The 144179-nt window shown below is 38.4% G+C and overlaps 8 protein-coding genes and 5 pseudogenes across 9 annotated transcripts in view; 6 read left to right on the top strand and 7 right to left on the bottom strand.

Annotated features, from left to right (window-relative positions):
- The window catches only part of LOC143630283 (scarecrow-like protein 15 pseudogene), a 1922-nt pseudogene extending 1441 nt beyond the window's left edge, over positions 1-481 (bottom strand).
- A 16799-nt stretch (positions 482-17280) lies between these two features.
- Positions 17281-20407, top strand: LOC143630282 (vicilin-like seed storage protein At2g18540). The gene is made up of 5 exons (XM_077099342.1): positions 17281-17834; positions 18310-18503; positions 18607-18690; positions 19148-19414; positions 19502-20407. The coding sequence occupies exons 1-5, from the start codon at positions 17540-17542 to the stop codon at positions 20180-20182; spliced, it is 1521 nt and encodes a 506-aa protein (XP_076955457.1). The 5' UTR covers positions 17281-17539; the 3' UTR covers positions 20183-20407.
- A 7725-nt stretch (positions 20408-28132) lies between these two features.
- Positions 28133-31957, bottom strand: LOC143630309 (vicilin-like seed storage protein At2g18540; annotated as a pseudogene).
- A 4221-nt stretch (positions 31958-36178) lies between these two features.
- Positions 36179-39017, top strand: LOC143630336 (zinc finger protein GAI-ASSOCIATED FACTOR 1-like). 2 transcript variants are annotated; one of them, XM_077099388.1, is made up of 4 exons: positions 36179-36885; positions 37206-37602; positions 37690-37940; positions 38069-39017. In XM_077099388.1, the coding sequence occupies exons 1-4, from the start codon at positions 36744-36746 to the stop codon at positions 38797-38799; spliced, it is 1521 nt and encodes a 506-aa protein (XP_076955503.1). In that variant the 5' UTR covers positions 36179-36743; the 3' UTR covers positions 38800-39017. The 2 variants fall into 2 exon arrangements, with proteins under 2 accessions (XP_076955503.1, XP_076955502.1); XM_077099387.1 differs by having other exon boundaries at positions 38060-39017.
- Positions 39018-43978: 4961 nt separating this feature from the next.
- On the bottom strand, positions 43979-44937 carry LOC143630308 (uncharacterized). Its single transcript, XM_077099363.1, has 2 exons — positions 44733-44937; positions 43979-44232 (listed from the first exon to the last, which is right to left on the bottom strand). The coding sequence occupies exons 1-2, from the start codon at positions 44935-44937 to the stop codon at positions 43979-43981; spliced, it is 459 nt and encodes a 152-aa protein (XP_076955478.1).
- Positions 44938-47467: 2530 nt separating this feature from the next.
- LOC143630335 (small ribosomal subunit protein mL103 (rPPR7) pseudogene) lies at positions 47468-48889 on the top strand (annotated as a pseudogene).
- An 11316-nt stretch (positions 48890-60205) lies between these two features.
- Positions 60206-61031, bottom strand: LOC143630307 (NDR1/HIN1-like protein 1). The gene is made up of 2 exons (XM_077099362.1): positions 60694-61031; positions 60206-60590 (listed from the first exon to the last, which is right to left on the bottom strand). Exons 1-2 carry the CDS (start codon positions 61029-61031, stop codon positions 60206-60208), a joined length of 723 nt encoding a protein of 240 aa, XP_076955477.1.
- Positions 61032-66599: 5568 nt separating this feature from the next.
- On the top strand, positions 66600-67479 carry LOC143630306 (putative indole-3-pyruvate monooxygenase YUCCA5 pseudogene; annotated as a pseudogene).
- Positions 67480-67820: 341 nt separating this feature from the next.
- LOC143630281 (outer envelope pore protein 24, chloroplastic-like) lies at positions 67821-69976 on the bottom strand. The gene is made up of 3 exons (XM_077099341.1): positions 69677-69976; positions 69218-69577; positions 67821-68806 (listed from the first exon to the last, which is right to left on the bottom strand). Exons 1-3 carry the CDS (start codon positions 69929-69931, stop codon positions 68726-68728), a joined length of 696 nt encoding a protein of 231 aa, XP_076955456.1. The 5' UTR covers positions 69932-69976; the 3' UTR covers positions 67821-68725.
- A 1655-nt stretch (positions 69977-71631) lies between these two features.
- Positions 71632-74418, bottom strand: LOC143630280 (uncharacterized). Its single transcript, XM_077099340.1, has 3 exons — positions 74067-74418; positions 73781-73999; positions 71632-71985 (listed from the first exon to the last, which is right to left on the bottom strand). Exons 1-3 carry the CDS (start codon positions 74307-74309, stop codon positions 71923-71925), a joined length of 525 nt encoding a protein of 174 aa, XP_076955455.1. The 5' UTR covers positions 74310-74418; the 3' UTR covers positions 71632-71922.
- Positions 74419-83816: 9398 nt separating this feature from the next.
- Positions 83817-88193, top strand: LOC143630334 (F-box protein At5g07610-like). Its single transcript, XM_077099386.1, has 4 exons — positions 83817-83837; positions 86126-86258; positions 86416-86649; positions 86798-88193. The coding sequence occupies exons 2-4, from the start codon at positions 86136-86138 to the stop codon at positions 87623-87625; spliced, it is 1185 nt and encodes a 394-aa protein (XP_076955501.1). The 5' UTR covers positions 83817-83837; positions 86126-86135; the 3' UTR covers positions 87626-88193.
- A 6360-nt stretch (positions 88194-94553) lies between these two features.
- Positions 94554-116032, top strand: LOC143630305 (uncharacterized; annotated as a pseudogene).
- A 25601-nt stretch (positions 116033-141633) lies between these two features.
- The window catches only part of LOC143630304 (protein AE7-like 1), a 4717-nt gene continuing 2171 nt past the window's right edge, over positions 141634-144179 (bottom strand). Inside the window, exons 2-5 of the mRNA XM_077099360.1 lie at positions 143529-143610; positions 142279-142378; positions 142103-142148; positions 141634-142023 (exon numbers count right to left, since the gene is read on the bottom strand). Of these exons, the coding sequence (XP_076955475.1) occupies positions 141923-142023; positions 142103-142148; positions 142279-142378; positions 143529-143610 (329 nt within the window). The 3' untranslated portion in view covers positions 141634-141922. The remainder of the gene's footprint in view (positions 142024-142102; positions 142149-142278; positions 142379-143528; positions 143611-144179) is intronic.

Raw genomic sequence — 144179 nt, 5'->3', positions numbered from 1 at the left:
CTTCAAACTGATGGACCATTCCATCTTCAATATTATTATTATTATCCAAGGCCTCAGATTTTAAAACCACATCAACCGAATTAAACTCGGTCACCTTAGTAATCGGACTAGGCGGACTCCGTTGCAAATCGAGTACCGAATTCGGTTCGTATCGGTTAATAGAATTGAAATTGTTTTGCGATGAAGCAAAAGACAATTTCATTCCTCAAGGGATGTGTAAAATGTGTAGGGTCCTTTAGTTATGGGTAAAGGTGGTGGTATGTATATTGTATAATTATGAGGTGATTATTATGAGCTTTTGTAACCAGAGAAAGTGGTGGTGGGGTATGGACGGCCATGGTTAAGGGCCATGAGGTTCATTGAATTGACGGCACAGGGTTGATTGATTAAGCCATATCATAGAAGCTTCCTCCTCAAGCTCTTAACAAAAATTAAAACAACTTTAATTTGCTTTTGGGGATTATCAAGTGAAAAAACAAACTAAAGGACAAGTTTCACTTCATGTGGTACAACGTATGAAAATAGCATGTTTTGTGTTTTAACGATCCCTACTCTGGGAAAACATGTCACCTTTGCTTTTGGGGATTCTCTTGGTTTGCCTCTTTTTAGAGTTAACAATGCATGGGTTGACTTAGCTTCAATTTTAACTGTCAATTATTTTTCTATAAATTTGATATAATTTGGCATTTGAAATATATATCTTTAGTTATAAACCAAAATATATTTATCGAACACTTCTGAGAAATTGAATAAAAATACAACTATTACTAATTTGATTTTAAAAGAAATATATATATGAAAAGCTAGAACGAGTGCCACTACACAATTTACTACATTAAAATTTTATATCTACCTCCAAATGTTTAGTGATAACCATACAAAATCGAGCCATCTAAAACTAAATTATTTTTAGTGATAACCATAAAAAATCGAGCCATCTAAAACTAAACTTTGAGTCTCTATGTAATCTAATCTTATCACTCACCATTGTGTCGACGTTGGTTTGACCCATCACAAAGAAATTATAAGTACTACAAACAGTGACGGACTCAGGAATTATTTTCTTGGGGGGCGACATCGGGACTCAATACTAATCTTAATGGAGGGCGATCGGGATTTTCACATACAAATAACACTAAAAACAAAATTAAGGTGGGCGGCTGCCCCCTTACCTCCTATATAGGTCCGGCTCTGACTACAAACGTGGGCTATAAGTAGCGCTATGGTTAGCACTAAAGCGTGATTTGGTTTACTAATGTCATGTTATTTATATTTTTTTCTCTCGATTTATGTACGATTTTACGTTACAAATCTAAATCTAAGTAGTTTTTCAAAATATAGAGAAGTATATCAAAAAAAATTACATAAGAGATGTTTGTATTGATTGTAGCATTTAATTGAACTTAATTGTCTCTTTCACGTACTTTGAAATGTTATGCAAATTTGCGTTGATGCAGGATTTGTCTTACGGTTTCATTGACGTAATAATGTGCGTAAAGTTTTTAGTTATATATATTTCGTGTGCCAAATAGGTTAATTGAAATTGTTTTTTTTTATAAACAACTAACTATCGTATTTGTATCAATCATTCTAAAAGTTAAATATCGACTAAAACACATGCATTATATTAGTAAATTACAGTTTTTTCATATTTATTGTACGTGTTAGTTATTGACTTACTGTGACCATTAAAGTTTCATCATAATATATTTGCTCGTTTAAGCCTAGTCTTTAAGCCAGTATTTTAGTATCATAAGAACATCTTTTTCACGTGGAAAACAACTATTTTAAAATTAAGTAAATTTAAAGTGTGATTCTTATGATTTGGTTCCAAGAATCAAGGTTTTTCGGTGTATTTACATGATAGATTTGATCTTCTTTTCCTCCACTATGCACTACGCTTAAATTTATATATAAACTATTTAGGCCATCTGTTCAAAATTCAAATATAAACAAAATTGAAACTCTTTTTTAAGTATCTCTGAGATTTATTTTTACTTTTATTACTAAAGACAATAACAACAATCATACCAATAAAATTTCAATCTCAATTTTCTTTTGATGTTTACTCTATGTGACTAACATAATATCTTAAACAAAATGCTGCATCACAGATCTACCTCCTTAATCGACTTTGATAACACTAAACAAAGTAGTTAAGCAAGGAACTTCTTCCTCTCCCAGACACTTTCACACCTTAGCAGGTGTGTTTTCTGGATCAACTGTCTTAGCCCTTCCCATATTCCAAATTGCCGTCCTCACCTTTTCGCGTGTGATACTACGTCGTTGAATGTGGAATTGTCGCTTTTTTCTTGGTAAGCCTCTCGGTGAAAAGATTGTGGAAGTCGGTTTACCATCTTAAATTGATGTATTGTTGTTTGACTAAAATATGTCCATCCACACCCTTTATAAACTTCACGACTCCTAAATTTTGTCTCTTGTTTTTCCTAGCCTTGACAATCTTAAGCGCATCGTGTTCCTCATCCTTTATATCTAGGTTTGTATGACAAAAACTTAATTTATTTGACATATTATGGTTTATATTATTAGGCTAACAAATATTTTTATACTATGAGGCTAAATATTGTTTTAATGTAGAAAACTCAAACTGTTTATGAGGGGTAAAAATATCACGGGAGAGAGCGTTATAAATGATCTTCATTTTCTATCATTGGTAACGCTATAAATGTCATACTAGCAACCATAAAAGTAAGCATTAAGTTATCTACTCATACACTCTCCCTATTTATCATATAAATATCCGGATACTTAATCTCACACCGTGGTTATGTCATAACTCATAAGACACCCTTTATGCGACAAGGCTACATGTGTTTCATGTTATGCATATATAGACGATGCTTCAGAACGGATCCCGTCAACATGGGTTGATTCCTTGTCTCGTTGGAGCCTTTCTAACCCTATGTCACATGTTTACCGAATTCAATCATCACACCTCCAAGGAGATTACGACATATGGGTACTCCATTAGCAGGGGAGGCTCGGAGGGTGTGCGAGCCGCACTATCAGCCGGGGCACAAAGTTTTTTATACATATTACATATATATGTTTTTTGGTGTTAAAAATAAGATTTATTGTAATGGTTAATGAGATAATTACATGCTCAGAATGGTTTCTGCTTATAATAAAATCAGTCGATAAAAGTTTTATCCATGTACATTAGCGAATAAAAAATTTTCGTTATGGCTTACGGGCCTTTTTATATTGTCTCGACCGAGGTATTTAAATTCTCGGAAACGATCATGTACATCAGGAAAAAGAAAAAAAAACTGTAAAATTTAAATTCGATATTTATATGTTATGTGGGACAATTATAGAATTAAAATTTGTGAATAAAAACTATTCTAGAAGAGATTTGGTATGAATCCGTGTACTCATTGTTCACATCATTTATTGTCCAAAATGGTAAACTAAATGTTGTATTGCCGGTGTAAACAAATCAGTATGTGGAGGAAGGAATAATGTATACGTAACATGATGACATCAACAACTTAAGAGCTAAGGTTTCGAAAGATGAAAGACACGGGAAGCACGTAAGGCCCGAATCTAATATAAGAAGCAAGGTGGACGAAAAGACGTGGTAGTAAGAGACTTGTAGATCACAAAAGTGTTAGTTGAGAGAATCTTAATATAAATAATAATAATTCATCATCGATGAATGGAGATGGATCGAGAAAGACATGTCAAAACACACAAACCATGCCATCTAGGCAAAACACTATGAAAAGAAATTGGAAAGGGGGTTTTGGCCATTTGCTAAAGTGAAAGTATCTTTCTCGTTTTTAATTATACAATTTTTTATTGTTTTTATTCTTGGTTTTTCTTTGCTTCTATTGTTTTTTAAATTGCTAATTTAAACTTGAAAAAGGTTAAAATTAATCAGCCGGATCCCTTGTCGATGGAGAAGATTATCGATAATCGTATGGTTGAAGAATGTATCCAGAATGATGTGTTAAGTGAGGAAGAGCTTGATGATTTCCAGGGTATTGTTGACGGTTGTCATACGGCAGGTGACAACACAAAGGAGGTTGAGACTACGATTAGGATGGCTAGTGACTTGGGGATGAATTTCGAGGGCATGAAAGATCTTGTTTCTAAGGTTATAGAAGAAGGAAAGTCTAGATCCCTAGGTGGAGATTAGGTTATCAAGGTCATTTTGCTTTGATGGTTGTTTCAGGTAGATCTTGTTAGTTTCTTAGGGGTGATTTGATCAAGGACGGCCATAAGGTGTGGCAGGGTGGACGACGGCCACAAGCCCGACACCCCGCTAGACCTGAATTTTTTTTTTAAATTTTATTAAAACAATATGTATGTTTAGTGTTTAAACTCATTACATAATCACTAGCTTGATTTAGTGGTAAAAATGTATTATTTCCAACCAAAAGGTTATGAATTCTAGTCTCATATTAAACATGGTTAATTCTATTTTTATACAAAAATATTTCACACAACCCAAATTATAACCAAGTAAGCTTATATAAAAATTAAATTGCGTTCTCAGAGCCAGCCCTGGATTTGATATTTAGTTTGTCTTGTTTGTTCGTTTGTTTTTGTCTTGCCGTTCAAAAATATAAAAACTAGAAATTTCCATTAATATTGTAGGAATTTATCAAACTGAATGAGAATGAGGTGAGAGTTTTCATGAACGGTTGAAATTGATTGAATCACTTAACTGATTCATGTCAGCCAGTTTGAGATCCTGACGTTCTGGTACACTGTTCAGGTTTAGTTCCAAACTTAGAACTGGCTGTTTAACTTCTCTTAGTTTATATTTGTGTTTTTATTAGTTTTAAGTTTTAACCACCTTATTATTTTATAATTATTAATATATACAAACTTTGAGAAAAGTAAGATCCGTTCAAACCGCCGAATTTGTTAAACATGAATGGACGGCTGGCCTATCCAACTCGCTAGTGTCTGTACAATTTTTTTTGTCTGAAAACACAAGCGTACTGTTAACAACCCTACATAACAAATTGAATGTTGAAACACAATAATTTGCATTAAAATAACAAAAGCAAGCTAGTGAACTTAAACATGTGGGACAATAAAGTTTTTCGATCTTGACCAATACAGGATGTATTGTTGGCCCAGGCGGATCAAAAAATCGAATCAAACAAACTTATCAAACCAACGAACACGAGATATTGTGGTAACGACCCTCGACTCTTTTCATATAATCAAACAAACTTCACGAACTTATCAAACGTACATGGAGATGAGACTCCTTGACTCTCTCCTGTCTCTCTCTCTCAATAAAACTAATAATCTAGACCCTATATATAGACCTACTTAACTTGTTCTCCAAGACATACCTTTCATAAATCTACTATAATTCAAATAACTAAATTATAACTTAACAAAATAAACATTTAACTTTACTAATAATTCAAGATTAATCATTCATTCACACCCTTAATCTTGAATTATTCATCTTCTTACTTTTATTTCTTCTTTTCAATTGACTATAGCATACTTGTTTCACTAATTCTTCAAGCTTAGCATTCGTTCCTTCAGTGCTTAACTTTAAAGCTATATTGCCATTTTCTTTCTCATCTCGCTTCTTCTCATCAATTCGTTCTTGACCAATACTTTCACGAACTCCAAACAAATTATTCGGAATTGTTCCAAACAGAATTTCCTTCACTTTCATAATCGGTATCACATCATAACTTTCTTTCTTTTCAACTTCAAAGTGTAAGGCTCCGAACCCGGTGACCCTACTTTAGCGTCGGATTTACTCATAAACACAGTTCTTCAAATCAGAGTTTATTAAAACTTTTCGCGGAATATAAAACATCAATCATTTGTTACCAAACATTAAATCTTTTCTTTGATACCATAACACAAAACTTTATATTTAAAACATCTTTACTTCTTTCTTCAGATGCCAGCCGTTCAATCCATGCCGTGTGTCATCCTCATGCTAACTCTATAATCAGCTCACCTGCGTGCATACTAAAAGTCAGCTACGCTGAGTGAGTTCTAGTTAATCATACAATATCATGCAATACCTTCTTACATACATACGTACTTAACCTCATAACTTTCTTTCATACACACATAAGTACTCATACCATCATTCTTACTTACATACTTTCTTTCTTACTTACATATTTTCTTTCTTACTTACATACTTTCTTTACATTCATAATCATACGTTTTAAAGAGCCTTTCGCCCTATAACCTCACAGATATTATAAGGGTCTGGTCCCTAACATCACAGATATTATAAGGGTCTGGTCCCTAACATCACAGATATTATAAGGGTCTGGTCCCTAACATCGCAGATATTATAAGGGTCTGGTCCCTAACATCGCAGATATTATAAGGGTCTGGTCCCTAACATCACAGATATTATAAGGGTCTGGTCCCTAACATCACAGATATTATAAGGGTCTGGTCCCTAACATCACAGATATTATAAGGGTCTGGTCCCTAACATCACAGATATTATAAGGGTCTGGTCCCTAACATCACAGATATTATAAGGGTCTGGTCCCTAACATCGCAGATATTATAAGGGTCTGGTCCCTAACATCACAGATATTATAAGGGTCTGGTCCCTAACATCACAGATATTATAAGGGTCTGGTCCATAACATCACAGATATTATAAGGGTCTGGTCCCTAACATCACAGATATTATAAGGGTCTGGTCCCTAACGTCGCAGATATTATAAGGGTCTGGTCCCCAACATCACAGATATTATAAGGGTCTGGTCCCTTGTTTTCGAATATTAGAAGGGTTCGATTCCCTCTTCGTCACCATACAACCATACATCATACCTCGAGTATTAGTAGGGCTCGGTACCCTTTTCGTAACCATACATTATCATTTCTTTCTTCTATTATCTCTATCATGTTCATACACATAAACATACATATCATACTTACCTTACACATAGTGTTACAACCTGACAGTACGTGCAATATCCTAAGATCGTTCACGTACCATCAAGCAATCATTCCTATATATCATATCATTCACATAAGGCATACACTTATCTCTTAGGATAAGCGTATTAACAAACATATCGAGTATGCACACAGCCCCGAAAACATAACACATAAATGGGGCTAGAAACTCACCTGGATCCTGTTACGCTCGCCGTTGATCGTAATTCCTTTCTTTAACTGGGCTCGGCTAACTGTATAATATTTACACATATCAATTAACTACTACTACTCGTTTTGTATTTCTATCTATATATGACCCACAACGAACGGGGGTCCGGGGGCAGCGCCCCTGGCAGCGGGGTTCTAGGGGCGGCAGCCCCTAGCGGGGTCCAAGGGGCAGAGCCCCTGGCTGGGGTTAAGCTGCCAGGTCAGCTTGGAAAAATTTTATTTTCGATAACTGCCTTAACACATTTTCCATTAGGTTTTTAATTTATTTTATAAACGAACTTCGCTTCAGGCGAAGTTAAACCTTAGGCGAACTTGGCTTCAGGCGAAGTTAAACCTTAGGCGAACTTGGCTTCAGGCGAAGTTATACCTTAGGCGAACTTGGCTTCAGGCGAAGTTAAACCTTAGGCGAACTTGGCTTCAGGCGAAGTTAAACCTTAGGCGAACTTGGCTTCAGGCGAAGTTATACCTTAGGCGAACTTGGCTTCAGGCGAAGTTAAACCTTAGGCGAACTTGGCTTCAGGCGAAGTTAAACCTTAGGCGAACTTGGCTTCAGGCGAAGTTAAACCTTAGGCGAACTTGGCTTCAGGCGAAGTTAAACCTTAGGCGAACTTGGCTTCAGGCGAAGTTATACCTTAGGCGAACTTGGCCGTAGGCGAAGTTATCCTTAGGCGAAGTTACGCTTGAAGGCGAAGTTACGCTTGAAGGCGAAGTTCATCAGGCGAACTTAATCTTGCAGGCGAAGTTATCGCGCTGCAGATCTGTTTGCCCATAAATCCTTCGTTTCTTAGCCAAATAACTCGATTTTGGTACCCACGGAATCGTATGATCGGCGCCTACAAATCCCAACCATCAAATCGGCCTAAAATCGACGTTTTAGGGGTCCGATTTGGGCAGTTTGGGTTTCGGGTCCGGTTAACCCATCCAATCCTAACCATTTTCAGTAATATTAGCTTCGTTGGATTAGTTCTTACCTTATCAACTCAGATCTATTCAACAGAATCTCGGGTCTCGGCTTCGAATCTCGGTCGGTTATGTGTGTGTTTTTGAGGAGTGTAAAAGAGAAAGATGGAAATAAATGATATTTTGGGCTTGGGATGGGTATTTATCTCTCTCAAGCCCACGGACCCAAGGCCCATTCTCATTTAACCCATCTTACGCAATCTAAGTCCAAGACCCACATACATTTCCCAACACTAGCCCGACCCATACCAACTCCTATTCTATTATTTAATTCCTGATAACCCGAGTAATCTTTCCCTCTATTGTTAAGTAATATAATTAATATTATCTCGAAATTTCGGGATGTTACACAAAGTTGTTAGGATTACAACATACATGAAGCTTGATGTTGTACGTCTTATTCAGATTTCTCTGAACCTTCATCAACAATCTCTCTTTCTTATCATATAGCCTCAATATCCCATTGGCTATTTCAACCTTACATCCTTCTTCATCTAACTTTCCCAAGCTAAGAAGATTGGTTTTCAACTTAGGGATATAGAAAACATCACAAAACGTTTTCTTTTCACCAGTCTTACTTACCACAGTTACATTACCTATACCTTTGATTTCGATCTCGAATCCATCACCAAACTTCACTTGACCCGAAACTCCTTCATCTAAGGTAGTAAAACACTCTTTCTTTCCTGACATATGATGACTTGCACCATTGTCTAAGTACCATTTACATTCATTCTTTTCATCCTTTTCAAACACACTAGGGATAACCCTTTCTTCATTCAAACTTACATTCTTTATTGAACCAACTGCCATGAACAAAGAAGGATTAACATCATCTTCTTTCTTTGTCAAATTCACTTCATCATTCCTTTTGCTTGGTTCTTTACATTCATTCGAGTAGTACCCAATCTTATCACAGTTGTAGCACGTTACATACTTCCTTCTATCTTCCCATTCTCCAGGGTTCTTTTCCGGTATTCACCCCGTTCATCATTCCATCTTGGGTTCCCTCTTCCTCGTCCATTGTATCTTTCACGGCCTCTACCACGTCCTCGGTAGTTTTCAACTTTCTTTTTGGTTTGGGTGAACATGAGCTGACTTTGGGATGAACTTCCATTCACATTCTTGAACTTGTTTCTTTCTTCATATGCCTTTAAACCTCCAACCACATTTTCAAACGCCATTGTTTCGATGTCTGCGAGTAGCTCCATCGAAGAAACAACAGGTAAATATTTATCCGGCATAGAGTTCAAGAACTTTCTTACCAAAACCTCTTCTTCAAGTACCGCTCCCAAGCTCTTGTACTTTGACTGTACTCCACCCAACTTCGCTGCATAATCATCAATACTTTCTGTCTCCCCCATCTTCAATGCATCTAACTCGGTTCTTAGCATTTGAACACGAGCTTTCTGAGTTCTTTCTGCACCAAGATAACGAACTCTTAACGCTTCCCAAACATCTTTCGGTTCCGAATACTTGGCCATCTGAAGCATCACATCTTCAGGTAGGGTTTGAAAGGTAACACCTAAGGCCATAAACTTCTTTCTTTCTTCAATTCCTACACCCTTTTCTTTACAATCGCATCGTGCAAACCGTTCGCACCCAAAATAATTTTCACCATAACTGACCATGACGCGTAGTTGATCGAAGTTAACTTCGGTGCTTGCAAAGCAAAACCACCTATCGATTCTTTCATTGTTCCCGAACTCCCTGCTTCTTTATCACCGGCCATGAATCGGTGATCAAACTGTTCTTCGGCTTCTAATCAGAACTAACAGTATGTATTAAATGGACTTCACCAATATTTCGACTTCAACAATTTTTGTATTTAATCGATGAAGATTTAATATTATGTTTGACTTTAGATCACAAACACTCGTGGTGATAGACAATATAAATTGTAATTTAATGATTGTTGAATTAATTATCATTTACCAAGAAACAATTATTTTAATTGTTACCAATTTTGTTCACCGCCGTAAACCAAGGTGGAGAATTAATTGGTGTTGACAAGAAACAATTAATTGATGCTGAAACAAAACTCTTCGTAGGGAAAGAACTCAATCGCTCTGTTGAATTTATTTGCCTGGTCTTCGAACAACAAAGTAAAACAAACGAAACTCTTTTATCTTTTCTTGGTGACAAAACACAACCAATAAAAACGGTGGGGGATCTTGACTACCGAACTCCGATTGAACAACTTGGAGCGCAACGAGCTTAAGCTTTCAACGAGCCTAAGCTCTGATACCAATTGTTGGCCCAGGCGGATCAAACAATTGAATCAAACAAACTTATCAAACCAACGAACACGAGATATTGTGGTAACGACCCTCGACTCTTTTCATATAATCAAACGAACATACCAAACGAACTTCACGAACTTATCAAACGTACATGGAGATGAGACTCCTTGACTCTCTCCTGTCTCTCTCTCAACTCTATCTGAATTCTCTCTCAATAAAACTAATAATATAGACCCTATATATAGACCTACTTAACTTGCTTTTCAAGACATACCTTTCATAAACCTACTACAATTCAAATAACTAAATTATAACTTAACAAAATAAACCTTTAACTTTACTAATAATTTAAGATTAATCCTTCATGTATTTGGTTGGAAAGGTGCCTTAAAGTTTCCTTTTAGGTCATGGAAAGAAAAATGGGTTTTTTTTACGGCCATGATGAGCCCTTTTCATCATGTAACAGTGTGCATTCAATGCTAGGTTTATGTTTCATAAATTATATAGATAAAACATGTTTGTGTTTTATTGATATGAAAAGCTAAAAGATGAAATACAACTATGAGTGAGTTTAGCCTAACCATTTATTTAGTAACTTAAGTTTAAGAATCAAATATAGTATCGAAAAAGTTTGTTTATTTTACCTCATCTCTCCATCTCCTTATTTTTATTTTAAAAGGCAAACTTATGTGGAAAACAAAACTTAATCTGATTATTAATTTTAATAAACTTAAATCCAATTTTTAATTTATTCCATCAGTTTAATACAAATACTAATTTTTATTAATAATTTGATCTTCTCCTTATAAGTCTTTTTTGGGTTTTTGTTTTTCGTTTTTGTTTTTCTTTTGTACGGTTGACTTTATTGCAAAAAAACAAACTAGACTAGCAAGATGCTATGCTAGAATACAATATTCACACCCACTAACAAACACACCAAATTACAACAAAAACTCAAAATGAAAAATGACACCATTTTTTTCAATCCACCCTATTTTTCCTTTTATACAAACGTTAGTAGTAAAATAATAAAATTAGAAGACTTTAACCAATTAAAATTATATAATCAAACTAAAAAAATCGGTAAGTTACAATACGTATCAAAACTTAAGTAAATGAGATAGAAGAACAGAAAGATGAAGATAAATATGGTGGTGTTGAACGTATTCATCTTCAAAGAGAAATTTGTTGTTTACTTGGGTGTAATAGTCGAAGCAATGAAACTATCAAGAAGAATCGAGCATCATACCTTAAATTAAGAAGAATACAAAACGCAAAAATTTCTAGAATGTTTTCTCTGTGTTTGAAAAAACTCTGACGTGCATATCAATTATAAAGAGTACCTTACTTTTATGTTTAAACATAAGTAAAAAAAAGTCTGGTCTTAAATTAAATGAAAAAATAAATCAAATAAAACATTTTCTAACACAATTTATCCAGTGTAGCATCTATGATGGAAACTAAAATATATGTGTTCTCTTTTAATTGCATATCAGTGGGCATAGCAACAATCACAAATGCATGCTAGGTGACCTCAACAGTGGGAACTCGAACCCAAGTCGGTGGTCACTAGAGACACTCTTCAAAGACATAAATGTGACATCTTGTGTTCATTGTCCATGCATGTGCGTGCGCAACCCTTAGAGTTCCCACCTGTTCCGTTGTCTGAAGAAATATTGCACTAAGAGTTTCCTCTCTCATTTAAGTGGTAACGCATTCCCTTAATTGGATCTATAAGATAAGTCACTTTATAAGATATGTGTACAATGTTTTGAAGACCAAACCTTTTAGAAAGAAGAGACCTCAAGCTATTCTAAGTAATACCGGTAGGAAAAATAAACATGTTTCAAACAATCCAAAGGATCACAATTTTGTTTCCCGTCAACAAAATCCTATTTTCCATCACTAAAAAAAAGGCTGAAAGTTTAGAATGTGATATAAACCTAAAATAATTGAAACGGAAAATGATACCTGCCCAATCATCTTCATCTCCACCACCAAAAGTTATAGGGCTAAATGATGTCTATGGGAAGACAGAGGAGATAAAAGCTACCTATGATGAGTATCATACTTGTCATTTTGCCCTTAACATTACATATCACATTAACTACAGAAGCCTCGGTTAAGAAAGAATGGCATGTTACAATGATTGAGGAAATAAGAGCTATAGAAAAGAACAACACTTGGGAACTAGTTACATTGCCTCATGGAAAAAAATCTTGTTGGGGTCAAATTTGTATAAAACCAAGTTAGGATTAAATGGGGATATCCTAATACACAAAGCAAGGCTAGTAGCCAAGGGCTACTCTCAACAGCAAGGGATTGATTACCATGAAACATTTGCTATGGTGGCTCGGTTTGAAACTATAAGAGTAGTGATGCCTATTGCTACCCAATTAGGTTGGTATATACACCAGCTTGATGTCAAATCATCACTCCTCAATTATGATTTGATAGAAGAAATATATGTGCAACAACCAGAAGGGTTTGAGGTAAAAGGAAAAGAAGAAAAGTGTACAAGCTAAGAAAAGCGCTCTATGGATTGAAGCAGGCCCCAAGGGCGTGGTATATTAAAAATTGATACTTACTTTGTCAACAATGGATACACCAGAAGTAACAATGAACCAACACTATATGTTAAGCATAGTGACTCTAATGGGTGGGTGTATGTGTGTCTCTATGTAGATGACATAATTTGCACTAGTCATTGTGCAAAACTTATTGCTGAATTTAAACAAGGTATGAAGAATGAGTTTGAAATGACAGGCATGGGCATACTGAAACACTTCTTGAGATTGAAAGTAAAACAAACACAACATGATTTGTTCATTTCACAAGGAAAGTATGCCAAGAGTTTGCTTCACAAATACGATATGGGGGACACTAAAATTGATGATACACCCATGAATGCTAGTGAGAAACTTATGCTTGAAGATGAGGCTGGCAAGGTGAATGAAACATTATATAGAAGTCTGGTGGTAGGTCTGATTTATTTGACTCACACACGACCAGATTTGTCTTATGCCATTGGAATGGTTTCTAGGTTCATGCACTCCTTCCAAACTTCATCTTGGTGCAGAAAAAAGGATACTCATATATGTTGCAGGCACTATCAACTTTGGAATTTGGTATGAAAAAGGTGTTTGTATTGAGTTGATTTGGCATACTAATAGCGATTGGGCTTGCTGCATTGATGATAGAAAAAGTGTATCTGCATATGTGTTTTCTCTTGGCAGTGGTGTGGTTAGCTGGTGTTCAAAGAAGCAACGTACCGTAGCTCTATCCAGTACGGAGGAGGCTGAATACATATCAACAACTGCATCAACCTGTCAAGCCATTTGGCTACGCAGAATGTTGGAAGACCTTGGTTTAAAATAGGTTGGAGCCACTACAACTTATTGTGATAATATGTCAGCTATAAACCTCAGTAAAAACTTAGTGATGAACAATCGTTCAAAACATATAGAGCTCAAACACCACTTCATGCGTGTGATGGTTGCTCAAGAGTTTGTGGTTCTTAAGCATTGCACTACACATGAACAAGTTGATGATGTTCTAATCAAGGCACTCTACAGAGTTAAATTTGTCTACTTTTGTCACCTTCTAGGTGTTATGGAGTTCGAAGCAAGGGAGGGTGTTGAAAAATGATTAGAACTCTTTATGCAGCACGCGGTTCACTTGAAGTTTCCCTATTTTATCTAATTCTATTTTGAATTGTTATTTAATAAAAGCCGTTTGGGCCAGCTTGTTTTGTTTTACCAACTCTTTAGTAGACCCGTTGCTATTGTGATTGTTTTTTTTTCTATTTAAGAGATCATATGATCTTAGGGTTTGTACGAACTTCAAAAATAATAATCAAAGTGAATCATTGGTTGCATATCCTTGTGTTTCTCTTTGTTTCTATTGATCACATTTTCCAACACTCACATGTTCCGTTGTCTGAAAAAATATTGCACTACGGATTTCCTCTCTCATTTTAAGTGGTCACACACTTCCTTAACTGGATCTATAAGCAAAGTCATTTTATAAGATACATGTACAATGTTTTGAAGACCAGCCCTTTTAAAAAGAAGAGAGCTCAAGGTATTGAAAGTAATGCCCATAGGAAAAAGTAAACATGTTTCAAACAATCCAAAGGAAAACAATTTTGTTTCCCATCAACAAAATATATTTTCCAGCGCTAAAAAAAATCCTAAAAGTTTAGAATGTGATATAAACATAAAAAAAATGAATCAAAAAACATCTCACTTTAATGAAAAGAGATTGTACGAATCTAGGAATCATAAACGAACTCGCCACCTACATAGACTAGGAGACTAGAATCAAGCTCCTGTAAAATCGACCAGACGCTAAGGGTCAGAACCCAAGAGAGTCGAGCCAGCTGAACCCTAAAAAAACCATGCGCGAGGCACCAAGAAAAACAACCCAACAGGACCACAAAATAGACCATGTGTAAAGGGTCAGAGGGACCAAGAGAGCCGAGCCATCATGGCATTAAACTAGACCATACACTAAGATTCAGTCACTAGGAGCGGGGATCCAACTAGGCTTCGTTTTTAGGCGCATTTGTAGCCAGACGAATTAGTAGCGCCATACCCTAAGTAGCTTGGTTGGGCACCATCGTAGCCTAGCTACTAAATCTGGAGTTGGCTTGGATGTTGGCGCATGATTTTGCTTGCTTAGGCAAAGATAGTGTCGTGACAGAGCATGTCAAGAATTTCCGGGGTCCTGGTCATACATGACACCTTTGTGGCATGTTAATGGATTTTTAGGCACCACTGTAATCCAGTCACAACACATTTCCTAAAGTGATACTTAATTTTGCTTGATACTTTGTGCATGCTCATAATTGGGTGCCTAGTGACACCCGAGAGGTCGGGTTTGTTAAACATGTCCAACATCAAATCAGATTGAAGGCTCCTACTATCTTGGAGAATATTTAATATAATAATTAGTTTATTATTATTAGAAGTTAGTCTTATTTTATTAATTATATTTGTTTTGGATTCAAATTTTGTATTTGAGTTAGTATAGGATTAAGAACTATGGGTTTATATATACCATTGGTTCAAAGTGTTAGTTAATTATTAAGTTTTTCTCGTTTGTCGTTTTCTTAATACCGGGAAGCGTTTTGAAGATAAAAGGTAGCCTCCGCCAGAGGGTTTGTCCGTCAGTGGAGGGCATGCGTTAAAGAAAGGGCTTGGGTCGCAACCAGAAGATTAACAACTGTAGGTGGACATAGTGAGTTGTTTCGGGTCAATTGTTGTCATGCGGGAGTGTCGTTTGGGACTACGGTAATGAATGTCAAGTGTCGTTGTTTAAGAAATCAAGGGAAGCAGTTTGCTCGTGTGTCTTGTTTTGCCATTCCGATTGTAGTTAAGAGACCTATCGAAGGAAGGTTTGTCGGTGTTCCAATCATGTTAAGTTTCCTATCAAAGGCGTGTTCATATTTTGATCATGGTAAGTTTATAACTAAACAAATGTGTGTCCCGGTTCTAATCGAGGTGAGTAAGTTCCCGATTGAAGGTGTGTCCGGGGTTCCGATCGTGAAGGAGTTGCGACCTGTTTGTCAGGTTAGTGATTGAACCAATCGAAGTCTAAGAAGTGAGGGCTAGCTGTTTTTGTTAGTTTAAAACAAAGACCCGATCGAAAATTGTAAGGGTCCATATTCGATCGTGGTAAGCGTCCGATCAAAGGTTTGGATGGCCTGATTCATAATGGTACAATGGCGAACAAGTAACAGTGAGGGAGTTACGAGGTGATTCAGGCCCATCGGTATAAGAGAGTGCAACAAGGTTGCGTGTCAACTTTGTTTTGGTGTTCATCGAGTTAAAGGTTTCGGTGATGACGTGACGTCACCGTGTTTCGGGATGGTTAAATCTCCGTGTGTCGAGCAGTGGTGTTGTGTCATGATCGTGTGTCGGTATGGTTAAATCTCCGTATGTCGGAATGATAAAATCTCCGCGTGTCGAGGTAGTTTAGTGGGTTGTATCGATGGCCCAATAGTCCGAGAGATAGCGTTATTCGGCTGTCTAAACAAGACAACAACATCATATGTTCAGGGTCCGGTTTCGGGACCAAAGCAAGGCGTATGATAAGGTTGTTTGGAGGTGAGTTGAACATGTCCTAAATACTGTGTGGATTAAGGAATAACCGATCGTGACGCAACTTCGTGTGACGGCGTGTAACGAGTCCAAGAATCAAGTCCAAAGAGAAACGGGTGCTATGAGACAATGAAAGACCTTGGAGGACCAAGTATGAATATAGAGGGAGTGTTGGAATTCAACATTTGAGCAGAGGTCGGAAGATGTGACCTGTTGTGTTGAGTCGCGGGTTGTTTCGAGCCGAGGTGTTTCGTGTGTGTCACGGCTTAGAAGAAGTTTGGTGTTGAGAGGGAGTGTTAAACGTGTCAAACACCAAATCATATTGTAGGCTTCTACTATCTTGAAGAATATTTAATATAATAATTAGTTTATTATTATAAGATAAGTTAGTCTTATTTTATTCCGTCATATTTGTTTTGGATTCAAATTATGTATTTGAGTTAGTATATGATTAAGAACCATGGGTTTATATACCATTGGTTCAAAGTGTTAGTTAATTATTAAATTTTTCTCGTTTGTCGTTTTCTTAATAAAAGAGTTAATCGTGTGTTGATCAAATCTCATGTTCGTGTTCTTGATTCACCCGCTAAAAGTTTAAGAGGGTATTGTTGATTAGCTATGCATGTCTTAGTTGGAAACTTTTTGTATGTCTGTTGGGATAATTTTGACATTGGTTTAACCAATATATACAACTTATTTTGCCTAAACCATTGAAAATCATAAGAAAACATAGAATTTTGAAGGGGGGGGGGGGGATCGTATAGTGTACTTGATGTTTCATTCATATATACCTTTTTATACGTACTATTATTTTGTAATGATTTTCAAGCTCCAGTTAAAAAATAATAATAATTTTTGTTCTCTTTATCAATATCATCTGCATGCCCATCCAAAACAATGGCCGAAAACTCCAGTAGGTAAAAGACGACCACGACCGACGTTTATAAATCATAGTACACTCACCAATCTCCCACCATATCCACTTGTTCTACACCAAATGCCACGTAACACTCCACTCTCCCTCTTTATATATAAAAACATCATCCCCTACAAACAATTTCAAGAAAACGATTACGTACGAAAATGAGGATCACCAGCTCCTTTTCAATATGTCTTGTACTATTGGCATGCTTTGCAATAACAGCTTTAGGAGGTAGTGGTGGTTCTGTTGCAAGTTCGGTGCCTGTGAGTGACGGACCTACGGTGAGGCAGGATGAGAGGTGGCCGCTTGTGTCGTCGGAGTTTGGTGAAATCTCAGCCGTTAAGATTAGTGATGGAAAGAATGGGTTCTACTACCTCCAATTTATCACCTTGAATCCTCGTTCTCTCTTTCTGCATGTTTATCTTCATTCACAAATGGTTCTTTATGTCAACTCAGGTATTAATTATGCATAAATATGTTATGTATTATTAATCAGTTATATGAAGTGTACGTTAATTTTGATTAAGTTTTAAAGAATTAGAGTTGAGTGTGAGTCAGTTATTTTAAGTTTATCGAGTTGTTTAAGTTCATTATGTTTATCCCTTTTGTTAGGACAAGTTTATACAGAGTTTGAGTCATAGTTGGTAGGTTTTGAGTTTCGTATAAATAGTTTGTATTGGTAGGGTTAATGATTTACGTGTGTGTCAAGTTTTCAGTTTTAAAGTAATAAAGAAATTAAGAGTCGAATGAGTTTGTTCAAATTGTGTGTTCTCGTATTTGATTAATTGGGGCCTGAGGCCAACATATATGCAAACAAGAATATAATGAGAATAACTGATCATATAGATAAATTGCAATAGATCTTATATATGTGACACATCTTAATTAATATATAACTGATGTATATATTATGTCTTTGATATATAATTAGGCAATGGGACATTGAGTTGGATCACTGCGGAAAAAGATGAGAAGCTCCAACAAGTGAATTTGAAGCGGGGAGATGTTTACGGACTGAGTAGTGACACTGTTTTCTACATAGAAAACAACGTTGAGTCCTTTCAATACCAGCCCCAAAACCTTCAAATATATGCCATTTTTCCTGGCTCAGAGGTGGAGCTACAAGTATGAACATCGATCAATGACTTGATTTAGCGTCCATTTTAAATTAGCTAGCTTTGTGCTACACGTTTTACATACGAAAATTAACAACGTTTACATGCTGCAGAATGATCAACATGCCGGAGTATACACCAGTGTGCATGATTTAGTACTAGGGTTTGACAACCAAGTCCTTCAATCAACTTTCAGTGTACTCCCTCTATCACTACACATACATAATATATGTACACACACATCGTCTTATGTCTAATCTCACACTTTTACAAACGGCGAACATCATAATAGAGGTCGTACTGTTGTTTTGATCAAAAGTTTTGAAAGTTTGACAAATGGCTTTTTGGATTGTTCAATTAACGACGGCCGTTCGACCATAAAATAAATAATTTAAATATCCAGATTTTTAGTTTCCACAAAGAGATCGAGCAAGAATCACCATACTTGGAAGTGTTATATTTAATTAAGTATTTATTTTTTACTAAAACTAACCCAGCTTCAGTAAGTATGATTGTGTATTTTAGAATGGTATACAATTTAAATCCCCTTAATTTAAGCACTAAAAAGGTTGAGCCGCCCTGAATTCATTAAACAGTTAGTTTGAACAATTTCTAGGTTGTCGAGTGCATTGGAAACTTTGGGTCTAATTTCAGGTGCCGACGGAAGTTATAGAAGAGCTAAGAGTAGCAGAAAAGCAACCATTGATTGTTGAAGGACAGTCTGAAATGAGTACTTTCATGGGGAAGGTTGGTTTTTGGGGTATCAGAACCTTACTAGGAAAGAAAAAGAAAGCATATAATCTTTTTAGCGAGAAGCATGATGTCGAAACTTGCTTTGGATGGAGTGCAACAGTGGCTAGTAAAGAATTGGACGTGCTGAAAAACACCAATTTTGGTGTGTTCATGGTGAATCTAAACAAGGTCGGTTGTTTGAAACTTGTCTTTATGTCACTGGATTTTTATTATGATACGTTCGTGTAAGGGTTTGCGATGTTTAATTGTTGAAAGGGATCGATGATGGGACCACATTGGAATCCAAGCGGAGTTGAAGTTGCGATTGTGTTGCATGGACAAGGAGTGATTGAAGTGGTTTGTCCCGGCATTGCAGGTGAAACAGAGTGCAAGAGTTCAAGGCTAACGGTTGAAGAAGGTGATGTGTTTGTGGTACCAAGAGATCATCCTATAGCTCAAATATCCTTCAATAATGACTCCTTTGTTTTTATGGGGTTCACATTGAAATTTAAGGATGAAAGTTCTCAGTATCTAGGAGGCAAATTGTCTATTCTCCAAAGGTTGGATAGAAAGGTGTTAGAGAAGTCTTTTAATGTTAGGAACTCAACATTAGATTGGGTTTTGTCAAAGAAAAGTGAAGATATCATCTATGAATGTGTTTCGTGTGCTAAGGAAGAGGAAGAAGGGAAAGGTAAAGAAGGCGAGTCGCAAGAAGAGGAACAGGGAGGAAGAGGTGGACAAGGTGGTGGGAGAGGGTGGCAAGAAGAAGGACAAGGCGGACAAGGTGGTGGGAGAGGGTGGCAAGAAGAAGGACAAGGTGGTAGGAGAGGATGGCAAGAAGAAGGACGAGGTGGAGAAGGCGGAGGAAGAGGATGGTGGCAAGGAGGAGAAGGTGGAGGGTGGCAAGGAGGAGGAGGGTGGCAGCAGGAGGAAGGAGGAGGGTGGAAAAGTATGTAAAGGAAGCATGAATATGTCGAGTTGGTGGCGGCTAAGGATAGAAGAGCAACCGAGGAAGTAGTGACATCCTCATTATATATATGTAATATGAGGATGTAAAATAAATAAGGTGTAAAAGCTTGTATCAAACTAGTAACTTTTACGTTTTTGTTAATAAAGGCGACTTGTTTGGCTAATGAAAAAGAACTCTTTGTTAATATGATGGCTATTGGCTACGAGACTAAGGCTTCATGGTGTTGACTGCTATAGTTAACATCCATTGTCATGATCCATCTTCTATAGATTTGTGGCAATAACAATTGTTTAAAGAGTCATGTGGTAATTAATTATTTTTTTCCATTGTCTTATTAAAACAGAGGGAGGGACGCATCACACCATATTAATGATCGATTTGTTAGCATATGAAGTTATTTTTTGTTGTCTTATTAAAATATATTATTGGTTAGAAATTAGTATTGAGAGAGAAAAAAAAATACTTTAATTCATATTATATATGTGTGTTTTACTTTCTGATCAAATCAAATTTTTTTATAAATCATATATCAGTTTTAGATTTTAAAACCGGAGCAAAGAGGCAGCAAGTATATCTCTGGCATAGAAGAAGAGTGAAGATATAGTAGAAGAATGCAATTGAAGCAAACAGATTTTAGAAGCATGATAATGAAAAACATATATAGAAAGTTAAAAACCAACAAGATCGAAGAGAAAAACAATACCAAAATCACATTTTCTTTAGAATCAAAATAAGATCAAGATTAATAATCACATCATGAACAATTAGTTATCAATGTCCATCATCACATTCATCAAAAGATTTACAAAAGTAATCTAAATCAGGCACTTGAAGTAAAAAAAAAGGGGGCAGCAATTCCCTCTTGGGAATTACACACGCAGATTGAGGAAGATAACAATTTTTAGGATTGTTTGCAAGGTACTCATTGTTGATGTTGGTTGATTTACTTTGGAGGAAATCAAGAAAGGTTCAACTATTGGATGATTAATCATATCAAAAGTGTGTCATTGTAAAAAATTAATTCATTTCGATCTAAATAATTCTGTTAACATCGTTGAAGAAACACTAACCGAACCCCGGGCAGATTACTGGTAACCTGGGGGTTGGAGAGATGTTTCCCACGAGGGGTTAGACCCTTGGAAGATGGTTCTTCTGATAACCTGCAAAACAGACACCGTGAGCTCGTCACTGAGAAGGGGGGGGTTCCTCCTTGTGACCACCCTCCGGCGTGAGAATCAGACTAGATTGCTCTTTAAATATAAAAGTATATTAAGAGATTGCTAGAGCAGATATCAGGTATAATATGATGATAATGTAGTAAGATATGTTGTCCTCCGATGATCATACCATTTGGGGTATTTATAGCCGAAGGTAGGTTTCCAAAGAGGTATGGCCGGCTGCAACAGTGTTCCTGTTCCACCAACAGTAGCCTACACACGTGCCCTGCTGGTAGTTGGTGGGTAGGTAGCGGCTGATAGCGACCAGGCCTGCTGTACACTATTCCTGTTCCACCAACTGACGGCTACGCACGTGGTATGGCAGTAGTTGGTGAGTAGGCAGCGGCTAATAGTGATACAGTACAGGAGCATGCTGCTCGCCATACTGTATCAGTGAGCTGTCGTATCTCTGATCAGATCTTTCGCCCATACCTCGTCAGGTACAGTAAAAGATCCTTCAGTATACGGACTGGCTTATTTGGGCGGGAGTATTCCCCCTCCCGCCTCTGTGCGGGATTGCTCCCGGCTTGGCTCATTCCTTCAGGTGACACTGAATGATCGAGAGCTAAGTGCCTTGTGCGTGTAGCCATGCTGCGCGGGTGGCCTTCCCTAATGGCTTGTATCCGAGGCTGCGGGGACAGGCGGAGTCCTTCACCATTGGGAGGCATTTCCTGCGGGACCAGCTTGCGTACTGCGCGTAAGGACGTCACGTCTCTGAGCATGGTTGGTCCTGCGGATCCAGTTGGTCTCTGCGCAGACGTCCCTGTTTAAGGTGAGTCTTGCGGGTCCAACTGGGCTTTGCTGGGACCTACCTCTTCAAGTCCCCCCGGTCCAATGTTCTTCTCATGAGTGTTTAATAAAGTGAGGTGAACTTTTGGACTTGAGCAAAGGGTTTTGAAAAGGGTTTTGTAAGGTTTTCCATGGGGATTCTTTCCGCGGAAGTCCTTGTCACTTGCAGAAATGCCCGAGTTTCCTGCTTGGTCTTTGGGTATGATGCGGGTAGGTCTGTAACCTCCTCGCAAGTCAGGAGCATTGAGTCCCAGTTGTATGTATTTTCCATGAGGTTTTGGTAGTTTTGAACATAGTGATCAATTATGTTAAGACCACCAATTCCATCCTGGAGCTTCAAACAACGTAGTTCTCGACGTTCCCGCTATGCGGGGATGTTATTTCCGTTTCCGCAAGCATTGCCCAGAAGATCCTTCTTGGTTTCAATTCCCAGCGGAGCGCTAGGTATGTGAAGGGTTTTGCCTTAACACTGTACCTGCGCTCGTCTTACGGTTACTTTACTTCCAAGGTATTCCTGGCGTCAATTCCCTGCGGGTGCTAGGTATGTGAAGGGTTTTGCCTTTACACTGTACCTGCACCCGTCTTATAGTTACTTGGTTTCCGAGGTACTTGGCTTCAATTCCCTGCGGGTGCTAGGTATGTGTAGGGTTTTGCCTTAACACTGTACCCGCATCCGTCTTACGGTTACTTGTTCACCAAGGTTTTGTTGGCTTCAATTCCCTGCGGGTGCTAGGTATGTGAAGGGTTTTGCCTTAACACTGTACCCGCAGCCGTCTTACGGTTACTTGTTTGCCAAGGTTTATTTGGCTTCAATTCCCTGCGGGTGCTAGGTATGTGAAGGGTTTTGCCTTTACACTGTACCCGCATCCGTCTTACGGTTACTTGCTTGCCAAGGGGTAAGGGGTATTTTCCCGCTTACTTTTTAATATTTTCGAATTTTGAATTTTGAAATTCGAAGAGTTGGTGAAAAGATAACAGTCCAAACCTCTGAAACGTCGTGCGACGGTTTCTTCTGACTGTGTCAGGACGTGCAGGAAGTTATGGTGACGTGACAGAACATGGTCATTCCAGACGCTTTTCCTGGCGCGTGGGCACGATTTTTCGGGCGCGTGGCCGCGAAATTACTGGCACGCGTCCTGTCAACAGCTGTTGCCAGCCTGCTTTTTGCCACGTGTCATAGTTTCATTGCACCTTCGATTTCTCTCTCCTCCGCATTAAATTCACCGCATTAATTGCGATTAGTATATAAAGGGGGAGAGGCCCCTTTGTAATCCACACTTTCACCTCTCTTCTTCTTCTTCTTAGTGATTTCCGGCAAATACTCCCCTTTTTCAGGCAAGCATTTTCCCGAAATCACTCTTCTTTCTGCAAAAATGTCTTCTCATGATGCTGAAGCTGTAGCCGACGATAGGAGTACTGCTGGCGAGTGCCAGTGTGCTCTACCTCTCGATCAGTACCAGTACATAGTCAGGAAGTTCATGCTCGAGTCTCTCGAGCCTGAGTTTCCTGAATCCCACCAGACTGTGTACGATGCCCCCAGTGGCAAGATCGGGGTATATGCTGCATTCTTTGTTTATGGGAACCTTAGGTTTCCATTGACAAAGTTTATGTATCGTGTCCTGGAGAGGCACGGTGTGCACCTGACCGAGGTGCATCCGATGGCGATTGCCAAGGTCCGGCACTTCGAGTGGGTGTGCCGGATTCTGGGTATTGAGCCCTATGTGGACCGCCTGATGACCTTCTATACTTGGAGGTGCGTCCAGGGGTGGTACACCCTGACAACCCGTATTAAGGGTTTGAAGATCTGCGTGACCGAGCGCAGTCTCCGATCGTGGAAGCGGGAGTTCTTCTACATCTCTGCCCGCGCCATCCCCATTGCTAAGACTTGTATAGTTTATTTTTTCTTTTAGGCGGGTAGTTACCCGGCCATTCTTGTAATATATTCTTGAAATATTAATCTTTTTGCGTATAAGATTGTTATTTCCTTCTTTGGGTTCCTTGCTTTATAAACTTATGACTTGCATACTTAGTTTAAATTAGCAATTTTCCAAGTGTTTAGAATAAGAACCTTTGAACGTGGTTGATAGTGGGTTAAAGTTTCGCTTCCTCCTTCGTGATTGTGCGGGTAGAACCGTCACTTGCACTTGGTAGGATGGCTAAACTTTAACTTTTATCTAACCTGCGTGTAGGTTTTTCTTACTTTTTGAGGATAGGTTAACCTTTGAACGTGGTTGATAATAGGTGTGAAGTTTTGCTTCCTCTTTCGTGATTGTGCGGGTAGAACCGTCACTTGCACTTAGTAGGATGGCAAAACTTTACCCATACCTGACCTGCGTGTAGGTTTTTCTTGCCTTTTGAGGATAAGTTAACCTTTGAACGTGGTTGATAATAGGTGTGAAGTTTTGCTTCCTCTTTCGTGATTATGCGGGTAGAACCGTCACTTGCACTTAGTAGGATGGCAAAACTTTACCCATACCTGACCTGCGTGTAGGTTTTTCTTGCCTTTTGAGGATAAGTTAACCTTTGAACGTGGTTGATAATAGGTGTGAAGTTTTGCTTCCTCTTTCGTGATTGTGCGGGTAGAACCGTCACTTGCACTTAGTAGGATGGCAAAACTTTACCCATACCTGACCTGCGTGTAGGTTTTTCTTGCCTTTTGAGGATAAGTTAACCTTTGAACGTGGTTGATAATAGGTGTGAAGTTTTGCTTCCTCTTTCGTGATTGTGCGGGTAGAACCGTCACTTGCACTTAGTAGGATGGCAAAACTTTACCCATACCTGACCTGCGTGTAGGTTTTTCTTGCCTTTTGAGGATAAGTTAACCTTTGAACGTGGTTGATAATAGGTGTGAAGTTTTGCTTCCTCTTTCGTGATTGTGCGGGTAGAACCGTCACTTGCACTTAGTAGGATGGCAAAACTTTACCCATACCTGACCTGTGTGAAGGTTTGTCACGTTATTGGGTTCGTGCGGGTAGGACCGCCTTCCCATGCAATGACTTCACGTAATTATGCGGTGAAAACCGGCATATTAGTGTCCAGAAAAGTATTAAATGTAAAATCATCAGCTTCGATATTCTTAAGAGAATCATTTCCATTAGAGTGGCTCTTGGCATTTTCTTTACAAATTGGAATTGATTTACATGCAAACTGTGTAAATGAGCTCCCTTCCTTGTTGGGATGGGAGTGCCATCGAGCCGATACGCACCTGGTTCGGGATCTCGTTCTTTACGCAGCATGTAGTCTCGATTTTGAAGCTGGAATTGATTGTTTTCCCCAGCTGGGGTTCTATACGCACCCGCCTGCTCAGCCTTTATTACGCCACGAGGTGCGCGAGCGTCCCATCTCTGACAAATGCTTCGACCATATCTTTTACATCTATGCATTCTTCAGTGTTGTGGCCCTTTGTCTTGTGAAAGTCACAGTATTTGCTCCGATCTGCATCGTGACGATGTCGGATTATTGGCGGTTTTGGCCATGGGAGCCCTTCAGTGGCGAATATCTCAGTGACGCTTTTGGTGAGTGGCGTCCATCTGGAGTTCCGGTGCGACTGTACATTATCCCTTCCGCCCAACCGATTTTGCAAGCCGGATGTGTCAAAGTTTACCCTTGACTGCCAGATGCCTAACTTTCGTTTTTTATTTAATCGGGCGGTGAGGACGTTGTCTTCTCTCGTCCTCTGGGTGTAGAGGTTTGTGCTCTGTGGGAGATCTCTACCCAGTTGTTTCTCTGTTTCCGCATAGCGTTTTGCTGCTGTCATGATGCCATCCCATGTGGATGGCATGCCATCTTTACCCGTTAGGGTGCGGATGAGCTCTGGGTCATGTGCGCCCTGGATGAAGGCAGCGCGAACAAGATCTTCACTGATATTGCCCAAACTTAGCTTCTTTGAGTTGAAGCGAGTGATGAAGTTTGGCAGAGATTCGTCTTCCTCTCGTATGCATTTGAGGATTGTCCATTGCTCCTCGGTATACTTCCGTTGCTGGCTGAAGTGTTGGCTAAACTTTTGTTGGAAGTCTGCCCAGTCGTAGATGTGGTTGACCGGTAGACGATCGAACCATGCTCTAGCAGCCCCAACCAGCGTCATTTGGAACATGTAACACCACGTAGGTTCCGTCCAATTGCTGACGGTTGCCCCTGCTATGAACCTGTTCAAATGATCGTCTGGATCAGATATACCGTCATATGTGCCTATGTTGGGCATTTGTTTGGCACTCTTTGGGGCGATTGCTTCAGCAATGTCCCTTGCAAATTTGGACGTTCCTGCATTTGCAACGTTTGGTCTGAACGTTTTAGAGAAGTCTCGTGGACTTCCACCTGTGCTTTTTGGTTTGAAGGCTTGTCCAAAATGCCTTTTCGGTTGGGATTCCGTTTCCTTATGCTTCCCTTTTGCCCTATGGCGAGGGTTCGCGTCGGAGTCGGATTCCTCCGAGTCATCCTCCCAGTATTCGAATTTGTCGGCCTGTTGCACGGAACGCAAGCGTTCGTCCAACTCAGCCTGGAATTCCTTTTGTCGTGCCTCCGCCCATGCCTTAATTTCATCGAGAGTTTGGCGGGGGAGTCTTCGTTTCTCAACCTGGGTATCAGTGGATCCCAGTAGGCGATCATTTACTGCACTTGCCCCGGCTTTGGTAAGTGGGGTAGTGTTCGTAAAATTTACTTCACTTGCCCCGGCTTCGGTAGCCGGGGTAGTGTTCGTAAAAACTGTGTTGCCGGTATTCCCCCTAGTAGCAGGGGTTATGGTTACCGGAATTTCTCTAACCATCTTTGTAGATGTTTGAAAAAACTGGAGAAAAATAAAGTTCTAGCTTTATGCACGGATGGCGCCAATGAAGAAACACTAACCGAACCCCGGGCAGATTACTGGTAACCTGGGGGTTGGAGAGATGTTTCCCACGAGGGGTTAGACCCTTGGAAGATGGTTCTTCTGATAACCTGCAAAACAGACACCGTGAGCTCGTCACTGAGAAGGGGGGGGTTCCTCCTTGTGACCACCCTCCGGCGTGAGAATCAGACTAGATTGCTCTTTAAATATAAAAGTATATTAAGAGATTGCTAGAGCAGATATCAGGTATAATATGATGATAATGTAGTAAGATATGTTGTCCTCCGATGATCATACCATTTGGGGTATTTATAGCCGAAGGTAGGTTTCCAAAGAGGTATGGCCGGCTGCAACAGTGTTCCTGTTCCACCAACAGTAGCCTACACACGTGCCCTGCTGGTAGTTGGTGGGTAGGTAGCGGCTGATAGCGACCAGGCCTGCTGTACACTATTCCTGTTCCACCAACTGACGGCTACGCACGTGGTATGGCAGTAGTTGGTGAGTAGGCAGCGGCTAATAGTGATACAGTACAGGAGCATGCTGCTCGCCATACTGTATCAGTGAGCTGTCGTATCTCTGATCAGATCTTTCGCCCATACCTCGTCAGGTACAGTAAAAGATCCTTCAGTATACGGACTGGCTTATTTGGGCGGGAGTATTCCCCCTCCCGCCTCTGTGCGGGATTGCTCCCGGCTTGGCTCATTCCTTCAGGTGACACTGAATGATCGAGAGCTAAGTGCCTTGTGCGTGTAGCCATGCTGCGCGGGTGGCCTTCCCTAATGGCTTGTATCCGAGGCTGCGGGGACAGGCGGAGTCCTTCACCATTGGGAGGCATTTCCTGCGGGACCAGCTTGCGTACTGCGCGTAAGGACGTCACGTCTCTGAGCATGGTTGGTCCTGCGGATCCAGTTGGTCTCTGCGCAGACGTCCCTGTTTATTGTGAGTCTTGCGGGTCCAACTGGGCTTTGCTGGGACCTACCTCTTCAAGGGTCAAATTAAAGGAAGGTCAACCAACAATATAACCAATTAATTGGTAGTGGAAAGTAATGTGTTCAAAAAATACTATTATACAACTAAAATCATTTCTATTAAGTCATTGTTTTACAGCTTTACGTGTTGTACACAATGATGTGTAAAATAATTTTATGATAATACACAAATCTTCCTCGATTGGGGAATGTATGAGTCATTTAAGACATCCAATACCACAAACAATGAAATAAAATCTTGAGTGATCAAAAGATTAACTTAGACTTCCAGAAATTAATTGACAAAAACAAGTTGAGTAGATTCATAACAACGAACACGTACATAACATTAAAATAGTCACAACACTAATATTAACGTCTACTCCTCCTCGCCACTTTCCGCCTTTGCCTTCGCCTCTGCCTCCGCCTTTCTTCTCCTTGCAGCCGCCTCCTCCGCCTTTCTCCACCTCCTATGCATCACTTGTTGTTCCCTTCTAGCTATTTCCCCTTCTATATCCGCCACTTGTCGCCCTCCTCCACCCTCCCTCTCTCTTTCGGCCTCTTCTTCCATCAACCTCTCTTCATCCTCGGCACATGACTTGCATTTCAAAAAGATGGATTCTTTCCGACCCGACAAAACTTCATCCATAAGCGTCATGTTCCTAACATCAAACGAGTCGGCCAACAACGTTTTATCTAACGTTTGGAGGATCGAAGCCTCTCCTGCTAGATATTGGGGAGAGTTGTTTTCTGATGTCATTGTGAACCTCATGAAAACAAATGACTTGTTACTAAAGGACATGTGAACCATTGGATGATATCTTGGTACCACAAGCATATCACCTTCTTCAACCCGAAACCGTGTGGTTGTGCAATCCGGTTCGCTCGTAATGCTAGGACAAACCACTTGAACCATTCCTTGTCCGTTCAACACAATCGTTATTTCCTCACTTGTTGGGTTCCAATATGGTCCCATCATTGATCCCTTTCAACAATAAAGCATTCATCAAACCATTAAACCGGCATATACACCTCTAGAAAAAGGGAAACCTTAACTATGTCGGACAACATCATTTTCGTTGTCCTAGGAAAGACGTTATAATTTCTAACCCTTCTCCGAAAAAAATATATTACTATAATTATTATTATAGTTTTTCTTATACTTAATTTTCCTAGGTTAGTGTCAAAATTTTCCTAGGAATGGTGCCGGAATACGTAGGAAATAATTTTTAGAAAACATTACACTTGACAGTTTTTCAAACTAAATCATTTTGGTTGAAAAACTGTTGCAAAATGCAATTTCCTACGTATTTCTGATGAGAATCGTCGTTGAAAACGACCCATTTTTCTTTTATTACATCATACTAAAATCTTGAACCATAAAACAATTTTGAACAACAGATTACCTTGGTTAGATTCACATGGACACACCAAAATTAGATTTAGGCAACACATCCAACTGTTCATTGTTCACGCTCGCACTCCATCCGAAGTGGTTTTTGACGTCATGATCAGCCTTGAAAATATTGTATGCCTCTCTTTTATCCTTTTTTCTTTTTATCTTTTTTCTTTTTGTCTTTTTTCATTTTCTTTTTGTTTTCTAACGCGAAAACATCATAGTTCTGGGTTCTTAGAAAGGCTCTAACAATCCAAGAACTAACTTCTTCCGACACAAAAGCATTCGTTTCGTGTTCATGTTCATGTTCACGTTGCTGTACAATCAATGGCTGGCTTTCTCCCCCTCTTAGTTCTTTTACCACTTCCTCTGACACCTAAAAACAGAAAACTATTTCATGCTTTAGATCCAAAATTTTTAATTTGTTGTTCTTTTAAAAAGACTGGAACTTGTAATTAGTCATCATCTGACACTACAAACAATACAAATAGTTTAGTGCACTTTTAATGTATAGATAATCAATTAAATGTATTTCAGTTTGCATGTGTTGTCAAATAATAAAAACTTCATGTTCCTGGGTGCATAAAAATAATACAAAAATGACAATGAAAAGTCCAAACTTGAAATTCCACTTATTACAAACTATGAGGCAATGCATAGTGGAGGGGCTACAAATTAAGCGAATTGCAATACCTGGCGCCAGTCACCAAAATGTATGAATTTCTTTTTGGGGTGTAATGGTGTTGTAGGCTAATATACATACATACATACATACATACTACACACAAACATATAATAATAATAATATAAATATATATACATATATACAATACACACACTGCACACATACATCTCACGACGACAAAAGGTTCCCCCCTTATCGCCCCACATTTCGGCGGGGGGGGGGGGGGGTGTTCTCGCCCAAATCGCCTAAATCTCGCCCCAAACTTTTGCCTACCACGGGTAGTCTGAGATCTGACTTATTCTACACTCAAAATGTGGTTATTTTAGAAACTTGATTACACTGCTTTTTTTTTAACAGCAATTTGGATCGATATTATCAGGCTAATGGCCCACCGAATCATCTCTATTCCCCAAATATGTAAGCATAAGGTGCTAGGGTGACACGTCTCCGAAGTGATCACATTTGTTTACTCTTTTAATTAACACTATTTTTAAATGGTCATAAGAATAGTCTTTTTTCTACTAAAATTGCTACTGCAAAAACACATTTTTCTAGCAACTGAAATTGCAGTTGCAAATACACATTTTACTAGTCATGTTATTAGTAAAACGTAACATTAGTGTTTTAACATTTTAAACCCGGATTTTCACATTCGTTTCAGTGTTTAGTACAAGATATCAAAATATATAGAGAAAGAAACTAGAGAGGAGTTTACATTAAGTGTTGCTTGAAGAACATTGTTGTCAAACCGTAGCAGCAGGTTACGAACGCCCGTGTATACTCGCCCACATTCTTGGTTCTGTAACGTGCGGAAATTATCAAATTAACCTACATTGCACATAAATCTCAATAATCATTAAGAATCCAAGAATTACATCATTGTACCAGTCCATCGAAAAAAACCGCATAGATTTCAAGATCTTGTGGATCGTCGGCTACATTGTTTCCTAAGTAAAAAACAGTTTGTGGTTGTAATGTGAAAAGGTCTCCTGTCTTCAACTTTAGTTGTTGGAGTTGATAGTCTTCTTTGTCAACTTCGATCCAGCTCAGCATTCCGTTGCCTGATCATCGATGATGTCAAAACTACTTATTTGTTTAAACATTATTCAAATAATATGTAGGGGAAAGTTAACGTGCAAATTAAATTAACGTATTAACTGTGAGAATTAAGTGGTGTAATTATATATAGAAATAGTGTAATTATTTAATTACATCGTAGTTTAACTACACTATTATGATGATGTAATTGCACTACACTATAATTACACTACGTTACTACTTGATTTTCACAATTAATACGTTAATTTAATTTGTATTTGATCTAAACCCATAACATGTAACAAGAAATTTAATTAGTACAAACCTGAATTGACAAATAAAACCATTTCTGAATAAAGATAAGTAGGAAGGAATAAAGAGTGAGGGTCCATGGTAATAAAATGGATGCGGTAACATCCATTTACGCCGTCAGTGATCTTAATGGCCGAGATGTCACCGTATTCTGACCTGACTATAGGCGACCTCTCGTCTTTCCTTAGTACCGTAGGTTTGTCAATGCGGCTACCACTACCACTACCACTTAAGGTTGTAGTTGTAGTTGCATTTGCATGATGGAAATAAAGAAAGTATGCGGAGAGTACAAGACAAATTGAGAAACATTTTGATCTCATTTTGGTAATTGTTTTGTTGCATTATTAGCATGGAAGGGAGGATATGACCAGGTTAAGTAGAGTGAGTGTAGTTTGACGTGGCATTGGGCGTTGAACACGTGGATGGGAAGTTACATGCAGTTTCGAAAAGTTGCAATGTAATCACGTGAGTACTATTTTGGAGTGAAGTCACTGCCCATTTCGTAGGAGTGGTGGTAAATCTAGATGTGAAAATGGGACGGATTTCAAACGTGTATTGTTAATTTCAGTCTTATGACTAGCATATATATATATTTTTTTTATATTCGGTGTCACGTTCAATTTCATCTTTGCCTTTGACTTCTTTAGGCTGGTTGGATGTGACAAAAGTTATATTTTATTATTCAAATATTTACACAAAAAAAATAAAATAAAATAAAATTAAGATATGTTACGTTGTTTTTTGATTTGTTTACATAACTTCAAGTGGGTTGCCAATCTCTTCGAATCCATGTGCGCTCGGTCCATCAAGCATATGATTATTAAAATATATCATGGTTATTGATGATGGTTGCCATTTCATTCAAAATCCCAATTAACCTACACGATTAGAGTAATTAAGTTGTCGTATTCACAAGATTGCCGTTAATACACGTATTATATGGTATCTTTGATTGTAAAGACCTAAAAATCAATGATGGTGGGCGATGGTAAGGTAAGCAAACGCAAAATAGATTACAACTAAACTAGGAAACAAGAAAATACTACACAAAGATAAGAAATACACAATCACTTCCAAATTCAAATTTAATTAATAAATAATAAAGCGGTGATTTCAATTGATCATTTTGACAAATTGCATAAACATTCAAATAGGTTAAAACCGATCAACCGCACATGCTACACGTAACAACACGACGGGGTCTCTCCATAATGACATGCTATTTTGGTAGTTCAACCTTAGTCATCAATTTATAATAGGTTAATCACATATGAAGATAGTGCAGCCCTAATAATCTTCTACAAAGAAAAATGACTATCAGATGAACTAATTACCAATTGTCTTTCATACTAAAAGAAAAGTAGTAACAAAAGTAGGAATGTATGATCATACTACATGTGTATATTGCACACTTACTTCAGTAATTCCCTTTGCAATCCACTCGGTAACATTAGCCCAATCTTTTCTTTACTTAGGCCTAACTATTTTCTTTCTTCAGTAGTCCAGCCCACTAACCTTTTAATTGCAACTCCATATTTTGATTTTGGTATGTAATCAAGTGCTCAACCACATCGTAGTAAACTGCAACTCTTCCGTTTGTTGCATTTATCTTCGAAACACTTTAATTTATATTTGCATATTAATGTTGACATCCCGTCTTATAAAGACTCACTCTTGTATTGGCACGTAGTTCTAAACGATGTTAACAGAATTATTTAGATCGAAATGAATTAATTTTTTACAATGACACACTTTTGATATGATTAATCATCCAATAGTTGAACCTTTCTTGATTTCCTCCAAAGTAAATCAACCAACATCTACGCAGAGACTCACCTTAAACAGGGACGTCTGCGCAGAGACCAACTGGATCCGCAGGACCAACCATGCTCAGAGACGTGACGTCCTTACGCGCAGTACGCAAGCTGGTCCCGCAGGAAATGCCTCCCAATGGTGAAGGACTCCGCCTGTCCCCGCAGCCTCGGATACAAGCCATTAGGGAAGGCCACCCGCGCAGCATGGCTACACGCACAAGGCACTTAGCTCTCGATCATTCAGTGTCACCTGAAGGAATGAGCCAAGCCGGGAGCAATCCCGCACAGAGGCGGGAGGGGGAATACTCCCGCCCAAATAAGCCAGTCCGTATACTGAAGGATCTTTTACTGTACCTGACGAGGTATGGGCGAAAGATCTGATCAGAGATACGACAGCCCACTGATACAGTATGGCGAGCAGCATGCTCCTGTACTGTATCACTATTAGCCGCTGCCTACTCACCAACTACTGCCATACCACGTGCGTAGCCGTCAGTTGGTGGAACAGGAATAGTGTACAGCAGGCCTGGTCGCTATCAGCCGCTACCTACCCACCAACTACCAGCAGGGCACGTGTGTAGGCTACTGTTGGTGGAACAGGAACACTGTTGCAGCCGGCCATACCTCTTTGGAAACCTACCTTCGGCTATAAATACCCCAAATGGTATGATCATCGGAGGACAACATATCTTACTACATTATCATCATATTATACCTGATATCTGCTCTAGCAATCTCTTAATATACTTTTATATTTAAAGAGCAATCTAGTCTGATTCTCACGCCGGAGGGTGGTCACAAGGAGGAACCCCCCCCCTTCTCAGTGACGAGCTCACGGTGTCTGTTTTGCAGGTTATCAGAAGAACCATCTTCCAAGGGTCTAACCCCTCGTGGGAAACATCTCTCCAACCCCCAGGTTACCAGTAATCTGCCCGGGGTTCGGTTAGTGTTTCTTCAACGATGTTAACAGAATTATTTAGATCGAAATGAATTAATTTTTTACAATGACACACTTTTGATATGATTAATCATCCAATAGTTGAACCTTTCTTGATTTCCTCCAAAGTAAATCAACCAACATCAACAATGAGTACCTTGCAAACAATCCTAAAAATTGTTATCTTCCTCAATCTGCGTGTGTAATTCCCAAGAGGGAATTGCTGCCCCCTTTTTTTTTACTTCAAGTGCCTGATTTAGATTACTTTTGTAAATCTTTTGATGAATGTGATGATGGACATTGATAACTAATTGTTCATGATGTGATTATTAATCTTGATCTTATTTTGATTCTAAAGAAAATGTGATTTTGGTATTGTTTTTCTCTTCGATCTTGTTGGTTTTTTATAATTTTTGATTTTTAGCTGATATAATTTAAACAAAAAACTTCTCGTATAAACTAGAGAGTCATAGATAAATTAAATACATTATTATGACGAATTAAGTAAATCTCTTTATTAAGATGGTTCTCATTGTTTTAGTTTCTTATTTTATTTATTTTTAAGGAAGAAATATACTTTTTACTTTTTAAATACAACAGACATACAATATAGTTATATTAAACACTCAATTTAATACCATACTAGAGATAACTTGAATGCGTTTAAGGGATTCGTATGACTAGGTTGGGCCAACTGATATAGGCGACCTAATCTATTAAAAGGCCTAAAGTGAAAAAAGAAGTTCATGGCCCTTATCGGAAGTTAGATAGGCGATTGAAATGACATATTTATAGTTTTATTTTTCAAATTACTAAGCGTTTTCGTGTTTCATACATGAAACTACAAATTTTCATTTTTTTATTTTAATAAAGAAGTTTGATTTATGTATAACTAGGATTTAGGACCACGTGCTTCGCAATGGGACCATTAAACCGAACAAAAAACAATACATAAAAACGTTAAACCGCGAACGTGCTGTGATTCGATGCAAATTCAGCATGTATCAAGTTATGACATCAAAACTAAATAAAATAAATAAACTTGTCAATGCCAAAATACAACAAATGATCATATGTTGAACAAAAAAAACAGCACGTTACCGCTACGAACCGACACAAATTCGGTTAGTATCGGTATTAACAACGCATATTGGTAAACATGAATTGGTAAGCCAAAACATCATATTTTAAAGGCGTGGTAACAAACGTCGAAACTTGGATATAAAAAGATGTGACGATTGGATAATTTTAAATCATGAAAAAGTTCCGGTCATTTAAAAGACCAACGATAACATACGAAACAAAGTTTATGAAAATTTTAGCCGACAAATAAAACATGTAAAACAAAACTTGTCCAAGTTTAAGGTTTAGAAATATAGTTTGTTAAATATTATAATTAGATTAAACAAAAAGTAATATAAAAGGAACAAAAACTATATGGTGTGTCGATCTATACTGTATTATTAAAGTTACAATTTATATAAATTACAAATAATAAAGTAAAACTTAAGTAAGGAAAAACTAAAACACAATATAGGTATCATTTTTAATTTTATATGTACGCGCACACATTTTTTATATGTAATTTCAGTTTTATATACACACAAACACATTGCTAGAAATTGGCCGGAATCTCGTGGGAAACCGTTGATTTTTGCTAGAATCTCATCGAAAACCGCTAATTTTGCCGGAATATCGCCGGAAACCGTCGATTTTGACAAGAACCTCATCTAAAAAAGCCGTTTAAGTCCGATAATCCTGATTTTGGTCGCATTTTCCATTAAAAGATTAATTGATCGATTAACTACAAGTTAATCAGTTTAGTAAAGATTAGTGATTAATAAGAAATTAATCAATGCCTAATACTAATTAGAATTTTGGCAACACCACATACAACTCAATAACCAATTCAAGACGGTAAAAAACTAAAAACCAACATGTTTGGACAAATAAACAGTTTTAATAATTCACACGTGTAAAACCATTGTTGGTCCAAAACTGAAAAGGCCAAGACCAAAAGTAAGTGGCCTTTCGAATCCACACAATCTTATTCTAATCTAACCATGGTTAACCCCACCTCTAGTAAAACACTAACCATAGTTAACCCACCAAATGTTTCGGTTCATCTCCATTTCACCCCTTTCAAAATATCAAAAACTCACAAACCGAAGACTTTTGGCCTTTTACAAATCACTTTCTCTCTCTTCATCTCTCAATCAATTTTGTTCTCTTATCGTTGTCCATCTTCTTAATTCGGATTTTAGCGATCTGTTTATAGATACCCAGTTCAAATCCTGGATCAATTTGGCTGATATTTACTGCAAATGTCTGAAACCCTAGTTTTGTACCGACTGATTGAGACTGTGAGCTGAACGTGAGCTCAATTGATGATCTGGGTGTTGTTTAATTGTTGATTGATTTGGGATTTGGGTATTAATTGAAACAATTGATGATAGTTTGATTGGTACGTGGTGTAGATAACCCTAATAAAGGTAAAAGCGTTTGATGTACTTGATTTTGATAAAAATCTGCTTTTTAAATAAGAAACACTTGTGAATAATTGAGTCATCATGACTACTGAGTTGGATAACTCGTCGGCCGTTAACGAGTCTACAGTTTCCGGCGAAGCTAGCTTCTCTTCTCCGGCCAATCACACGGTGGCGCTGGTTGAAACACCGGCCAAACGGAAGCGTAATTTAGCCGGAATGCCAGGTAATTGTTAAAGATTTAGTTTTTAATGAATTGGGTTATTTTTTTTTTAATTTTGATGTTTATTATTATTATTATTTTGCTGGCTGCCTTAATTAGGAGTTAGTTATATGTTAGATTAAGAGTAAATATATATAGTTATACGTAATTAATCGTAATTTTGATGAAATATAACATGATTTTTTTGTTATTGTTGTTGTTGTTATTATATTATTATTTTGCTAGCTGCTTTAATTAGGCGTTAGTTATATGTTAGATTAACGAACCGATTTATATGAAAATTAACTTGATTTTTAGGTTTTAATTTACTTTTCGACCTACAGATCCAGATGCAGAGGTGATTGCTCTATCTCCGACTACTTTAATGGCTACAAACCGATTCATTTGTGAGATTTGCAACAAGGGGTTTCAGAGAGACCAGAACCTGCAACTTCATAGAAGGGGACATAATTTACCCTGGAAGCTTAAACAGAGGACGACGAAAGAGATTAGGAAAAGAGTGTATGTATGCCCCGAGCCGTCGTGTGTTCACCATGATCCAAAACGGGCGTTGGGTGATCTTACCGGGATTAAAAAGCATTTCTGTCGGAAACACGGTGAGAAGAAATGGAAATGCGATCAGTGCTCGAAAAAGTACGCGGTGCAATCTGATTGGAAAGCCCATTTGAAAGTATGTGGAACCCGAGAGTATAAATGTGATTGTGGAACTTTGTTTTCAAGGTTACATTTTTACTTTATGATAACATCATTTCTAAGCATGTATTCGGTTTTCGTAAGGTATTGAAATATTATTTTGTTTTTATGAAGGAGGGATAGCTTTATCACCCACCGAGCGTTTTGTGACGCGTTAGCGGTTGAGAGTGCTAAAGGTCCACCCGAAGATGAACCTACCAAGGAAGATGAAAACCCAACACCTCTAGCTATAGAGTCGGCCCCAGAATCAGCCTCAACAGCTTCACCGCCGCCACCACCGACCCCACTGCCGCTTCCCCCACCGCCCACTGCCGCCCCTGCAGTGCCGATAACATCTTCAGTTTTGTGTATTGCAGAGACTCCGGGTATACAACATAAAGTTTAAAACTTTACCTAGCACCCTTATATTATGTTAATAAAATCTGGATTCAGTTTTAAATTATTTCATTTGGAATCTCATTAGAAGCACATTTTGTGTTTACAGATTTGCCAGAAATTGCAAAGATGAACAAGGAATCTAGACCCGTTTTAGAAACCCCGCCACAATTGGTGTCCGGGTTGACGCAAAGCTGTAATGTTAGTTGCAGCTCAGCTAATACAGGAAGCATAAGTAGCAGTGTATTCGCTAGTTTATTTGCATCATCAACGGCATCAAAAAGTTTTCAAGTTCAACCTCAAAGACAAAGTCAAGGTCAAACAACTGGATTCAAAGATTTTATTCAAACCATGACCCAACCGACGCCAACACCCACACCCGATCTTACACTTCCGTCTCCGGTTCAAGAACCTGTGTCACTCTGCTTGTCTACCAATCAAGGGCCATCAATTTTCAGGCAATATGCTCCCCCACCTCAGCCCGCCATGTCAGCAACAGCATTGCTTCAGAAAGCTGCTCAAATGGGTGCATCGGCTTCTGGTGCATCGCTTCTTAGAGGATACGGGCTCGAGCGAGATGAGACGGATGGTGGTGCGTCTATTGGGCTTGGGCTTGGGCTTGGGGTGGGCTATGACGGGCGGGCTGGCTTGCAAGAGCTCATGATGGGGCCAAAGCTTGCAACTCTTGATTTTCTCAGGTTGGGTATGGCGGTTGGTGGTGGAACCACCAATGGCTTGTCGGCTTTAATGACTTCCATTGGCGGCGGTCTTGGTGGTACAACGGCGGTTTCGTCGTTTGGGCGTGGCGGCAGTGGTGAGTTTACTGGAAAAGATGTGGGCCCGCAGTAGATGGATCGGATTGTAAGTAGAGTTATATTTTGCTTATTTATGTAATAGCTTGGTAACTCTTGTCTGTAGTAAGCAGCTTAAGTTATATGAAGTTTTTTTACTGTTGATGTAAATTATAATTATAATTATTTTAATTTTTATTTTGTATAGTTAAGTCTAGAAAGAAAAACATAAAGTGACTCTGGATCTTTGTTTGCTATGAAGGGATCAACCCATGGCAACTTGTTTTTCTTAATCATGTGTTCTATATCTAAGATTCTATATTTCTATTATTTTGACTTTTTAAATTTGAAAATATGTTTGGTTTAATAATTTGCATCATTTCAAGGGAAGTGCTTGTTAATTTTTTAGATAGTTGACTTTTTTAGTTTGAAGTATATTCTTTTACATTTTGAACAGAAGTTGGATTATTATTTACTAAGTCTTAGGTCTTAAGTATGATGGTTGATGTCACATTGGTGGTTGAGGACGGCAGTGATGGTAGCAAGGTTTTATATAGGTTTAGTCTGAATTGTTGTTTTATATTTAGATATGACGGATTTAGGAACATACATGAATTGTGTCAAAATGGGTTGGTCGAAAAGGATTTGATCAACACGATTAATATATTTAGATTCGAATAATTTACAATTAAAGTGTTTAATAATGAGATCGTACTATGTTACTACTGAATTAAGCTTTTCCTACAATTTATGAATTAAGCTTTTCCTATAATTTATGGATCAGTGGCTCATCAATGATTCAAGTGGCGGTTAAAAAAAATAGTATACATTTGTTGCAAGCTATTTCAGATTGTTTCACATATATATTAAACTCAACTTTATGGGTTTTTTTTACAATTTCATTTCATGGTAGAAACATAGATATTACATCAACATAGCAGGTAGGCGGGCAACAAGCTGCGCCGCCACCCCTTTCTGAATTGCAAACCCTAACCTGCTAAAGACATACCCCTGCCCCTTTGGAGTCGACACATTGCTATGCACAACCCGTTGGACCCTGGTTAAGAAACGGACAGCTTCCGGTGCCAAGGAGCCAAAGGTATCAAAAGCCAGAGGGACAAAAACATGTTAGTTCTCTTCGCAGGCTTTAGCATGTTTCTCCACCTTCTTTGTTTCAGCCCTTTTTATTGCTTGCCCAGCTACAAAACCATTATCCCTCAAACCAGCTAAAGGAGATACCCCTGTGAAGTCAACACATATATATTGACACGTAAGTCAAAAAAGCTATTATATTAAAACTAAATTCTATCTGAAATGATTAATATCCTATTAACTGTTTCATTTGTGTTATTTGCATGTTTTTAATGTTGACAATAGCGTCGTTAGGTGTTTTTACACCTAATTGAAATGAACTTTAACTACTTTGCACTAATAATGTGAAGAAAACAAATGTAACACTAAACTTGTACGTAACAATGATCTAGGTTGATTTTTGTAATTTAACTTATCGTAATTTATTATTTGGAAAAACTTTATGGCTTAGTCGATTGTTTTCATATGAATCATTTAACACCTACTAATAATTCAATACAGGGAAGGCCGTTAGTTGGCTAAGGTTTTCCATTCATAAAGTTGATTAGTACGTTGGGAAATTAGTTCTACATGTACAAGTATGCTACTAGACCATGTGATATACGATTATACGGTGTTCAATGAAACTGTAACAAAAACCAGAGTAAATTACATGATTGGGACATTGAGGAATATCCAGAAAGGCATTTCGGGAATCGGTTTGATTCTATCTCTGTTCCTTCCGTTTGAAGAAATGAAGGATCCCAAAGAATTGATCTTTCTTTTAGTTGTTGAATCTCTCTTTGATTAAGCAATGTGTGATGTCACACCCCAACCTACAGCGGAAATGTCGGGGCGTGAGCTGATTGTCACAGCTCACAAGGTTACTATCATGAAAGCAACAATATCTAATTAATTTATTTATTATCAAACAACATTCATATACAACAAAAATAAAGAAAATTACAAATACAAAACCAACTATTCTTGTATATGTTTTATCCTAAAGTAATCTCTATGTGAGCTTCAGTTCGATAAGCAATCCAAATCTATAACCTGCAAATGCGTACAAAATATATGTTTGTCAATAACACATAATGAGTGAGTAGATCATCAGTTTTGACACAAACAAAAATGGTAATAATATATAATGATATAAGTGAATAAAAATAGGCAAAACTGTTATCTGTGAGTATAAGCAATTAAACCATAGCACATTCATAAACAATCAACCATAAAGAAAGGGCTAAACCGTTGCCATGCGAATGGGCATTGGTTACCAAAAATGAGGTGTCGGTGAAACCATTGCCAATGCGATCGGGCTCCGGCCACTACGACGGTCGTATGATCATACTATAATGAGATTATGTTGGACCTCTCCGAATGCGATTCAAGTAAGCAAGTAAGCAAATAGCAAGTAACATTCAATCATTCAATTGATACACAGCACAAAGATCACAGTTTGCGTTGAGAAATAATAAGATAAATAATATGATAAATGGTACGCAAGTGTCCCCAAAACATTTAAAAACAAGTAAAAATAGGGGAGTGATTACTCACCTGTTCGGATGAACGAAATATAGGTGAAGATGATGATGAGAAAGATAATCCCTCGGGATAAACCGTCAAAGATTCCTAGTTAGATAATATGATATTAAATTAATTATAACTGAGATAACATGATTTAAATGAATTAAGATTTTGATGTGATTAGAGTTATGTTTAAGATTAGAATGTTTATTAATTGATCGATGGGTTTCTGCAATAGTTATTATTGTAAAGATTAATATTATTGTTTGCCCTACATTTAAAAGATAAATAATAATTATTATTTATAAAATACTATTGATCATTATTGATAAAATATAAAATCCATTTACTTAATAACTTTAAAGAATTAAGATATACAATATGCTTACAATAATAATATCTAAATAAATATATAATTAAATATACAAATTAAATAAAATACTTTGATAAATATAACTTGAGACCCTACTTATAATTATCCGAATGAACAAATAATTAATTATGTATAAATAAAATAAATATAATATGTATTAAAATCTAAAATAAATGTTCTGTTTAAATCTTTTAACGAAAATCTAACTTAATAGATATAATTAATACGTTTAAAATACGTTGAATATAATTTTGTTTAAAGAATAATACCCACATATATATATTTATATATATATATATATATAAAAGAATTTGGTAAAACCGATCAACGACGAGAAACATCAATAATGATGTTCGGGTTTTAATAAAGCAAAGTTCGTTTCATTATTAATATATATATCAATAGTACATACATACATATACACATATATATATATATATATATATATAAATACGTAAACGAAAGCTTTTAACGAGGTTTTTACAAAAGACGTAACTTCAAGATGCCGGTTTAATAAAATGTGTTTATTTTATGTTTAGAAATAATAATAACTATACAAACCATTTAAAAGAACAAAAAGAAAATAAAAAATATCAAAACCGCGTCCAGGGGGGCTTGAACCCGTGCCCCTGGCCGGTTCACAGAACTAATCACCCATACACCAGCCATTGGGCTAGTGTGTTTAGACGTTTACAATCCAGAAATCAACCTTTACAACTCATACTGCCTTATTCCCCCAAAATCGATATAAACCCTAGAAACTACAATTGAATAAACCGTTCAAGATTCGATTGATTAAAGTTAGGGATTATATAGCTTAAAGACGATCGTACTACATGTTTTAATTACCTGAAACAACGAGTAATTGATGATGAACGCCGTAAGGAAGACGACGGCCAAAGATGGCCACGAACAGGTACTTGCGGATTATAAAAACGAAATTGAATTTGGGGTTTCAGTTGTCGACGTTTAGGAGATCATATCTGCAAGGTTAATTGCATTATGGTGGTCATTTACGTGTATATTGATGAACAGGTTTGGCCGCTAGGTAATTTAAGCAATTCGTGTTATAACAGATTCGTTTTTTTCCAAATTAAATGCGTCGGTGAACTGATTATAGCGTGATTAACGTGATCTAAGATCCAATTACCAATTATACAACGAAAATTGTGGTCCACGAAACTTAAACGGGTCATGGAATAGGGTACACGGGTTTGGATGTTGGGTTTGGATATTATTTGGTAAAACTTGCATTTTAGTCCTTGAACTTTAATGTGGAAACATATAGGGATTAAAGTAAGGTTGAGGGTGTATCTTGTATAATATAATTAGTTGATTAAATTACCCGAAGACGAAAACAGGTCGGGTATTAGACATTGATAAAGTAAACGAAAACCAGAGTTGTTACATGTGATATTCCGAATCCTCATTACTAATGGAATCAAAATGATCTCCTTTCAATTGGCTAGAATCCCCAACTTGAACGAAACTAGATCTTGTGGAATCATATTGAATATTTGACGATACATTCCGTACCTTCGTATCATCCCTATAATATACAAAGACAAACTCCAGATATTTATATTTGATATCTTTCTCTTTGAATAATATCTCAATTCCAACGACAATTTCATTAGATATCTTACAACGACTTGTTTACTTAGTTGTAAGTTGTAACAAGCTTGATGATTTTCATTAACTCACGTTAGATTATATATCAAGTCTTTTGATTAAATGATCACTATATTAGAAACAAAAACAAAACAGAAAAAAAAATATCAAACCCCAACACTTGGTAAGATTGAAGTTGCAAGCACATGGGATCAACCAATGCTTATTAGCTAGGTAGTCAAAGGTGAGTCAGGCACACGCCTAAGCACTTAAGTGAGGCGAGACAAGTCCTAAGGCTAAAGGTAATGGGGCTTGGTTGAGCCCCAGGTGAGCCAAGTAAAATCTGACACGTAGGCGATGACATGGCCATGAATCAAGCCCCTCAACCAAGCCTCAGAGTGTGTAGTGGTCCAGGTGAGCAGGGGCTTGATCCAGTTTTTTATTTATTTAATTATTTTAAATAATACATTAAATAATAATATAAAACATTACATTAATAATAATATAAAACATTACGTTGATACTAGTCTAATACAAGATCATCGGGTCTTCTATCCCACAAATGCTCGACCAACTCATGCCGAACGTTGCCATGTAACTCACGGCTCTTGATGATATTTATGTTGGCGAGTCGTTGTTCATTGGTGATCGTCTATTCTTGTCTTGGAATATCACCTTGGTAGTTTTGACAAATAACTTTACCCTCGTCTTCTAGTATCATGTTATGTAGGATTATACACGTGATGACGACTTCCGTTATCTTCTCCCTTGTCCAAAATCTTATTGGATTCGCCAACATTGCCCATCTTTTCTTTAGGACTCCAAACGCCCTTTCAATATCTTTCCTTGCCGATTCTTGTTTCTTCGTGAAGTACTTTCGTTTGTCAGAAACTGGAGCCGCGTAAGCTTGAACAAGTATCCCCCATTCGTTGTAAATACCATCAACGAGGTAGTACCCGTACTTGAAATGTTCTTCATTTTCAAAAAAAGCTTGAGGAGGTTCTACCCCGTCGATAAGGTCATCGATTATCGGTGACTGATCGATAACATTGAGGTCATTATTAGACCCGACAACCCCAAAGAACGCATGCCAAATCCAAATATCCTGTGACGCCGCCGCCTCAAGTACGATAGTAGGGCTGGGGTGATCACCTCGATGGAATTGACCTCGCCAAGCAGTGGGACACATAGCCCAACCAACATGCATACAATCAAGGCTACCGAGCATCCCGGGGAAACCATGCTTTTCACCGTGCACCTCGTATATGCGTTGGATATCATACATTGTTGGTCTACGTAAGTATCTCCGTTTGTATAGCGATATGACCCCTAAATATAATTATTAAAGTTATATAAGTTATGTAAATATTTGAAAGATATATAAACAAACGTAAAAAAAAATATACCTCTACAAAAGTGGTTAAGCGCATCGCGTCCGGTCTTTTTAGCCATTTGTAGATACTCGTCCAACATGTCCGATCCAACACCATACGCTAGTTGTCGAAGAGCGGCGGTAATTTTTTGAGTAGCCGTGAACCCGGGCTTACCTCTAGCGTCATCCCTTTGTTGAAAATACTCAAAGTGCTCCGGCAAGTCATTTGCTAGACACATGAATAATCGTCTAGTCATTCGAAAACGGGTTCTAAAACTATCCTCACCATATGTGGGATTGAGACTAAAATAGTGACGTATCAAAGTTTCGTTAGCGGTCTTTCGATCACGAATACGCGGTTGGCGGAAAAATGGGGCACGGGGGCGATTTTGATCTCTCAAAAAGCTTATCGTCGTTTGAATCGCTTGACAAATGAGTTCGTCTTCTTCGGTAGAATAGGAAGACGAAGACGATGACGACGATGCCATTTATAAATATATAAATAGAAGTTTTGATAGAGAGAATGTATGGTTTGAGTTTTTATAGAAAGTGTGGATTTGTATTTATAGGTAATATATATATATATATATATATATATATATATATATATATATATATATTTAGACTGGCCAAAGATAAAGTTGACCAGTCAACTCACCTCCAACGGCTATATTGCCCCCCGACCACAGCCACGCAGGCGGCCGCGCCCACCCCTCACCCCCTACTACCCTCAGTCTAAGGGGGTTGGGGTGGTCCAAAAACCGTCACTTGCAACATCAAATTGGGATGTGACATCTCAGCTCACCACTTTTCATCACTAGTGTAGTATTTTAGTGGAGGTGATGGTGTGGTGTGATGAGTTAATTTTTTATTTTTTAATTTTATATAATAAATAGTAAAATAAGATTACATTAAATAAAAAATAAAACAAGATTAAATAAATGTTACAAAGACGAATAAATTAAAAAAACCGACAAAAAAATAAAAAAAACCTACGGCCCTTCCCAACCCCACTTGTCGCATATCTCGCGTTTGTGTTGAAGTATGATCGATTTAAAGGGTTCGTCAAGATGTTCGTGCGGTTGTAGGAGGAATGTTAAATCAATGTTTTTTTTTGTTTTCATTCAAATGGTTGATATACGTCTCTTCACGTTATATATTTAAAGCATGAGCTTCTTTCTTTCACTCTTTCGTCTCGACAATTTCCGCCAACTTTGCCGACTTGTATTCGGCGAAGTCTTCGGCCACCGCTTCCTTTCCGAATCTTGACGATTCCCCACTTTTCTTGCGATGCGGCTGTATCGGTGTGGGTGTGGGTGTGTCTTCGTCGGGATCGTCCCCGGGTTCCTCGTTCAAGTTCATGTTCGGCATGTTGCATGACAAGCCGTTGGTAGACGTTGTGTAGTTCTCGGACTCGGAAGTTTTTGATCTTTTTGAAGAAGATCCTTTCTTCCTTGGAGCCGTCGGTCCATCCATGTCGACCACGGGAATCGGTTCCCTTCGGGTGATGTCTCGCAACCTCCCACGCTTCCAAGTGGGGAAAAGATCTATATCGGAAAACCCTGACATAATCCTGCAAAGCGTCCTTTATGATAGTCGTCTCGCTCGCTCCGCTTTGTGGAGATCGGGACTACAAAACATTTTGAAGATAGATTTGAGTTATTTATATAGGTTAAATAATTTTTTTTATTAACCCCCCCCCCCCAACGGTCAAAAACTCCTCCCCAACGGTTACTTTCTTGAAATCCACACGAGAGGGGCGGGGCGGCGGTGTTCTCGCAACCATCACGCGTGATGGTGTCTTCATCACTTACCACCCCCAGTCCCCTAAAATCATCAAGCAAATCTTTCATTAGCAGTTTTGAGGCGAGCACTTCAATGTAGGCGTAGGCGGGACAAGGTGTTGGGTTTACAATCATTAAAAAATGACGAATAACTAATTTTATGGAACATACCATTGTGTATAAGCTACCGCAGACGAAGACTGATGCTGATATTAGTTGAAGTGGACAAGAATTTGTTTATTTAACATATACAATTACATTTGACCAAAATGTTCTAGCATGACTTTTTTTTTAATTATTAAAAGCTTGGACCAAAATGCTCAAGCTTGTTATCATCGGCTCAAAAGAAAAGAAGAAGCTCCATGTTGCAATGCTTTTGGCCATTCTATGGCAAATAGGGAAATCAAGAAGAAATAATGAGGAAGTCAACTATCTCTAATGGGAGATATGATGTAATTCTTAATTTCTTTTGTAATGTTGAAAGTTGTTCCTCGTGGTCATCCTAGTATCTCGCCAGGCTGGGGTGTACAAAGTCAGTTCGGTTATGAAGGTTTACCAATAATCAAATGGTCGGTTAACTAAAAGTCAGTTAACTGTCGGTTTTAGTTAAATTCGGCCACTTATCCAATGCACTTTTATTTCTTTACTCCAATTAAAAACGGTTCAGTCGTAACGTTCGAGGCTCAATTATGAAGTTCGAAGCTGAACATGTTGGTTTCAAGTTTGGTTATGGTATTTTAAGCTATGTTAACCGCAATATAACTTAAATATATTCAAATCTAAAAATATATGCATAAATCACCGATATAGAGGGTACAAAAAAGTAACCAGTTTCAGCTAAAGCCAGTCAACAAAGACACATTAACCGTAACCGTAACCGTAACCGTAACCGTAACCGTAACTGAAAGATCGTTTAATTCAATTCAATTAACCACGAACCAAAAACCTAGTTCCCATCCACTACACCCTTCATTTTTCATTTCTTCCTAAACCCAAAGCCCTAAAACATGGCGTCATCATCATCCTCAACTCTCCTCCGCCGCGCCCGGCACCTCTCCACCGCCGCCACGGCGGCCACCAACCTCACAAACCCATCTCCGATGACCATTTCCAAGGCCAAATCCAAGCTCCGAAAAGAACACGACACCGACAAAGCCCTAGACATCTACTCAACCGTCAAAACCAACCACTCATCTTCTTCACCTGGATCCACCCACCACGCTCAACAGATCACCGTCCGCCGCCTTGCAAAATCCCACCGCTTCAAAGACATTGAAACACTCATTGAGTCTCATAAAAACGACCCAAGAATCGTTGAAGAACAGTTTTTATCTTCGCTTATTAAATCGTACGGTATTGCTGGTATGATTGACCATGCGCTTAAGACTTATACCCAGATGGATACCCTTAAAACCCCTAGGTCTAGTTTGTCGTTCAATGCTTTGCTTACTGCTTGTTCGAATTCCAAAAGGTTTGACCTTGCACCCCAACTGTTCGACGAAATGCCGGCGAAGTACGGGTTTAAGTTAGACGAGTATTCTTATGGGATTTTGGTTAAGTCTTATTGTGATGCGGGTAAGCCGGAGTTGGCGATTGAGAAGTTGAAGGAAATGAGTGAGAAGGGGATTCGGGTTTCGGGTGTTACGTATACGTCGATAATACACTCGTTGTACAAGAAAGGGAATTCGACGGAAGCTGAACGGGTTTGGGATGAGATGGTGAGTAAAGGGTGTGTGATTGATGTTGCGGCGAATAATGTTAGGATAATGAACGCGGTGGACGGTGATCCGGAGAATATTAAGAAGATGATTCAGGAGATGAGTAATTCGGGGTTGAAGCCGGATACGATAAGTTATAATTATTTGATGACTTGTTATTGTAAGAAGGGGATGATGGATGAAGCGAAGGAGGTGTTTGATACGTTGGAAGGAAACTGTTGTAACCCGAATGCTGCTAGTTTTAGGACTTCGATTTATTATCTATGCCTGAATGGGCGGTTTGAGACCGGGTATAAGGTGTTTAAACAGAGTGTTGCGGCTAACAAGATACCGGATTTTAATACTTTGAAGTATTTGGTTGAAGGGTTAGCGAAGAAATCGAAAACCAAAGAGGCGAAAGGGATGATTAGGACGATGAAGAAGAAGTTCCCGCCGAATCTTTTGGTTGCTTGGAGTAAAATCGAGAAGGAACTTGGTTTAGTTAGTGCTGAAAACGAGGCTGCAAAATAAGGTTGGATTTCGATGAGGAAGATGATAGCTATAGTGCACACTGATACAAGATGTTTGATTCTGTGGCCTGATCTTGTTAACAAGGTAATAAGTGTTACAAGGCTTATATTCGCTTTTTTAATCTGCTTGTTGGATATTGATTTTTGTTTGGTTATAAACAAATACATTAGTTTGAGTAATTTATTAGCTCAAATACGCAGGCTTTAAGATGACGTTGGTCATTATTTTTATGTTAGTTAGAAGCTTTTTTTGGTTACATGCATGACTTTTTAGATTTGGCGGTATGCATCTATTGCATCTTTTATCTCTGCAAGTTGTAATATGAAGTTTTGAATTTGGGAGTGTTTACAACTTTACATGCTTCAAGTTTTGTGTTATGTTTGCAACTTAGGAAGTGAGTCTTGTGCAGGGGTTGAGACTTTTTGTAATGTGCAGGGTTTGGTTAATTCATTTTTTGAAAACCAACTTCAACGGTTTGGTTTTGGGTTATGGTTTTTTAACTTAACTGAACTGAATAACCGAACCGAACTTCTTCAATAAGCTATTAAATCTTAAGTTTTTGAACAAGCCAAATATATCATAAATACAAGTATGAAGTTCATCTGTAGAACTTTTGCAGATAAATTCGGAATTTGTTTAAATGGTGTTGAGATTGTGGGAAGCGACGTGCAAAGGTTTATACCTATTTTAGGCTGCATTCGAGATGCAGAAATCATTATAAGTTACATGCATTTTCAATATTGTGATAAGTTGATTATCATATGGTTATTGTTTATTTAATTGTTAACCTACCCAAACCGAATTGGGAACACCAAACATTTAAAGCTCGCATTCATCATATGGTTATTATTCTCCAATATTTGTTGTCCGTTACTCTGTTTACCTGTATGTAGCTTTATGAGCCAGGGGTCTCTCTGGAAGCAGTCTCTCTATTCTCACGAATAGAGGAAAGACTTGCTACCCTCCCCTGACCCTGCCGATAGCGTGCTATGCGGTGGGATTTACAGGGCTTGATTGATTTATTGGTTGGCTCAAAACTGAACGTCTGCTGAACATCCATTACTTGGTGTGGTTTCTGTTTTTCATGTGAACAAAATATTAAGGCAAAATTTGATCTTGTTGTGTTCAGGTAAAAAAATGTGAATGCATATCATTGAACAAAATATACCTCACGTCTTGTGACTCTCAATATCTTTTTCTTTAAGTCACCTGCTAAACAAAACATTAGCATGAATGTGGAATTTTGGATCATAGTAAGAATTTACTTATGATTTCTTTGTGTTTATTAAAATTATACAACTAGCTAATAAAAATTGTTAAATTAAAACAACTCAAATGATGAGCCCCGCCCTTCACCATTGTGGCTCTGTTGCCATCGCTGTCTCTCCTCTAACAACCGACACCATGCACCCCCTTCAACTTCCTCCACTGCTACCCCCTCCGTGGGGTTGCTTTTTGTTGTATAGATTTCCTTGAGCATTGTAATCCTGACTACATAACTATGGTAATGTTGTCGCCAACATTACCATAATTATCTGTCACGTCTAATCAACACAAAGCAGATAAAGTTGGCCATTTTGATAAATATATATGAATTTTTCTAAGACGACTTATTTCGGACAAATCCGTTTTCAACAAAACCCGTCATGAGCCATACGATTTAAGATAACATGTTAAATTACGAATGTCAACTTCTAAATGATGGCTTTTAACAACATTAAAAATGTAACTTTATACATGACATCCTCAAATAAACGGGTACATAGGCCCAACCAACAACGCTAGTATCGTTCTTGTTCTCAAACCTAATATGTAGGGCAGTCTACTTTCAACCGGTATTCAAGGTATCAAATAAAATCATAAGGTTTGGTTTTCCATCTCACTCTTCAAGTAGTTTTAAAATTAATCAACACGGTCTTGGAGGACACGTCCTATCGTTGAGCTGGTATAGAGACCAAGATGTGTCTGGGTGGGCTAAGTGCTGTGAGGAATCATTGATTAATTATTTTTGTTTAGCTTGTTTGGAGATCGGATCGAGCTTTGGGTTTCCCCCAGAACTAGAACTGAGTCAAAACCCGACCTGATACCTGAAAAAAACCCGGTGTAACCAGTTAAAACCCAGTCAAATACCCTACCCCACCCAGACCCGGTTTTGACTTTCTTTTACCATACCTGGAACTGGTTCCTACCCGGTTCCGGTTCTTGAAAATACCCGATTTGTGCACCTCTAGAGACCAGGATGTGGCGTCTGGGTGGTCTAAGTGTGTTTGAGGAATCGTTGATTAATTACTTTCATTGAGCTGGCTTGGAGACCAGGATGTGACGTTTGGCTGGTCCAAGTGCGTCCGCGGAATCATTGATTAATTATTTTCGTTGAGCTGGCTTGGAGACCATGATGTGACGTACAAGGAATCGTTGACTTATGATTTCAGTTGAGCTGGTATGGAGACTAGGATGTGACGTTGGTCCAAGTGCATCCGAGGAATTATTGATTAATTATTTTGATAGTATTTTATATATTTCAATTATAAGGCTAAGGGTAGTGGGCTTGATCCACCCTCAAGTGATCCAATATATTTAAGACATGTAGGTGCTGACGTGACACAAGATCAAGCTCCTGGATCAAGTCCCAGAGGGTGTGGTGGGGCTTGATTGATCCACCCCCAAGTTTTTAAGCAACAACTTCAATCAAGACCCGTGGACCGGCTCGCCCCGGCCAACCGCGCCCTCGTTCACGCAAATATGGTAGTGGTGTGCGCGGCTGCCACGTCGTCCGCGCCGCGTGGTCCGTGCCCCCACTTCCCTCAACCTAAAGGTGCTGACAAGTTTGAATTGTGTAACACGGAAACTAAATCGAACTTAATACGGGATTAACTGACATAAATATATAGAACCATATATGACTTAATATTTCAAATAAAAGAATTCAATTACAATAGAAAGTAGGGGTGTGCAACTTAACCTCCATAACCCTTAACCAAACTATAACCGACATAACCAAACCAATTTTAACTGATAATTGTCATAACCGATGTGTCAGTTTAATAAATTTTTAAAAACCGCCAAATGCGGGTCGGTTTTGGTTAAAGATAATTCCAAAACCATCATAACCGAACCGACCCATTTATTTAACTAACAATATGTTTGAGATTAAATTTCACTAATGCCATTCTCTTTGTTTGATAAATTGGTACTTATATTATGGATTATATATATATATACTTTGTTGTATTATGTCATATCGTTTTTTTCGTAATAATTTGTGCCAAACTTTTAGGCGTAATTACATTGTTTTGGTATGGTTACCCGACCCATAACCAACCCACTATTACCTTCAAAACCGATTAACCGAAACCGCCATAACGGGTCGGTTATGGTTATGATTATCCATTAACCAACACGTCGGTTATGGTTATGGGTTTGGCTCAAATCCACCCCAAACCGACCTATGCACACCTCTAATAGAAAGACAGGTAAGCGGGGCGACAAGCCCCCCCCCTCTATTTTGAATGACAAAACCGATATATTGATTATTGATTAGTTGATTTGATAGTCAAGATACAATCTTTACCGATAACCATTTGTAATTATATATACCATTCTATAATATAATTATAATGAAATATAAAAATCCCTTGAGTACATTATAATGAATGGTTTTCTATAGAGATTGTATCTTGACTACCAAATCAACTATACAATAATCAATATATTGTTTCTGTATTTCTATGTCTATTAGGGTTGATTGCATTTTGTTTTGTGTTTTTTCTTTAATTTTATCTACTACATTTAGAATTGATTACACACATATTTATTATAAAATTTTAATTTCAATTAATTCATCCTACCACACAGAGATGAGCAAATTCGATACCGGTACTGAATCGGTACCAAAGTTTTGAGTTTCGGTATCGGTACCGGTATTTCTCGATTTTTTTTACCATCAATACCGGTACCTAACCGAAGATTTCGATACCGGTACCGAACCGTAGATTCGATACCGATACCGGTATTAACAATTTATGATCACCGGGACCGGTCGGTACCAGTACTGTACCGATCTCATCCCTACTACCACATACGCAAACTTTTAGTTTTTCCCCTCTTTGTCTTTTTATCGTATAATTATATTGAAAACACCTTTAAAAATAAAACACCATTTCCTCAACCATTGTGTCGTTTCACCCTTTTCAACCGTAATAACCGTCACCCCTCCCATACCTATATATACATCACCATATTTTTTTTTTACTTTTTTTACACAAATTCTCTCTCTTAAATTGATGGGAATAAAATGATTTACCATGATGTGCTATAAGTTTTAATCATTTATTAATATTTTTCTATTTCATTGTCTAGCTAAAGTTTTATCTTTAGTTTAAAAAAATAGCAGACAAAGATTGATAAATTATTTTTAGAACAACTTTTATTGAATAAAAACTAGCAAAAGCTTGCAACAAAAACAAAATAGTTACATTACAAGAAAAGGATTTTTAAGGCAAATTTGGCCGGATAAATGATTTTATTTATGGTTGTGTACAAATTATATTTTGTTTTTGCATAAATATCGATTATAGTATGGATATGTTTTTGTTTATGATTGTGTATGCACTTTGATGTTTTTTTACCCAAAACTATAACATGCATATTAACTAATCTTTTAAGAGAATTTTAGTATTAATTTCTTGAATTGTTACAACAATGTTAAAATTTAAATGTATTTAATTAACACATAAATGTTATGCTTTATGCTCTATATTTGAATGTAATCTTAAGTAGTATCACAAAATAAATATGATAAACATAAATAGCACCGTCGCAACGCTCAGCTAACATTGCTAGTTTTCAATAATTTGATTTTAGTTTACAATCTTCAAAACCTGTTAACGACTCTTTAACTTGCATTTTAACCTAAAACCTGCTAAAATTATTGAAAAGTTAACTCTCTTTTTTTAACGACAAAAGAAAACTATATTAAAAAACACAGCGAGAAAGCCGAGCAAAGAAAAGCACGCATGGACAAAAGAAAAATATAGAAACAGACCAAACAGAACACTAATGAACTAAATTCATAATCTTGCGTAAACGACTTCACATGCATATAACATTCATATAATAATTGAGATTAAATCTACTAAAAAAACCAAAACGAGTTAACAATTACAATGAAGTAGCGAATAATAAAAATTAACATAGAGAAAGCATTAAGTTGAGATAAGTTTGTGATCAACGTTCTGTTGGAAAATTTGTTACGTGTGCATTAGTAGGTTGTTATGACACAACAAATGCACACTAATAGACATTGATGAATGAGATATCGATGTGCGATTGTGTGTATTTGAAAGAAAATACTATAGTGGTGGATGAAAAACTTGTGTCTTGTTTTTCCTCTATAAATAGAGAGGTAAACTAAGTTGCAACACACACCAAATCTTACACACAACACAAGCATTGTTGCAAGGTTTTTCCAACTTCTTCTTCTTCTATATTTCTGGTTTCTTTTATTCGAACCTTTTTCAGGTTTATGGTTAATTCCGGCAGTACTACTGCTCCGGCTGTTGTACCCTGGGAAACAACGAGTTCTCTTGGGAGACTCGAAATATTGTTTTAAGGGCCACGTGTTCAACAAGATCCTCAGCCAAACCGTTTACATTTTTTTTTGTATTGTATTTGGTTTATTTCTTTGATTCTGTATTTTATTTCAGATTCTTGTATTGTATTGTATAAGTAATAAAACTATTTGTTAATTTTCTGTTTATTTACTCAATTCACGAATTCGGTTCCTACAATCTTAAAACAATATTTTTAAAACCGTTTCGTGAAAACTTTGCTTAAATTTTCAGAAACTATTCTGTTTTGATCCAAACCAGTTTTGTTTCAAAATAGTATATGTTTTAAAAACAATTTTTTTCTTTTCTGTTTTGGTCTCAGAATCAAGAATTGGATCTTCAAAGTTGAACTTAGACAGATTCATTTTTGGTTTAACATTCTGAAATCAGAAAAAGGCTTCTTTTTGGGCTGTTTTTGGCTATCTAGCACGAGATAGCTTATCGTGAAAACTTTGTTTAAGTTTTCAGAAACTATTCTATTTTGATCCAAACCAGTTTTGTTTCAAAATAGTATATGTTTTAAAAACAGTTTTTCTTTTCTGCTTTGGTCTCAGAATCAAGAATTGGATCTTCAAAGTTGGACTTAGACAGATTCATTCTTGGTTTAGCATTCTGAAATCAGAAAAGGCTCCTTTTTGGGCTGGTTTTGTTATCTCGCACGAGATAAAGCTATCTCGCACGGGATAAATTTATCTGGCAATTTTCAGAATTTTATGAATTTTTTTTCTAAGTTACTAACTTGGTCTGTTTTCTGTGTGCAAGAATGACATGACCAACCCTGAACACTTCTAATGCTACCCCTGCTGTCCATTTGACCACCCAGCCAATATGGGAACGACCACAATGGCTAACCATGCTGAAAAACCCGAAAATTTCACGGGTGTCCATTTTAAGAGGTGGCAGCAGAAAATGTTTTTCTACTTGACAACCTTGAACTTAGCACAGTTCTTGGAGAAACAACCCCCATACCCCACTGCCCAAGATGATGCCCAAAGTGTGAGTGCTTTGGACACTTGGAAATATTCTGAATTTCTATGTCGCAATTACGTGCTCAATGGTTTGGCGGATCCAATGTATAACGTCTATTGTGGGATAAAGACTGCCAAAGAACTTTGGGAGTCTTTAGACAAGATGTATAAAATCGAAGATGCGGGAACAAAGAAATTTGTTGTGGCCCGTTTTTTGGACTTAAAAATGGTTGACTCCAAGACTGTGATCACCCAAGTCCAAGAACTACAAGTTATACTTCATGAAATTCATGCCGAGGGTATGACACTTAGTGAAACGTTCCAAGTTGCAGCCATAATTGAAAAGTTGCCTCCTAGTTGGGTTGAGTTTAAGAATTATCTTAAGCACAAACGAAAGGAGATGACTATTGATGAATTAATTGTTCGTCTTCGAATTGAGGAAGACAATAAAACGGCTCAAAAATCCGCTCGTGTGGAGCCAATGGCTAAGGCCAACATGGTTGAACTTAGACAATCTTCTAAGGGGGGCATAAGGGTAAGGGTAAAATGAATAAGGGAAAGGGAAAGGTGAACCTTGGACCGAAGAAGGAGGTTGTGAAAAAGAAACCTCAATCTTCAAACTTCCAAGGTGTTTGTTACAATTGTAATGAGAATGGCCATCGTGCGAACCAATGCAAGAAGCCTAAGCGTGAGCGTGCGCATATGGTGGATGAAAATGGTGAACCGTTGGTGGCAATGATCACCGAGCTCTCGGCAATGATTGAAGAAATCAATCTTGTGGGGGACAAACCGCAAGGATGGTTCATTGATACGGGTGCGACCCGTCATGTGTGTGGTGACAAGACCCTCTTTAGCACCTTTAAGGAGGCTGCTAGTGATGCTAAGTTGTTTATGGGGAATCAAGCAACGGCCGACATCAAGGGTGAAGGGAATGTGATCTTGAAGATGACTTCGGGAAAAGAGCTTACTTTGAGCAACACTTTGTATGTGCCCGAAATTTGTAAGAATTTGGTTTCGGGTTGGTTGCTTAATAAGTTTGGTTTTCGTTTAGTGTTTGAGTCGGACAAGTTTGTCTTGACTAAGCGTGGAATGTATTTTGGTAAGGGCTATGCCCTCAATGGTATGTTTAAACTTGATGTAACCGTGATTGGAAATGAAATGAATAAGGCATCTACTTCTGCTTATATTATTGAGTCTTTAAATTCAAATGTTTGGCATGGTAGATTAGGACATGTAAATTTCAATTCACTTCGTCGTTTAATTAAATTAAAAAGCATACCAACATTCCACATTGATACAAACTCGAAATGCGAATCATGTGTTGAATCCAAACTTACAAGATCATCCTTCAAATCGGTTGAAAGAATAACCGAAACACTTGATTTAATTCACACCGATGTGTGCAATTTAAAAATGTGCCCAACAAGAGGGGGAAACAAATATTTCATCACGTTTATTGATGATTGCTCAAAATATTGCTATGTATATTTACTTAAAAGTAAAGATGAAGCAATAGAAAAATTTATCTTGTTTAAAAATGAAGTTGAGTTACAACTTAACAAGAAAATTAAACGTGTGAGAAGCGATCGAGGAGGTGAATACGTTTCACCATTTGCGGATTTATGCGCACAAAGTGGCATAATACATGAATAAACCCTCCTTATTCTCCACAATCAAATGGCATGGCGGAACGAAAGAACCGTATAGTGAAAGAGATGATGAATGCCATGTTGGTTAGTTCTGGGGTGAGCCATGACATGTGGGGGGATGCCATTTTAACGGCAAATTATCTTTTAAATAAGATACCTCTCAAGAATAGGGACGAGACTCCTTATAAGTTATGGAAGGGAAGAGAACCTTCGTACAAATACATGAAAGTGTGGGGGTGCCTAGCTAAAGTCACCGTACCACCTCCTAAAGCTCTTAGGATTGGTCCCAAAACTGTTGACTGCATTTTCATTGGATATGCTCACAATAGTAGTGCACATCGGTTTTTGGTATATGAATCCAAAAATCCAAATGTACACGTAAACACTTTCATGGAGGCGAGCCCCAATACTGTATCGTATTTTGAGCACATGTTTCCTAAGTTAGGACACACACATGAGGCTTCATCATCACGAGCGAATGATGTAGGTGCAAGCTCGTCAACATAAAATGACGACTTGGTTCATGAAGGAACACATGAACGGCCCGAGACTGAGGATGGTGATTTAAGACGATGCAAAAGACAAAAGGTTGCAAAATCCTTTGGTCCTGACTTCGTAAGCTTTATGGTTGAAGGTGAACCTAATACCTACCATGAAGCGGTGACCTCACCTGAAGGACCTCAATGGAAAGAAGCAATCAAGAATGAAATTGATTCGATCTTACAAAATCATACTTGGGAATTGGTAGATCTTCCATTTGGTTGCAAACCACTTGGATATCGTGGGATATTCAAAAAGAAGATGAAATCCGATGGAAGTATTGATAAATACAAGGCGAGGCTAGTGATCAAAGGTTTTAGACAAAAGGAAGGTCTAGACTATTTTGATACTTACTCACCTGTAACACGTATAACCTCTATAAGGTTGGTGCTTGTAATCGCGTCTTTACGAAGTTTGGAAGTGCACCAAATGGATGTAAAAATGGCTTTTCTAAATGGTGATTTGGAAGAAGAGATATACATGGAGCAACCTGAGGGTTTCTCCGCCCCTGGTCAAAAGGGCAAAGTATGCAAACTCATCAAGTCTTTGTATGGCTTGAAGCAAGCTCCAAAACAATGGCACCAAAAGTTTGACCAAGTCATGATTAGCAATGGTTTCAAAATTAATGAGTGTGATAAATGTGTTTATGTTAAAAACACAAATGGAGGTTATGTTATTTTATGCCTTTATGTGGATGACATGCTTATCATTGGGAGTAATGATAAAATGGTTCAATCTACAAAAGACATGTTAAGGCACGATTTGACATGAAAGACATGGGTTTAGTTGATACTATTCTTGGAATAAAAATCATTAAAACCAAAGAAGGTCTTACTTTGAGTCAAGCACACTATGTCGACAAGATTCTTGAAAAATTCAACAAGGAAGACAAGCGAGTGGCTCGTTCTCCTGTTGACACTACTCTACATCTATGTAAAAATAGAGTTGAGCCGGTTGCTCAATTAGAGTATTCAAGAATCATTGGAAGTCTAATGTATCTCATGACATGTACGAGACCCGATTTAGCATACGCGGTGAGTAGGCTAAGTAGATATACTAGCAATCCAAGTGTTCAACATTAGAAAGCTATTATAAGTGTGCTTAGGTACATAAGATACACAAGAGACTATGGTTTGAATTATACCAACCATCCAGCTGTGATCGAAGGGTATACTGATGCGAACTGGATTTCGGATATGAAAGATTCCAAATCAACAAGTGGGTACGTGTTCCTACTTGGTGGGGCAGCAATATCTTAGAAATCATCCAAACAAACTGTAATTGCTAGATCCACAATGGAATCTGAATTCATTGCCTTAGACAAATCTGGGGAAGAGCCAGAATGGTTACGTCAATTCGTGGAAGACATTCCACAATGGCCAAAGCCGTTGTCGGCAATTTGCATACACTGTGACAGTGAGTCTGCAATTGGTAGATCTCAACGTTCAATGTATAATGGCAAATCAAGGCATATGAGACGTAGACATAACACGATACGACAACTACTGTCAACGGGTGTTATCACGATTGACCATGTGAGGTCAGAAGATAACATTGCAGACCCGTTAATAAAAGGCTTAAGCACGGATAAATTTTATAAGTTGTCGAGAGGAATGGGACTAAAGCCCGCGATAAAGGAAGTATGAGAGAAACCTAACTTAGCAGACTGGAGATCCCAAGAGCTTAGGCAAACTTAATCATATGACCAGAGGCAGTCACTGTGGGGGAGTACCCCAAAACCAAAGGGAGTCTTGAACTTCCTAGTCCTTTCTCCTAGGGGAGTACCCTAAAACCAGTGACATTTGGGAGAGGTTAAGCATATTAAGGTTAAGTGAAATAACCATGATGCTTTTAATGATTCATGGGAATCACCTATGTTAGAGAGAAGTGTGGTCGCTTTGAATGGAATTGTGGGGAGGCGCAATTTCCTAGAGCTCTCGCAGAACTAGGACCGTGATCCATGACCATAACGGACACAAGAATGAGGGGTTGACCAAACCAGGGAGAGTATTGTGTGAAGGCATATTGTCGTCTACACAAATGGGGGTCTGTTCAAAGTCATCGCGACTACAAACCGCTAGGAGGCTAAGTATGCTTCACAACGGAAGGTTCAAAGGGTAACACCTACCTATCCGGCAATACTCAACTGCTGAAACTTACTTCGAATAATCGATTTCCATTCATGTGGGGGATTGTTGGAAAATTTGTTACGTGTGCATTAGTAGGTAGTTATGACACAACAAATGCACACTAATAGACATTGATGAATGAGATATCGATGTGTGATTGTGCGTATTTGAAAGAAAATACTATAGTGGTGTATCCCACATTGGTGGGATGAAAAACTTGTGCCTTGTTTTTCCTCTATAAATAGAGAGGTAAACTAAGTTGCAACACACACCAAACCTTACACACAACACAAGCATTGTTGCAAGTTTTTTCAACTTCTTCTACATTTCTGGTTTCTTTTATTCGAACCTTTTTCAGGTTTACGGTTAACTCCGGCAGTACTACTGCTCCGGCTGTTGTACCCTGGGAAACAACGAGTTCTCTTGGGAGACTCGAAATATTGTTTTAAGGGCCACGTGTTCAACACGATCCTCAGCCAAACCGTTTATTTTTTTTTTGTATTGTATTTGGTTTATTTCCTTGATTCTGTATTGTATTTCAGATTCTTGTATTGTATTGTATGAGTAATAAAACTGTTTGTTAATTTTCTGTTTATTTACTCAATTCACGAATTCGGTTCCTACACATTCAAATATCTTCCACTCTAGCAAACCAACATCAGTACGACACGCTTTTTCAAGATCAAACGGATTCTTAACGGCCGAACCAATGACGTTACTACCGTTGTAGTTCCCAAACATAATATATGCCCGACAGTTTACTTTCAACCAGTGTCGACTTGCAACATATCCAGATTTCATTCGAACCCGTCCTGTAACTTCAACATTAATCGGCATTGTGGCGGTCTTGTCTTGTGCCAAAGACGCTGCAAGATCAGGGGTTAACGGAACTTCAGTTCCGTTAACAAAAGGAGACCAAACGTTGACGTCGTAGCTACCTAGGTTCGTGGGTGGAATCATTGTTGGCAATGTGATCTGTTGGTTCCTGTTATAAGATGGTAAAAGAGTCAATCGTTAATAATAATAATAATAATAATAATAATAATAATAATAATAATTAACATAGAATTCAATAATAATAATAATACCTGTAAGACGCGTAAATGTGAAGTTGGTCAAGGTGGAAGTTGTTGTCTGTGGACTCTATATATTGATGCCGGGAGGATATGGTGATTTGGAGGTTGGAGGTGAGGGACGTGGAGGAGAGGTTGAAGGCGTAAAATTTGACGTCTAGAACGGCGAAACTTGGTGATGGTACGCTTTCGTAGAACATGCATAAGAACACGATGAAGGTTACGCAGGCCAAGAATATTAAGAGGGCTGCTATAAACTTAATCAAATGTAAGCATAAGCTACCTCTCCATGCGCGCTTCAGGTTCATGCGTTTCTTATGGCCCCAACCATCTTCGAGTTCAAAGGCGCTCATGGTGGTCAATTAATGGGTGATTACCAAACTACGAACGAGAGGGGCTTCCGGTGAAGAGAAGAGTACGTGGTTTGAAAGTTTGGAGGTTGTGGGGGGGTAGATGGAGGTATATATATAGTTGATTAATCATAATGGGTAAAGGATATCTTTTTGAATTGTAATAATATTGATTGATAAATTTGAAATCAAATATTCAAATATAGCTAGAATATCATGTGTTAAAATTCGAATTCTAATTCACCGTGTCGGTTAACAATTTTCAGATATATTATTTTTTTACTATTATAATTATATTTTATATTGAGAAGAAAATTATTATTATATATTAATACTTTGAATATTTGTATATTATAGTTACGTTTTATAATCGTAGATGTTATATGTTTTGCTATTATTGCGATTCAAAGTTAGTAATATGCACTCCCTTCATCTCATTAAATGTCATGGTTTAAAAACATAAAATGTAAGGTAGATTAAATGATTATTATTTTTGCTTATAAATGACAATAATGTACTTGAAAAATTAGGTGCATAGATTATTTATCAATAGTAGTTGTGTGTGTTTAAGAGTAAACTTGGAATTTGGCTAACAAATTTTGAAAATGCGAAAAATAAAAAAGAAAACATTGACACTTTTAATTAGACTGAATATGTATTTAAAATAGATAATTGAAAATAATTGTTTGAGAATTGGAATAAGAAGCTGAGATATGAAGACAATAATGATGTGACGCGGATGCAGTTATTTAACTTAGGGTTTGTGCGTCAATTAGATTATGGTCATCGGTCGACACCCATCAAAACTCAAAAGTTATTATTATTATTATCATTCAAACTCTAAATAAGATACAAATTTTCTTTATTATAAACTAATAGTTATTTGCATTTTCCATTAGATTATTATACAAATATAAAACTTGTGACGTTACAATTAATTTGATGTCAAATAAGGAGTTTGGGTTTCTTGAAAAAGCACGATGTGGTTTTATCCTTTCCAATTAAAAAAATTGTCACACACATAGGCATTAACCCAAAAAGTTGTTCATAGGCTTGCTTAAACATTTTCCACTGCAGGAATGATCAGGGAAGTTTATATGTGTAGGGTAAAGTTAAATATAAAGGAAAAAAAAAATGAGAAGGATAAGAAGAAATTCAGTTTATTGATCTTGTTTTTGGATGACTGAGATTAATTTAATAAATAAAAATTGATGGAAAGGGCATGAAGGTAATAACACACCTTTGTTGACTTTCTCTCTCCACATGCATGGCACATGTCAATTCCTCATCATTTTAAAATGTCCATAACTTTTTCATACGACATTATTTTTTTAAAAAAAATTCACCATAATAATAAGTGTTTTTTTATCTTTAATATGAGTATCATATTGTTATATAAAAATAAAAAAAAAATTAATGGGTTTTTTAATTGTGTTTTTTTGTTGTTCATTGTGTCATTGTGTAATATGTTGTTTCCATTGTGTTTTACGTTTCAAGTCATTATATTCACTATTGTGTCTTACGTTTTAGGCCATTATGTTATACGTAGTCACCAATGTGTCTTACGTTTTAGGTCATTGTGTTATACGTATTCATCATTGTTTTTTACGTTTTAGGTCATTGGGTTATACGTATTCACCATTGTGTTTTACGTTTCAAGTTAAAGACACAATGGTGTGCGAAAAGACACAATGGCGAAAAAAGACACAATGATAAGCGAAAAGACACAATGGTGTGCGAAAAGACACAACGGTGTGCGAAAAGACACAATGACGAAAAAAGACACAATGATAAGCGAAAAGACACAATGGTGTGCGAAAAAACACAATAACGAAAAAAGACACAATGATAAACGAAAAGACACAATGGTGTGCGGAAAGACACAATGGTTTGCGAAAAGACACAATGGCGAAAAAAGACACAATGATAAGCGAAAAGGCACAATGGTGTGTGAAAAGACACAATGACGAAAAAAGACACAATGATAAGCGAAAAGACACAATGGTGTGCGAAAATCACAATGACGAAAAAAGACACAATGATAAACGAAAAGACACAATGGTGTGTGAAAAGACACAATGGTGTGCGAAAAAACACAATGACGAAAAAAGACACAATGATAAACGAAAAGACACAATGGTTTGCGAAAAGACACAATGGCGAAAAAAGACACAATGATGTGCGAAAAGAAACAATGACGAAAAAAGACACAATTATAAGCGAAAAGACACAATGGTGTGCGAAAAAACACAATGACGAAAAAGACACAATGATAAGCGAAAAGACACAATGGTGTGCGAAAAAAGACACAATGATAAGCGAAAAGACACAATGGTGTGCGAAAAGACATAATGACGAAAAAAGACACAATGTCATGATTTTTGTTTAAAATTTTATATAACAAAAATCATACTCATATTAAAGATAAAAAAACGCTTGTTATTATGATGAACTTTTTTTTTAAAAAAAATATCATACGAAAAAGTTATAAACGTTCTAAAATGATAGGGGTATTTACATGTGCCTTGCATGTGGATAGAGAAAATGTGTACAATTACCTCTATACCATTTTTCTTTTGGTCCCCACTTGACACATGTCAATTATTTATGGCTTCTCAAACTTCTCATTTTTATTACCATTTGTAGAATAACTTGACCTTATATGTGTATGTCTATATGGAACAAATATGTGTTATGCCGCCTAATGCCATGTCTGATTTTAAGTATCAGAACAAACTCTTATAGTCACTTATACTAGGGTTGTCCAAACTGTTCGTCGCCAGCCACTCGTTCACCGCCCGCTCGAAAATTGCTCGAAAAAATACTTGTTTGATTTCGGCTCGGTTTGGAAATGACCCGTTCGGCTTGGTCCGGTTTGAAAACAAACCAAGCACGAGCAAAGCCTCGCTTGGTTCGGCTCTGTTCGTTTTTGCTTGAATTATTTTTCTATTTATATATGTATATACTATGATGCGCGGGGGACGGAAACCCTCACCGATTTTTTAGTGCGCCAAGAAAGAAATAGAGGATAAGATGTGGGTGTCGGAATTTGCAATATATGTAGTTAAATTTAAAAAAAAATAAAAACGTTAATTATATATAATTTCAAAAATAAAAAATTAAATCTACGTCGCCACTCAACGTCAACATAAAAATAAGATAAAATTATTTTTATGTGAAAAAAACGCTAAAGAAACATGTTAAAACCTTTAATTTAATAAAATATGAAAGTTGAGTAACTTATTTAAAACACTTTTTAAAACTGATTGACCTAATTAAAGAACTTTAAAAAGTTGGTTATTATTTTATAAAATTGCTCTAAAAAGAAAACACAACTCTCAATAAAAAAAAGTATCTTGTCTAATTGCCTTGGAAAAAGAAGAGTACACATGTTTATTTATTATTTTTTATTTTTCTGCCTTTTCCGTTTAGTATAAAACGAGTTTATATATTTTTATTAAACTTTGATTCATTCATTAATCTATTTAATTCACCAAAAATATAAGTTCTTGTAAAACAAAATTTCCTAATAAAGTTAATAAGGATTAACAATCGGTTTATGAAACAAAACAATTGATACCTTCATCACTTCATGAACCGGAGTTTGAAAACGAATTGATTATTTGGAGGTTGCTGATATCTCGCTAAATGAACCGGAGTTTGAAAACGAATTGATTATTTGATAAATGTTAATTAAATTACCTGTGGTTGATGGAGTTTTTTTTTGGAGTTTGCACTTTTATATCAATATAAATCTATTTTGGATTTTGTTTAATATAGTTGTATTTTTTTATATATATTTTTTACTCTACCCGTATCTTGGATTTTTGATTTATGTCATTTCCTGTACCCGTGACGTCCCCGTATCCTGGTCCCGTACCCGTTCACGTGCTACTTGTATAAAAATAAAATGTTTTCTAAAGTTTTAAAATTTCCTCGTGTGTTAACTTTATAGTGCAATTTTAAACTCTAGCTTCTCGCTTATACATGTTTTCTTGTTAACTTTAAGTTTTAGACATTTTAGGGTTGGAAGTCTAGACATTTTGAAGTTAAAAGTCTTGAATTAAAGATAATTTTTACTTTTAGAAACTTAAAATAAAAACTTTGTATGGAACCAAGCAAAACATAGCCAAACAAAGCCGCTCGGTTTCAAACCAAACAAAGTTCAAACATAAAAATATTGCTCGTTTCTTACAATTCAATCCGCTCGGTTCGGCTCGCTTTCAAACCAAACCAAATATGAGCAAGCATGTGCTCAGTTCGACTCGGTTTGTGAACAACCCTAATTTATACTTGCAATTATTCATAAACTTACCCAAAAGTATATTTAACAAATTTGAAAATTGATTATGAATTGAATGAATTCATCTCTTCTTTGATAGATTAACCAAGTGTTTCCTGTCCTTGAGAAGGTGCAACAATGTTGCGTCCACATAACATTAGGGGGGACGGAGCATCGCGTGATGGAGCTCCCATCACACGTGGTGGGTTTTTCCACACCGCCGCCGCTACCTTGTCACGCGAAATGGAGGAGATTTGCGTGATGGCCATCACGCGTGAGATGGGGTGGAAACCAAGAAATCTATCCGTTGGGAGGGGGGTGGTTATGACCGTTGGGGGGGGGGGGAGCCGTCGCCGGAAGTGATGGGTCACCGGATAAATAACAGGGAAGAAGGAGTTGTGCTTCGTTTTGTTAGTATTATTATTATTATATTTTAAATACAATTTACACATGTAACCCCTTAACTTTCACATTTCTTTTAAACAGAATTTAGAATAATTTACGAATTAAACCTTGAACTTTTGAATGCTATAAAAATGATATAAAAGTCGTCTAAGTTGGCGGAAACGTGACGAGGCCTATATCAACCATTTTTTTGTCGGTTTTTATTTATTTATTTATCTTTGTAACATTTAATCTTGCAAAAAAAAACAAAAAAATTCCATCACACACCACCACACCACACCACCCCCCTTAGTAAAAAACCATCACATGTGATGGATTTGGGGTTGGTGATGTGGCACTATTTGATTGGGTTGGGTGTGTGATGAGTTATGCCATCCCCCACCCACCCAACCCCCCCCCCCCCCCAACATAATATGAGTAACATAAAGATAAGTGAGACTCTTTCATTATGTATAATATTACAAGGGTTAGGAGATTTGAAATTGATTTATTTAGGCTTCTGAAATTTGGTTTACAAATTCGTTTTCTTAAACAGAAAAAGTTCAGTTTGTAAGACTTAATTTTCGGTTTCAGTTTGTAACCTCAAAATCGGAATAGAAAAACTTTTGCCAAACACATGTTTTCTCCAAACACAAGAGACAAAAACTTCATACCACTACAAACATTCGTCGTGAAATAATGTTTTAGACAGAAATGTAGTAAAGAGATATGAAAACTAAATTCATTGAACACATGCAATGAAACAAGATAAGACACTACACATGAGTTGCCTTGACTACACACCCTCTTGATGCATGGCACTATTATAAATTGCTTTATTAAGTCATTTCTTAAGTATAATCCCTACAAACCACACACCTGTCCGAACTAGATACCCAAAAACTATGAACACGAGGCTAACTCAGGTTTGGCTCCAAGGACCTTTGATTGTGGGTGCTGGTCCTTCGGGCCTGGCTGTAGCTGCATGCCTTAGTCAAAGAGGGATACCGTTCCTAATTCTTGAAAAGGAAAACTGTATAGCTTCCTTATGGAGGCTAAGATCTTATGACTCCCTAAGACTTCACTTACCGAAGAAACTTTGTCAACTTCCTCACATGCCATTTCCTGAACATTATCCGGTATATCCATCGAAGCAACAGTTTATATCTTACCTAGATTCTTATGCCAAACACTTCTCTATACATCCCATGTTTGGGTACGATGTTAAAAAATCTAATTATGATGCTGACATGGGCCTTTGGCGGGTTGTTGCTAACGGGTCAGAGTATCTTTGCCGGTGGCTCATTGTAGCCACAGGAGATAATGCTGTACCAGCAATACCAGAAATTGATGGACTAAAGGTTTTTGAAGGGAAAATGATGCATAGTAGCGATTATAAGAATGGGGACAAGTTTAGAGGGAGAAAGGTTTTGGTCGTTGGGTGCGGGAACTCAGGAACAGAGATAAGTTTAAATTTGTGCTGTAATGGTGCTCGAGTTTCGTTAGCAGTAAGACATAAGGTGAAACATTAGCAACTACTAGTTTGTTTCCTATTTTAGTATTTCTTCATATCATTTCAAAAAAATATTTGAGGAATTCAACTATGTATGCAGCTGCACATATTGCCAAGAGACATACTAGGGCGATCGTCTACTGGGATTGCACTTGGCTTGCTAAGGTTGTTTCCTTTAAGGCTGGTTGATTGGTTCCTAATTCAGTCTTCTCGTTTGCTACTTGGAGACACGAGCAGAGTCGGTATTGTAAGACCTCAAGATGGACCACTAAAACTCAAGAATAAAACCGGGAAAACCCCAGTTTTAGATGTGGGATTATTATCTAAGATCAAGTCTGGCCAAATCAAGGTAAAAACAGAAGATCGTTAAGGGAAGCAAATTGGGGCCATTTACTTTTGGATTAACTGATTCGGGTTATGTTTATCTCAAACGGGTCAACTAGCAGAGCTGGTTTCCCCTTTCACTAAGCATAAAAGCATATCTGGAGCACTAATTATTTATAAAAAAACATCACAACTTGAACATAAAGTGTTGCAAGTCAACCCCATTTTCTGACCTCTACCATTAAGACAAAAATTCTTAATGTTAAGATATCAAATCCAAAGACTAATTCCTTGTTCCGGGTTTAGCAGGTAGTCGGTGAAGTTCAAAGATTCACCTCTAATGGCGTTGAATTCATGGATGGAAAGGTAGAAGAATTTGATTCTGTAATCTTAGCCACTGGTTATACAAGCAACGTAGCATCATGGTTAAAGGTACTATGACTAGAATGAATCACCATACAACATGATAAAGCATGCCTTTTTCTCTATTTTTGGTTGACCAAGTACTTTCCCGCAGGAGGAAACTTTGTCTAGACAAGGACACGGTGAATATAGCAAAAGTTCATGGCTAAGTAACATGAAGAGTAAAAATGAAATTTACAGCATAGGCTTCACAGGACAAGGCTTATTTGGAGCTTCAATTGATGCAGAAAGGGCAGCAGAGGATATTGCAAGGCAATGGAACTCTCAACGAAAGCATCCAGGCTCAAAGATCAATCCTTCCTTATATGTAGCATGATATTCATAAGGTTATACTTATGCTTGGAATTTAATTGAAACTCTAGAAGCGCCCTTCATATAGAATAAAGAAAATGATAGGCTGCGGGTTGAAGACAGATTTTGAACACTTGACCCCGAGTATAGAGACTACAGATACAAACAGTTGGGCTAGCAGCTAATTGTAACCCTTGATATAGTACATGTGGTGGTTACTTAGAAAACATAAAATTCGTCTATCTTGGCAAATTAGCGAACTTAATTCCTCGATAAAGTCATATATTGACACTTATCATCTAATTAAAAACAATCATCCAAATATTCTCTTAAAATAAATCAAATTCAAAGAAGATAATGTTCAGATGTATATACAAGAACCACTCTAACCTTCCATATTTTAAGCATATAAGCAAAAGTAGAACTTACTAATAAAAACTGTTTTCTTTGTTCCCAACTTTCCAAGACGCACTGCAACAATTACATCTCGAAATCCCAGATACTCTCGGCAGTTAACTTTGGTATCTTTTTCTCATCTGCTAAATTGACTGATGCAGATACCTGGATGTCATAAAGAATCAAAGTGTCAAAAAACTGTTTTGACAATGTAATCGACAACATAGCAGGCACAATACAAGGTTCACAACCACTTAACCAGACACAAGATAGTTCATTAAATGGTCAATTACAAACACAATTTCAACAGCTAATGATACTAGTAACCACTAACTACCGAATATCCACTGACATAATATTTATTCATGTGTACTAGGCTACTAGCAATGATATATTAGTTCAACTGTTTCAAACCAACAAATTCGTTGCATATAAAGTGTGTACAATACAAAACACCATTTTCATTCTAAACTACTGGTCTCAATAAGTCTTTATATATACGAAAATCAAAAAGTGAACACATTTCATCGAACAACTGGTGTGCAATACTGCAATAGAAACTAAAACATAATTTACCTTAAAGCTTCCATTAGCAAACGACTTCGCTCTATAATCCACCCCCAAAACCTTAGTAGACGACTTATACGAACCCCTAACCACAGAGTCATCCGGAAGCCTCCTCGACACCACTAAGTCCCACGAATTATCCGCAAAATCATACCGCGGCTCAACCGTCGTCGAACATCCATAAACATAACTATACTTCACCTTACAGTCTCTTGGCTTAAATCCGTAAGTCGCCGAAACCTTATTATTCGAATCCAAAAATAACGTACCGTCCAACAACGTCTTGTTCTCAGCCACCGAATGCGTGTACGTGAAGTTCAACGGCTTTCTGTTAACCGTTACGTTATTCATGAATTGAAATCGCACATCCTAATTATAATTAATAATTAGTTAATTACATATGAAATAAAATAATCAGGTCAAAAAGGATATACTACTACTAATAATAATAATAATAATAATGTGAACCTTTTTGGGGACGTTATAATCGACGGTGAAGGATCCAGGGTTTTCGACGGAGAGAGTGAGGCCGTTTAAGTTTAAAGAAGAAGGACCGTTGACTAAGGAGTCGCCGGTGACGGAAGCTCGTAAGTTGATGCCTCCGGCGTTGACTACGACGGAGCCGGTGGCGTCGGAGTTGTCGGCATCGTAGTTTCCTCTGAATGAAGCCTTCATCATTTTGGTTGAACTTGAAAGTGAGTAGAAGATGCAAGGGTTTATCATTTATAAATCTTGGGGGCTTTTTCGGCATTATGCATTGTGGTGGATTGGGCCTGTCTAATAATACTTTTTTTTTCTTTCTTTTTTTAACTTTTTTCAGTATATATTTTCTAACTTTGTAATTAGATTAATATCCTCTCTCAACGGTTTAGAAAGTTATAGTTGTTCAAATATAAATAGTTTAATCATAAAGTAAAAATTAAAAATGATTAAATTTGTGAATAATCTCTAGACAATTTCGAAGTGGATGTAATAATGGTGAAAATACAGAACGAGCTGCAAAAAGTTTTAGTCGTTAGCCTCGATGATTGGTATATGTTTTGTATGCTGAAATTTTAATAAATGTGTGAAAATTGTATTGTGGTTACAAAAAAAATACACTACTACATCGATGAAATGGTTTGTGCTAGGTAGTAGCGAAAAAGACGAAGCAAAAACATGAAAGTTAGCCTTTGGACATTTTGGAACACCGTATCATTCTCACATTTGCTCAACATTCAAAAATTGGTCTACATCACAATAGGTCACAGGCCAAACGTTTTGCCATGTCTCATCACGATTTTTTTTCCATCCGCTCTCATAAATTTTACTTGTAAACTCTAATTACCTACATACATTATTGTTTTCTTTAATCCGTCCACGATCAAACATCTAATGAGTTGGTTTAGATTCAACTTTGAGCTCATGTGATGAGAAAGGAGGAAAAATCCGATATGGAGGATAGGAAGCAAAGACATTTAGGCAGGATAGCTTTTTGGATATAATTATAACTCTCTATGATAATATGAAATTATTTCATAGTGAAAAGATCCAATACACTAATGATTAACGTACATTACGTACGCGAATCCATTTTTTCACGAATCGATCCATGAAATCACATCCAAATATCTCAGAATCGTCAATACATATCCAATCAATCATTTGTTCACCGAAAAAAACAGTTTTGGAGGGTTAATCGATCAATTCTTTACTTTTTTCACGAAGACCGTTTTTTGAGCGTTTTCTGAGCGTCTCGCGTACCTACCTTACGTTAAGGCATTAACATAACATTAGCGTACAGTAACTGCACCCTTATTTCATATATGTAGTTTGTCTATGTACAGGTATACATGAATTATTTGTCTATCTACCTTTTACAGTTGATCTACTTTTGGTGTGCCCAGTTATATTGTACATTTCTTTTATGGTGGATCTACTTTTGATGTGTCCAGTGATATTAATTATTAAGTTTGTACATTTCAAAACATATACAAACCTAAATTATATGGTAACGTACCAGTTTTAACTCTTGTAAACTATAAAATATGCAAAATTAACCATGTATTCATAAATGTATTAGTATGTACGACTACGCAAATTATTTGTCAAGCATCTAGTTTTTATCGCGGGTCTAGCTATGTCAGATGTATACATTTCAAATATATACAACCATAAACTGCACGCGTGAACTAGCAATACGTATTTACGTGTATAACCAAATCCATAAAATGTCATTTTCATGATCTTCGCTTATCTTGTTTGGTAATCATATGCACTTGAATCTGTACCTATCAGACGTAGATGAACCCAGAGCCATGGCCATGTGGTTTAGGTTGTGAGTTTTGGAGTTTCCTAAACATGTTTAAGAAGAAAGGTTTTACTTATTGTGAAGCAAAACGTTTGGTGGAGGCAAGTAAGAGGAGGCCTTCCATCTTAAAGTGTTAATGGCCTCTGTATAATTAGTTTGTAAACTAGTCAAGTTTCTTTGCTTCACCAAAATGATCAGACGATAAACAAATTTGCAAAGCTGAAATATTTGAAATTGGTTCCTAAATAAATAAATACAAAGTGTTGGTGTAAAGAGCATATGAAACTGTGGTATGATGTAATCTTCTCAACACTACCTTAAACTAACTACAAAATGATTTGAGCAAATTAAGAGCAGATTCAACCTGTATAAAAGAATGGCAATATTCTTCTTGAACATAATCTTCGGGTTTCTTCAAATTTGCCTACTGCAATGGAAGGCCATCTTCGATCTGTTGTGTGTGCCTTAAGCTTAACTCTCGTAAATTCTGTTCCAAGCATCAAAACAGCATATCAAATAAAGATATGTAAACCCGCAATAGTGTTTTGTAAGAGAAACAAGCAAAAGCACAGCCACAGCTTTATTTATTATTTATAAAAAATATATAGATTAATAACAAGATTCAAGGCGTTACAGAGGATCATAGAGTTAAATTACATTATCAAATGAGGCTGGCTGGTTGTAAGAAACGAATTTATCTAATAATAATCATTAACTACAAAATTTTACCAGCAAAATTCTAAATATCATATGGTACTATCTCAAGGTGGAAATTATGATTACTTAAGAAAGAGTCATATCCGGTTAGGTTTAGTCTTTAACAGGTCAAACTGGTAAGAACAAAAAAGCTCCTGAGTCAAAGCATCTTCAGTATATTAAATAACTTATGGAGTAACTTTCTTAATCATATTTTACACACTAATTATATATAAAAATATAAAATGCTTTAAAAGGTTTGGACAAAATAAGTTATGGGTCAACCCCCAAGCTATTTAAATTACAAATATACAATTGAGGGCAAATTCGATTTCACATTACCCGACACAGTCAAATATTGGCTACACTCTAGTCTACAGATATGCACCCTTAAGCATTTGAAAAAGCTTGACCATCTGCACATATATATACTAGATCTTAAGTTGAATGTAATACAAGTTACCATCAACCCAATACCTTAATGAGTTAATGCATGCATTCATTATGATATTATCACATATAGTGATTCTTCATTATTTTGAACAACATACGGTTTAACCTAGCATCAATAGCTCAAATAGTTGCCACACTCTACAGATATGTCCCATTAAGCATTTGAAAAGCCTGACCTTTTGCACAGATATATCCTATAATCTTAAGTTGAATGTAGTCTAAGCTACCATCACCACAATACCTTAATAAGTTACTGTATCCATTTGATCCATATTTCATTAAATTAACAGTTTGAAAAGTGGTTGACTGGTTGTTTTGAACGAATACACATCACTTTATAATCGCACACCATTTGTATGCCCTGCCATTAAAAATCTGGCAAATTTTGCATTTTCAAATAGTTCCAACCAATATGGGATTGCATACTTTTTTATATTTGATGAAAATAATGCCTACCTCAACAAATAAGAACCTTGATTATAATTAAGTACTTAATCAGCATCGTTAATCTTCAATCTTCTCTTAATCAAACTAACTTCTTATATGCATAAATGTAATTCTATATTTGATGAAACAATGCCTACCTCAATAGATAAGAACCTTAATCATAGTTAAGTACATGATCAGCTTCGTAATCTTCAATATTTGCTTAATCCAACTAAATTCTTATATGCATAAATGTTATTGTATACTTGATGAAATAATGCCCGCCTCAATAAGTAAGAGCCTTAATCATAAGACCAGCATCGTTTATCATCAATCTTTGCTTAATCCAGCTAACTTCTTATATGCATAAATGCTATTCTATAAAGAAACATAGTGTAAATAGATCAATCAATCAATCAATCAATCATACCCAGTGGAGTCCCACCAATAGCAAAGCTATAAATAGGGTATGGGAAGGGTGGGATGTAGGGACACCGTACCTCTATCCAATAGGAATAGTGTAAATAGATCACATGTACCTAAATCAAATTCATCTTCATATTGAATAGTTGTTTAAAATCTAAACCGAAAGCTATCTTACTTCCCATTTTCTACACTCTAAACAAATGTACAAACAGAACACTAATGATCACAATACAACCCGATAAACTAAGTGAAGAACCTAGGGCTTTAGATACAATACGCACCGTGGGATGAAGGTGAGGAGGATGAAGATCAACGGCAGAGTGAAACGACATCTTAGCAATCTCCGATACGGCAGCTTCTCTGACTTCCTGTTCATCGCTGGTTAAGTCCTCGTAAGCAGCCACAAAGGCCTCCTGCCAGAAGCGAGGCAATTTAATCCTCCGGTTATTCGTGTACACGTCCCACATATGCTTCACAACCTTCTCTCGTTCCTCAATTTCCTAATCAAAGTATCAATCAATACAAATTCAATGCAAACAGTTAAACAAAATAAGGGAGGAAACGAACAAGGACGTCGAAATGGTCGAAAAGCGGGGAGCGGGCGGTGAAATCTTCGGTTAACGGGTTGAGATTGGCGAGGGAGAGGTGGAGGGTGAGGATGGACCAGAAGGAAAGGAGGAGGATGGCGGAGAGGATCCAGAACTTGTAGCGGCCTCTTCTATCTAGGGTTTCCTTTTTCAATACTGATGATGTGGATGATGATGATGATGATGATGATGTTGATACCGGTAAAGGATCCTCATCCCTCATATTCTCTTCGAATTGAAGGAATATTAATATTAATATGCGCAACTGGAATTCAATTGAATTGGTTTAATCGGAGTTCATCTGAGGGTTTTGAGATTGGGATTATTATTATTACTATATTCGAATTGAGGTTTTTGATCGGAACATGCAGAGTAGTTATGGTGTTGCGTGGGATGGATCCGTCATCACTGCCATGTGGATTTTGATTTTGATTTTGTTGCAGAGATTGTCAAATTTCCAGGATATGGGTGGGGTTAACAAACATCACATCACATCACGCCATTACGGACTCACGCTACTGTTTGTTAATCGTTAGGGCTCGCAAACAGCGGGTTGATTCATGCTTGGCCCAATTGAATTCTGCTTTAAAAGCCCAAAGGTTCTTGATATGAAAACGGGTTCGGGTATAACCAGGTATTCGCAATACCTATGCATCGGGTTCGGGTCCGGTATAAAACCGGATATTCTAAAACGGGTATTTAAATACCCTATATCCGGGTATAGAAAAAACCCTATTTCGGGTTTTTGGGCTTTTTTTCGAGTATTTTTCAGTTATAGATTGGGTATTTGAAAAACCAGTTTCGAGTATTGGAAAACCTGATTCCGGTTTTCGGGTAATACCGGGCACATATTGAGTCCGGTTCCGGGTACGGGTTTTGGTGTTGAAATGCATATCTTATCTGTACCCTACGGGTAGGGTCGGGTATGTGTTCGAATATTAAGTATTAATAAAAAACCCGGTTTCGGGTTTTTTTCAGGTCCGGTTCCAGGATCGGGTTTTTTGTTCACCTCTGCATTTATATATGCTTGTAAAAAATATAGGTGATTATCTTTCTTTTCTTTTTTTTTTTTCATTTTAAGAAAATGGATTGGGATGTTATAACGAACATTGAGCGCCCTTACACTAGTGAAGAAGACTTTTGAGTCACAACCGGAAATGCAAACGGGGCATAAGAGTTTAGGAGTCACAAAAAATGAGTTTTAACGAGTAATTGAGGTGCAATGAGAGGAGTACAAGCGAGATTATAGCTTATAAGAACATGTATAAACATTGGCAAACTAAGGAGGGAAGGGTGACATATTTAAGATTGTAAAAGTTAGGAGAAGGTAGGATGTGAATCATGAAGTTTTAAAGGGATACAATGGATTGTTTTGACAAAGGGGAAAGAAGATGTAATCCAACTATACAACGAGACAACAAACAACTGATAAGTCTACTATCATAGAGGAAGTGTTAAGGATAACCCTTAGGAAGGTGGGAATTGCTAAGGCAGTTGGCCCAAACAATATACGATTAAGATTGGAAGTTGTGGCACCCCAAAACCCGAGCACGTCACTTTTGACAAGCCTTCACCTAAGCTATCATCAATAGAGCCTTCTCTATTTGATTCATGTAAGAGTTACATGTTGCATACATAGCTAAAGACTTACTGAAACCATTACAAACATTAAATTGCTACAAATTAAACCTTTACTAAATACAACTTTGATGAAAGTTCTATCCTACGTTGCCCTAGTGCTCCTATGGGATAGTCTGAGATGTCACATCACCGATCTTCTAATTCCGTCTGAAATACACCAAGAAATAGACCAGCCTGCACCGATGAGTTCATAAATAAAAGCTTTATAGTAACATCGAAAAAAAGTTCATGATTTATGATACTTCACAACAAAAGGACTTCACCATTTGACATATTACTCCGCATTTTCACTTTAGTTTTACTCATTTTGTAACTATAGATATAAACGTTATATGTTTTGATATATTGTTTTATTCCTACTATTTAAAACATCTAAAATAAATAGAATTGAGCATAGAAGTCTAGATGGCTATGGGCTATTTGTTAGCCTCTTAATGGTTCATATTCTCTTATTAATGGTTAAGAGGTATTAAAGTTATCTGTTAACCGTTAAAAGACAATGAATCATTAAGAGGTAGGCCCCGTTTGTTTTTTTAGAGATTTAAGTCTGAATCTGAATACCACATCTGAATGTTAAGAGGTGGTTCAAATGTCTGAAATCTGAATCATTAAGAGGTGGAGGCTAGAGACGAACCTCTAGTAGCCGGAGATGGAGCCTAGTCTCTGAGTTAGAAGTTAATGGAGGGGGGAGACAAACGTATGTTTTTTTTGGGTTAAGAGGTTTTCAGACCCGCTAAAAGCTCTTACTGGTTCAGATGCTATTAAGACGCTGAACCTCTTAATGCCAGAAAAAAAACAAACAACCCCACGTCTGATTACGTCTGACCGAATCAGACGTTTTCCTCTATTCAGAGAAAAGAGGCAAAAATAAACAGGGCCGTAGTCTTTTAGGGTCAGTCTCTTAGGCTACCCGTTATGGGGTGGGGTTGGCTGAGTTGGCTGGCACCATTGGGCGCTCAACACCACTAAGGGACGCCCTTGGTGGTGGGGTGTTGGTGCTCAGGGTGGTTGCAAAGCTGGGCACGGAAGAGGGGTTTTTAGTGGGCCCTCTCTCTATCTCTCACACAAACATACATTCATATGTGTGTGTGTGTGTGTGTGTATAATGGGCGCGGAAGAGGGGTTTTTACCATAGCGGGGATGAGACTTCGATGCCTCCGCTGGTTACGTGACACTGACGTGGTACGGTGGAGGGGCTTCGAAGCCCCCCACCATAGAGGACAGCCTTAATGACCATTAAAATGATACCAAGACAACCCCTAGATAGGTTAAAAACGTGTAGAAAATTTTGAAACAGTTAATCTGAACTAAGTAAAAGTTCAAAGGCCAAACAGGTGAGTCTAGTTGTACTGAAGTACCAATTTTGCCATATCAACATCAACTTTTGGTAAGTCGGTGCCGTGCAATGCAAGTACTCAACAGAGAGTGGCTCAAGGTGCGTGTTTACCACTAAAATATATTGTTTTTTTAAAAGAAAAGAAAAAAAGAAGTTACTATACATTTGTTTAAAACCAAAAAAAATCCCAGATCCATCTAATTTTTTCGCAAATTATAAACTAGATTAATAGTTAACTTGCTTATTTTAATCAAAAGATGTATCTTCTCTAAATAATTTAAATTAGTTATAGACTATTAGACTAATAATAAAAGACTTAACGCTACGAAATAAACAATTATGAAACAATCGCATATATTTATTCGCAAAATGATGGCTTGAACCTTTTACACGGCTGATTTTCACGAAACTCTATGCTATGATAGAAATGTTTTTGCAACCGGCGCTAAAAGATCATAGTTTTCATTTCAACACTAACCATAGAAGTGTTTCATGACCGATATTTATATAACTTTATAATTAAAATTGTAATCTATTTATAATCAAGTCATTTCTGAGCCATTCTTTTGATACCTGTTTGTATGAATTGTAAATTGCAAGTCGCTTTTGCCTAGCTTTCTAGTAGTGCAAAAACACAAGTTAACGATACTCGCTTTTATTTATATTAATCTTATATATAGGTGGTAGTGTGGTATACAAACAAATCCGATGATGTTTTTACGGGATTTTGGAAAAAGAATGAAATGCTAATTAAAAATAGGTAAGGGGCTAAACCTGTCAGAGAATAAGACTAGTCTACTTATTATAATAAACAAAAATGTTGGTTGAACCACAAATCCCTTAATTTGCCTAATAGTTTGCCAAGTGGCACTATCATGTATTGACCTATAATTTCTAATTAAATTTATTAATTTAAAATTAAAATTTAGTTAAGATTTAAAAACATTCCTTATCTAGCCTTTTTAGTTATCCCATCTATGCACCAGACTCTTGGATTTCAAATCAGACGCTTTCACAAATCCGGATCTCCAAAAACCTATTGAAGGTTCAAATCGCCATTCATCTTTTGATTGCACACCAAATTCAGATCTTCAAATCGGTATGTTTCCAAAACCTGGTATGATTATAATGTTTTGCCAACCTTAATTTCCTATTCTTGAAATCGTTATACAAATCCGTATTTGAATCTATAATTTCCGATTGTATGCAAACCCTGATAAATTAATACCCCAAATCCCTATTCCAATCGTGATAACCAAATCGTTAATCATCTTGTAACTGATAGCAGTAACAAGTTATTTAGTGAATGATTGCTTCTATGCGTTTACTAGGTGTTAATTTGTGGCTAATATTTATCTTATGCATTTAGTAAGTATTATTTTTTGGCCGATAGTTATGCTATGATTGATTGATTTGTGATTAGTTTTGTTACAAATTATTTTTTTGTACATTGATTGTTAATAACTTATTCTGTACATTAATTGTTAATAACCAATAATTTTTATTTATTTTAGAGGTAGTTACATTTTTTAGAAACATTTCAGAAGTATATGATCATTTTACTTCAAAAGCCTTATATGCCTTCAATCAACCATGATATTTTCCAATTCTCAAACTTTTTAAAAGAGTTTGATTATTATTAATTATTTGATTAGTAGCACATTCAAGAAGAATGGATGTGAAACATAAAAAACACAAAATGCTATGGAGATCGAGACGTTTTCACAAAATGATGCGGGACAACAGATATGAGACGTAACATTGTTGTTGGGTACCGAATCTCTCTTACTTGCCTTTTCTTTTGTGTATAAACATTAGAATTGTGTTTATTTGGCATTAGTTTTTATTTTGTGAGTTGTTGCCAAACTATTTGGATTTTTTTTGTTGTTCAGAATGCTGATCTTGAGATCATGTTTTCTCATATGGTAAATAGTTTGTGCTTTACTATTCACAAACAACGCTATCCATGATGGAGTGGTTTTTGATTGAACACTTGATTAAGTTAAGGTATTGGTTGTATAATGTGATTTTAACAAGAATTTAGCTTTCTTTTTTGGATCATTATTTTACATTGTTTTCCTTTATGATATTTTAGGGGCGCACTTTCAAGGGAAAAATTATCGAATGAAGAAATATTTTTGACTTTTATGATCGGGTTTGAGACAAGTTAGATCTTAGGACAAGCAAGCTCGAGTTCACAGTATCAAGTCTATATTTGAAGTTAAGACACTATGTTTTTAAAAAGAAAGATAAATTTTTATTTATATGTTTTAACTTCTTTGTTTGATAAGTTTCTTCTTCCTTCCATGGATTTTTTTTATTCTAAATTATGAACTAATATTTATATATGGGTTTATTTTAACGTTGGTTTATTTTAGAAGAACGGATTAACTTAGGGAAAAGTGTCATCAACAAAGAATATGAATTGAATAATAAAAGAAATAAAATGTGTGTTTCTATCCTAACTATTTTTCTAAAAAAAATTGATTCTTGTAACTTCAAGAAATATAATAAAAGAAAATATTTCTTATATAAAGAAATACCTTTTGATATTTGCGACCAGGGTTTGATATAAGTTTGCTCGTGGTTTATCAAGGAGTTTGATTCATATTTTAAAGTCATGTTCATTGCCCCACACCTTTTGTTGATTATGATTTACCCAAATGAATTATTTACTCTTCTCACAAACCTGAAGTATATTGACTCTTGGTTTATATTTCGTTCCAAGTTGCGTGTAATGTATTTCCTTTGCCAATGACAAATTTGGATGTTACCACGACAAAAACATGATCAGAAACATTAGCGAGTTGGATAGAAACCAATTGAACAAATTATTCTAGGTTATTTTGACCAAAAGACCTTATTTACAAAATTAGAAACATAAGCGGTTTGGGTAGAAGGTCAAAGTGACTAATTTCGTATGAACCGGTTGGAACCGAAACACTCCTTGTCCAGTATTTTGATTAGCAGTTAGTTCAAATAAAAAAATGTATATGATTTGTATATGCTTTATTGCTATATAACGTATGGTTTGTTAATGTTTCAGTAAAACTGTAACAATTTATTTGTATAAATAAAACTTGGAACTTATTTGTAATTTTAGAGATTTATTAACTTTTCATTTCTCATTATTATATGCAATACGTAATTTTAATCATATAATGTATTTAAAGATTTATCAATTATACAGTATTCATTGTCCAACTCGTGTAATACACGGGTTCCTAACCTAGTATTGAATTAATTTAAATTGGAATGAAATCAAAGTCATATTAGTCACGATCAGAAGCACGACATGTTCGTTACCGACTTAATAGTTTTTCGCTCTTGATTTAGGTTATATATATACATATATGATACAGATATACTGGTGATCATTTTAGCTCATTTTAGCTCATTTGTAAATCGGAAAACACTTAAACCCTAAAGAACTTTAGAAGAAAATACGGTCTAGAGGGGCAGCATAAGAAGAGTTGGAGTTCAACGTTTTGTGTTTGCAATCGTGATTAAGGTATTTGTCTCTGCCTTAATTCAATGACACGTACAAAGAGATCTTCAGATTCAACTATTAACATCACATTTCTATGTGTTAACTTAATGAAAATCAGAAAATAAGAAAAGAGGTGCCTTTAGGTTTGTGAAATTACTCGTCACACAAACTGCAAAAATGATGATAATACTTATTTTTATTCCTAATAGATGAATCTATAACTTACCAATTTCTAACATTCGAAACTCTTAGAAGTTCGTATCAACGTGCATCTTAAATTCATAATTAGAATTCCAACAAGCAATACTAAAAAACATATCATGATCTTTCATAAATGGAAAATGTTGAAATCACATGCTGAGCTTATTCATAAAGGTTTAATGTTCTTTGCTTCAAATCACATATGTTGTTGATAGTTTGATACTATTCATAAAGGTTTAATCTTCTTTACTTCATATATAAATCCATGGAGGTGAATACAAAATACTTTTTTTTTTAAACATATCAATTTTCTTTATTTGGATGTGTCAAAAATTGGGTTCCAATATGTAGAAACATAGATATTACATCAATATAGCAGGTAGGCGGGCAACAAGCTGCGCCGCCACCCCTTTCTGAATTGCAAACCCTAACCTGCTAAAGACATACCCCTGCCCATTTGGAGTCGACACATTGCTATGCACAACCTGTTGGACCCTGGTTAGAAAACGGATAGCTTCCGGTGCCAAAGAGCCAAATGTATCAAAAGCCAGAGGGACAAAAACATGTTGGTTCTCTTCGCAGGCTTTAGCATGTTTCTCCACCTTCTTCGTTTCAGCCATTTTCATTGCTTGCCCAGCTACAAACCCATTATCCCTCAAACCAGCTAAGGGAGATACCCCTGTGAGGTCAACACAAGCGTGTTTTCCCCCGGCCCAACCAAAGACGAGCAAATCTGCCGGTCGTAGAGTGGATCTCCCTTCCGTGGGGTCTGTAAGGAAGTTTACGAGGGCTTCCTTTTTAGCTGATATCCCAGCTCGCCTTAAGATGTCCCAAAGAACTTCCCGCACCCAATCATGTCGGTATTTGAACCCAGGCATCTCCTTGCAATGAACCGCATGCTCTCCGAATTTATCCAGGCAGGCCTTACGGCAGATCGGACATGTTTCGTCTTCTGGGTACATTGGGACCATCAAACGGTACTTAAGAATGGCCCTATACTCGACCGCAGACATGCTTTGGCCCAAGCCATCAATCGGGATAACGGTCAGAAAATTTTGGGCATGAGGACCTTGTAAGCATTCAAAAACCGCCTTCTGTCGGGGGGACAATCCAAAAACTTCTCCCAGGCTCTGAGCGATTTTTCCAAAAAGGGCATTCGCCAAAGTTTTTTGAGGCTTTGGTGGGGCGGTGTCCATATTAGAGAAACCGCCAATGTCAAAGTCTGGGAGAGCGCCATTTAGGCGTTCCAGGGCCTGCACGTAGTCTGGGTCCAGGTCGACAACTCCGCTATTCCTTAAGATGTGATTCTGTAGCTTCCAAGACTGAGCCCTCGACGCTACAAAAGCGTAAACCCCAACATCATGAGCCGAAAGAAGGCCTAAACCCCCTAAGCGCATCGGTAAAGATGCAAGTCGCCACTGAAGATCACCAAAGAACGGGCCTCCACATACAACTATGTCTTCGATGGCTTCTCATAGCCCCTTATCAAAACAGGATACCGCATCATCCATCATATGGGGGTGGCATGTTCGTAACCCAAAAAGCAACTTAGCAACCCCCATGCAAGACCTAAGCAGGAGGAGTTCGCTCTGAGGATCCCTAAGGCAAGGTAAGAGTTTCATAAGATCAACCTTAGTTTAATTTTCCATTTTCATATAAGTGGTTTTTGTATTATTATTTAACTTGTTTAGAAGCTCGTTTTTATAATAGAATTCACCATCCCATGATTTATATTTTACACATGAACTTATATTGTGATACGAGAATTTTGGTTTATTTCAATGAAGTTTCTATGTTAGTGGGTCAATGTTCAATATAGTCAAATTTCGATAGTCAATCGCTTGACCCAGTTGATTTTAGATTTTTAGATGTACATTGGAAAATGCAACCACCACTATCAAAATATTTATTTCATATATATCATCACAACAAACATTTATGGCATATATTATTTCCGTAAAACATGTTAGTAATTGTTAATTACTTTAGCACGAGATCAATTCCATATCAATTATTATTATTAAACTTTTTAAATCATTAAGTCCTCTTGAGTAAAAATGTTAGCCTCAAGAGTAATACTAATACTAACACTTAGGAAAACAGGTAGTAAAAATGTTAGCCTAAATAGTAATACTAATACTAATACTTATGAAAATAGGTAGGCTAGACTATAACCTATTAACCGGGTTATTTTAGGTGAGTTCTTAGAATGCATCCACAACTATTATTTCTTTCCTTTTTCAAAGGGAAAAGGTACCAATTATATAGGTATACATTATTACATTTCTCACGGTAAAAGCTGTTACCGGCTCCAATATTTGCTAAATTTATCATTGCTTAGTGACTAAGTAATTTATTATGCGCTCTTTCTTAGTTTCTTAATAACCGAGACTATTTGGTTACCTCTTAACTCTTCATACTTAAGATTTTATAAACTATTCAAATGTAACCTCTTAATGACACAATGAGCACTCATTCTTAGGTTTTATAACTATTAAATGTAGTCTCTTAATGACACAATGAACAATTTAATACTACCCAAGAAGGGATACTAAAAAACTTTTACTTAACGAAATTCACACAAAAGTTTCTATTTTTCACAAAACAACCAAAGCCTTTTCTTCTTTTCTTTTTTATTTTTAATTGTTTTTTGTTATCAATTTTCTAATTAACTCACATATTTGGGTAAATCGAACACTTTGTATAATTTGGGTTTCTATCTATAATTCAGAACCTTTTTGGACCTATATTACGACTATATTTTTTTGCTTTAGCTTTCATTAACTAAGGAAGTGCATCCAAACCGAAACACTTATTTGCTAATTTAGTTTAAAATTCCTAATATAAATTTCTAAATGTTACAATAATAACTTCATTATTACTATTAAACTTTTTAACCGTAACTCCCAATTAATGTTGGCGTGAAGGTTACTCCAAACTAATAATAATAATTTGAAAATGAAAATAATATTAATTAATAATAATAATCTGTTGACCTTGACCTTAAGTTTCAATCATCCATCGAAAAGACGGAGTGTTTGTTACTAGTTTTTCTCGTTACATGCAAAGAAGAGTTTCGGAAGGTACAACGCAAATAATAATAATAATAATAATAATAATAATAATAATAATCCATCCATCCATCCATCCATCCTTGACGATCATATTTATTCATAACCCTATAATTTCCCTTTGTAATTTTTCACTCACCTCTCTCATCTCATTCCTCGAGTTTTCACTCATCAATTCCAGTTTTCTTTTCATTCATCCCACCGTAAGTAGTTATTATTATTATGTTACCCCTCTTTTTAACCGCATTCATGCATGATCAAACCGTTTTCTTCGTCATTTTTGCATGAAAAAGTTGTACGATCGTTCATCCGTACGCATGAATTTGCTGTGTTTCGGTTCTGATTACAAAATTAGATAATCGGTTCATCGTTTCGTTTGATTTTTCTGTTTAATTGTCTGATTTTGTACTGGTTAGGGTTAATTTCGCCTCTGTTCGTTACGAGTAAACCCTAATCGGTTAATTGATATATTTGTTGACTTTAAAAGTCAATCAATCAATCAATCAATCAATCATACCCAGTAAAATCCCACCGACAGCAGAGCTATAGGTAGGGTCTGGGGAGGGTGGGATGTAGGCACACCGTACCTCTATCCAAAGGAATAAAGAGGTGGCTTCCAGAGAGACCCTCAGCTCTAAGAACATGTGTATGAAGCAAAAGAAGGAAATCAAAGTTTAACAGTTATATAAAAAACTACTACTAATTATAATAATATTAATAATAAGGTCACAGTTTAACCGCAATATAAAAGCTAATAATAATAATAATAAAATATGTAAGGGAAATACCATTATGGTATGTGACCTAAATAAGTTAAGTCTAAGCCCTAAGGTATTCAATTCTCTCTAAAAATCCTTAATTTTAATTCTACTTCTCCACGAATTCCTATCCTCAACCATGTCCTCGGAGAGGTTTAGGTCTATCAAATCATGCCTAATCCTCTCATCCCAAGTCAATTTCGGTCGTCCTCTACCCCTCCTCCCCTCTATAGTAATGTTTTCTACGGATCTAACAGGATTCGTCGTCTGTCTTCTCTTTACATGTCCAAACCATTTCAATCTCCACTCTCTTATCTTGTCTGCTATGTTCGCCACCCCTAATATCTCGCGAAGCACAACGTTTCTTATTCTGTCTAGCCTTGTGTGCCCACACATCCAACGTAGCATTCTCATTTCTGCTACCTCCATCTTCCGCACTTGTGCCTTCTTAATGGCCCAACAATCTGTTCCATATAGCATTGCAGGTCTAACTGCCACCCTATAGAATTTTCCCTTCAGATTAGTCGGGAAACTCTTGTCGCATAATATACCTGTGACTGCTTTCCATCTACACCATCCTACCTGAACTCGGTGGGTCACATCACTGTCTAATTCCCCATCGCTCTGTACAAATGATCCTAAATACTTGAACTTCGTTACCTGCGGTACCACCTGCCCTTCAATTGTGATGTGTGCTTCTTCACTGTCGTTTATCTCACCAAAATCACAGTGTAGGTACTTCGTCTTAGATCGGCTAATCTTTAAACCTTTTGTCTCTAAGGTTGTTCGCCACTCCTCAAGCCTCATGTTTAGATCTTGTTTTTTCTCAGCAAGTAGCACAATATCGTCTGCGAACATCATGCACCACGGGAGAGTCCCCTGAATCGACTTTGACAACTCATCCAAGACTACTGCAAAAAGAAACGGGCTCAACGCTGACCCCTGGTGAAGACCTACCTCTACAGGAAAGAAATCAGTATCCCCCACTGGCGCACGGACACTTGTTTCACTCCTGGTATACATATCCATAATTATCTCTATGTATTTCCTGGGCACTCTTCTACCCTCCAAGCACTCCCAGAGCACCTGTCGTGGCACACTGTCGTAGGCCTTTTCTAGGTCAATAAACACCATATGTAGATCACGCTTCTTCTCCCTATACTTTTCCATTAATCTTCTTATAAGGTGTATTGCCTCTGTGGTGGAACGCCCCGGCATGAAGCCAAATTGGTTGACCGTAACCTGAGTTTCTCGTCTAAGTCTAACCTCAATCACTCTTTCCCATAGCTTCATAGTATGACCTAGTAGTTTGATTCCTCGGTAGTTACTACAACATTGGGCGTCTCCTTTGATTGACTTTAAAAGTCATTGATTGATTAATATAATAATACTCTACAGTGGTTTATCAGCCTTGATTTTTTTTTTTATAATTATTGGCTAGGGTTTCATGAATTTTTGATATAATTAACATCTTGCAGTCATATTTGTCACTAATTAATTGGCTTTTTTTAGTTCTTATACAGTTATAGTGTTATTTTCTAGGTTTAATTCAATGGAGGAGTCAAAGGAGGATGTTCAAAGTGATGGTTCTTATGAACTGGTCAACTTCGATGATTACGCTAGTGAAACGGAACGTTTGGACGCGGAAGGCCTTGATTCTGGCAGCAAGGTACAGGTTTGTTGACAAGATTTGTTATTTTGTTGTTTTATTGATAACATTCGATCGAGTTATTGTTGTGTTGTGTATACGGTTGAAGGAGAAAGAATAAGTAATAATATTAAGGTCACGAATAAAGAACAGATGACATATAAATGTTTATATTCCATTTCAGGATCTATCTGATGCCAGTTTTTATGATTTACTCTGTTCTGATATGTCTGATACACTTGTGTTGACCGACGACGAGGCTTTTTACAACAATACTGTTTCACAGGACAATGCTTCTGATGAAGAAAATCAAGAACAAGAAGATGAAGAACAAAAATATGTAGAAGACGACATGGGATTTGGCGACGGAATCAATTCTGATTCAGAAGGGCAACCGGTTCTTCTTAGCGCCAATAAGGTAGTCATCTGTTTCGAGAACTTAATATGATAGTATTATCATATCACATTATTCACATATTCACTTAAAAGTTGCAATTTTTAGGTGAATATGTGAAATGATCATACTATCATATCAAGTTCTTATTTGTTTCCCAACAAAATTACAGGGTAAAAAGCACGACTTGACTGCCATGCTTTACATGAGCTCAAATCCGGACCCGTTTGTACCCCCTGCTCATCTCAACGCAAAACAAGACCTAAAAGAGGTAGCCAAGAATCACATAACCCGTTACCTTCCCGCTAAAGCATTAGTCAAATGCAGAAAGGTTTCCAAAGAATGGAACCAATGGTTATCTGGTCCGTTTTGTGCACACGAGCAAAGTCAATTCTTCAGAAAAACCTCGGGTTTTTTTCAGTGTTCGAGTTATAATGATATTGGTTTCATCTCCCTCGAGAAGTCTGCTTATGGTGTTCCATGCCCGTCTCTAAGTTTTCTTCCCCGGCAAGTTTCTATCAAAAGCTCGTGCAACGGGTTGCTTCTTTGCCAATCTGCTGACAATGAAGACGAATTATACGTTTGTAACCCTGCAAATAGAGAGTGGATATTTCTACCCCCTTCTCAGTCTTACCATCATAACCCGAAACTCGTGCTTGCTTTCGAACCGTCTTCGTTAAACTTTGAACCGCATTATCAAGTTATATGTTTGTTCTCCCTTCTTGATACCGAGGATCAAAAGATTGTGTATTTTGACATATATGATTCAGAAACCAAAGCTTGGAGGTTATCTGATGAGCTGTGTTCAGATCTTGATGCATCCGATGTAGAAAGTGAGTCCATTTTTGTCAATGGAGTTGCTTACTGGGAAACTAAAGATGGCGGGTTATTGGCGTTTGATTTGAAGAACGAGATCCACAGTGTTCAAAAGCTTTCTTTTGGTAAAAGTGAAGGTGCATTGACCAATATTCATGGAGAAATATGCTATGTGAGAGCATGATACGAGTCTTACAGGAAATCATGTGTGTTGGAGGTTTATGGTGATGGTTTTATGTCTTTGAAAAAGACTGTTATTGTGCCTGATGACAATCTCGAAAGTGCGGAGTTTCTGGATTGTGAGGTGTTGTCTAATTCGTGTGATGATGTTATCGCTTTGGCCTTGAAGGGGTCTTGGGGGGCAGAATCGTCTTTATGTTTATCACGTGAAAGAGGACAAGGCTCGACGCGCAGGGATTTTGGGTCGCTTTGAGAAGTTGTTTTCTTATGTTAACAGCCTGGTTTCTATTCGTGGTTCTGGTTAATCATCTCGTTATCATGGATTTGACAATGTTTTTGTTTTTTGGTTAAGTGGTGATTTGTGTACATATATTACTACTGGGTTTTGGGATGATGGTTGGTTTTCTTTTTGAGTTTTAACATGTGGATTTTGTCTAAGATTTATCTTTGTTACTTTTGTTAATCTACGTCAGGTAGTATAGTTGTCCATGCAGCAAGTAATAGGTATCTGCTATCTAGTAGTAATAGGTATTTAGTTTTCCCTTGTGTATGTATTATGTATTTATCATGTGAATTAGTGTTGCTTCCACAAACCCCTTTTAAGCTTGTGCCCGGTCACCACCACACCTCACGTTTTGTCGACTACCAAGAGAACCAAGGTCCCCCTCCGAAGATCCCCTAGTAACAATGCGGTTGTAGTATTACCTAGGGTTTTGAGGGTGCAACAATGGATTACTATAACCATTGATCTTATTCCATTTATTGTTATCATCCTAGACATGTATGATAGGAGAAGTCTGCATTAGTATGTAGTTCATTCTTGATGCGCGCTCGAAAAGTTAATATATCATTCTTGACATTTTAAAATCTAAAATAAATCAAGAAAAAAGGCAAATAAATAAAATTTTCCTCATGGTCATAGGGATTTCTTACTTTCAAATTAACAAGATAAATCCCCTATTATATCATGGTTTGTAGCAATGTCAAGACCCTAAAGTGAATTGCGGAGGCCATTTGATTTTGGCCTTACCAAGTCGCTCGAAAAAGATGTAAGATATTAGAGAAGAAGAACATGGGATGGGTTTGTTATGGTCTTATTTTGCTTTTTACAAGACTAGATTTGGTAATGATACAATACGGGTAAAATAGCCATTATAAACACTAATGTTTAAAACTAGCAGACATACGTAAACGACTGTTTGCAAGCCAAGCCGAGCCATGGCAAACTAAACCGAGCTGAAAATTTGAGCTTGAGATCAGCTTAGTTTCAAACCGAGCTTGCTTGTCTCATTTTTTATTCTTTTTAAGTTTCTAGGGGTCCTACAAATAGTATAAGTTTAAAATAACTCTTTACCTGATGTACAAACGATTTAAGTTTTAGTTGAATAACAAATAAAAATATGAATTTTTGAAAAAGTAAAATTGCACTAATTTTGACGTTATTTTACTAATCTCGTGAAAATAACGTTAAAAGTGGCAGAAGGTTAATCAGGCATCATGTGGTGGCGTTGATAGCCGAAAGACAAGGGCACATGCACCGATCAGCCGGTGTCCCGATGATTGAGTGCTATGTGCCTTATGTCCAAGGCTTGATGCAAAACTACTATCGAGCCGGGGGTCTCACCGGAAGCAGCCTCTCTATCCCTATGGGATAGAGGTAGTAAGGCTGTCTACATCTTACCCTCCTCAGACCTTACCATAGCATTGCTGTTGGTGGGATATACTGAGTACGATGATGATGATGATGAATTTTTGAAAAAGTCATACCAAGCCGAGTTAACGAGAGAGCCAAACTGAACGAAGCTAAGCTAAGCTCGCTTTATAATATAATCAAGCCGACCAAGCCGTATCGAGTGAGCTCTTTCCAAACGAAATCCGAGCTAAGCTAAGGGTGTGTTTGGGATTGCTTATTTAAGTGAAAAAGGACTTTTGATTAAAAGGAATTATAAACTTATGAAATTTTGAAAAGTAGTTTTTAAAAGAATGTTTAGATTAGCTTATGTGATAAGGAAAATCAAAATGACCAAAAAGGACACTCTTTTTTAAAAGGAGTGTAATGGGATTTAAGGGTGAGAGGGGTGTAATAGATAAATCAACCTTAATAAGTTTATAAGTTACATATTTCTAACTTTTCAAAACCCCTCTATTTTGCCTTCACCATAAGTTAAAATCCATAAGGGCTTATGGTTTGCCAAACACCTTATACACCTTATTAACTTTTCAAAAAATTTATAAGTTATAAGTTGATGAAAATAAGGAATTCCAAACACCCCCTAAGCTAAGCTCGTTTTATAATACTAGCTGGGTGCCCGCACGATGCAGCGGGGGGCTCGCAAAACTCCACAGTGAATGCATAGTCCGTGTCGGTACATACGTCACCTGGTGACAGTGCACACGTAGCCTAAAACTGGACCGCGTAACTCGTGCAAAGCCAGTTGCGTGTTATCAAATATTGAATACGCATAACCCGGCGAGAATGCACGTTACCGACATTGGAACATGCTTAACCAACACCACGCGTGTAATTCATGGCGATTAACAGTGTAGGGTACTACGTGGGACTGGACACGTATTTATCGACCCCGGTATATTTAAACAACGGTATCTGCGTAACTTGTAACGAAAATTAAAAGGCAAACATTAAATATACATTAATTTGAAATACACCATTTTTTTAAACCAATCCGTTTTGGCCCCAAACTTGTTCTGACTCGACATCGTTCTGACCTGGCCTCTTTCTACTCGAACCCGAACCAAATTAACCATTTATTTTGCATTGACTCATTCCGACCCTATTGTACTTTTATAAATGACCTGAGCTCGCCCGACTCGACCTGTTACTCAGTTCTAAATCCATACTAGAAAACTGATAGCGTTGTGACACTAAAATGCGTCGGAAAGGTGTCACAAACGACCGATTCCGACGCATTTCCGACTCATATTGCGCGTCAGAAAAACCACCGTCTGAAATTCCCTTGTGACACAATTCTGACGCAAATTATGACCCAATTCCGACACATTTTTTTGTCACAATTTTTCGACACTTTTCTGACACTTTTTAATAGGTTTAAATAATTATAATTACCGTATTAATAATACCGTATATATATAAATACGTATTAGTTTTTAGTGTTGCAACGCAATTCCGACATATAAATTGTTTTCCGACACAATTCCGACGCATCAATAAAATGTTTTCCGACACAATTCTGACGCGTATGTAAGTTGTTTTCTGACGCATTAATTTTTTTAATATAAAAAATTATACATATACATATAAAAACATATATATACACACACACATGTATACATATATATATGTATGTATATGTATATATCTAAAATGAGTATCAAATATAATCACAAAACAACTTTTACTATTTAAAACTCAAATAGAATCAAAGTCATTACAAATCCAAAATAAACTAAATATGTCTAAAATAGTCTACCATAAACTAATACCAATAAACGAAACCAATATAAACTAAATATGTCTAAAATAGTCTACCAAAAATTAATACCAAGAAACGAAAGGTTACGGCCTCTTCTACACCTGTTTCCACTTTGTGTCGCTTCATCGATTTTTGTTGTTGCATTCCTTGAACTCTTTCTCTCATATTACCTTACATTTGAACTTGAATCCTATAAATTTGTTATTTATATATTAATTAGTAAACAAACACATAATAACTATATTGAAAACAATGACGATAGTAACAATAACAACATACCTTTTGTATGCCGGGAAAATCCTACAAATTATGAGTCCCGTGTATGCCGGGAAAATTTTCCACGACACCCCGCTATGATAATAAATAATCGAAAATAGATATACCATGTAAAAATCTAATGTGTATACAACAAACACAATGTTGTTATAAATAAAATTCATCTTCATCTGAAGAGTTTATGAATCAACCAATTATAATTCACAAACTAAGAACTAATAAACAATTTATGTTCCAAATAATTATACTTCACATGCTTACAACCAACTGTTCGTATATCAATTCTAAGTAAACTGAAAGGTAATCAAATTACAATTGTCCATTCAAACTATTGGATCTAAAACCACATACCTTTATCAAAAGCTTATAAACTGCCTGCTGTTTGCGTGATATACCATTCAAAGGCTGGATATGTCCATGAATACCATGACTATCACAAGTAATACGCTTATCACAAACTTACAGCTACCAGATGTAATGTAAACACCATGCAACTGCAACAATGATCATGTAACTTATCAAATAGACTAAATTGCAACATCTTCCAACACAAAAAAATTGGCCAAATATAATTAGTATGTAATCAAACCCCAATAAAAACCAAGAATATACATTTGTTTTCAAAAAAGACAAGCTATAAAGGCATTAAGTTTCTCAAACTAAAACAAAACTCTTCTAACTTAACTTTTCTTCTTTAGAATCTAGTATTTTACAAAATCCATTTAAAATTAAGTTAGTCATAATCGAATGTTTATAATTGACAACCTATAAAGATGAAGCCCTAATCGAATTTGGTAGCTGTTGCACAATGATTATTAAATGAGACAAGTGAAGCTTTCTTTCTAGAAGTTTATCAATACAAAATATTGGTATAAGTGATCCTGAAGGTTTGTAACAAACAAGCTTAGCATCCCATGTATTACCGAGGTCCAAACAGATTAATATGCACATGAGTATGTGATAGTGCATATATAATGTGTTGTGTTGATAACTATCATGATTGTTGCTGTAATAACAATATAAATTTTTTATTTATCCAATACATGGGAAAGAAATACATAATTCTTGTATTAAAATCTCAACAGGAGTATCACTTACAATTAGTACCAATAAAATGTTAAAGCATATTCTACATATGTGTCTCAAATCTCAAATGCAAATTTGACAACGATTTGTTGAACTATAACACCATTTAATATATTCTATTTACAATATAAATTAAGAACTTAAAAAGGATCTCAGATAACTTTTACGATATCCAATTTGGTTGGAAGACATACCTTGTTTTGAGATTCAGTAGAGAGCAATCAATGGTGTGAGGGACGGGAGCGTCTGCGAGAACGAACGATGAAGGCTTAGACGGCGAGAAGGAAGGAGCGTCCGCCGTCGACAGGTCGATTGATTGTTTTGAGTTTTGAAACTAGGGTTTTTATGTTTTGATTGATCAACAAAACCAAATAATCTATAAATATTTATGGTTTTGAATTGTAAACAATTTGGTCGCTTGCTTGGTTCAGATGGTAAGAGAGCATGTTTGCTTAACAAATGACCCGGGTTCGAATCTTATATTGACCGTTTTTAAAGAAAAAGAGTTTCAAGTTTATCCGACGCATTTTTGACGCAAACTCTGTGTGTCGGAAATTTTGACCCCTTTCCGACGCAATTTATATTTGTTTTCGTTTTTTGAGATTCAAACGTTGTTTTTCTTATCCATTTTTTGCGCACCTTCATTATCATTATACATGAAATACTTTTACTTCACAAACTTTTACATATTATATATCTACGAGCATACGTATGTTCCATCAGAACCTATAACTTACAATAGTCATTTATAATTTTATAAGTAATCTAATATTGTTGTCCAGGTTTCGAGGTTCAAACGTTTTTCCTGATTCCTTCTTTTACACGACTTCATTATATATGAAATACTTTTACTTCACAAACTCATATGTACTACAACGTTAATGTACGTATGTGTGTGCTATTAGAGCTTTTAACTTAGAACAACCTATTTATACTTCTATAAGTATAATTATAATGTCACAGCGTGTGTACGTAATTGTGTAATATGTATGAGTTAGGAAAATGAAAGCACTCCCCGTATGAAAAAGTTATACAAAATATGGATGAAAAAACAACGTTGGAGCCTCGTTAAGTGAAAAACAAATTAAAGTTGTCGGAAATGCGTAGCAATGTGTGGTGACTTGCTACACATTTGCTACATGTTTTCTACAAAATAAATGTTGTGTAGGAAATGCATCGGAACTTACATCATTAAGTTTACTAATGTTTTAATAAAATACAAAAATTAAAATGTTGCATCGGAAATGTGTAGGAAATTCCGACACAATTCTGACGTAATTTGTGTTATCATTTACATACCGTATTAACAAAAAAACAAAATACAAAGGTAAATTGATGCGTCGGAAATGCGTCAGAAATTCCGACACAAATTTATTACTATTTAGATTAACATATTATAAAAAACTTAAATTTCAAGATTAAATTGTGTAGGAATTGCGTCGTAAATTCCGACACGTTTATGACAAAATTTAGGTTTCGTCGGAAATGTGTCGGAGCCTACGACAAATAATTATTGTTTCGCTTTCCGTCGGAAATGTCTGAAATGTGTGGTAAATTCCGACGCAAAAAATTGCGTCACAAATTTTCGTAGCAAAGTTACCCATTTTCTAGTAGTGATCGCAAGCTCGTAACATGTTAACGTTTTAAAACTAAAAAAACTATAGTAATATCATACTCAAATCAAAGAGAATAAAATGCTCGTTTTTATGATGTATTTTTATTGAAAATACATTAACGTGTGAAAAAGTTATGACCGTTAAAAAGTCGTGGGGTAGTTGGTTTTGATTTAGGGGGGGCATGTGTGTAACAATTATTAAACTTTACAAAGAAGGTAATGAAGTTGAGGGACTAAAGTTGTAAATATATGTTAAAAAAAAGAAAGTTATAAAGACTTAATTACCCTTAATTTGTATATTTTTTATGCATTATGTGTTGTATATAAAGCATTAAGTTAGATACCTCTTAAAATTTAAGAGGTCCCTAACTCATGCTTTATATATAGTATAGATAACCGAGCTCGTCTCCCATCAAACCGTTTTGATTGAATAATCTACAAATTATTATTCCAATCTATCTGCTGGTGAAATTCGAACAATCTGTGATCGGATATTGGAAAGCATGGGGGATTACAATGATGCGTTTCATGCGCGGCAAGACAACCTCCGCCAGGCTCGTACAAAGCAACATAATCGCGCCAATCTTATGCAAATGAAGCTCGTATTAATCGTTGCTATGCTAGATAATTGCTAATTTTGATTATGTTTTACTTGATATTTGTTAGTAGCCCTAGGTTCTAATTAGTTCGGTTTTGAAGGTTATAGTGAGTCTAAAAAGCTTGGTACCAAATATTAAAAAAAACTGACATGACATAATTTAACAATATTTATAATTCATAATGTTAATACCGGATAGTTAATAAAACGACATTATAAAATCCAGCAATGAAATTCAAGTAATTCGATAACAAACGTTGAACCAAAAACATCAAAATGGTATAATCCGACAATATGCTTGGTGGAAGTTGATCCTAAATTTATTGTTGGCTAAATAAATGGGTCTGTTCGATTATGGCGGGTTTGGAATTATCTTTAACCAAAAGGTCCAAAACCGACCAGCATTTGGTGGTTTTCGAAATTTAATAAAACCGACCCACCATAGATTATGTCGGTTATGGTTCGGTTAACAGTTACGGCGGTTAAGTTGCTCGTCCCTAGTTGATTGAATGTGTTTAGGATTTATGACAATCTATTTATGTGAATATTTGAATCTGATTTCGAATACTTGGCATTGCAGATTGGACAGAGTCATCCAACGGAGTTTAACTAATAATCTGTTAAAGGTTTTCGAGCCACGACTGCCTCTGGAGTATAAGCCACCGCCTGAGAAGAGAAAGTGTCCACCTTACACAGGTATTTCATATATGTTATATAATTGATAATTCTACTTGTTTCGTACGACAGTTATTTATTTTTGTTTGGAAGATTTGATTGTTTTTGTTCTATTTCATTTGAAAGGTATGGCACAGTTTGTAAGCAATTTTGCTGAGCCTAATGATCCTGAATATGCACCACCGGCTGTAAAGGGCGAAACTCCTGTAAGATTTTTCCTTTAGCGAACTTTATATTTGCTTTATCATCATATATTGTTATTTTGATTTATATACTTTGTTGTGAATGAACCAAAAGCCATATATTTTTATATTTTAGATCACAGTGTGTGTTGAAAAAAAAAACCTTTCTTTGCAAACCTTTTAGTAAGCTGCAACTTTTTTTAACGAACATCAATCATTTTATGTTTGGAGGAGTATTTGCAACAAGTATGAATATTATCATAAAGGTAACTATGTATTTACAGTTTTATTTTTTCTTGTTGAATCTTGTCATGAGCAGGGCCAAAAGAAGGCTAGGATGCACCAGATACGGCTTGAAGAAGGTGCAAAAAAGGCTGCCGAAGGACTTGCAAAATGTAAGAAGTCATTTTTCTTTATCTTTGGATTCATTAGATTCTAGAAGGTGTTGATGACTTAAATGTACTGACTTTTGTATGTTTATTTGTGCAGATGACCCGAACAGTGACCCAAATATATCCGGAGATCCTTACAGGACATTGTTTGTAGCTAGACTTGTGAGTATTCTAGTCTTATGGCATATATTGTTACGTTTTAAACAAGTGAAACAGTAAACAAATCCAAGACCCAATACACGATCGAACAATATTTGCTCAAACACACGAGCGTTTTCTTATTATGTGAAAACAAGAAAAGAAAGATATAAGACAAACTTATATTCAATACAAGACATACTTGATATATATTTACAACTAAACCTTACAAGCCTTATATAGGTAAACAGATACTTAAGGAGTAAGGAAACTTATCTAGTAAGACTTTGAAACTTACACCAATCCTTATCCTTATCCTATTGAAATAAGGAAACTTATCTAGTAGCTAGACTTATCCATAAAAAGACTTATCCATTATGGATACTAAAAAGACTTATCCATTAAGGAAATGAAGAGGTAGGTCCCAGCAGAGCCCAGTTGGACCCGCAAGACTCACCTTAAACAGGGACGTCTGCGCAGAGACCAACTGGATCCGCAGGACCAACCATGCTCAGAGACGTGACGTCCTTACGCGCAGTACGCAAGCTGGTCCCGCAGGAAATGCCTCCCAATGGTGAAGGACTCCGCCTGTCCCCGCAGCCTCGGATACAAGCCATTAGGGAAGGCCACCCGCGCAGCATGGCTACACGCACAAGGCACTTAGCTCTCGATCATTCAGTGTCACCTGAAGGAATGAGCCAAGCCGGGAGCAATCCCGCACAGAGGCGGGAGGGGGAATACTCCCGCCCAAATAAGCCAGTCCGTATACTGAAGGATCTTTTACTGTACCTGACGAGGTATGGGCGAAAGATCTGATCAGAGATACGACAGCTCACTGATACAGTATGGCGAGCAGCATGCTCCTGTACTGTATCACTATTAGCCGCTGCCTACTCACCAACTACTGTCACACCACGTGCGTAGCCGGCAGTTGGTGGAAAGGGAATAGTACACAGCAGGCCTGGTCACTATCAGCCGCTGCCTACCCACCAACTACCAGCAGGGCACGTGCGTAGGCTACTGTTGAGGAACAGGAACACTGTAGCAGCCGGCCATACCTCCTTGGAAACCTACCTTCGGCTATAAATACCCCAAATGGTATGATCATCTCAACACATTACATTATCTTATATCATCAGAATATACCTGATATCTGCTCTAGCAATCTCTTAATATACTTTTATATTTAAAGAGCAATCTAGTCTGATTCTCACGCCGGAGGGTGGTCACAAGGAGGAACCCCCCCTTCTCAGTGACGAGCTCACGGTGTCTGTTTTGCAGGTTATCAGAAGAACCATCTTCTCAGGGTCCAACCCCTCGTGGGAAACAGCTATCCAACCCCCAGGTTACCAGTAATCTGCCCGGGGTCCGGTTAGTGTTTCTTCATTGGCGCCATCCGTGCATAAAGCTAGAACTACAATTTTCCCCAGTTTTTTCAAACTTTTACAAAGATGGTTAGAGAAATTCCGGTAATCACAACCCCAGCTACTGGGGGGAATACCGGCAACACAGTTTTTACGAACACTACCCCGGCTACCGAAGCCGGGGCAAGTGAAGTAAATTTTACGAACACTACCCCACTTACCAAAGCTGGGGCAAGTGCAGTAAATGATCGCCTACTGGGATCCACCGATACCCAGTTTGAGAAACGAAGACTCCCCCGCCAGACTCTCGATGAAGTTAAGGCATGGGCGGAGGCACGACAAAAGGAATTCCAGGCTGAGTTGGACGAACGCTTGCGTTCCGTGCAACAGGCCGACGAAATCGAATACTGGGAGGACTCGGAGGAATCCGACTCCGACGCGAACCCTCGCCATAGGGCAAAAGGGAAGCGTAAGGAAACGGAATCCCAACCGAAAAGGCATTTTGGACAAGCCTTCAAACCAAAAAGCACAGGTGGAAGTCCACGAGACTTCTCCAAAACGTTCAGACCAAACGTTGCGAATGCAGGAACGTCCAAGTTTGCAAGGGATATTGCGGAGGCAATCGCCCCAAAGAGTGCCAAACAAATGCCTAACATAGGCACATATGACAGTTTATCTGATCCAGACGATCATTTGAACAGGTTCATAGCGGGGGCAACCGTCAGCAATTGGACGGAACCCACGTGGTGCTACATGTTCCAAATGACGCTTGTTGGGGCTGCTAGAGCTTGGTTTGATCGTCTACCGGTCAACCACATCTACGACTGGGCAGACTTCCAACAGAAGTTTAGCCAACACTTCAGCCAGCAACGGAAGTATACCGAGGAGCAATGGACAATCCTCAAATGCATACGAGAGGAAGATGAATCTCTGCCAAACTTCATCACTCGCTTCAACTCAAAGAAGCTAAGTTTGGGCAATATCAGCGAAGATCTTGTTCGCGCTGCCTTCATCCAGGGCGCACATGACCCAGAGCTCATCCGCACCCTAACGGGTAAAGATGGCATGCCATCCACATGGGATGGCACCATGACAGCAGCAAAACGCTATGCGGAAACAGAGAAGCAACTGGGTAGAGATCTCCCACAGAGCACAAACCTCTACACTCAGAAGACGAGAGAAGACAACGTCCTCACCGCCAGACTAAATAAAAAACGGAAGCTAGGCATTTGGCAGTCAAAGGTAAACTTTGACACCTCATCCGGCTTGCAACATCGAGTGGGCGGAAGGGATAATGTACAGTCGCACCGGAACTCCAGATGGACGCCACTCACCAAAAGCGTCACTGAGATATTCGCCACTGAAGAGCTCCCGTGGCCAAAGCCTCCAATAATCCGACATCGTCACGATGCTGATCGGAGCAAATACTGTGACTTCCACAAGACAAAAGGCCACAACACTGAAGAATGCATAGACGTAAAGGACATGGTCGAAGCATTTGTCAGAGATGGGACGCTCGCGCACCTCGTGGCACAATAAAGGCTGAGCAGGCGGGTGCGTATAGAACCTCAGCTGGGGAAAACACGAATCAATTCCAGCTTCAAAATCGAGACTACATGCTGCGTAAAGAACGAGATCCCGAACCAGGTGCGTATCGGCTCGATGGCACTCCCATCCCAACGTGGAAGGGAGCTCATTTACACAGTCTGCATGTAAATCAATTCCAATTTGTAAAGAAAAGGCCAAGAGCCACTTCTAATGGAAATGATTCTCTTTAAGAACATCGAAGCTGATGATTTTACATTTATACTTTTCTGAACACTAATATGCCGGTTTTCACCGCATATTTACGTGAAGTCATTGCATGGGAAGGCGGTCCTACCCGCACGAACCCAATAACGTGACAAACCTTCACGCAGGTCAGTTTGGGAAAAAGTTCAGCACCCAAAAATGAAAGTGCCGATCTATCCGCATGAATCATTAAAGGAAACTGAATAATAACCTAACAACCGCGCGTCGAACGATTAAACTATGCAACACTGGTGACGGCGTCCACATTACGTGAAGTCGTTGCGTGGGAAGGCGGTCCTACCCGCACGAACCCAATAACTTGACAAACCTTCACGCAGGTCAGTTGAAGGGGAAGAGTTCAATTATCCCATTAAATGAAAGTGCCAGTCTATCCGCATGAATCATGAAAGGAAACCGAACACTAACCTATCGACAACTGCGCGTCGAACGGTTCAAAACAAAATTCTTAAAAAGGATAAGGAAAACTTACACGCAGGTCAGATAAGGGTAAAGTTTTGCCATCCTACTAAGTGCAAGTGACGGTTCTACCCGCACAATCACGAAAGAGGAAGCAAGACTTCCTGTTATCAACCACGTTCAAAGGTTAACTTATCCTCAAAAGGTGAGGAAAACCTACACGCAGGTCAGATAAGGGTAAAGTTTTGCCATCCTACTAAGTGCAAGTGACGGTTCTACCCGCACAATCACGAAAGAGGAAGCAAGACTTCCTGTTATCAACCACGTTCAAAGGTTAACTTATCCTCAAAAGGTGAGGAAAACCTACACGCAGGTCAGATAAGGGTAAACTTTTGCCATCCTACTAAGTGCAAGTGACGGTTTTACCCGCACAATCACGAAAGAGGAAGCGGAAACTTTAATCCATTATCAACCACGTTCAAAGGTTAACTTATCTTAATGCCTTAGAAATTTCGAAAAGGAAAAACCTACACGCAGGTCAGATGAAGGTTAAAGTTTAGCCATCCTACCAAGTGCAAGTGACGGTTCTACCCGCACAATCACGAAGGAGGAAGCGAAACTTTAACCCATTATCAACCACGTTCAAAGGTTCTTATTCTAAACACTTGGAAAATTGCTAATTTAAACTAAGTATGCAAGTCATAAGTTTATAAAGCAAGGAACCCAAAGAAGGAAATAACAATCTTATACGCAAAAAGATTAATATTTCAAGAATATATTACAAGAATGGCCGGGTAACTACCCGCCTAAAAGAATAAAACTATACAAGTCTATCTTAGCAATGGGAAGGGATCTTCAGGATCAAGCTTCAGGGCCGCTTCCACTTGGACCCGCTCCGTCAGAAGAACGGGGTGGTTCGAGGAACGCTTTAAGGACAGCTAACCCATCATCAGCAGCAGCTACTTCGTCCACCTTTTCCACCACTGGATGCGGGAAGGCGGCGTATTGGTTCAATGCTTGGTCATAAATGGCTTCGGTATCCACATCGAACAAAGGGAAGTTGGAAGGCGGGACGCCTTTCTCAACAAACCCTAGACCAAGCAGGAAGCCGGCCTTTTCCCCATCCTCATGAGAAGCGTTGAGGGCTGCGGTCATAGCATCATCATAAGAGGTCTCTGAAAAGACCCGACGCACAACCTACAAAGAAAAAATACAAGTATTAGAACCTTTTCTTACAAAAGAAAAGCGAGAAGATAAAGCAAACATACCTGAGGCAACGCTTCTCGAATAAGCCATTGGAGGGCAGCTTGAGCTTCGTTATGGGTGCGTTCGGCTTCGCTCTTGTTAAGGTTGGCAAGTAAAACTTCCTTTGCGGCAGCCTCTTCGACGCCCTTAAGTTTCCGCTCGGTGTGGTCAAGCACCCCCCTCTGGTCCAGGATTTCCTGGAGTTTCTTGGCATCTTCCATTGCCAAGGCATCATGAGCGCGTTGGAGAGCCTCTAATTTGGCCTTGAGCTCCTCATTCTCCACACGCAAAGGCTCAGCAACGGCTTCAGCCTTGGCAGCCCTCTCGGTTGCGTTTCGCGCAGTCTCCCTGGCCAGCCGAAGCTGTTCATTCACAGCTTGGGCAGCCTTGGAGCGGGCCTCGAGTCGCGCCTGAACTTCAACCTCGAGGGCCTTGAAGGCCTTCTCCTTGTCGGCGGCAGCTGCCGCCAGCTGTTGGTTCTCCTCCCGAAGAGCACGCGCCTCAGATACGTCCTTGGCGCGAGCTGCTTTCAACTTGTCGTTTTCACGACAAAGCAGCTCGACGCGCGGCTGCATCAGGGCTTGGAGAACCCGAAGCTCATTGGTTAGCCTACCCTCCTGGTAGCTAGCCATGGCTTCCCCCAACGCACCATGAGGAGCAGCGTGGCGGGCCCAGTCCACGCACTCCACAGGGGTACGAAGGGTTGTTCCTCGGCGTATGTTCCATCGCGGAACATACACTTCATTGGAATCCGACACTGCAAAAGAAACAAAGGCAGTAAGGAAAAGATGATAAAAAACAAGGGAAAAAGAAAGGAACCCCACGCACCTGTAGGGTCAATGACAGGCCGATAGCCGCCAAACCCATCACCTGAACCTAAAGGAAATCCATCCAACAGGTCAGGCAGACGGGAAGGTGGCAAAGATCGGCGGGAAGCCCTGCGCGTACCTGATGATCCGGCCATCGGTTCCGGTGGCGCGGGCATGGTGGCAGCCACCGTGGTCGCCGTTGTGGTCGCCGCCGTGGTCGCCGCCTCGTAGTCAGCAGCAGCAGTAACCGCCGGCTCTGTGAAGGATGCTGTAAAAATCGCACTCACGGCCGGCGGGGATGTCATCTCAGCTGGAACAGTCTGCTCAGGAGCAACTGAACCAGCGGAGGCAGGCGCGGTCACCTGGGTCGACGCCTCAGGTAGGCTGACCAAGCCTACCGTCATTGGCGGAAGGGTACTCCTCTGCGCTTCACCCCGAAATGCGTCAACATCCACGCCTGCACAAAGAGGAGAGTGTTGGATAAATTTATGAAGTGATAAATCTACAGACATTATGATTGTACTTACGGGTTTTCTTGACCCTGAACGTACGGACGGGCGGGGAGGAACCCGATGGAGCCGACCTCTTGGTACCGGTCACCGTCGTCTTCGTTGGTTCTCCGGAGGTAACGGTCGTAGCCTCCGGAGCAGTGGTCTTCTCACCACCGGGCTTCCCCGCCACTTCTTCACTATCTGACTCCGAGTCAGATAGAACCACTGGATCAGCTGTGGAGGCCTTCTCCTTCCCCTTCACGCCGGCAGCAGCCTTCTTCTTCCGCACCAACGGAGGAGCATCTGAGGATTCCTCAGAAGAAGACGGGTCAGGAATTCCAGCAGCGGGTAGAGCATTGAGGGATTGAGGAAAGAATATCGCCTTACCTGGCCGCCGGTGGCTCAGGATCTCGTGGCCCAGCGGATAGACCTCCACAAACCGATCCGCCGTTTGCTCCAGGATGGGCAACTCGCCCTCGTCCAGAGCACGAGTACCCATCCGCGCAGGACCGTCGGTTTCCCGCGGGTACAGAAGCGACTCCAAATCATTTCCCTCTGAAAGAATAAACAGTTAGAAGACAAACGCGTATCAAAAAGAAAGACAAGACATACCATAGGGAATAGAGTTCAAACCGTATTCGAGAAGGATGGGAACCTGAGACGCATCCTTCCACACCCGGCTCATCCCTAACATGACCATCCCGGACTCCGCAAACCGGTAAACCGGAGATTGGATCCGGGATATCTTCGAAAACCATTCCGCCTCCTGGTAGTTGGGGGCGTGAAGGCTCGGTATCTCTTGGCCATTTTTAAACTTCATGGCAAGGGGGATGGCGCGGGCAGAAATGTAGAAGAATTCCTGCTTCCACGCGCGAAGACTGCGCTCGGTGTCGCAAATCTTCAGACCCTTAATACGGGTCGTCAAGGTGTACCACCCCTGGATGCACCTCCAGGTATAGAAGGTCATCAGGCGGTCCACATGGGGCTCGATGCCCAAAATCCGGCACACCCACTCAAAATGGCGAATCTTGGCGATCGCCATGGGGTGCAGCTCGGTCAAATGAACACCGTGCCTCTCAAGGACACGGTAAACAAATTTTGTCAATGGGAATCTAAGATTCCCATAGACAAAAAATGCAGCATAAACCCCGATCTTGCCTCTGGGGGCATCGTACACGGTCTGGTGGGATTCAGGAAACTCAGGCTCGAGATGATCGAGCATGAACTTCCTGACAACGTACCGGTACTGATTGCCGGGCAGAGCACACTGGCACTCGCCAGCAGTACCCCTGTCGTCAGCTATAGCTTCAGCATCACGAGAAGACATCTTGCAGAGGAAGAAGAGAACGATTTCGAGAGAATGCTCGATTGAATAAAGGAGTATTCGCCGGAAATCGCCTTAAAGATGAAGAGAAGAGTGAAAAGTGTGAATTGCAAATAACCCTCTCCCCCTTTATATAGTAATCGCAATTAATGCGGTGAATTTAATGCGGAGGAGAGAGAAATCGAATGTGCAATGAAACTATGACACGTGGTAAAAAGCAAGCTGGCAACAGCTGTTGAAAGGACGTATGCCAGTAATTTCGCGGCCACGCGCCCGAAAAATCGCGCCCACGCGCCTGAAAAAGCGACTGGAATGACCATGTTCTGTCACGTCACCATAACTTCCTGCACGTCCTGACACAGTCAGAAGAAACCGTCGCACGACGTTTCAGAGGTTTGGACTGTTCTTATCTTTTCACCAACTCTTCGAATTTCAAAATTCAAAAATTTGAAAATATTAAAAAGTAAGCGGGAAAATACCCCTTACCCCTTGGCAAACAAGTAACCGTAAGACGGATGCGGGTACAGTGTAAAGGCAGAACCCTTCACATACCTAGCACCCGCAGGGAATTGAAATCAAGAACCTTGGCAAATAAGTAACCGTAAGACGGATGCGGGTACAGTGTAAAGGCAAAACCCTTCACATACCTAGCACCCGCAGGGAATTGACGCCAAGTAAACCTTGGTGAACAAGTAACCGAAAGACGGATGCGGGTACAGTGTTAAGGCAAAACCCTTCACATACCTAGCACCCGCAGGGAATTGAAGCCAAGTACCTCGGCAACCAAGTAACTATAAGACGGCTGTGGGTACAGTGTTAAGGCAAAACCCTTCACATACCTAGCACCCGCAGGGAATTGACGCCAGGAATACCTTGGAAGTAAAGTAACCGTAAGACGAGCGCAGGTACAGTGTTAAGGCAAAACCCTTCACATACCTAGCGCTCCGCTGGGAATTGAAACCAAGAAGGATCTTCTGGGCAATGCTTGCGGAAACGGAAATAACATCCCCGCATAGCGGGAACGTCGAGAACTACGTTGTTTGAAGCTCCAGGATGGAATTGGTGGTCTTAACATAATTGATCACTATGTTCAAAACTACCAAAACCTCATGGAAAATCCATACAACTGGGACTCAATGCTCCTGACTTGCGAGGAGGTTACAGACCTACCCGCATCATACCCAAAGACCAAGCAGGAAACTCAGGCATTTCTGCAAGTGACAAGGACTTCCGCGGAAAGAATCCCCATGGAAAACCTTACAAAACCCTTTTCAAAACCCTTTGCTCAAGTCCAAAAGTTCACCTCACTTTATTAAACACTCAGGAGAAGAACATTGGACTGGGGGGACTTGAAGAGGTAGGTCCCAGCAGAGCCCAGTTGGACCCGCAAGACTCACCTTAAACAGGGACGTCTGCGCAGAGACCAACTGGATCCGCAGGACCAACCATGCTCAGAGACGTGACGTCCTTACGCGCAGTACGCAAGCTGGTCCCGCAGGAAATGCCTCCCAATGGTGAAGGACTCCGCCTGTCCCCGCAGCCTCGGATACAAGCCATTAGGGAAGGCCACCCGCGCAGCATGGCTACACGCACAAGGCACTTAGCTCTCGATCATTCAGTGTCACCTGAAGGAATGAGCCAAGCCGGGAGCAATCCCGCACAGAGGCGGGAGGGGGAATACTCCCGCCCAAATAAGCCAGTCCGTATACTGAAGGATCTTTTACTGTACCTGACGAGGTATGGGCGAAAGATCTGATCAGAGATACGACAGCTCACTGATACAGTATGGCGAGCAGCATGCTCCTGTACTGTATCACTATTAGCCGCTGCCTACTCACCAACTACTGTCACACCACGTGCGTAGCCGGCAGTTGGTGGAAAGGGAATAGTACACAGCAGGCCTGGTCACTATCAGCCGCTGCCTACCCACCAACTACCAGCAGGGCACGTGCGTAGGCTACTGTTGAGGAACAGGAACACTGTAGCAGCCGGCCATACCTCCTTGGAAACCTACCTTCGGCTATAAATACCCCAAATGGTATGATCATCTCAACACATTACATTATCTTATATCATCAGAATATACCTGATATCTGCTCTAGCAATCTCTTAATATACTTTTATATTTAAAGAGCAATCTAGTCTGATTCTCACGCCGGAGGGTGGTCACAAGGAGGAACCCCCCCTTCTCAGTGACGAGCTCACGGTGTCTGTTTTGCAGGTTATCAGAAGAACCATCTTCTCAGGGTCCAACCCCTCGTGGGAAACAGCTATCCAACCCCCAGGTTACCAGTAATCTGCCCGGGGTCCGGTTAGTGTTTCTTCAGGAAACTTAGCCACCAAGTATGACTTAGTTTTCTTTTAAGTCCCTTTAGTTATGATTTCCTCCAATCCACCCCTTTGAGATCAAACCGAACCACCCTTTAGCCCACAAGTGTTGCTCGTTTAACATATATGACTTTCAGACTTGCCTGTTTTCAGTTGACTGATTTAGTTAACCTGATGTTCCTTTACTTGCAGAACTATGAGACAACCGAGAGCAGAATAAAAAGGGAGTTTAAGGCATATGGCTCTGTCAAACGGGTAGGTTTCGTAGAGTACCCTGAAAAGGGGCTCAGGGTTATACCCTTCTGTTCGGTAAGAGGTTTGGTTTTGTTGTGTGTGGATGATAGTGCAAGCTCGGATGGTGTTAGCGTTGGCAGAAAGTCCTGGATTAGTTTGTACCGGTGTAGGTCCCTGAGTGGTGACTTGTCCCCCTTGATGTTGTGGCATTGGATTAGTATAGATCCCCAGTAGCTTCAGTGACATTGGCGGCTTTAAGGTATGCCTTAACTTCGTTCCAATTGAGAAGATTTTCGTCTAGATGACATCACGCAAAGTATGACACTCTTCGATGGTACGGACGCAAAGTATGACACTCTTCGATGGTACGGCCTGCGTATCGGTGAAATGGACAGAACTTTGAATAGTCGAGACCAGGAGGCCAGGGGAGTGTTTGTAGTCTGCAAAAAAACCTTCCAGAAATGAAATATTTAAATTTTATGAAAAGTCCCTAATTTAAAAGATTTCTGATGACTGATGAGCGATTTTAAACCATTGAATTGAAAAACATTGATTTTTCATTGGAAGATTTAATGTGATTACATAAAGTTCAATTTTAGCATTTACAACCAAACAGCAACAATATTAATGGTAATTTTGTTCTGCTAACTGTGCCACCTCATGATTTCTGAAATGATAAACTTGGAGTAACTGTAAGTGTGACTATCTATTGCCAATGTTATTACACTTGAATTGTTAGTACAATTTTGTGAATCATGATGCTAGTATAACATTAACTTAATGATATAGTAAGTTTGGGAAACTTATATGCCTTTCTTAGCTCTGGGATCTGGATAGTACGTGTCGGAGATTCAGTGAAATCGGTAATTGTTCCTCAGGTATTATTGCCTACCCACACTACCCACCCTGTTGGTTTAAACTTCCTCTTTTTTCTCTCATTAATCACAATTTCAAGAATCCGGGATTTGGGTGTTCTGAATTCTAGAAGAGTAAGTCTTAAGGTAATAAAAGGTACTTCATGTTCTTCGGTTTGTACTGTATTCTACTTGAGCAGATGAATGATGCATTAATGCTTTATGGCTATAAGTTTCTGCAACAAACGGAGACTGTCAATATTTTGGTAAAATATATAGGGAGTGTATCTCTTCTCTTCTTTTTTAAGTTCAGTATTTGCATCTTTTATAAAAAAAACGCTTCAGAAGTTGAGAAGATTTAATGGTATTTTATATTAGCATAATTCATAGTTATTTTTGTAAGATATATAATTAGTCCCTGGTAAGGGGAGGGTAAATTTGTCGAAGGTTATTGAGTGGCTACATCAAGTGATGGTGATGATGCATCTTGCCCCGGAAACCTGTTTTATTGAAAGGTGAGCATGGCTATCGAGGCTTGTGCCTGTTTGCCGTGCATTAGGATTTTTTTAATTACTAATCCTTTTGATGAAACTAAAGTTGAGCTAATATTAAGTTAAAAGATATTGGTATTTATACATTTGGATGTTTCTCTAACGTGTAAGAGTTTCAGGTTCGTATGATTGCTGATAAAGATATCAACAAACCAAGAGGATATGGTTTCATAGAGTACATGCATACACGTGACATGAAAGCTGCATATAAACAAGCAGATGGAAGGAAGGTTGATAACCGAAGGGTGCTAGTGGATGTGGAACGTGGTAGAACCGTTCCTAATTGGCGACCCCGTAGACTTGGCGGCGGACTTGGAACATCCAGGGTCGGGGGTGAAGAAGTTAACCAGAAACACTCGGGGAGGTAAATCATCTCATTTTGTTAACAAAAATAAAGCACACCTGTACTGTATTATTTTTCTAATGTTATTTTTTCATATGATGGTCAGAGAACAACAGAAATCAGGCAGTGCGACTCGATCTGTAGAACCAAGAGCACACGACGAACGAGACAGGTGATGGTTTATTAACTATATTTAATTTCATAACTTTGTACATTATAATTATAGTGGTTTTAATGTTATCAGGGAGAGAGAGAAGTCTCGGGAAAGGTTTAAGGAGAGGGAACGCGAGAAGTCTTGTGAGTGGTCTCATGATAAACCGAGAGATCGGGAACATCGAGAAGATAGACACCACAGGGACCGTGATCGTGACCGAAAATCTGACCGGGACCAAGACCATAGTGGCTGTGACCGTGAAATTTGGTTGGGTTTAACGATGTCGACTCAGAAAATCTGAGAAAATTTGGTTTGGTTGGGCCATTCTTGAGATGCATTGTCTCTAAACCACAACTTATTACATTACATTGTGTATGTTAGTTCGTCGATCATCCAACTTTTCAAAAGACATCTCACTGAACACGAGATATAAATCAAATCAATGTCATGTAATTTGCAACGATTATGTTTGCCCGTCGAGGTTCAAAGTGATTAAACAAACACTGGGCATAAATCAACCTAGTTTAAGCATTGACATGTGTTATACTTATCCATGGTTTGAATCGTTTAAGCAAGAGGAATGAACCTAATGCTGAATCTATACACCTATCTCGCATCACATCACGCTAGGCCTTTGGGCAATGTCACTTGTTATTGTCAGGGTGAAAGAGCAACACTAAACAATATCAAAGCATGATGGTCCAAACATTCAAACACTCGTATCTCACGTTAGATTATATGAAAATATTGCCATTTTTTAGATTGCCTTTGACACAAATATATAATGTGATTTTGAATGCACCTCATGTCCCTAGCAATTTTTTTTTGAACTTGTCATCTTCATCTCTATAATTAGTTAAAATATATAGTTCACAATAGCTTTAGGTCAGAATTCTTTTCACAGTGTGATTGACTAAGACCATTTAAATTATAAAGCAATTAAGTTGTTGACGAATTTACACATGGAAAAAATATAGAAATGTCCATTTTGAACCTCGCAATTTAATGTGAACGAAATTTAAAAATTCCTCAGATGGACCACAGTAAATAGGCAGTCCTCACAATCTTGACCAATAAATAGCCAGTCCTCACCATCTACAAAAAATAACGTCGTCCCCACCATCTTGAACAATAAACTAGCGGTCCTCACAATCTTGAACAATAAATGGTTGCCCTCACAAGTTTCGTTTCAATCCCGTTGTACCTCACTATTTCTTCATCTTCCCTAGAAACTCCCAGAAAATAAGGGGTCCAGCCAGAAAATCGTGCTTAGCCATATGAGGAGTCTCAAAATGTTTAAATATGAGAACTTATTTTTAACAAAGTGGAGATGAGTGCTGAAGTACATATAAATTGTTGATGTTTTCGGTTCATTCAAGGTTCGCTAAAAAGTGATAGAACTTGCTTGATTCACCTCTACTCGTGGTGGCTAGAGTACTAGCCGCCATCAACCCCATACCATTGGAGCAGAATGCCAACCGCAAACATTCTAACATATAATATACATATAAGTTATACACGATAGTTTCACTAACAAGTTTTATTAGATGAACATACTATCAATAGCAAAATGAAATTCAACCTATAACAATAAATGATTCAAACTATCCATAAAAATAATTCCACTCGACTATTCTCATTATATATTACCGTCACTCACCATCCTTGAACCGGCCATCGACTGTTGGGATCTGGCCGCCAAGACGAACTCGTCTTCTCAGCCCGTGTTCCTGAGGAATCACTGCCACCTTTCTTCAAGGAAAATATTTTACTAACAAACCTTAATACCCCGTTCTTGTTCCTACGACCATGGTTGTTGGTTGATGCAACGTCATCAACCATGCGCATTGAATCAGACAGCTTCTCGTAGGCAGTGAATCTAGCAGAGACAGAAGAACCTATCTCCGACACCAAACTTGAGTTGCCGGATCGGGTGAACTTGTTGTGGTCGAATGAGAACGATCTCTTTCCATCAAACTTGTTCATCATATCATTCTCTAGCTAATTATTATTTTCTCTTTATGGTGAGTAGGTCAATGGGAATAAATAGCTAGCCGATGTTTATTTGTTACGTATGTTTAATAAAATATAATATTTTAAACAAAATGACAACTTAAGTTTCTTTGTCCAACTCTAGATAGATTCCTTTCACAGTTGACTTTTTAACTCGTGCAATTTGACTAGCTGGCAACACGTATGAGAGAGACGTGACTTGCTTTAATAAGTTTTTCATATAATACGATACTTCGATTTGTATGTGATTATGTGTTTCTGACGTTTGTTGCGGTTCTTAATTACTTAATATTTGGTATTATATTCAACGTTTGTATAAATATGCTTGGCATATCAAATTCGTAAAAGGTGTCATCATCCGAGTATAACTTGGCTAATATAAATATATCTATGATATATTAAATTCGTGAAAATTGATCTTTAATATATGAAATTCGTGAAATTTGTCACATGGAGAATATCAAACTCTGAGATATATCCTTGAAACGATCTCCAAACTCAATTTTTTCCATATCTACCACCATGTTAACATAGCTAACATCATAATAACGATGATAACTAATAGATGATATGGTCATTTGTCTTAAGGATTCCGGATTAATGTAATTGTCATTCATGTTTACCATTTCAATGTCATGCAATTCACAAGAACTAATTTCTTCTAAAAGTGAATCCAACCATTCAACTCTACACTTTTGCTAATGTCGTTAGATGATTTCATCATCAAATTTGAATTCAAGAGATCTTGATCCTTTCTTCAAAGAGCCGGTGACAATATATGCCTAACCCCTAAAACACACAACATCAAGTGTAACTAAAACACAAAATCAAGTGACTTATAAATATAATTAAGCGAATGGAAGCAAACTAAGAAAACACACGGAGTGTTTTCTAGATAAGAACTACAACGTGTATCTCAAAAATATAAAAAGGGAGAGGGTGCTAATTGGATATAACTATGGAGATAAAGAGATAGAATCTAGGCAGGACATGATTACAAATGATCGATGACAAACTCAATGAATCAACATTCCCTCAACCTATATACATCCTTTCAATATATACCTTAATAATCAGGGTTCACAAATTAACCAAAGCAAAAGAGTAGCGAAAGAATGACAGGGAGTCAAGCACACAACAATGGTTGAAGGTGCACACAACGACAAATTTTGATGATTTAGAGTCCGATATAGTAAAATCAAAGGTAACCAAACCATGATACTTAGTTTGAAACTCGTTACTCAGTCATGACTTATTAGGTAGAGAGAAGCCATTTTTTTATATTATGAACATCAAATTTATTTCCATCAAAATCTCCCTAATCTTGCATTATAAGGATTTGAACCCACCACCTCTATTCTGAAAGGATGGACACCATATCACTGGACTATTAGATCATGGGTGTAGAGAGAAGCCATTAGGCCATTAGTTGAATTTTAGAAGCAAAGAGATCATTATATTAGTCTGATCTTTTATATTAAGTTAGAAGGATAATTTTTTGGATAACAAGTAAGAAGGATGATTTTTGGATGAATTTAATCTAATATAACTTGTTTGTAACGTGGAGACAGCGTATGAAAGTATTTCTGTAATTAATTACTTTGATGAGATTACAAAAAGAAAGAATTAACTTACAATGCATCAATGACAAATAATTGAAATTGTTGAAGGTAGCCTTTTTGTCATTGGTGTAAGTTGGACGAAGAATAAGCAAAGTAAAAGGATTAAGGATGTTTCTGTGTAGAGTAGCAGCCCACGTGCTGTTAGTAATTCAAACTTTTCTTCATTTCTTTTATATTTTGTTTTAGTTACACATTTTCAATCAAATTATTGTGTTCAACGAAAATTAAACTACTTATTGAATTTTCCGACTAATTGTATTTATAGAGTTTATGTGTCACGCAAATTGTTTCACTCATGAATCATCTTACTATCTTAGTCAACGAAAACAAGGTGACAAGGATTTTATTTGCTATTTTATAGTTAATGATGAATATTAATTAAGTGCTAAAAGGAGATTACAAGTTTTAACACCATTATTCATGAGATGTGCTATAAATACTTGGATTAATATTTTACTAGTGAATGTATCTTAAGCTATGCAGTATATTTAAATTGTGGGAGAGACCGGTTCTTTGTGGCATATGAATGATTGGAATAGAATACCGCGCCCCTCCATTCCTTTCCATGCATAGCATGGTGAGAATGGTCCCAACTATTTTCATCATTCTCTTCCATTAGCTAGGTGGCATATTGATGTCAGCTAAGTTTTTTTTTTTATTTTTAGTATTAGAAATATATTTAAAAAAATGTGAATGGAAAATGATAGGCAATAACATAGGTTGAGTCGCGAGGATGAATAGTCTAGGAAATGGTGATATGGTGAATGATGTAAAATGGAGAATGACGGGTATAACGCATAAACTCGTATTATTATGAGTTTAATGGTTAACACAATTCATCATTTATGTGCCTTCTTTTCATAAAATGACTAACAATTTGATATAAAAAGTTTTAATTCACGTGCTATAAACTCTCTATCAACCGGCTATGACCACCACACAAATTGCAATAGCACTTGGTATAAAATATGATTATGCTTACTACACCTATAAGAAGTTAGTTAGATTGAAGAGGTTGATATCAAGAAGATAAAATCGTTGAGTTGATAATTTACCATGAAGAGAACATGTTCGGTTGATCAATCAAACACGTCACTCTATATTATGTTTGGGTTGAAACACATGCTAGTAATCTTTTTAAAGTTCATGCATACTATATTGTGCCAGAGAACGTTTCAAGGGGTTCTATAGAGGTAGGGTACCAAAAAGACCCAAATACCCTTAAGTGACACCCGCGGGTTAACCAGAAGTCCCTCATAAGGCACCTGTGGGACACCCAAGTCATCCGCATAACCATGGGCGGAAGAAACACCCTCACAAGGCATGTGGAAGCATCCTGGCACCCTCAAAAGTTGTCCGCAGGATAGAAAGCCCGTCCGCGTAAACAGCTACGAGGTAATGCCCCGGGACAGCTGTTAGTGTGTGATAACACTGTAGAAGATTTACCAAGATGCTCTCTTAAGTAAAATGGGATGTATCAGCCAATTGTGGAAGGACACTTGTCCAGGTCGTTATAACCGTGCACATGGCCAGGGTTATTCATCGCCCTATAATAAGGAGACACGTGTCCAGGTTGATATACATGCACATGCAACGTATGAGTTAGGCCAGTAATATGAGGACGCGTGTCCAAGCGGTTAGAAGAGCATCTTCCAAAGGGACAGCTGGCCCAATCATCTTCCCCTACTCTTCGGCTATAAATACCCTCTCAATCATCATGAGGTATTCATTCATTCCCACTGTGCTTTCTCAATTTACTTAAGTACTTTATCTCTTCGTAAGAACGGTATTTATTCTCACGCCGGAGGGTGGTTACGGGAAGGCCCCCCACCTCATCCTTCCCGTAACGAGCTCACGGTGTTCTGTTTTGCAGGATTTACGTCATCGGACTTAGGGAATTGTGTTCATATCGTACTGGCAGTTAATCGTATCCTACCATGTGGACTCATCGGATCTAGGACCCATTAGTGGAGAGCAGATCCGTGTTTCTTCATTGGCGCCATCCGTGCTTTTGTTAGAACAACAAAAAATTTTTCCGTTCTCTTTACGATATGACTCAGTTACCTAAAGGGCTGACGTAGAATCAAACACAACCTCCACGTGATCTCAACATTGAAACACGTGAAGGAGCAACGTCTGTGTTTGCCCGAATTTCGACTCCTGTTACACGGACCGATGCCATGAACCCTGGAGGTTTTACCTTGGGTGGTTCAACGGCTCGGGGGTTGTTTGCTCAACAAGAAGGTGTCACTCCGGTGGGCACCGATAATGTTACACCAACCACTGACTTGGGACATGTCACAGCCCCAGGAGTTTCTACTTTAAGAAATCTAGAACGAGTTGCAAGAGAAGTCCACCGAACTCAATCAGAGTTAGGGTTGGAAGAAGACTCCGGTGACTCTAACCCAAGAAGAGCTCATCGTCATAGTCTTTTTGTCTTCGGACGAGTGGCTCCGTGTTCAACAAGAAAGTTTGAAAGCAGAATATGAAAGTCGGGTCCGGAATGAGCGTTTTCATGGCTGTACCCTGACGTATGATGAGCCTCCCAGGAGATCTATCTCTCCTCCCATAAGGGGAAGCCACATTCAATACAGTTTGCCACCAGAGCGAAACATGAGCGAAACCCGAAGGTTACGTCCTCGTCCCCACATAAATATGCGGGTACCGTCATATGAGGATGAACTAGACGGGTACGACTCATCTTATCGTCCGGATGGTAGTTTTTACAGCGGGGATAGCCATCTTCTTTCATATGGAGGAACAAGCTATCCGCGACCAATTGTTCGCCATGCGGAATATCACAGCAATGCTGATCATGATTTTTCGAAACCATACCGTCTGGAATCTTTTGCGGAAAAGTTAAAATTTATTCCAAGTATTGCACAAGCTTCATTTCCAGTAAATGCGAAGATTCCAATATCTGTTGGAACATATAATGGAATGACAGACCCTAGCGATCATTTGCTGAGATTTGTGGCAGTCAGGGGAGTCAGCGGTTGGACTCTTCCGTACTGGTGCCACATGTTCGCACTCACACTCACGGGAGCTGCGAGAGAGTGGTTTGAAAAACTGCTTGCCGGACAAATCAAGAGTTGGAATGATTTCATAGCAAAATTTTCCCAGCATTTTAGTCAACAAAAGAAACATACACACGACCCTTCAGAAATACTGGATGTTACAAGGCAAAATAATGAGTTCATTGAGGACTTCATTACTCGTTTTACTGACGAGAGCCTTAACATCGGAAGGGTAAGCGAAGATATGCTAAGGGGAGCATTCTGTAAAAACGTCCATTGTGATGATTTGATCCGCACACTCACAGGGAGAGACGGGATGCCCGAATCATGGGATGAAATCATGAAGGCATCAAAGTTGTATGCAAGAACAGAAAAAACTCTAAGTTCCAGCAGTCAAAAGCAATCCCCAAGGGTCGAGTTTCAAACTCCGAGACCGAACAGGCAAGCTAAGGGACCAATATGGTCAAGACTTCAGCCACGTGTGGAAACATCTAAACCTTTTGATGCAAGATCTTTGATCGGCAACAAGGGTAAATGTAATCTTTCAGCTCGTTCCACTAACAGTTGGACCCAGATATCAAAAACTCCCTCAGAAATTCTCACCACTGAGAACCTAACTTTCCGAAAACCTCAACCGATACCAAGGAAGTCATTCCTCGATACCAAAAAAATTGCTCATATCATAATGATATTGGACATAACACGAATGAGTGTGTGGCTCTCAGAAATGAAATTGAAGCAGCTGTTAAAAATGGTAAACTCGAACATTTGGTTAAAGGCGTACGAGCAAGGACTGGCAAACCTCCCGCAAAGGATAACCAGGGTCCAGCCAAAAGGAAAATCAAGGATCTGAATGTCCACATGATTCAAGGGGGACATTCGGGTAAGGGAAAACGGAAAGAATATTCGGACGAAGAATGGAAAAATAAGCCCGTTATTTTTCCTCGGATCAAAGGGGGCCCGTGCAACAAAAACCCCCTGATAATTACTGCCGAGTTTGGTCATTATCGGTCACAATATGTGTTCTTTGACACAGGCAGTGCGTCCGATATTATGTACAAACAGTGTTTCGAACAACTGGATGAAGAAGACAAAGAAAGACTACAACCGATTCATGCTCCTGTTTCTGGTTTCGGGGGAGAGATAATGCACCCGCGAGGTGTTATCACTTTCCCGGTCACACTAAGTGACGGAGTACGTTCAAGAACAGAGGAAGTTGAATTTTTGGTCTTACCAACAACTTCCAAGCATGACATTATTCTGGGACGAGAGGCAATTGGATACTTCAATGCCCATCCGTCCACAGCCCATGGTGCAGTAGGAGTTCCAACTCGCACTGGCGTGGAGATAATTCATGTAAACCGACATTGTTTTACAACCGAAAGTTCAAGACCAAGCAAGGTCCCAAGACAGGCTCAGAGGACCGAACCTGAGAAATGAGTTTTGAATAAAAAGTTTCCAGACCAGACACTTACAATAGGACCTGCTATCTCAGAGATAGTGAGAACCTTTTTAAAGCAATTATTGTCCAAGAACATTGACAGTTTTGCTTGGCAACCCGCAGACATGACCGGTGTCCCACAGAGCATTTTGGAACACAAGTTAAGGGTGAATCCGTTAATCACCCCAATTGTACAAAAGAAACGAAAGATGGGTCCAGAACAAACGAAGGCTATGAATGAGCAAGTACAAGACATTCTTCATGCTGGGATCATACGAGAAATCAAGTACCAAACATGGGTGGCCAACCCAGTGATTTTCCCAAAAAGCAACGGAACATGGAGGATGTGTATAGGTTATAAAGACTTGAACAAGGCATGTCCGAAAGATTGTTACCCGCTTCCGGAGATCGACTTAAAAGTAGATGCTGTGGCCCCATTTAAATTCAAGTGATTCCTCGATGCCTACAAAGGGTATCACCAGATTCATATGGCAGTTGGCGATGAGGACAAGACAGCGTTCCGAACTGACCAAGGAACTTTCTGTTACAGAATGATGCCTTTCGGATTAAAGAATGCGGGGGTCACATATCAATGAACTGATGGATCAGGCTTTCAAAAGTCAAATAAGTCGGAATCTCGAAGTCTATATGGACGATTTGGTAATCAAAAGCATTGAAGATGATCAGATGTTAAGAGATATTGAAGAGACCTTTGAAACACTAAGAAGCATCAACATGAAGTTGAATCCGGCTAAGTGTTCGGCATGGAAGAGGGTAAATTCCTTGGAGTCATAGTAACATGCGCGGGCTTTAAAGCCAACCCTGATAAGGTCCAGGCTATAGCCCGCATGCCTTCACCATCTTCCCTCAAAGAGGTTCAAACACTTAATGGAAGACTTGTAGCGTTAAACCGATTCTTAGCAAACCACGCGGCTAAGTCTCATCCATTTGTGTCAACAATTAGAAATTGCCTCAAAAAGGCACATTTCAAGTGGACCGCGGAGGCCGAAAAAGCATTCTTAGTGTTGGTGCATAATGTCAGTAGTTCAGTATCTTGTGTTTTGTATGTGTCTGTAATCGTTTTAGATTGTTTTTTTGGTTTTGAATATTGTTTTGTATAAGTTCGCCTGAGATGTAGGCGAACTTGGAGAATAAGCGAAGTTATGATAACTTCGCCTAGTATGTTAGGCGAAGTTATCGAGGTCTATTTAAACCTCCACTTCGGCTTATCGTGATATAGTTTTTCCGAACGTGTGTTAGTGATTATTGATATCACGTGTTGAAGTGTTGCAATACAATCGAGTTTATTAGTATTGTGCCGTGAGTTTGTCTTATCGGTTATATTATCTATCTTACGCTCGTATCGTATTACGTGGGATTCCGCACCCTCGTGTTACAAGATATTCCTGTGTGATCCGGCTGGGAACCTACAATTGGTATCAGAGCGTTTGCTCGTGATTGTGTGGTTCGGGATTATCACACGGGTGTTAAGATCGTTCCGTTCGACTATTCGCGGAACGAGTTTACGTTGAAATACTTAGTTTTTGTGTCTTGCCCATCTTCCACCATCAAATATACCCCAAAACACCTCCGCATACCTCGCAATACATCCAATTAAAACCTGCAAACCTTGTGTTCATCAAGTGAAGTTTCCGTCAACTTACGTAGGGTTTAAGCGAACTTATAAGGTTTAAGCGAAGTTAATAAGAGGCGAAGTTAGGAAGCAGCGAGGTTGAGTGTTCAGCGAAGTTAAGCTTCAAGCGAAGTTAAGTTAAGCTTCAAGCGAAGTTAAGCTTCAAGCGAAGTTGTAATAACTTCGCTATCTGATCACTGTTCACAAAAAGTACTTTCTTTTTATTTCGAGTCGTATTTCTTTCAACTATGACTTCAATAAACATTACGGAACTGGTAAAGATGGAGGTTGAAGCTGGTTCAGCAACTAAAGCTCCAAAAATGCTTAAGGGTACTGATTTCGTTGCATGGAAAGATCGGTTTGAACAGTATGTGAAGTATCACGATGCTAAGATGTGGGTTTGCATTCAAGACAGATACATTCCACCAACATCCTTGTTTGAAGGTTGTGAACAGATTAAGAAGTACAGTAAGATGGAAGAGGAGGAAAAGAAAATGTATGAGGCAAAGAGTAAAGCTCATGCAGCTATAACAATGGCTCTTCCACAAGAGATTCTTCATATCTTCAAGAAATACAAAACTGCTAGAGAGCTATGGGAAGCACTAGAAAATAGATATGAAGGTAATGTGGGGATACGTGCTTCCAAGACAAAGCTGCTAAAAACCCAATTCTCTGTATTCAAGTATTTGAAAAATGAATCACTTGACGATATCATCACAAGATATTATCACTTGATGACCGAACTAAGTAATTACTCCATTGAATACAAGGAAGAAGAGATAGTAGAGAAACTTCTTGATGCTCTTCCACCGAAATGGGAAATGTACACTGTTCTGATGAGAGAAGATAAAGACTTTGCCAAGATCGATTTGGAAACAGTGGTAAATAAGTTACGAAATTTTGAGCTTAACATGGTTCGGAAGGAGACACCAACTGATCAGGTTCAGGATCCAGGAATGTATGGTGCGAAAGTCACTCCAAGCTCAAGTTTAAAATCAGAATCCTCTGCCTACTACTCAACTCGAGATGGTCATGTGATTCTCAATATGGATGGTGACGTATGTTTCGTAGCTGGAGGTAGTAATTCTTCAAAACCTCAAGCCACAACTGGAAATTTCTCGTCAAATGTTCCAAGCTACAACTACTCACAGATGCCCATGAGTGTTAAATCAGCTGAACAACAGTTTGCTCTCTATGCATCCTTCATTGCATCCTATGAGAACTACATCAAAGGTAAAATAGTCGACCCTGCAACGTTGGATGAAGACTATGATCAGATCGATGCTGATGATTTGGAAGAGATGGACCTGCAGTGGCAGATGGCTATGATAGTAAGAAGGGTAAAGAGATTCATGAAGAAAACGGGTAGAAATTTCGTTGGAGAAAGACCAGGGTTTGATAAATCAAAGGTTCGATGTTACAACTGTCAACAAAATGGTCACTTTGCTAAGGAATGTACAAATGAGAGAGTCGAACAGAAGTCAGAACAGGCCTGCACAACAGAATGGGGATGGTAGTGAAAATAGGGCTATGGTATCTAGACAGAATGGTGGATACAACTGGAATATACAAGTTGAGGAAGTGTTCGAACATGCTAATTTGGTAAACATCGAAACTGGAGGAAGTGAGAGGGAGACGGGAGAAAATCAAGCATATATGGCAGAAGTCGTTATCAGCTCTCTGAGGTAAGTTCTGAACTTCATTGTGAACAATGTGAAAATATGTCTGAACAATTGAAAACAATAACTGATCAGTTTGTTAGTTTGGACACACAATTTAAAACCTTAAAAGAAGATCATCACTATACTAAAACTAGAGAAAACAGTTACTCGGTAAAAATAAAAGCTAGTGAAAAGGATATCAGAAGTCTTAAAGCCAGTCTAGCTGAAAAAATACAAGTAATTGATCTTAGTTATGAAGTGTTAGAAGAAAAAACCAAACTAATTGCTGAAAAAGATAAAAAGATAGCTGATTACCAGGTAAAAGTGGTGGAACTAAACAGAAAAATTGAACAATTTAGAAATTCTTCAGCAATGCTAGATCACATCATAAGTGTTCAACGTTCCCCGGTTAACAAAGGAGGAATTGGATTTTCTGAAGTTCCACCACCGTATAACAATAACTATACTTATGATCCTAGTAATAAGCAATCTGCGAATGTTGAGATTAGTCAGACAGGTCCAATCAAAATTTCTACTAAAGAAACTGAAGTTAATAAAAGCGAACGAGTAAGTCAAGTTCTAATGTTGCGATTTCTGTCCCTAGCTCTGTCTCATTAAATTCGGACAAGTCATCCGAATTGGGTGAGATAAAAGAAGAGGTAGTGTTACTAAAACATGGGGAGGAATATAAGCCCGATGAAAAGAATTCTTCCCTAAATCCGTTCGTCCCACCATATGTTAGACAAACGGGTAGTAATGCAACCTCGACATCTGCAACAACTGTTGATACGAAAGTTCAAAACAGAAGTTGTTTCAGATGCAATAAAGTAGGACACCTTATTGCTGATTGTCCTCTAAAACAGAGAAAATTTAGAGGTATGAGGCATCCGAAAACTGAGAATAAAACGAATACTAATTATGATACTGGTAAGAATGTGAACACACCAAATTTCAGTCATTGGACTAATCCAAGATTTCAAAGAAATCAGTCTCATTTTTTCACAGTCAACAATTATAATTCAGTTAATTCACTAAGGTTTGGATGGCCTCATAGCCAGTCCTCTAGAAGGTTTCCTTTCAGAACTTACAGAAACCATCCTCACACTGACTTTGGGCAACCAAAGTACTGGATGCCGGTCAACAGATTTAATCGACCCAAGACCAGTAGGTCTTGGGTCCCCAGATTTTAATCTATTTCTTTAATTGTGCAGGAACAGTCAAACAGGGCTGTAAACAATATGTGGGTTGTTGACAGTGGCTGTTCCCGGCACATGACTGGTAACAAGAAATTGTTACGTGACTGGAAATCTGTTCAAGGAGGAAGGGTTAGTTTCGCTGGAGAGAGTGGAGGTAGAATCAGTGGTATTGGAACTGTGACGAATGGAAGAATGAAGTTAGAGAAGGTGAATTTTGTGGAAGAGTTGAAGCATAACTTGTTGAGTGTATCTCAGATTTGTGACAAAGAATACACGGTGCATTTTACTAAAAATGAGGCAATCGTTCTTTATCCTGGTTTCAAGATACCAGAGGCCTGGGTGGTGATGAATGCTCCACGAGAAAAGAACACGTATGTAATGGATACAAGGTCAACTAAGATGACAACAGAAGAGTCATGTCTTCTGTCAAAGGCAACTGAGTCTGAGTCAGAGTTATGGCATCGAAGAATGGGACATATACATCTTCACAAAATGAATTACATTGTCAAGAATGGGCTGGTACTTGGAGTTCCCTTGAAGAATTTTAACTTTGAAGATCAATGCTTGTCGTGTAAGAAAGGAAAGCAACACAAAAAGCCTCATCACTCCAAGAAGGTTAACTCAATTGTCAGTACCCTAGACCTACTACACATGGATCTCTTTGGTCCTGTGAATGTAAAGAGTCTAGGTGGAACGTCATGCTGCTTGGTTGTAACTGATGATTACTCTCGATACTCTTGGGTATACTTTCTAAAGGCAAAAGATGAGACTGTTCAGTTGGTAATTAACTTGATTACCAAGGTTGAAAATATTGTTGGGAGAAAGGTTAAGTACATCAGGAGTGATAATGGTACAGAGTTCAAGAACTATCAGATGGAGATGTTCTGCTTACAGAAAGGGATAGAACATCAGTACAGCACCCCATATACTCCGCAACAAAATGGAGTAGCTGAGAGGAAGAATAGAACGCTAATCGAAGGAGCCAGGACCATGCTGGCAGATGCTAAACTTCCTGTGGTGTTCTGGGCTGAGGCTGTTGCCACAGCCTGTTATATCCTTAATCGTGTTTTAACTGTTAGAAGATTAAATAAAACTTGTTATGAGCTTATGCATGGTAGAAAGCCAAACTTGAATGGTCTCGAACCTTTCAGGTCCCCATGTTCGATATTAAAGACAAACTCTAAATTTGGTGAGAAAGCCGACGAAGGTATTTTAGTCGGATATGTTGTTGGGACTCCCAACATAAGAGTCTTTAATTTATCGAACATCAAGGTTGAGGTGGTCTTTAACACTGACATTACGAGTTACAAATCACCAAGGCCTAGAATGGGACCTGCTGAAGCTTTCGACTATGATAAACTATTCAAATCTTTTAATGTGCCTTACTTGGATTTTGCAGAAGTTGATGAGAAAATTGCTTCACGGATTCTGTATGACGAGGAGGAGAATATTGTGCAATGTCCGCAATATGATGAATGTCAAACAACCTCGTCAAGTGCCGTTGATACTCCTGCTGCCTCCACTGAAGAAGAATTCTACAATCCATTTCACTCTCAACATCAATCACACACTGATGAACTCTCTTCAAATTCAGAAAACAATCTGGAAATCGGTCCGGTTCAGACTACTGGAATTCACAAAAATCACCATTTGGAGAACGTGATAGGTAATCTGTCTGACGGTGTTCAAACTAGAAGAAGTTTGGATGAACACACATGTGTTTACGCAAGCATTAAAGACACGGGTATCATAAATGAATGCTTGTACACCTGCTTCATCAGCCAGATTGAACCGAAGAATTATCAAACGGCTCTAAAGGATAGCTCGTGGGTTGAAGCCATGCAAGAAGAATTAGCACTGTTTGAGAAGATGGAAGTATGGAAATTAGTTGAAAAACCACAGAACGTAAATGCTATCGGTACAAAGTGGGTTTTTAAATGTAAGAGAGATGAGAAAGGGATAATCATACGGAACAAGGCAAGACTGGTAGTAAAAGGGTTTAATCAACAAGAAGGAATCGACAACAACGAAGTGTTTGCTCCTGTGGCAAGATTGGAGGCGATTCGACTATTTTTGGCATTTGCTGCACACAAAGAGATGAAAGTGTTCCAGTTAGATGTGAAAAGTGCCTTTCTTAATGGTAAAGTCGATGAGGTGGTGTATGTTGAACAACCTCCGGGTTTCCCTGACCCAGATTTTCTTGATCATGTGTACAAACTAAGTAAAGCTTTATATGGGCTACATCAGGCCCCTCGTGCCTGGTACGCAACCTTGTCCGATTACTTGCTTGAGAATGGGTTCGAAAGAGGAAAGATCGATAGCACGCTGTTTATCAAGAGAAAAGGGGGAGATTTTCTACTCGTTCAAGTCTATGTGGACGACATCATTTTTGCTGCATCAAAAGTCACCATGTGTTAGGAATTTGAAGCAGTCATGAAGAAGAGGTTTGAAATGAGCGCCATGGGTGAATTAACTTTCTTTTTGGGATTGCAGGTAGATCAGAAGAAAGATGGGATGTTTATTCATCAAACGAAATATGTCCATGATGTGCTCAAACGCTTCAAGATGGACGATAGCACCCCATTTGACACTCCAGTTTGCGTCAACCACAAACTGGGTGCTGATTCTGACAGTGATGAAGACGTTGATCCCACCCGATATCGAGCAATCATAGGTTCTTTAATGTATCTAACTGCATCTAGACCTGACATTATGTTTGCAGTTTGTCTTTGTGCTCGTTTTCAGGTAAGCCCGAAGGAATCTCACATGAAGGGAGTGAATAGAATCTTGCGGTATCTCAAAGGCAAGCCTATGTTGGGATTGTGGTACACGAAAGGGGGAGAACTAGATTTGGTAGCTTATACAGATTCTGACAATGGAGGTTGCAATCAGAACAGGAAGTCAACAACGGGTGGGTGTCAGTTTCTCGGAGGAAGATTGGTGTCTTGGCAGTGCAAGAAGCAGACCTCAGTAGCCATTTCAACCTGCGAAGCAGAGTACATGGCAGCATCAAGCTGCTGCTCCCAGGTTTTATGGATACAACAGCAATTGCGCGATTATGGTCTGAATTTCACTCAAACTCCTATTTGCATTGATAACACTGCTGCAATCTCAGTAACTAACAATCCCGCCAAACGCAGCAAAACTAAACATATTGACATTCGTCATCATTTTATACGGGATTGTGCTGAGAAGAAATTAATTGTGCTTGAAAAGGTTGATTCTTTGGATAATTTTGCCGACCTTTTTACTAAAGCGTTTGACCGATCCCGTTTTCAAAATCTTGTTGAGCTTAATGGGATGATCCATCCCAAGTAACCTGGTTTATTAAAAAAAAAAGAAAAAAAAAACATCACTATCGCTTAAAATTATGTCGATTGCTTAAGTTTGAAGGACATATCTTCGGATATGTTTGGTCCTTACTTCTACTTGTAGATTATGAGGATAACCATTAACCAGATGACTGAAAGTGACCGGGCGGTTTATGATAGGCTTTTATTCTGTCGCTGAAAAATAGTCGTTCATACTTAGTTAGAAGGAAACATACTCGTATGTGGTCGGTCCAGCTGATCCATTGGATCTTCAGGATAGCCGTTTACCTGAAGACTTTGACTTGATCTGGGCGATAGAATTTAAATTTTTTTTTTTTGGGAGATGATATAATTTTTCAAGTCTATAACTTCGTAAGAAGTTTCAATACAATGTTTAAAAGAAAATTGATCCAACCTTGGAAAGTGATAGAAAACTGTTTTTGTGTGCTTAACTGGTGAAGTTATTAGGCCTAAAGGACTCAAGAACAGTCATTGTATGTTATGGTAGCTTTCTATGGTACGTAAAAGTAGTAGTGATACAAACTAAATCTTCTCGATTTAATGTGGAGAATCATTCTGAGTTGTGCATGTCTCCATGTACATCTTTCCGAATGATAGGCAGAAAAGTGATTACCCAGTCATATACGAGCCTGTGAGTGTTCTGATTCCCGAGAAGATAGTGTCAACTACCTGCAGTGATCCAGATTCGGGACTTGCAGTTGTCTACAATTTGAAGCTGTATTAATGTCTTTATTAATAAAAAAAATAATAATAATAAAAAAAACATGTATATTGTTAAGCCTTCTGAAGCTTATGTTGTTTCAAATATCAAGAAAGAGGCAAGAGAGAATATTTCAAGCATAAAAAAAAGGAACGGGAAGAAGACTCTAAAGATCGATGTGTGCTTACTGTTTAATCAGACACTACGGGTCAAAGTCAACTCGGGGTGACATGGGGAAAGCAAAATACGCTTTGAGAATAGATAGGAGGCATCACAATCTCTCATGTGATGTCCATCTAAAGTTTGAGCTTAATTGAACCTAATCCGTATCACAGACGCGATGAAAACCATACTAAGTTTTATACCTGCTTACAACCTGTTTCTTTAAGTCATAATACCGCTGAACATGGATCTATGTGACAGCCACTTAATTAGTATGATTCCTGTTCGGATCTTTTCCAAAATATGCAGGTTCTCGTCAAGACTGAAATTTGATCCCGTTTATTTTATTACTAAAATTTTCATTGCCTATTCTGTCTTATGGTTTAAAACTTGGTTACTTGGTTCTTTGATCGTAAAGTTTAAATTTTTAACGGAGGATTTTAAAAGCATGTTGCATTTTGATTAATTTTATAAGGTTCTGTTTGTAAATTGACTATAGGCGAAGTTAATTGGTAGTCTAATAGGCGAAGTTAACCACCAGGTTGACTATAGGCGAAGTTAATATTGGGCGAACTTAACAGATGAGCGAACTTAACACAACTTCGCCTATGTGGTTGCTTCTAACTATAAGAGGGGTTCGGTGGTCAAACGAGTCAAAGTATCTTCAAACTTTAACCCTCGACAACTTCGGTGAACTTATACCCACAAACCTCTAACCCTCGGCGAACTTATACCTTGAATCGAAACCTCATTATTTTCTGTTTTATGTCCATGATAAAGGTGTGTAGGATCGGTTTAACCTGTAATTCATATTAATGGTGATAATCAGAAGCCTTGGTGATCCGATTTGTGACATAGTTTGTGCAACCCTTTAAACACTCGATAAACTATCTGTTTTTACTGTGTTTGTAACCCATTTGGTCTTCTAGATCTCAATTGAACAATATTTTCATGTTTTCATTCTCAAATACTACCAAACAAAACCATGATCGGATCTCCGTAATACGACGATTCAGATGGAGGCGAAGTTAGGGTTTAGGCGAAGTTGTACTCAACTTCGCCTCCTCAAGAATATTTTGTTTAAGTTTTTCTGGTTTGTTCTCAGGCGAAGTTAGGGATTAGGGCGAAGTTGTACTCAACTTCGCCATATGACTAACTTCTCCTGCACATGAAATTTTTACCTAAGTGTTCTGATCAGTTTACTAAGGCGAAGTTGGGTTCTGCGAAGTTAAACATAAAAGATTTCATAACTTCGCTCATGGTAATAGGCGAAGTTATGATCTGCTACGTCAATGTTCTAACTTAGACCGTTTGTTGTGCAGATATGGCTGCTGTGGCAGGGGCTGGTGGTGCTGGTGGTGACGAAGGTGGTGACAACAACCGATAATTCTTTCCGGGTCACAACATGTATATCACTTTGGATCCGGATGCTAGTGGTATAGACGACTATCGTGAGATCATTTCATTCCTCGTTCGCTCACTTATTTTTCACGCCATCACGACTACTCTCCTCATTTCACTTCCAAATATCGAAGACTTTTGGCGAACGGTAGAATATGACTGTAGAGTTGATCCTCCGGTTATGCGCGCTACAGTGAACAATCAGGTGGTACAGTTCCCGGCAGATCAAATAAGGGTCGCTTTACAGTTCGGGGTTGAAACTACAAATGATCCAACAGATTTTCCGGCTCCATTCAGAGATGGTGCGTTTCTGCGTATGGGTTATTCGGGTCCGTTAGGTGACACTCAACGGAGAAAGGGATTTTTTATTAGATCAGTGGTGGTTTATGATGCACGTGATGATAGTGTGCATTTCGGGTCGTAAAGCTGGTACAGACGGTATGGGGGCAACGATGCAATCTGCAATGACTGCCCTGACTTACAACAAGCCCTACAGCTTTAGTCAGATGGTGTTTTATGAAATTGATCGTCAGAGACGCGCGGTCGCCAGGGAAAGATTTTTGATGTACCCGAGATTCCTACAGATGATTCTGAATCATGTAGCCCCACGCTGCCTCAACGACGTCCTATCCGTTATGTTGAAAGTGTAAGTAAGAGAATTTTCGCGCAATGTAGGTCATCAAGTGCTCGTAGCAAACCAAAACTTCGTCCGCGGCACACTGCTTTGTTTGGTTATTTGGTGAATCCTGCTTATATTGCTCCTCCAGGAGATGAATTTCTTGACCCGGCACCGCAACAGGCTAATGTTCCTCAACCACCTCCTGTGGTTCAACCACCACCTGTGGTACAGCAAGCACTGCCTGCTGATCCTGTTGCAGCTCCGGTAGAACGGTCGATCTTGAAGACGCCTTTGGAGGGCAAGGGTTCTTTGAGATGGAACAAATTGATCCAGCTGCTGAGGTTCGAGCCCCAGTAGCTGAGGCATCTGGTGTGAATATTTCTATGGTCGCTACGTCTGTGGCGGATTCTGAGAGAACCGACTCTGACTCCTCCATTAACGATATTGCTGAAGCACAACAGATTCTGGTCAGACAAGAAAGAATACATGGCAAGAGAAAGAAAGACTCGGATGACAGTGAATCTGACTATGAGGAGGAGTTAGACAAGTTGGTACGAAGATCGAAAAAGGTCAGAGCTGGTGAAAGTTCAGGAGTTGGTGAAAGCTCAAGGGTGGTTCGTTTCTCTCCACCCTCGTTATCTAGTATGACTATGGTTCCTGCTTCTATGACTGTGACAGTACCGATTACCTCAAGTGTTCCCGTGGTGACCACATCGTCATCCTTTGGTGTTCCTCCGACCACGTTTCAATTCACAGCACCGGAGATAGTCTCCTTGCCACCTCCTACTGTCACTCCATCGGAGGTTGTTGCAAGATTTGTTGAGTCAACGTTGGTTGCTACTGCGGGGATGCCTGTTTCAATACCACCCACAGTTACTTTTCATACTACTTCTGATATTCCAGCTAACTTGGGTATTCCTCCACCGTATGCTCAAGACATTTCTCACATAAGGTTTGATTTTGATGCTACTTTATCAGATTCCGAGAGGATAGCAGCTCTTGAACGGGTGGTTGCTGAACAGTCAAGAATTAATCTCATCCAAACTCATGCCATCCAGAGACTTGTGGCAGAGAACCAGTTACAGTCGTCCCTCCTTGTTGAACACGGTAAATTATTTGATGCCTTTAAAGAGTTCTTAGCATCTCAGGGGGAGACGAGCTGCAAGGGCGACGAGTTGAGAACCAAGAAGAGACAAGATAGAGACGATGATCCCAATGCATCGAAAGGTGCAGGTGGTGAGTTGCCAAGAACTGAACAAACTCTTGGGACTTCCACATCTCAGGGGGAGTCAACTGGTACATCAGGTGGATCAGGTGGTGAGAATGTCGTTGTTGTTGATAATGAGGAAATGTTGGGTGATGATGATGATTTAACAGATGATGTGTTAACTTTGATGAGATTGAAAAGATAGGAGAACAGATTGTGATTGATAGTGAGATAGAAGAAGGTGAGATTGTGGATGATAGTGTAGAACATGATATTCCAGATGTTGACAAGGTGAATGTGAGTCTAGATATGGATGTGTCAGATGAGTCTGAGTGGGAAGAACAGCCGAGATGCTCCATCTCTAGAGCCTGGCGGACCTCTTGGGCCTCGTTTATAGCTTTAAGGCCTTCCTCCTTGTCCGCGGTTGCGGAGGCCGCCAGCTCATCCCATTGCTCATTCATCACCAACCAGTCCCTGGTTATTTCTTGGTTAGTGGAAATAGTATTCGCCAAGTAATAAGAATTAGAGTTCAATAGTTCTTGTCGAATACTACGGCGACGTCGCTCCCTCTCAGCAGGCGGAAGACTCTCCCGCAAATATTCAAAGCGTAGGTCCACGTCACGGAATGTTGAATCCCGACGGAGTGACCAGCGTGGTTGATGCGGGGTAGGATCTTCCTCCTGAGGAGCTGGAGAGGTCCGAGGAGCATGAGGGAACATACTCACACCTCCTTGATCTCTAAAATGATGGACATTGTAAGAAGGTGACATACTGACGTAATCAGTATGGTCAACTTTCATGCCCTTCAAAGGAGAATCATCCGCCACCTCAATAGGCTCCTCAGCACTATTAAGTGGTGGTGGCGGAAGAGAAGTTGAGTCCTTCAAACGGTAACACCTTCAGAAAGGTTATCCAAGTTCACTGAAAAACATCAACAAAGGGTTAGAAACACTCTAATTAAAAGCATTTAGCAAAGTAAAAAATCTCGCGCACCTAACGAAGGATCGTTTGCATCAAGTTCATCCAAACGAGTTTCCAAGGCAGCGGGTTTCGCCTTCTTGGACTTCTTCTTAGGGGCGGCCTTGGCAGGATTAACCTTGCGCTTGCCAGCCACCTTCGAAATGTCCGCATCAGCAATGGGGATGTTCACCTTCAGTGGTGACATCATCAGGCTGAGGACGGTCTTCCCCCGCAGCAGCGTCAACATCATCTTGACCCGCTTCTTGGATAGTAGTAGCTTTCTACCTGGTAAGACCTGCAGTTGAATCCACAGCTTTGTTAGCATCAGCCGAAAAACTTTTTTCACATAGTGATGACTCTTTGATGGAAGAAAAGAGTACAATCACCCCGTTGGAAGTAACAGCAGTCACAGGTCGGGGTTTTAAAAGGCCCTCACCTTTTTGGATGCAATCTTTAACGTATGCCCCACCTTTGGCATACATCGCCTCGGAGACTATGGGTTCCGGGAGGAAAGCGGTGGGAAAAACAAAATTAGGGCGGGAGCGCTCAAGACAGGGAGCATCCTTTTCGTCGATTGGGCGGCGCACCATCATTCCCCCCTCATGATCTAACAAGGTGCTGAAGGCGGAACCCTCAACTGCACGAATAATGATAACAATCAGGAATCTGAGAAGTATTAAAACAGGAGAAGGAATATTCCCTAAGCTTACTCTTGTCAGTCTGTTCGTAGTACGGTTCCAGCAAAGGAAAGGCCATAGACGGCTCATCATCTCACTCACCATCGCCCCTTCGTGGATCCGGCACACGGGAGTTGGAGTAGCAGTTAAAGCTTTAAACCAGGAAAGCCCCTCGTGAGCGGAAGCCGGAACCACTGGCATGGTATCTTCCGCCTTCCGACGGGTCATCGGGAACGGAATAACTTCCTCCCAGATCCAGAAAAATTTAGGCTTCCATCCGTGAAGGCTGCGGATCCATTCCGTGCCTACGACATTCTTCCCGGTGGAAGCAAAGCTATACCATCCATCGCGGAAAGTCATCTTGTAGAATACCGCAAACATGCCGACAGTCGGTTCGAAATTTCAAACTTGGCAGCAAAATTCGAAGTGTCGAATTCGTAACATCCAAAAAGGATGAACCTGGGAAATATGAATCCCATAGGTTGTCAAAACCGACTAGACGAAGTTCGTCACCGGAATTCGTAAATTCCCAGTCGTAAAGTGATCCACATATAAAGCTATCTTCTTCGGTGGTGGACTGGTGGCGACAGAACCGTCTGCCGGATATTCTGGTTCCCATTCTGGGGCCAGACCATACACGTTTACAACGTCCTTAAAATCTTTGTCCTTAAGATGTACAACGACATCGTGAATATTAGGAGTACCTTTCTTTTCTCCAGCCATTGAATACGAAGAAGAAAGAAATCTCAGAAAAACTCTTATGCTTTGAAGGTTTGAAAGGAAAAAGAGTGAGAAAACAGTAAGAGTTGTATGGAGTCTCAGGCGGTATATTTATACTAATCGCAATTAATGCGATTGATGGCATGCCAGAAAAGAGAGAAACCGCGGACCGCCAGATGATCGACACGTCAGGAGGGAAACTCAAGAAACTGTAGACGGACTATCAAAGACGTCATACACGTCTTGTCAGTTGCCCCCAGAAATTTCTCTCCCTGCCACGTCATACAAGTTATCCGACCTTCAAAATTCAAAAATATCTTCTAAAGATATTTTCTTTAAAACAATCGGACACTTACAAAAGATGAAAAGTTCTTTCTCATTAAATATTCAAAAGGAAATATTATAAATATAGAAAGAAAAATTACAAGTTATAACATCTAGATCTATTCTAAGGGTTCAAGGTGGTTTTGTCTTCCAGATCCTCCAATGACGTGTCTTCCGAAGAGTCATTCTCAGACTCCTCGTCCAAGTAGACCTTTAACTGTTGCACACCGTCATTAGCGAAAGCAAATTCCGGAAGCATGTCCTGGAGCGGGAAGCGCAGACTATCGTGTTCCTCGACCCGTATTCTCCGCTCCAGTTTGACATCAAGTCCATGAAGAGGATGATCTTTGAATGAGCGGTTACTTCGATCATAGTTCATCCCTTCATGAAATCCTATCACACGTCCAAGAGAAGAAGAAGCAGTCATTACATTAGCAAAGTTGTCAGTAAGCTCCTTGCTTCCCTTGATATGGCGGACGACCTGTCAGGACAAAAATACAAAGTCTTCAATATCAAAAATAAGAAGTAAGCAATGAACATTCAAAGAGGAAAAACTTACAGTATCAACCCCTCGGGTGAGGAACCACTGACGGTCCTGTTCCGCCCGCTGGGCTCGCGCTTGAAACGCCTGGGATTCCGCTGCCATTTTCTCATGAGCTTGCAGGAGAGAGTCATAAGCAGTTTGACCCTCAAGGGAACTTTTGTCTTTAAGATCATTTTGCTCTCTCTGCAACTTCAGCTCAGCCTCAAGCTCCTGAATTCGAGTGCCTTGGTGAGACACTTGATCTTCCAGGGCTGAGTTTGCTCCTTGTGCCCGGACCAAATCATCCCTTTCTTGTTGAGCTTTGGCCCGAGCAGCCTCAAGAAGGGAATTTTGCTTCTCGCAAGCTTCCTTCCATCGGCGAGCAGCTGCAGCGTTACGATCCTGCTCACTCTTAAGGGCATTCTCCGCGTCGATCTACTTCCATTTAGCAGTATGAGCCGCGACACGGTGCTCCTCAGCTTCCTTCTTTGCAGCCTCAGCAGCTCGGCGAGCCTCCCCCACCTTCCCGCCTAGAGTGCGCCACTCACATAAAACCTCTTGGCTACCAGATAAGGCATTTGCCAAATGATAGGCTACATTTGTATGAAGGTCGTGGCGAGAAAGGTCATGTTGATACGACATTTCAGCAGGGGGCGCACAATGTTTCATGAAACTCATACAGACCCCGGGGTCAGTAAACCGTAATCTGTTGGTAATGTCCCAGGGAGGGACAAAACAAATCATGCCTGTCACCCAAGTTTGCGTCCCCATAATAGCGGGAACCATAGGGTTCTAGGCGAGCGGGGAAGGTGATGATTGTTGAGGAAGAGGGTGAGGAGGAGTCTCATTACTCCTAAAACCCCCTGCATCCACAGGCGGGTCATCCCTCTGAAAACCTGTACCACCCCCAGCCTGGAAAAGATAGTCAAAACGATTATCATTCCCAGACTGGTTGTTGGGGTCTTCCGCTGAAGTGTCAACTGGAGGAGTCGGCACCCTCTCTTCTATAGTAGTATCAATTGGGGGAGAGGTTGGTTGATCTCCCATGTTAATAGTACTTGGCGGAGTAGAAGGTCGATCTTCTACCTCCTTTTCCGGAAGAGGAGAAGGTTGCTTTTCCATTTGAGGAGTTGGAGTAGGCAGCCTCTCGAACATATTTTCCGGTAAGATCGATGGATCTGCACAAAATTTACGCTCAACTAAATAGTCCAAAATGGCAAAATATTTTAAAAGCAATACATACCTTCTACCGTGTCAATGCGATCGGCAAGACTGTACTGTGGCTTCTTAGGACGATGGGTTTTTCGTTTCTTTTTAGAAGGACCTGCCTCACCATCTGCAGTCTTGGTGCCCGCTTGACCTGCTTGAAAAGGAAAAAAAGCCCTCTTCCTCTCTAATTATGCCAATAAATGGGAGACAGAAGAAGATTCAGGTGTATCGTCATCAGATCCCCTCTACTCTTGGGAGATGGAGAAGTCAGAACCATCGCCGTCATCATCACTCGATAATAAAATGGCGATCGTCCCGTCAGAAGTAATAGCAATAAGCGGATGAGGATTTAGAACATACGCACCTGTCTCGAAGGTGGCGTCCGAGACAATAGGCTCAGCCCGCACCTTCTTTGGAAAAAGAAAACGGGATTTAGTTTTCTTGAGAATAGGCATGTCTCCAGCGTCCCGGATGCTGTGTCGGACACAACCTCTATCCTCGAAAAGGGCATTGAACATAGAACCTCGACCTGAAAGGATAAGAAGTTTAATCATAAAATACTTCAAAAAAGAAGAAAAACAGCAGGGGTAACTTTCGTTCATACAAGTCAACAAAAATGAGCTCCATAAACTCTGAGGCCCATAAAAGGCTCATGCCTGCCCACACCAGGGCTTCCTCTGGTAGCGCCCGCATCGGTGTTGGTTCCGCCATTAGAGTGCGGAACCAATCACGCCCTTCATGGGCAGCTGTAACAACATCCGGAAGGCGAGAATTAACCGGACGACGGACCATGGCAACAGGCACCACGTCCTCAGAGATCCAAAAGAATTTACAGCGCCAGTCAGAGGGCACCTTCTCGACCTCGTATCCAATACTTCGTTCGGAAAACCCTTGGCAGGAATACCAACCATAGCGGATAGCAAGACGGTAGAAAACCGAAAATCGATCAACATGTGGCACTAGGTCACGTGCTATACATACGAATTCATAATGTCGAATTCGCATTACAGCACGTGGATGCAGTTGAGACAAATGAATCCCGTGGGAGGTTAACAAATTCATAAAGAATTTCGTCAAGGGAAGACGGAAATTCCCACAGGTAAAGTAGTCGGCATAAACAGCCATTTTACCAGGTGGAGATAAACTAGCTATAGAAGCTGGTGAGGGAAATTCCGGCTCCCACTCCGGTGGAATGCCATACGTTTCTCGTAATCTTTCGTACTCAGAATAGTCCCATGAGATCTCTATCTCATCAACTTCGGTTTGAACATTCGTCATTGCAGGCGAATTCGGAATAAGGGTTATAGAGAAATTTCAAAGCTCTAAATCAGAAGAAAAACAAAGAAGGTAAAAAACAAAGGCGATAAAGCTTCAATAGGAAGTTTTCTGTTCATTTTATACCCATCGCAATTAATGCGATGAGATATGAACAGTGGAGAGATAAATACATTACCTAATCGCAGATCGCCACGTCACGCGGGAATTTCAAAAAGGGAAAAAGTTGTACAGTCGGGTACAGTAACAGCCGTCAAAAACGTCTTGTCACCTGCACACGCGCCTGCGAGTGATCAACTTGTCCTTTTTCATGATTATCCACAGCAACAAAAGATATTTCTCACCAACTTGCAAAGTCAAAATCCCCAAATCCACGATTAAGTCCAGAATTTCACCCGCATAAAATACTTCACACGGAAGAAACATTGGACTGGGGGACTTATAGAGGTAGGGTACCAAAAAAACCCAAATACCCTTAAGTGACACCCGCGGGTTAACCAGAAGTCCCTCATAAGGCACCCGCGGGACACCCAAGTCATCCGCATAACCATGGGCGGAAGAAACACCCTCACAAGGCATGCGGAAGCATCCTGACACCCTCAAAAGTTGTCCACAGGATAGAAAGCCCGTTCGCGTAAACGGCTATGAGGTAATTCCCCGGGACAGCTGTTAGTATGTGATAACACTCTAGAAGATTTACCAAGATGCTCTCTTAAGTAATATGGGATGTATCAGCCAATTGTGGAAGGACACCTGTCCAGGTCGTTATAACCGTGCACATGGCCAGGGTTATTCATCGCCCTATCATAAGGAGACACGTGTCCAGGTTGTTATACATGCACATGCAACGTATGACTTAGGCCAGCAATATGAGGACACGTGTCCAGGCGGTTAGAAGAGCATCTTCCAAAGGGACAGCTGGCCCAATCATCTTCCCCTACTCTTCGGCTATAAATACCCTCTCAATCATCATGAGGTATTCATTCACTCCCACTGTGCTTTCTCAATTTACTTAAGTACTTTATCTCTTCATAAGAATGGTACTTATTCTCACGCCGGAGGGTGTTTACAGGAAGACCCCCCACCTCATCCTTCCCGTAACGAGCTCACGGTGTTCTGTTTTGTAGGATTCACGTCATTGGACTTAGGGAATTGTGTTCATATCGTACTGGCAGTTAACCGTATCCTACCCTGTGGACTCATCGGATCTAGGACCCATTAGTGAAGAGCAGATTCGTGTTTCTTCAAGTTCCAAGGTGACAAGATAAGGTAACTTGGTAAAATCAAAACCACAACTAAACCCTAAAACACCATCCATAGATAAAACTATAATTAAACCAAAAAAACTGGCCAAAAAAAAATCATAACCAAACAATTTGATAACGTGTTTGATTGTTTTGGTTTAGTTATTCAATTTTTTTTTTTTCAAATCCAAATCCCATGTCCATCGTTGCTATCTCGAGCATGACTCTCGGCAGAGGCTTATAAATGTAAGCTAATTAATGGTATAAACTCTCTTAAGAGAATTATAAATAGCGCCGGCCTGATGTGTGTGCAAGCCGCACCTTCAGCCGAGGCATATAATTTTATGGGGCCAAAACTTTTTTATATATACATATATTAATCGGTAAAAATCCCAAGTCAAACGACACTATCAATTGATCGATTTGGTCTTTAATTTTGGTGTTTAACACTCGCTGGAAAAATAAGTTCATCGGCCGGAATATTTGGCTCTCCGTAATGGGCGATGAATAATGCGCGACAGGGGCGATTTTGGTGTGGAACACCCCCACCCCCCCCAGGCGATAAGAAGGGGGCGGGAGGGGAATGAGTTCTCGTCGCCCAACTTTATTATTATTATATTAATTTGACAGTTACCAACGGTCATTAAATAAAAAAACAAAATTAATTAAAACAATAAATATATACATATACCCTTCTACTTCAACCTCATCTCTATTTTATACAAACCATTAACCAATTCTTCAAAAAAAAACATACAAAAATGGATCTTAGAAACCAACCGAACCCACCATTCCTTCCTTTCAGTCAATACCATGGTTCGCAAAACCAACCGAACCAACCAACCGTAAATATGCAATGGTTCCCGAACACCGGAAACCAACCGAACATAAACTATATGTTTCCTTTTCTAGACCCGAACTTAAACATGTATGCCAACTTCCTCAGGCCCCAAAACCTCATGCCTGCGTTCTGGTCTAGCCAACCGGAGACGGAGCCGGTGACGAAGTCGGAGACTCAAACGACACGGGCCTCCAGTTTAAGCCAAAAGCCGACCGGTAAACACAAAAAAAACAACAACCTAGGGAGTCGATGACGCAGCGTGATCCATACAAGCAATGGACCGAGGATGAGGAAGTAGCCCTCACAAGAGCTTGGATCGCTATTTCAGAGGATCCCGACGTTGGTAAGTTTTTTTAATATTAAGTATTTATATAACTTTATTTAGTGTTTATTAAAAACTTATATTAATTGTGAAAGATAATTTTAATTTGTAGCTAACTTTCAAGCTGTCGGAATATTTTGGAGGAAAGTATTTGAAGCTTGGCTCGTGCTAACGGGTAAACCGGAAGAAAATCGGGGTAAAGAAGCGGTTCAAGCCCATTGGAAAGACGTTAATTCCGAATGCCAAAAATTTGTCGGGATATACAACTGCTAGCGTGATCGCGGCTGGTGTAGCGGGCAAAACGACACCGTCATCAAATCTAAGGTGTTAAGAAACTTTCGAACTCAAGGGCAAATCGAATGGCGGATCGGGAAAGCGTTTAAGCATTTAAGTTGTTGGGAAAAACTCAGGGTATGGCCGAAATGGAATGTGGCACCCACCGTTTCTGTCGCTCGACGAGCCGGCGCATCATCCCGAGCTTCAAAAAAAGTCAAGGACATCGTCTTCGATCTGAGCACACCAACAACACCCTCTGATGACGTGGCAATGAGGAGCTACAACGCCATTACACCCAAAAACAAAAATCCACTCTTTGCTGACTGGGCGTCATGTGTCGCAATTCGCCCCAATTTGTAGTCCCTCCACTACACATAGCCTTAGAGTCGGAGATGGAAGGAGACACATGTGCAGAATGTACTTCAAATCAAGTTATGGCAACACCGGTCCCCGACTTATTTCATTATTAATTTAAACAAAAACACTTTAAACCTTTAAGTTTTACAATTAATATAGCCAACCCTTATACTTGATTTATAAGGAAATAGTAACATAGATTTATGATACGTATACATATAATCCACGCTAAAATGATTGACATTTGAAACTGGTTGATACGTAATTAATTATTGTGTCTTTATAAATTAAGAGATGATATTTATTCATATATAGTTTTTTACTAACTTAACTAGTTCGAAAACATTAAGCATGATTAATTGTCATATTTTGTCATCTGAGATGGCGGAATACCTAGTTTCCATCACTAACACATTCGTACACCTACTAATCCATATGTTTATTGTTAAGCATTAATCGTCGTTTATATTTATAAAAATTAACTTATGTGTTTTGTTATTCGTTAAGGCCTATGGGCCTTTTTATTTAGTTTGGCCGAGGTATTTAAATTTTCGGAGATGACTTATAATCAAAGTTAGGAAGGTTAACGACTAATCTTGTACAAACCCACATTATATTACTACTCTAATAAATACATACTACTATATGTCACTTGTCACACTCTCATCCATTCTCATACTTTTAACCAATTTTTTTAAATATGGATACTACATGGGTCATTACTCACCCACTTTATTTGTTATTCAAACCTCCTATCATTTATCCAATCAAACCCTAGATACCAAATTTCTCCCAACTCCATCACGTATGCCTTTCCATCGGCCCTCTCCATGGCCTCCACCACCACCCCAAGTTCCGGCAACGAAATAGACCCTTCCACGTCCACCACCGCCACCACTACTATCGCCCCCTTCACTATATATACACATATACGACGCAGCGGTGGACCTCAAAATCCCTAAATCTCTTTCTCTCATCTTCACCAGGTATTATTATTATTATTATTAATAATAACTCTTTTGATTGAATTTTGATATTAGATTGATTGAAGGTTTTGGTTTAATATGTTCAATTTGAGATTTATGTATTAATTAGCTTTTTACAGATCATGTGTATTTGATATTATTATTGTTGTTGTTGTTATTATTATTATTATTATTACACAAGAAGAAATCATCATTCATCTTATTATTATTATTATTATTCAATTCATATTTATAATTGATGTCAGCACACATAAATACGCCATGTCAGAAGTTAGGCATTGACTGCTGTAAATGTGTTTAAAGCACTATTGCTCATATATCTTATACAATGTTTCACTTGCCTTTTAGTTACAGAATAATATTTTGTTATTAATGAGTTTGTGATAATCTATCTGACTGATAGGTGAGCTTCGGAACTCGGGTGTGTGCAGTCGATGTTACCGTTACATAATGCGATTGCTGTTGCGAGATTGACATCCTGTTTGAGCACTACTTCAAGGAGTTGCAGATCTCTTTCACAAGGTACACACTGTTGTATCTTTCTAGGCGTCTAATATGCAAATATGTTTTTTTTTTGCAATCTATCTGAATTTTTGCTTTTATGTCAAGGAGTTGCTTTTTGTAATATATAGAATATCTACTCTTATAATGGGTATGTTTGACCGATTGATTGGTTTTTAAAGGGAAAATTATCAAATTGTATATTTATAACTGGTTAAAGACTAAAAGGAAAAAAATGTTTATTTGGGGTTCTCAATCTTGTCGACCCGTGCATCTTTTAATCATTAATCGACGAGATTTTCAACTGGCAATATTGTCATGAGTCATATAACTATCTGGTCGATGGTTTTATTTTGTTCTTTTTTTTCTTAATTCTTTGAGCTGACCGGATTTTATAGGTGTCTGACGAGATTACTTTGGTTTCCAGTGAGACTTTTTTTTTGTCTTACGACAAGATTTTTTTTGTCTTCTCACAATATTTTTGACTTCCGATATTTTTATGACTTCCAATGAGATTTTTCGTCTTTCGATAGGATTTTTTGAACAATGGCGCAGTGCCAGCCATTTTAAGGATAGACCTTTGCTGCAGTCTGCCACAATCTCACACTTTTTTTAATAAATTATTTGAAGAACATACCTAATAAAACTTTGAATACCGAATCTTGCAAACTTGATGAAACTGATAATTGCTTCCAGTGGCCTCATGTGGAACTCATAATCCCTATGGTGAAAAAGGTCATTAAAAGTTGTAAGTTATTTTTTTTTTCAAATTATTAATCTTAATGATTTTTTTTATTTTAATCAATTTTTTTGTTACTCGATGTTTTGTAAAACTATAGTAATAGAAAATCCAGTCACAAAATATTTTGTCCAATAATATAGCAAGTAACACGCTTTCATTTGCCGTTTGAAATTTTAGGCGATCAATAGTCAAATTTGATCAAGATTTTTTTAAATCTTTCCACTAGTTTTGTCAATCCTTATAAATTTTCCTAATTTATCTCAATTTTATTAACTAATTTTCTTTGTTGCTAATTTGAATTAAATAACAATATTTGAAATCATTTAAAAAAATATATCTATAAATATCAAACAACATAACTACTTTTATCTTCATATGAGATCTTTCTATCTCAGTTTGGTTTTCAGTATGGTTTTGTAGATTTTTGTAGTTCTACCATTTTTTCTTCTCTTGATCTTATATTTTCTCATTGGTTATATGTTCATACAATAATTATTAATATCAATAATTAAAGATGATTGTTTATTGGTACTTAACTAGCAATACTTACAAAAGCCCAAATTGGATATATAGTTTGTTTCTTGTCTTTTGGTTTTATATTTTTACATTCTTAAAATGGTTGTTTGTAAGCCAATTTGTTATTTCAAACATGATTTGACTTATACTTATTTGACTATTATGATTATATGTTTTGATCTTGCAGTATGTGATGTTCTATTTGATCCTCATAATAATAACAATGATCATGTGTTATTTATTCAGGATGATCTGAGCTTGAGGAGGTGGAAACAACAACTGCTTGGAAGCATTGATGTCAATCAGATTGAAAGTATATGTTGTTTTTCATTTATGAAGTTCACATAATAATATAATTCGTTGGGCTTGCTTAACAATCCATGAGTGTTGATCAAACTACATCTTTTGTGAATATATTCTTCATTTTAAGTAATACTATAATAAATTCAAATAATATAACATCACAATTAAATTTGAATTTTCAAGTTTCACCATTCAACTTAATTGACTATATGCATTAATACATATATTTTTAACATTTTATATATTTCATGAATATCTTTATATATATGGAAACAAGTAATGATAAGTTAAAAAATAACTGTAATTTACTTCTTTGTAAGTGACTAAAGTCATGGTTAAATATTTCTAAAATTTTAAACAGTTGGTATTCAACCATTTTCCTGCTTGTAAACGGCATCTTTATATATTTTGTTTAATTATGTTGACACCGTTATATACTTATAATAGTTATAAATATGATTAGACAATCTGGTATTTGCACAACATATCACGGGTCAGTTTGGTTCAAAGTGAATTCAAAATAAGTCCATTTGGTTCGACCAAAATTTTGTTTTGACAAAAATAGGTTCGAGTCAAAACAGGTTACGACCAAAACGAGCCCATTTATAATGCAAATGATTAAAACTATAAAAAATATAATCGAGAATATGTACGGGTCAGGGCAGATCATTTTAAAATATCTTCTGTGTGGTTTGTCCTTGAACTAGTGTTGTCAAAATGGGTTTTTAAATAAGGTATCAAATAACTAGGAATAATAATTACAACTATTTTTTATTGTCGAAACGGGCGGCAGGCTCAGGTTGAATAACGGGTTTTAATGTGTTCATGTATTAACGGTTTTTTTTAACCAGGTTGAACATGCACGGTCAAGATACGTTACCTTATCAAGAGTTACAGGTAAACATGGACTAATGATTTTGATTTTTGATAAACAATATATACTGATCATTACAATCACAAATATAATATACAAAGAATGTTTTACTTATTTGTAACATATTTGTGTAACCTTATTTTGTAATTTCTGTAATTTTAATGTAAATTGTAATTGTATTAACAATATATGATCATTTTCTTGATTGTATTTCACTTAATGGTTAAGGTTAAAATGTTCATCAATTACCGTGTAATACACGGGCCTCAAACTAGTATATTATATAATAAGATAAAGATTGACTGCCGGTGCCACAAAAATGTTTAGCTACTTTTCTGTTAATGTATTTAGGAGATGTATGTGGTTAAAGTAACAAAATTGTCCCTTGGTAAGTTGGCTAAATTGGTCTTCTTAAGACCTTCTTGTACTTCTTCTCGATGGGCTGCACAAGATCAATCCTTGCCTATTGCAATTTTAATCTTTTTCTTTTTTCCTGCACAAGATCAATCCTTGCCTATTGCAATTTTAATCTTTTTCTTTTTTCCTGTTTTATAAACTAGAACTCTCCCTTCTCTAGACACTTAAGTGATTTACATATGACAATATGTAATAACAAAATATCAAACGTCAAAAGCTTCATCCGTAACTCCTTTTCTGTTTGTTATCGTGTTATTTTAATTTTTTAGACTTTAAAGCTGATGTCGTAACGAACCGAACCAAACCAATATCGACTGAATTTGTGTCGTTTGATCATAAGGTGTATGTGTAACGATACCATTTTAGATTTTTCCTGATTTATTTTTTGAGCATAGTGTCGGATACGTAACGAGTTTAATCGATACCGATCAAATTCACGTCTGTGCTTCGCCGCAACGCGGCGGGTGTTACCTAGTTATATTTGTAAATTATAGCTTTCTTCAACCATATGTTACAAACTAAAATATCCATGATTATCATCACAAACAATATCATAAAATTAATTTACCAAGTATAGTATAAGAATCAAACACAAAAGATGACCCCAAATGAAGAGGTTAATGAACTGAAATTGACACATGATCTATCGTCAACCATTTATCAAGCTAACATATATGCTAATTTCGAGTCCTTATAGAATTAAACCGCTACTGCATTACATGATAGACTAGTTAATTGTCACCTACTGCCTCAAAGTCACAAAAAGACTATTTTTGTTTCATAACCAGATAGCACATTACAAGACTTTGGACGATCACAAATAGAAAAATATTACTCCTGATTTTTCAAAATCAAACATTCGGTTACACAAAAAGCACAAGAAGCTTACTGTACAACTAAGTTGGTAATGATTAGAGCTCACTTGAGTTAAGGCACTCATCAACAAGTTGCCTAAGGCTAGGATTCTCCATTGCAGCCACAATTCTTTCCTTGTCATTCAACAGCTTGTTAACTGCAAGCATTACATAAATAAACAACACAGTGTCAAATAAGATTGTATATAATACATTACGATATATACTATGTTTTACCTGCTTCTTCATCTGCATGAGATCCAGGAGTTACTTTGATGTCTACCTGTGATATTCAGCATCAAGTGAGATATAAGACTAACATCTAAAATCACCCCGGAAAAATGCAATGCTCGATTTGCATAGTCAAAAGACTAAAATGCCCTTTAATAAGACCAAGTGTTGAGATGGCTGACCTTAAAATGTGAAGGGAAACAATCCTTAAGTTTGATTCTAAGGCATAGACCAATGACAGTTGCCATACTGCAGTGCTGAATGGTTGGTGTGAAAGTTATCCTAATATATAACAAGTGAAGCCTCAAAATTAATAATAAATTATCGAATAATGTGTTACAAAAACAAGGGTCACAAGAACAAAACAATTGGCTAGTACAAAACTTGCAGACTTAGAATAAGGATAATAATACCAGGAAATGTTGTAAAATTCAAAAATACTGAGAAAAAACCTTTTTTATGACCTGAACACAAGTTGTAGTTACACCAATCAATCATGACCCTTAACGAATCCAGGGCTGCTTAATGAGCAACCTGAGCCAAGCCAACTATAGCTCGGGCACGAAGTTACAAGAGCTGGATCGGCTCAGCTCGTTTATTCTTAACAAGCGGAAATTTGAGCTTGAGACTGACAGTAAAAAGCTCTAGCCAACTCATGGCTCGTTGAGCGAGCTCCAGTAATTTTTCATATTTAATTAAATAATAAAAATTTATTTATTTTTTTCGTAAAACTTCTAACCAGATTCAAACGAGCCAAATGAGCAAGCTTACTTTGGCTCGAGCTCGACTGGTTTATACTTTATAAACCGAATCAGCTTTGATCGTTTACAACCTGAATAAGCTCAGATCGGCCAGTTTACAACCCAAGTCAGCTCTGCTTGGCTTATTTACAACCCGAGTCAGCTTGGCTTGGCTAATTCAAAACCTGAGTCGGCTCGGCTCGTTTACAAACCGAGTCAACTCGGTTAGGCTAACTCAGAACCCGAAGCAGCTCGGCCCGTTTACAAACCAAGTAAGTAGCTCTGCTCAGCTCATTTACAAGCCGATTCAGCTCACATCAACTCATTTACGAACTGAGTCAGCTCATTTACAAGTCAACAAACGAGCCAGTTTTGAGCAAACTATTTTGTAGGGAACTAACCCCTCTTATATACTATCAAGTTTAAGTCATTGGTTGCGATTATTGAACATAAAAAAGAGTATACAAATGAGGAAAATAAATAAGTTTAGTTTGTGACGAAGTAAACCAATATTGAACAAACTCCAATAATGGAGTGTCCACTTTTAACGGTTTATACTTTATATTAATTAATAATAATAATAACAATAATAATAATAATAATAATATAGTAAATTCAATAAAATACCTATGGCACTGAAAAACAATGCAGCTAAAATAATAATAATAATAATTTGAAAGAAAGAAAGTTAGAGTATCCGGGCAAGCTTGTCATCGAGGGTGATTGATTCCTCCGATAAAACACCGAGATGCTCCGGATCCCTAATGTCCCTGACTATATGTATCCGTCCATTTAAAGTCAAAGATCACAACACAACATATATAATAATTAATAAACATAAATAGAATAATGATTATTAAAAGGAAAACTGGACGGAAAGGATATCATAAGGATCAAGTGCGTGATGATCTGGTCGACTGATTCTCTCTTTCTTTTCCCAGAGTCATTCTTGGTTGTTGGTTAGCTGGATTGAGTTAATCAGGATGTTGGTTTATGTATTGGTGTCTGACGACTGGGTCCTTATGCCCACAGATAGATAATAATAACTCCAATTGTATTGTAAAAGTGGGATTATTATTATTATTATTATTATTATTATTATTATTAGTATGACTAAATCAGATTTAGACACATGCCATCGCTTGGACCTTAACAAGTGTTATCAACACATAATAAATAACTTAATTTTATTTTATAACCGCCAACAAACAGATGCTCTGCTGCGTCGTACGGGGTGACTCAATTTCAAAGGGCTTGTCTAACCCAGCTGTACGGAGCTCTTATGCACATCCAAATTATCTATAGTTCTAGAAAAAACTCGGATGCCTGAAGGTTCACTGATG

The sequence above is a fragment of the Bidens hawaiensis genome, unplaced genomic scaffold (assembly GCF_021521415.1).
Source record: "Bidens hawaiensis isolate Kalapana, Puna unplaced genomic scaffold, B.hawaiensis_p1.1 tig00005637_1, whole genome shotgun sequence".
NCBI classification, from domain to species: domain Eukaryota; kingdom Viridiplantae; phylum Streptophyta; class Magnoliopsida; order Asterales; family Asteraceae; genus Bidens; species Bidens hawaiensis.
This window is presented reverse-complemented; position numbering and strand designations above follow the sequence as displayed.

Excerpts from the sequence above, each read along its gene's own strand:
- LOC143630336 (XM_077099387.1), top strand. The coding sequence starts at position 36,744 with ATGACTACTGAGTTGGATAACTCGTCGGCCGTTAACGAGTCTACAGTT. Across the intron at positions 36,886-37,205 it reads TAATTTAGCCGGAATGCCAG|ATCCAGATGCAGAGGTGATT; the intron begins GTAATTGTTAAA and ends TTCGACCTACAG. Across the intron at positions 37,941-38,059 it reads GTGTATTGCAGAGACTCCGG|ATTTGCCAGAAATTGCAAAG; the intron begins GTATACAACATA and ends TTGTGTTTACAG.
- LOC143630281 (XM_077099341.1), bottom strand. The coding sequence starts at position 69,931 with ATGATAAACCCTTGCATCTTCTACTCACTTTCAAGTTCAACCAAAATG. Across the intron at positions 69,578-69,676 it reads ATTATAACGTCCCCAAAAAG|GATGTGCGATTTCAATTCAT; the intron begins GTTCACATTATT and ends AATTATAATTAG. Across the intron at positions 68,807-69,217 it reads TTGCTAATGGAAGCTTTAAG|GTATCTGCATCAGTCAATTT; the intron begins GTAAATTATGTT and ends TATGACATCCAG.
- LOC143630308 (XM_077099363.1), bottom strand. The coding sequence starts at position 44,937 with ATGTGTCTAGCAAATGACTTGCCGGAGCACTTTGAGTATTTTCAACAA. Across the intron at positions 44,233-44,732 it reads GCTTAACCACTTTTGTAGAG|CTTACGCGGCTCCAGTTTCT; the intron begins GTATATTTTTTT and ends TACTTGTTCAAG.
- LOC143630280 (XM_077099340.1), bottom strand. The coding sequence starts at position 74,309 with ATGAGGGATGAGGATCCTTTACCGGTATCAACATCATCATCATCATCA. Across the intron at positions 74,000-74,066 it reads TCGACCATTTCGACGTCCTT|GAAATTGAGGAACGAGAGAA; the intron begins GTTCGTTTCCTC and ends TACTTTGATTAG. Across the intron at positions 71,986-73,780 it reads CTCCTCACCTTCATCCCACG|AATTTACGAGAGTTAAGCTT; the intron begins GTGCGTATTGTA and ends TGCTTGGAACAG.
- LOC143630334 (XM_077099386.1), top strand. The coding sequence starts at position 86,136 with ATGGAGGAGTCAAAGGAGGATGTTCAAAGTGATGGTTCTTATGAACTG. Across the intron at positions 86,259-86,415 it reads ATTCTGGCAGCAAGGTACAG|GATCTATCTGATGCCAGTTT; the intron begins GTTTGTTGACAA and ends ATTCCATTTCAG. Across the intron at positions 86,650-86,797 it reads TTCTTCTTAGCGCCAATAAG|GGTAAAAAGCACGACTTGAC; the intron begins GTAGTCATCTGT and ends ACAAAATTACAG.
- LOC143630307 (XM_077099362.1), bottom strand. The coding sequence starts at position 61,031 with ATGAGCGCCTTTGAACTCGAAGATGGTTGGGGCCATAAGAAACGCATG. Across the intron at positions 60,591-60,693 it reads CACATTTACGCGTCTTACAG|GAACCAACAGATCACATTGC; the intron begins GTATTATTATTA and ends ATCTTATAACAG.
- LOC143630282 (XM_077099342.1), top strand. The coding sequence starts at position 17,540 with ATGAGGATCACCAGCTCCTTTTCAATATGTCTTGTACTATTGGCATGC. Across the intron at positions 17,835-18,309 it reads GGTTCTTTATGTCAACTCAG|GCAATGGGACATTGAGTTGG; the intron begins GTATTAATTATG and ends ATATATAATTAG. Across the intron at positions 18,504-18,606 it reads GCTCAGAGGTGGAGCTACAA|AATGATCAACATGCCGGAGT; the intron begins GTATGAACATCG and ends TACATGCTGCAG.